The sequence below is a fragment of the Paramormyrops kingsleyae genome, unplaced genomic scaffold (assembly GCF_048594095.1).
Source record: "Paramormyrops kingsleyae isolate MSU_618 unplaced genomic scaffold, PKINGS_0.4 ups47, whole genome shotgun sequence".
Classification (NCBI taxonomy): Eukaryota; Metazoa; Chordata; class Actinopteri; order Osteoglossiformes; family Mormyridae; genus Paramormyrops; species Paramormyrops kingsleyae.
The window spans coordinates 211,064-355,242 of NW_027325985.1; the positions used below are offsets into that span (position 1 = coordinate 211,064).

The 144,179-nt window shown below is 44.4% G+C and overlaps 2 protein-coding genes across 17 annotated transcripts; one reads left to right on the forward strand and one right to left on the reverse strand.

The window, feature by feature from the left end:
• Positions 1–19,096: 19,096 nt before the first annotated feature.
• LOC140586380 (uncharacterized) lies at positions 19,097–42,298 on the reverse strand. 3 transcript variants are annotated; one of them, XR_011988200.1, is made up of 2 exons: positions 42,242–42,298; positions 19,097–21,463 (listed from the first exon to the last, which is right to left on the reverse strand). XR_011988200.1 is itself a non-coding variant. In XM_072708240.1 (2 exons), the coding sequence occupies exon 2, from the start codon at positions 37,126–37,128 to the stop codon at positions 36,223–36,225; it is 906 nt and encodes a 301-aa protein (XP_072564341.1). In that variant the 5' UTR covers positions 37,129–38,052; positions 42,242–42,286; the 3' UTR covers positions 34,535–36,222. The 3 variants fall into 3 exon arrangements, 1 of the variants encoding a protein (XP_072564341.1); XR_011988201.1 differs by lacking the exon at positions 42,242–42,298 and adding an exon at positions 28,906–29,333; XM_072708240.1 differs by lacking the exon at positions 19,097–21,463 and adding an exon at positions 34,535–38,052 and having other exon boundaries at positions 42,242–42,286.
• Positions 41,974–107,016, forward strand: LOC111838794 (homeodomain-interacting protein kinase 2-like). 14 transcript variants are annotated; one of them, XM_072708239.1, is made up of 17 exons: positions 41,974–42,115; positions 43,706–44,038; positions 54,296–54,453; positions 54,715–55,777; positions 72,431–72,554; positions 73,148–73,267; positions 77,986–78,072; positions 80,234–80,418; positions 80,826–80,988; positions 87,259–87,466; positions 87,860–87,981; positions 93,213–93,343; positions 94,047–94,226; positions 100,209–100,541; positions 100,962–101,206; positions 102,539–102,699; positions 103,099–107,016. In XM_072708239.1, exons 4-17 carry the CDS (start codon positions 54,717–54,719, stop codon positions 103,534–103,536), a joined length of 3,558 nt encoding a protein of 1,185 aa, XP_072564340.1. In that variant the 5' UTR covers positions 41,974–42,115; positions 43,706–44,038; positions 54,296–54,453; positions 54,715–54,716; the 3' UTR covers positions 103,537–107,016. The 14 variants fall into 14 exon arrangements, with proteins under 14 accessions (XP_072564340.1, XP_023657888.1, XP_023657885.1 ...); XM_023802120.2 differs by having other exon boundaries at positions 54,296–54,422; XM_023802117.2 differs by having other exon boundaries at positions 54,296–55,777.
• Positions 107,017–144,179: the final 37,163 nt, after the last annotated feature.

A 144,179-nucleotide genomic window follows, 5' to 3' on the forward strand; every position in this document is an offset into this window, starting at 1 on the left:
AGGCTACAATTTGCACGAGCTCACCAAAATTGGACAGTCGAAGACTGGAAAAATGTTGCCTGGTCTGATGAGTCTCGATTTCTGTTGAGACATTCAAATGGTAGAGTCAGAATTTGGCGTAAACAGAATCAGAACATGGATCCATCATGCCTTGTTATCACTGTGCAGGCTGGTGGTGGTGGTGTAATGCTGTGGGGGATGTTTTCTTGGCACACTTTAGGCCCCTTAGTGCCAATTGGGCATCGTTTAAATGCCACGGCCTACCTGAGCATTGTTTCTGACCATGTCCATCCCTTTATGACCACCATGTACCCATCCTCTGATGGCTACTTCCAGCAGGATAATGCACCATGTCACAAAGCTCGAATCATTTCAAATTGGTTTCTTGAACATGACAATGAGTTCACTGTACTACAATGGCCCCCACAGTCACCAGATCTCAACCCAATAGAGCATCTTTGGGATGTGGTGGAACGGGAGCTTCGTGCCCTGGATGTGCATCCCACAAATCTCCATCAACTGCAAGATGCTATCCTATCAATATGGGCCAACATTTCTAAAGAATGCTTTCAGCACCTTGTTGAATCAATGCCACGTAGAATTAAGGCAGTTCTGAAGGCGAAAGGGGATCAAACACCGTATTAGTATGGTGTTCCTAATAATCCTTTAGGTGAGTGTATATCTAACCAGAAGTGCACAAAAATGTAGATTCCACCATTCATTATTTATTAAAAAAAAAAAAAACAACACAAAGCCAAAATGGATAAGACATAAAAAATAAGGGTGCAACGGTACAGGTATCCCCCGGTACGGTACGTACCTCGGTATTTGGGCCACGGTTTCGGTTCGGTTTAAACATAACACTACAAATAATAATACAACAAAACAAATAATAAACTCTCTCTTATTTATGTATAAAATATGTATACATGTATAAAATTCAAACTTACAAAATGTAAACAAAAACACTTTAAAAAAATGTTAAAATGCCTCTTAAAGTGCTCTAAACACAACACAGTAGTTAGAGTAAACATACTTTCAGAAATATATGTATACATGTATAACATTCAAACTTACAAAATGTAAACAAAAACACTTTTAAAAATGTTAAAGTGCTCTAAACACTGTATATTCCACTCGAGGCTCTGTGCTTGAGCCAAATCGTTTTCGATGGCTTTGTGGCCTTTGTCACAGAGGTCGGGAATTATAACGTCGCTGAAATGTGTACGGCAGGGCACAACATAACGTGGGTCGAGCGTTTTAATTAAGTGGCGAAACCGAGAAATGTCCAATTGCAGCGCCGCACCACCGCCACTTCTAGGCCACCACTTCTAGACCACCAAGAAATGTCCAATTGCAGCGCCGCACCACCGCCACTTCTAGGCCACCACTTCTAGACCACCAGCTTCTGGATGGAAGTTTATGGGCGGGGACAAACCACTATTTACAATGGCGGAGGACTGTATGGTAAGTTTCAGTCTTGTGTTAAGTTTTAGATTGCTGATATGAAACTGTGCAGTTTGTGACACGTTTCAACATTTTAGATGTACAAAGTATGTTATTATTAACATGATGAATCATGTTAATAATAGTAGTTTGATAGGTTAACTAGCGAATTCTGGCAAGCGTTTTTTATGCTATCTTGCAGGCTATTGTGGAAGCATATTAAGTTAAAGATTACTTTTATTTATAAACGGGCCATCGACTTTTGGCAATTTATTGCCACTAAATGGCTATGAAAATATTTTGCTCATGTTGTAAAGAAAGAATCACAGTTTTCCATTTTGCCTTAATTACATTTCAATTTTAGGATCTTCCTCAGCAGTTGGCCGGATCAGTGGACTGTGGTGTATTTATGTTGATGGTGAGGAATATATTGTGTGTGTGTGTGTGTATACATGTGTAAATAGAAGTACATAATTTTTTATCTTAAATAAATAAATATTGTATGTGCCCCTTCTATCCAGTATGCTCTACACTGTGTCCTGGGGGCACCGTTTGACTTCAACTCTGTAAGTTTTCAGCTGATTTTAATTCATATATGTATAATTATGACTGATTGGGTAAGCCATTGTTTTTCTCCTCTGCTTGGTAGCATGACTTTCCCTTAATCAGGAGATGGTGGTGCCTTATTTTAATTGAGAATTTCGCTCTTCTAAGGTAAATCTTTCTCTCTCCCTCCATCTCCCTGTATGGTTTATCTTTCTTAATCGTGTTTTGTTGTAGGTGTGGTTAACATGTAAATATTTTGTTATAGGACAGAAACACCATGGACCCCTGATTTGAAAGGGACTCTTGAGAGCATTGAGGAGGTATTCCTATGTATTGTTGTAATATCTTTTGTGTTTTATACATTTATATAGGCATGGGCCAAACCAATATGTTTTCTTTGGTTCATGATAATTTTTTAAGGAGACACCTTTAACAAGAGATCTTCAAACTGCTGCAGAGTGGTTGAAGGTAAATATCAATCTCTTCAGAGGCGCAGTGTTCCGAGCCACGCTATCTGGAGATGCAGGAGGAAGCTCAGAGGAGAGCTGTGCAAAAGTTGTACGATTACCCAAGCTTTGAGGCCAAAGAACCGTTTTTGTTTGTCTTTCAGAATCAGGAAGACATGGAACTTTTTATTGTTGAATTTCGGGACAAAATGCGATTAAAGATAAATTGCATGTATGAGTAGTTTTAGAATAATTTTATATAGATTGCATTGTTTATTTAATTTGTTTATTTTAACAGTTTTAATTTTTGTTGTATTTTTCATTAAAATATAACTTGTTGCAATCTTATTGCATCTGCCCCTTCATTTGAAGTATTGGTCTTAGTTTTGAGGTCATATTAGTTAGTTTATTTTAATGCCTTTAAAAGTAAATTTTTAAGAAAACATAATTAAATAGAGCTTCAAGTTTTAAATTGTTTTACTAAATCATTTCTTGTATAAATCTACATCTTTTACTGTGATTCCTATGGTTTTGGGGTGAGCTTACCCTTTACATTAAATAGTTGAAACAGAATAGTCATGCCCAATACAGGACTTTAGATGCTCCGGTCCTCTGCTCAAGTCTGGGTTTTGATGTTCTTTTTGTGTCATTTGGTACCATGTTCTCAAAGACAGACCAGTCTGTCCTACAGGCACTTCCATCTAATCATCTAGTTGGTTCAGGTTTTTCTACAAAAACAAGCTAAAAGCAGGACTTTGTGTAGCCTTTATGAACATTCATTTCAGATTAATTTTAAGAAAAGTTTTTCTGGATGTTTCTAATTAACAGCTAATACTTCGTGAGGTAGATATTAATCTTGGATATAAGGAACTGTTTACTGACAAATATTTTCTAAAGTACTCCAAAGAGCGCAGGTTTATTACAGAGGAAGACGTTTTTGACATAGGTTTTTTATATTATTTTGTGGTCTTTCCCTTTGTGCATAGCAGCTATGCTTCTAATTATGGGCTGTAGATGGACCTGTCTTTGCTGTTAAAACTACATTTGATAAAAAAAGTTTACACGTTCACACACGCCACCGGTGTGTTTATGTGTGTGTGGATGGGTGAATGCGAGGCATAAATTGTAAAGTGCTTTGGGTACTCGTAAGAGTAGAAAAAAGCGCTATATAAATGCAGCCTATTTACCATTTTTTATGTTCACTAAAATTTAGATTTATATGCATGCTGTATCTTAAAAAGGAACGAAACTGACTTTCAAAACTTTTCCACAGGACTGTTTTGAACAAAAGTAACGGCTATCCGTATAATACCATTTATCCGTATAATACCATTTTCCACTATCTCTATAATATATAATAAAGCAGGGTTTCTCAACCCGGTCCTCGGGGACCACCAGATGGTCCATGTTTTTGCTCTCTCCCAATCCCCTGCCAATTGGGAGAGAGCAAAAACGTGGACCGTCTGGTGGTCCCCGAGGACTGGGTTGAGAAACCTTGTAATAAAGTATAGTATAATGTAGTATAGTACTGTATAATGTAGTATACTATAACTTTCTACACAGTTCTCATAGGTTACAGTAGTGGCGTACAAGACTCCGTTCTGAAACCGCAGCGAAGAAACTTGCGCCTAATACAGCGGTGACGTGACTTTGACGTAACTTCCGGCATAACACTGCTGGCTTAGATAGTATTGGGCGAAACCCCGCATCTTCAACAACAGAAAAGGGTCAAGAGTGTCCAGCTGCAGACGCCTGTAGACAGTGTAGAGTGGAGCTCCACAGGAAATACAGTACGTGATTTTAAGGGGCGTAAAGTGGATCTCATCTATACGGACGTAAAGTGGAGCTCCACAGGAAACACGTGACCTCTACCGGAAACTACCACTCTGTTAGCGAAAAGAGACAAGATATAGAATCCAAGGAGACATTCCTCTTTGGTTTTCAGATCCAAGAGGACATGGAATTATTTTTACAGGCCTGTGTTGACCAGCAGGGCCTCCGGGTTAATGCTGTCTGTTATGAGAAAGATTAAATTACTGGCACATGAGTGTGTTGATTGATTTTTTTTATTTATTTCATTCCGTTTGTTGTTGCTGTCTAAATAAATTTAGCAGTTGATTGAATATAATTGTTACATGTTGATAACTGGTACGCAAGTACGCATTCACCTTTAAAAGCGATACGTGCGGCAATCGATTGCTGTGACAGTGTAAATGCGTACGTATTTTATGTGCATTTGCGCTGATATGACAAGAAAATACCATGCATTTCAACCTATATACCGCAAATGAAGTACGAATTAGCATATACAGGTTAAAATGCATAATAATTTCTTGTCATATCAGCGCAAATGCACATAAAATACGTACGTATTTGCGCTGTTCCAGCAATCGTATATAGTATATGTTTATAACAGTTAAGGCAAGACCAATATATATATTAGTAATGTGTATGGAAAGTAACATAATAGCAATTGCATATGTATGGTATGTTTATAACTGCTCATCTTATGACCAATATATATATTCCACAAACTAGATCAGACCAGATGTATATATATGTATATATATATATATAATTTCTCTAGCGTATAAATGAACAAAAACATACTTTTTGAGAATTTTACAACTGAAATTCCGCTGTAACACACAGTTTGGTCACGTGTTTCCTGTGGAGCTCCACTTTACGTCCGTAAAGATCATGAGATCCACTTTACGCCCCTTAAAATCACGTATTTCCTGTGGAGGTGACGTATTTCTGGTGGAGCTCCACTCTACAGGCGTCTGCAGCTGGACCCTTCTCAAAAGGGTTGCAAATTTTTTGCAATGAATGTTCCCACTGCACGGGTTATTTTCTTATGTTTATCGGATGTAGCAGGGTATGTCTGTTAATTGAAAAGCTTTTTCAATAGACACTTGTTTACCTGCAGTTACCTTTTCGTCTGTCCTCCGTTCAGGAACCATTATATCAGCATGACTACGTTTGAGATGCTTAGCCATATTGCTCGTGTTTCCATTAGCGTATAGGACACGTGTTAGGCAATGTTTACAAACAGTGGCATTTCTATTAACTGTTTCGACTCCCTGGTCGTTGTATTCTACAGTGAACCCGAAAAAAAAACCATACTGGAGATTTGTACGAAGCCGGTGCTTCTTCAAACTTCTGCCTCTCAACTGCTTGTTTGTTTTTCTTTTTTCCGCTTTTGTGTACTGATCGAGCTGCTAGCTCGGCTCCAGTTACGTCAGTGTGAGAGAGAGCGAGTGGGTGGAGCCACAACAGTGATTGGACATTAATGGTCACTTTCCGTCGGACGCCTCTTTTGTGACGTTGATGTCGGACTGGCGGCTTACACACTCAACAGTAATTCTATTTTATAAATCTTTAAAAATGTTTATTTTGTTAAATGTATTAATATAGTTATAAATGTAATTGCATGTGTAGAGAATACCATATCATGACCGTAAACAGTATCCTAGCATGCAATATCAGATTTTTACCAGACTTGTCTTTGGTTTGTTTGTAGTTTGCCTCTCGAAAAAAGAATATCGCTATGAATGTACAAAAATATTTTTTAAAGCTTTTAATGTGGTTTGACTAGTTCGTGTTTCTTGTTTGTCTCTCAGAAAAAAGTATCTCACTCCAAATCTGCTAAAATATAAAGCAACAACACACAGCAGCGTGTTCATGGAGGCAGCCATGTATCGAGATGTGGGTAGCTCGATGGACGTGATGTCACTCAACTCGGAATTTCAGAGTTCCGAGAGAAAAACGAACGGACAATAACTCACGGTGGAGGGCTTTCGCTCATTTGCGCTTACTGCTTAACAGTAGCCTGATAAGCATTAAGCACCATTTTCAAAAGGAAGTGCAAAACCGAAAAACCGCGGTTCAAAAGGGCTTACCGGACCGTGCAGCGTGTACCGAACGGTCCGGTATTTTACCGAGTACCGTTGCATCCCTAGTGAAAAAGCACACCATTGCTGCTTCCATAGGATTTAAATGGTTAAACAACCGGACAGGGCTCCAGAGTGTGAAACAGGGTTCCCGCTGCCGCTCGTCACTCTCGTCATTGACGAAAACGCAACCCATGGTGACGAAGAAAAACGGCATCAAATCGTCACTCTGGCGAATTCAATTTTCAAATGACGAATTTTGAATTTTTGAAAAGTCGAATTTCATTTTTTCCCAATTTTCAACCGTAGCACCCGTAGGGCCTAATCAAAACTGGACACACGATCGTCGATCATCCATGTCAAATAAGCATGGGCCGTTCTAAAAGTAGCAAATGTTATCGATCGGTGTGGGGACATTCTAAAACGCTTAATGTGAAAACGCTTAATGTGGTTTAATGTACCAAAATAGCGACCAATAATCACCAAATTTCGCACACACACATCTGGTCATAAAGACTTTCACTTGACAAAAAATCAAAACCGAAATACAAGGAATATGGACTTTATTTTACGTTAAGCGTTTTCCCCTCCATTGACGCCCATTATAAGGAAAAGGCTTAATGTAACTTAAAGTACCAAGACAGCCACCAAAAATCACTATATTTCTAACACATATATCTGGTCATAAACACCTTCACCTGACAAGAAATCTAAACCGAAATGCTAAGAATAAGGACTTTATACTCATGGGCGTAAATCCCGGGGGGGACATGTCCCCCCCTATCCGAGGGTTGTCCCCCCAAAAGAAATTATTAAAAAAAAAATAATCGCACTATCTATTGTGAAAAATATATGTATGTATACCTAAAATAATTCTGTAAGTAGAAAAAAAAACCAAACGCAAAAAATGCATTGAGAAACAGTTGAGTTCCCCCTCCCCTTCCTCACAGTGGTTTGGCCAACTGCCTGCTTTCCCAGGTCATCTCACCTTCTCTACACACACGAATCAGGTGTGTGGCTGCGGCTCAATTAATGTTGAACTCCAGTAAGTAGGGTATTTTATTCACTTCAAATAAAGCGATTCTCTTTAATGTAGTTGATGCAGACTCATTCATAAATTAGTTGCGGCAAAAATGCTGATTACCGATGTAATTTTCCACGAATCTGCTATATTAGCGATTAAAATATTACTTATCTAGTTAACGTTAGCTTGTTTACAATAGCTTGTTGCATAGTGCACTGCAACTAACACGCCAAAGCCGTTTCCCATGCATTGTTTTATTTGTGACGACTTGGCATAATGTTAACTTAACATTAACGGCCACAATTAGCATATTGTTTAGCTGTGCATTTACTAAATGAGCACTGTGCTACGTCCGAACTGACCCCACTGTATTTTTTTTGTTTAATCAATATCTATTATGCATTTAAACAGTCATGTTTAAATTTTATTGTATATTGATGGCTTGACTGTAGACAACATAACAAACAATGCAATAAATAGTTTTGAAGGAAAATCTGCTTTGTCATTGAACCTGAGAAAAACTTTGAAAATAACCATAATGACACAGTCTCCATGCTACAATAATAATGATAGAAGCAAAGTTTTTCATTGTGGGGACATATCTTTATAAGTACAATTTGACTGTATTATTTGTGTCCCCTTCAAAAATTGCTCATGAGAAAAAGGGCATTTATGTCCCCCCCTACTGTTGAATGAAATTTACGCCCATTATTTACGCCGATTAAGGAAAAGCTTAATGTAAAATAAAGTCCATATTCCTTGTATTTCGGTTTTGATTTTTTGTCAGGTGAAAGTGTTTATAACCAGATATATGTGTGAGAAATTTGGTAATTTTTGGTGGCTGTCTTGGTACTTTAAGTTACATTAAGCCTTTCCTTATAATGGGCGTCAATGGAGGGGAAAACGCTTAACGTAAAATAAAGTCCATATTCCTTGTATTTCGGTTTTGATTTTTTGTCAGGTGAGTCTTTATGACCAGATGTGTGTGTGTGAAATTTGGTGATCACATTAACGTTTAGAATGTCCCTCTCAAAGGTACTATGAAACACCGGGAAAGTATTAGCTTACCTTATATTACTGTATATAGTAATTATAACATTATTTCCGAAATGCGTAATATACATCATGTTTTCAGCACGCCAGCACGCAAATTTTTACACAGTAGCCTATTCACGATTCTCCCAACCTTATCAAGTAGACTCGTGACTCGCCCATGCCGTTAGTTGACCAATCACAGTGTGATTGTCAGAAGAGATGTATATTCAGTGAGTTTAATGATTAATTTATTAAGAAGCGGCGAGAGTGACTAAAAAAAACGGATGCTGAAAAAAAGTGAAGAATTTGATTAGTAAAGCAAAAATACAAAGAAAAGTGAAGAATTGAAATCAAACTCCAGGGGAACCCTGTGAAAATATCTTTTTTTAAAAAATAGCTGGCAGTGTACACAGTCTTAAAGGGAACTCTGACATGATGAAACCTATAGCCCTGTTTTTAGAGGTCTTTATGCATCATCTGTAGCCAAAAATAATAATAAAAAGAAAAGGATTGGTTCAATACTGACCGAGCTGTCCCAGCTGAACAGCACATGGATATGACCAGTCAGCGTAAATATATATGAAGATTAAGGACACAGGAGTCTGCATTTGGTCCACCCTCTCAGTCCACTGCTTTTTTCTGGCTGTATACAGTTGTGAACATGCAAAGGGGATATAGTCAGAGGCATCACGCACCTTCAGAGCCCAAATATTCGTCTCAGTATAAACATTCAACATGACATTAAAATAGTTAAGCAAATATACAGCAGTCAGTGCTTCAGTTCTCCATACTGAGCATACTTAAATTCTCCAGTGTGTTCAGTACAATCTTATACAATAAAAACAATAAGTCTGTATACGATGGTTTCATCGCTCTCACCCCCAACGGCTGGATGGACATCCAGCCACTTTCCTGAGGATGATGGCCAACACTTGCCTGACAGAGCTTGTGGTGTGGGCCCTTTGGTGCTTTCTTCAGGTCATCAGGTGGGTACCCCCCTTCACCAGTGTTTCGTCAATTAACCCACAACACCTCCAGATGGCTTGACAGCTAACCCCAGCGTCCTGGGGCTGCCCCTCGGCCCCTCCGGCTCCACAGCCACTACTCAAGATGACTCCTTCCTACTTAGTGGGTTGTTCCAGCGCTCACAGCGCTTTAGCCACAGCCATCTAGATGCAGTCTCAGCTCGTTTAGTGATGTTTGACACTAGACGTCTTCTGTTGCAACCTCTGATCCAAGCCTGGACAGGGCAGTCCAGAGAGACTGCCAGGGAATCCTCGGCAGCATACCTCTACTGGCAAATTCCAAGCACGCCATCCCACCTGTTGACAATCGTGGATAAGGGCCTGGTACTTCCCCGCTTTCTCTCATGGGCCTCTTCCATCCTCTCCTCCCATGGCACAGTCAGCTCAAGAAGAACCACTTGTAGGGTTGCTCTAGACCAGGGGTTCTCAACCTTTTGCAAGCTGGTCCACCCAAAGCTGGCTCATTGCAGTTGGGGCCCCAGTGCCCCTCCCCCCCCCCACTTCCGGAACACCACCTTGCATAGATAGATAGATAGCCTAGGCTATTATTTTTAGGGCCACATTATTATTTTTATTATTTATTATTATCATCATCAGTAGCGGTAGGTAGGCCTATTATCATTACTAGGCTATTGTTATAATTGGCAGTAGCACCAAACTTCTAATGTGAGCTTGCAGACATTATTATTATTAGAGGTAGTAGGCCTATCATCATTACTAGGCTATTGTTATATAATAATGAGGTTACATGCTTTATTGTTTTTATTATTATTATTATTATTATCATCATCAGTATAGGCCTATTATCATTACTAGGCTATTGCTATAATTGGAATTGACACCAGACCTCTGAATATTAATTTATGCTTTATTATTGTTATTATTACTAGGCCTAAATAGTAGGCATCATCTGCATTTTTTACAGAAGCTTGCAGGTAGGTGATGTTAATGTGAGACCTGAGCCTGCTTTGCCTTGCAAAGATCCTCAATCTTGGCTCAATGTTTGATAAACATAGCCTCAAATCATCCTCGATTTGTGCACGATTGCGGTATTAGTTTTGAGTGCAGTCATTTTTGAGAATCCTGCCTCACGCAATATGTTGACGCGAAAGGAAGGAGAATCTTAAAGGCGACGTCACAGAGTTCAGGGATATTCCTGCATCAATGCTGCCCAGAATTTTATATATATATATATATATACTGTATATATATATAAAACTAAATACGACCTCACGTTTTATACGTTTGCAGCCTCTGCAACTTCCGTGCGTCATAAAAATTAATTCGGATGGTTCTATTTTCTGCATTTTTCGTATCCGTAGCAAATATTTTGAAGGGTGTTTTTTGAGAGCCACCAAATGACGAATATGAAAAACGAATACGACAGTTTCGGACTCAGTCAGGGTGCAAGGACCTTAAACTTTTGAGGCTTGCGCAGCTTCTCGAGGAGAAATCAAACAAATGAGCGCCGTTTTCTAAAGTCTATGAGCGCAGCACACACAAATAAACTAAATTGACATACTGCAGTTAAATTTCAAAATGTGGTGTTTTTATATTTATAACATTTGAATACAGTTCAGCAACATATATACATCACACGACCTGACGACCAAGAGAGCTGACAATTGACCATCACTTAATTTACCATCACCTCACGATTGAAAATGTGACACTGATTTAATAATATTAAGTCACTTACATTTTTGATGAAATAATGACCGTTTTGGTCTATTTTAGCAGCGAAAATAGCTCTGATGAATCCAAACAAATCACAAATTTGCAAAAAAAAAAAATCAGTTTTTTTTCCTCCCATCCTGTAGCCTACTTGCGCCCCCCCCCCCCCCCGCGAGAGTGTCCTACGCGCGCCCCACCGGTTGAGAACCACTGCTCTAGACCACAGGCCTATGTCTGGTCTGAGAGATGTGGTTGTAATCTCCTCTGGAAACTTAAATAATAAATTGATTTAAAAAATATATAACATCCTGTGATCGTATAAGTGGGATACGCACCTGAATACAATTGCGAACATGCAAGGGGGAAGAAGTCAGAGCCACCACGTCTTTTCTGCTGCGTGAAGTAACAGAATCATGTGAATACTTTCGTGCATTTACAAAATGTGAACATTTTAGTGCAGTTCGCGCATTTATCTAACAATACACAACGTATAGTATTAGATAAATTTGTACTGAATTCACGTTTTCAGTTTTCATTAAAAGGCACTTAAGTTCTTACCATGGAAACGCTATTGGTCCAGTTTGGGCAGCATACGTTACTCGCCGTCAAATGCTTAAGAGGAGCGGCTGTTCAAAATGAAGATCAGTGGCGCGATTTGAAAAGTGCGCCAAAGCTGCGGGCTATGCACTGAGCTAGAAGCGGTTGGGATGCTGTGTGCATGCACGCAGACGGTTGGCTTAGATTTCGAAGCACTGACCCAGAGCTATGATATCTTGGATCGCCTGCTAGTGTTTTAAGCAATAATCAGTGCAAGTTCACACTTTGTGTTAACTAATTCAAAGTTCAGTTCATCCAGAAAAAAATAAAAATAAACTCACGTTCATACTTCACCATTTTAAGTGAGAGCTAACTCATTTTTTTGCCGGTTTCAACTAAGGTTTTTTATGCCAATATTATGTAATACCTCTCTTTAGTGCATATAAAGAATAGCAACCTATACATTTTACATAGACACACCCACAATTATGGAGGGCTGAGTGCCAAAATTAAATAAATAAATACACCAATAATTAATTAATTAGATGTGCCATGAATTGTTTAAAATGGGAAATATAAAGATAAATTATTACTTAAATGTGTCATGAATTATTTAAAATGGGAAATAAAAATATCGTTAATTAAATGTGCCATGAATTATTATCTACCATTAGAAATAAAATCATTATTAATTAATTACATGTGTCATTTACAATTATTTCACTATTTATTTAATTTTGGCACTTTCACCACATCATGAATTAATTTTATCTGTCAGTGTGACCCATCAAAGTCAGTAGGCGGGACAAACAATGATCTATCTGGATCTTGTGCAGCCGATTATTTTGGTCTGAAGCTGTGTCATTTCCAACATGGCGCTACCAATCATGGACCAGGCCCAATACTGCGCATGTATTCACATTTTGCGGCAGACCGTGATTCAGGGCATGGATGTCGTGTATCATCATTCATTGGTCACGTATTGTGAGATGGGTCATGGATGTTTATATTTATAGTTCAGCCGTCACTTTATTGTGGTATTTAAACCATATTGCTTTGCAGATTGTAATATTTGCATCTGTGTGCGCGTTGCTTTTAGTGCCGGTGTTCTGACAAAACATCCTACCTATCGAGACGTGCTATCGAGCCTTTCTGCGCATGTGCAGTTCCACCGTCTTGGGATTAGGGTTAGGTTTTAGGGGTTAGGGTTAAGGTAAGAGTTTTGGGGGGTTAGGGTTAGGGCTATCGATTAGCACTACGGTAGGATGTTTTGATAAAGTAGGACGTTTTGTCAGAACACCGGACTTTCCCAATTGAATTGGTATTGCTGAATAGATGCCTTTTCTTTATCAAGGGGCTGTGATATATGTACAGCATTTAAAAAAAAAAAAAAAAGTCACTCCAAAATAATAGTTAAGAAATTTTATTTGCACAACATAAACAATGTTTATGTTGTGCGGTTTGGCCCAAGATAAAACAATCGGTCGTCTGTCAGAAACAAATATAATTTGCTTCATTTAGCACCACAAAACACAGCTGCCATAACTGACCGGAGTGTGTGGTAATTACACTGATACAATTAAGAAAAGAAATGACTAAGGAGAAAAAAGCAGGCTTAGTTTAAGTAACTTCACAGCACATCGAACTGGGAGTAGTACATAATGGTAACATTAAAGTAATGTCACCTTTGACTAAAATTGATGGCCATACCCTGTATTTTACGTCGCTCCTTCTGAAGCACATTAGGCATTAAAGGCCTATGCGAAATAAAATCTTTTAAAGTCGAAGGACTCCATCATTATCCGGTTAATTCTCTTTCCTCTCGCTGTCGACATTATCATAAAAAATCCAACAGACGATAAAATGTGACGCGATGCCATAAAAATAGCACGCCTTCTTCCAGAAGTCGCAAGCGTGCGCATACGTAGTAGCGGAAGTTACATTTTCGGTAGTGACACCCCTACCTATATCGCTCAATTAAGGCCGTTGCGAAATTCTTCTTCTTCTTGATTATTATAGGTAGCAATGTAAAAACAAATACTGCCATCTATTGTCTCGGAGTATGTTGACGGGTCCCGTACCGATCCATTATCTGGGAGCTATTTGTTTTGACTTGCTGTACAGGGTAACCAATCAGATGTTACTCTCGGTTGACGACCCGCAGTGACCCGCCTACTGACTTTGATGGGTCACACTGACAGATAAAATTAATTCATGATGTGGTGAAAGTGCCAAAATTAAATAAATAGTGAAATAATTGTAAATGACACATGTAATTAATTAATAATGATTTTATTTCTGATGGTAGATATAATTCATGGCACATTTAATTAACGATATTTTTATTTCCCATTTTAAATAATTCATGACACATTTAAGTAATAATTTATCTTTATATTTCCCATTTTAAACAATTCATGACACATTTAATTAATTAATTATTGGTGTATTTATTTATTTAATTTTGGCACTCTTAGCCCTCCATACACAATATGCAAAAGATATGACCAGCACCAATGATATTACACAAAAGTAAATTGGTTAGTGATCAAATTTTCCAATGCATAAATATGGAAACACAAGCAAAAAAGTGTATTAACTGATGCATTAAATGTAATTGGGGAATAAAAAAAATCAATCTGCTCGACTACATCTATTTTTCTGCACTTTCATGTAATGCGCTGGTGTTTGTGGTCAACCAATCAGCAAATTTATTACTGCAAGTTTCTCACCCATAGTTTGTGTTTGAAGTGCCTATTCTGTAGTAGATACTAAAAAAGGGTTCAGGAACTGCCTCCAAGGAATTATAATCGGGTCGAGTTCCTGTTGTGTGAACACGACAAAAGTCTCTGGTTCCAGAAAAAGGTTCAGGTTCCAGAAAAAAGTTCCAGTGATGTGAGCACACCTCATGTGACAACCTTCAAGGAGGAGAACGCCCCAGACACTAGCACTCTTAATCACTCCTCCAAAGTTGCCGTGGCGTTTGTACATGTTTCACTCCATGGCAAATGGAGGTGGCCTCCACACCTCATCAGAGCGGCAGCGAGAAGCAGGCTGCCCTCACCATGACATTCAGCTTCCTGTGCTGCTCTAAAAATAGATTAATATTAATAAAGAGGCATGTTCTCAGTATTAATCCGGCAATTTTACGAGGCCACCTCCTCCTCTCTGTTCTGCACCTTTTCATCGTGAAGGCAATTCTCAATATATGCAATCTAGTTAATGAGTGCAAGGTATCAAAAGTAATAACTTTTGAGTCATCTTTAACAAAGAGGTCTAATGAAGACCGGCCATGCTGACAAAAGCCATCTCCACCCTCCTCCTGAATCCCAGCACTGTAATCAGTCCCTCTGTCTAGGAAACTTTCAACTGCTACCATCAGCACCTGCATCACCCGCCTGCTAAATACCAGCCCAGTATAAAATCAGGAGCCAGAAAACAGTGTACATTGTCATTTATAGGGGTGAGAAGACAATGCTGAGATTAAATCTGAAGCTTAGTACTGCATGGTCATGTTTGGCTTTTAATTTAGGGGGTGTGACATCTTGGTAAATCAGAAAGCCAGCTGACCGAGCCTCTTGAGTGACGCCAGTTAACTATGCAGATTAAGACCAGGGTGCATTTCTGCCCTTGTATATTTGAATGTATGTGTGTGCACATATGCATGCATTTATGAAGGTATGCATGCATGCAAATCAACAGTGCAATGCTTTATGCATCATCAAATCAGATTCTGCCTGTTTTCTGACATTTTTAGACATTTTAGTCCATCCCTATAAACTGAGAGATGAACTTCACTCAGATTGGTTAAATCAATTTTTATTTTAATTCCTAAGACACTGCATAACAATATTTATTTCAAATGAACTTTAATCTCATAGTAAAAACTTCTAGTTTCAGGTGTTCCATCATGGTCAGTCACAATTAAACATGTTTAGTGAAGGTTAGTCGCAGTCAATCATGGTTAATCAAGGTAAGTCATGGTTAGTCATAGTTAATCATGATTAGTCATGGTTAACTGTGGCCAGCAGCAGGCCTGTGTTATCACAACCTCTCACCTGCCGAAACAGGAACATATTTCCGTAGAACGGTAAAGGTTTGGGGTGGGAGATGCCACACGTTGCCAGGATGGTGTAGGCATAGGTGGAGTAGTGTTGTAGTCAAGACCGCCTAAACCGAGACCAAGACATTGCAGAGACCGGAGGGTATCAAGACCAAGACACTGCCGAGACTTGAGGGTACCAAGACCGAGTCCAAGACCAAGACCAAGACTGAAAACAGACTAGCGCTAGAATCGACATCACATTACTCAGATCAACTGAAAAAAGGCATTGCTGTAAAGTGTCATTACTCAAATCAAATTCATGTTATCTTTTCAATTATATTGTCCATATGTCCATATGTCTCTCATTTAAAATCTCCCAGATTTGTCATAGTTACGAGGCCTGATTGAAAATTATATTCTCAGCAATCCTCTCCTATAGCCATTTTATCAGACGAAGTCAAGGGAAAGAGATGGGATGTACCAGAAAGATGTTCATATTAAGTCTCTTATACCAGGGACAGAGGCCTCAGGTAAGCTATGAATACGGCTATGTAATTATCCTTTGCTTTGAATTGAAGAGAATGAGCCTCCAGATTGACTTGCACCTCCATGACCGTGCTTTCTAATCAATGTAAAATACCTAATTTATTTGAATTATAACTATGCTATAGACTTCGCGGACATTTTCGGACTTCGCTATGATGCGATGTGTATGATGTGTGTGGACTGTGAAGCACTGGCAGTGTCCATTGAGAAAATGTATAAAATGTAACGTTTTTTAAATAGATGCATCTGACTGGTTGCATTTGAATTGAGGCGCGTAATAATGATACTGTTCGGTGAGGATGTGCTGTTTTCTCTTTTTTTCCTACGGTGGCCCCTAGAGACAAAACACAAACAAAAGAAAAAGCAGAAACAAAATGAAAATGCACAGCAATTCAAAAAAGACAAACAAAAGAAAAAGCAGAAACAAAATGAAAATGCGCTGCAAATTAAAAACCACGCACAAAAGAAAAAGCAGAAACAAAATGAAAATGTGCTGCAAATTAAAAAACACGCTCAAAAGAAAAAGCAGAAACAAAATGAAAATGCGCTGCAAGTGAAAAAAGACAAACAAAAGAAAAAGCAGAAACAGAAAGATAATGCACAGCAAGTAGACCATCCCAAACCGGAAGTGCTCCACCACGCTAGGGGGCGCGGTGAGCTCATGTGGCCCAGTTGCTACACAGTAGTGATTGGAAGTTCAACTGAATTAACTGATTTGATTCTTTCGAGCTGTCCGTTGTAATGAATCGATTCTAAAATCGATTCTGTGATTCACTATTTTTTTTCGTCTTTTTTGCGCCTGACCGTATGACTCAACGAATCATGGGATCGGATAATAAATCAAACGGTGTCTCAAGGTTACGTTATTTGACTGAAAGATGGGGCTGGTGTTCAACAAAAATGTTCAGCTTGACTATTCACAATAAAAAAAACAATATATAAAAAGCAATTTTAGAATTGCAGCACATTTTCATTTTGTTTATGCTTTTTCTTTTGTTTGTCTTTTGAATTGCAGAGCATTTTCATTTTGCTTCTGCTTTTTCTTTTGTGTTTTTTAATTTGCAGTGCATTTTAATTTTGTTTCTGCTTTTTCTTTTGTTTGTGTTTTGTCTCTAGGGGCCACCGTACAAGACCGGTTTCGAGAACTACAGCACTAAGGTGGAGTACCTGTAGGAACAGACAAAAGGAGGGGGTGTTGGCTAATGCTGGATGTCACTGTTGCCCTATCCATACAATAGTGTTGTGAGCTTGTGATTTAGTAACCATGAATTGTTCCTGGAGGACATCTTCTCTTCTTTGCTATTTTTACACAACACACACTACTTGTGAAATATAACAAAAAAGAAGTTCTAATACAGCCAATCAGGTTTTCACAAATCCTTCAAATGTCATGGAAGATAACTTAAGGGATGTTTAGCTTAAAACAGAGAAGCCTTAGAAAGGTTATCTGACAGAGCAAAACCCAGAGCCCTTGCTCTCAACCCCCACAGACCCAGCCTCATTTTCAAAGTCAGCTTTGTATTAAGGTTCAGGATGCAATAAAAACTGCAACACCTCCCTCATTACATCTGCGTCACTGTAACACACAACCAGGGCAATAGATTGGCCAAGGGTATAGGTTTGGTTTTTAAATAAGTAGGGACCCAATCAGTCCCAACCCCCCCCCCCCCCCCAAATAGAGAGAGAGAGACTTTATTGTTGTCATTGTATCAGAAATATAACTAAATTTGTTTTTGGTAACTCATGTTACATTAAGAGTGCTCCCAGTATACATTAAGAGTGCTCCCATGGTATTGCTAGGGACATATCCCTACTGTCCATACCTAAATCTACACCCTTAGCCGATGCATATAGACTTCTCTACACAGCCACTGAATGCACCATCTGCATCGCTGACTCAGACACACAACAAATTCTGTTTCATTTCAGCTCATTTGCAGTAAATAAGAACATGCATTATTCATCATGGGGGTGTGTACTGTCAGGAGCATTCATACTTCTACAGGTGGACAATATAAGGAAATAAGGAAATACAGTCCTGGTTTAGCAATTTATCACAGGGACAAGTGGATCTCAAATAAGCAACATGTAAAGTACAATTCCTTACCACCATACCTCCTGCAGTCTAAAGACCATGGCTGTTCCTGGAACAATGAAACTAACGCCATGGAGCCAATCTGTCCTGGTTTCCTATAAGCTTTAATCACATAAGACAGGAAAAACAGAAAAGCTGCATCCATACTATACTGCAGAATATCTGACAACTGTAAAATATCATGTGACACCAGTGTACCCAGAGGGTGGCACTCTGGGTCTGGGATGGTCACAGAAGTGACTCTCCTCCAATTACTGTGGACACTTACCCAGCTGAGGCTCTGTAACTAATGCACAGGCAAAGAGAAAGATTCATTAGCAGAGGAAGTTTCCATGGACTATTAGCGATATCAAAATGCCAGACAAAGACCATGTATTAGCAACAAAGACCCCATGGCAAAGCAGCATGAAGCAATCTGACAAATCTGAGACTGCCGTTAGCCCTCTGTCATGTACTTAATGCTGGTGGCATGCTCAGTCACAGTCCTTCCCAGAATTTCAGAGTCAGTGGAGAGGGCACCTACATTGGTATTTTCCAGCTGTGGGGCCCTGGGCCTGGCCTCCGGGCCGCATGTGGGTCCCGCCAGCACTCCAAGCTGTCACTGTCACCAGCATCAGTCAGCCATCTCCACACAGCGCCCCCTGGGGACTGACTTCCGTTCCAGCCTGTCAGTAAATCTGTCTAGGTGTGTTTGGTGAAAGCACAGAAGGAGCAGAGCCCTAGTCCCACTGAACAAACAGCACCCCCAATCCCCCTGAACCCCCCCCCACCGCAAGTTCTCTGGGATGGCTGATGTATAAACACATCTGATATCACGTTTGCCCGCCGCAGAGGCAAAGACACCCAGCGAAGTACATGGGGAACTTACACATTCACACACGGATACATGGATATACACACACACAAATGAGACATTCATACACTCATACAAAGGGGAGACACACACCCCACCCAGAGTGTATATGTGTGTGTGTGTGTGTCTGTATGTGGATGAGCACTTCAGGATCACTGTGACGTGACAGGGACTCCTGGACAGCCATCTGTCGCCATGGTAATATCAGAAAGATAAAAAGAGAGCTAAAACCAGAGGTGCATCTTTGCTTTCCTCCAGGTGAATTTTGACACGTGCTCCTGATGCAGTACTGGATTGGCATCACTGGGGACACAGCTGTGCACATGGCGTGATGTGATTAGCATGGTGTGATGAACAGGCCATTGAGCCATGTTTAATTAAGAGATAAACATGGCTGAGGGCACAGGTGTGACCTCAAGGCTCGGGTGGTTTACGTGACTGGCAGCACCATGTTTGTGTTGAGTATGCTTGTGAGGAAGGGGGGATGTAAACAAAACAAACACACAATGAAAAATAAAACATGCTCCTATCAGCTACCACCATAAGTCACTGAACACAACAAACCACCCTGAGTCACAGAACAATAAACCACTGAGATTCACAGAACATATCCAACTATCAAGAGTTAGAAGACAACAAACCACCACGAGTCACAGACCAACAAACCACTGAGAGTCACAGAACATATCCAACTACCATGAGTCACAGAAGACAACAAACCACTGAGAGTCACAGAACACAATAAACCACCATGAACCACACAGTACAAATGTATGGTTTTCTGGTGCAGAGCAAACACATAATATTTTAGTTTGAATAGCGGGAAATAGTGAGTTTATACACAATATTAGATGAGATTATACATATAAGTATTAACACATACAGAAACACATCTGTCCATCCATCCATCCATTCATCCATTTATCCCAAGGGTTGCTGAGGGCTGGGAGCCTATCCCAGGCAGCAAAGGGCTGGGAACACCAGCGATGGGATGCCAGTCCATCACAGAGTACACAGAGCACACACTACTGATAATTTAGAGACGCCAATTAGCCTGACTGCTTGCAGGAGGAAATCACTGGAAAACTGCATGACAAGAGGAGAGAATGCAAACACCACAAAGAAACACAGGAAAAGGGGAATCCAAATCAGCACCCCTGCTGTGAGGTGACAGGGATACCCACTAAGTCATGGTGCCTTCTCAACAGTAACACACAATGACCTGCACGCAGAAGGCTACAGAACCATAAGTCCAAGATGTCCAAAGACAGAATGGTTAAGCAGGTCTGCCAGTGTGGGTGTGATCTGGACTGTTCTTACCAGTGTATTTCAGTTTGAAATTAAGAGAGTGCAGAAGTGAATGCATAAAAAAGTGTTGGACTCTTTAGAGTATGTCAGTGCAAGACTACAGGTGGCCAGTAGAGGGGCGCACTGTCTCATGAACGAGACACCAGCAAAAGTCAAGAGGGTGCCTGGCTTGCTGGAAAAATCTGTGAAAACTCAATTCATGGTGTGCCGCTGGTCACAGACACCATAGACAACCTATACATAAGAACATAAGAACATAAGAACCTATACAACGTACAATGTCTCCTAATAATACACAATAATACTGCGACATACAGTACTTTACAGTTTAAAGAACTTCACAAGCTTTATGTTTCAGTGAGTTTTATATGGTAAAAAACAGAGTGGAAAAAAACAGCCTAGTTGTCCTGATGGAGATTAACAGTTACGAAGGAGCTCTTTTAATCTGGAACCAAATGACTGCAGCAAGCCTCAAGTGGGTAGAATGCACCCAGACACATCATTTATCGGTTGTTTATTATGCTTCTTTTTTTGTTTTACTGGGTTTGGGAGCTGCGCAGTACACTTCCTTTGTCCGCCATTCTGCAGCTGTCTTTTTGTTACTGCTCTGCCGTTGGGGTCCTGAACGAGCCTGGCTTGACACCACACTTTAAGACATTGCAGCAAACTCTGAAAACAGCCTGCTCTCATTAAATCCGAACAGAACCAACATGTTCTGTTCCCACTTCCAGTAATACCAGCCCTGTTGTTAAACTTCCTTTGCTGCTGGATGCCAAAAATAGCTCCCTGTATCTCCAACACAATCTCAGGCCCATTTCCCCCATAATGCAGTTAGCCACACTTTTGGGACGATAAACACAATCACATGAACTATGTACTATCGCAAACTTCTGGCCTCCGTGGTGATCAGTGTGAGGAAGTCTGTCATCACCTCCATATCTCAGAGCCAAAGGGCTGCTTCTGAGTGGTCGCCAAGTGGTCACTGGTCTGCTGTGGACAAAGAGGAAATACCAGGGTTATAGAAGGAAACAAGAAGAAGAGAAGTGCACAAAAACACCTTTGAGAAAAGGTCAGTTCACATTTTAGGAGTCATTCAGATCACTCCAACGGGTTCACAAACATTTTCTCACGAATGAAGAAGCAGACCCAGAGCCTGAATGCAACCGTGATTCCTGCATAACAAGGGAGGTCCTGACAGCCGACCCATACTCCTTTCCTCATGACGCTGTGAGTCCCAGAAGGAAGCTGCCTTCTTCCCAGAGGCCGTGAATCAGTCAGCAGTGCTGAGGGATTAGCTAGACAGGCCTGTTGCTCTCTTCCTGCCACTCTTCAGCGCCTGCTGGCCTCCAGACGACCCAAATGAACCCGATGGCACCACAGTGGGGATTTTTATCCTCTGAACGACACTGCACCCAAAGTTTACTGGTTATGGCAACGGACAAACAGGGAGAATGCCCTCTACTAACAAACATAGGGCTCAATGGGGCAACGCTACGCTCTGCAGAAGTGTAATTGACCAACCTTATCCCCCCTTTCCAGGCCAGAATGACACCAGGTTTCCTACAGTGTTCATTCAGCCAAAGTGTCTCCTTTCCCCTGAGCCCAAATGGAGATTAACACTCCACAGAGCCCCGAGAGCCAGACACCTCAAGTCCTGCTACAGCGGACACTCAAGTTCTGAATCCTCCTGTCCAAGCCAGTGTTGAAAGTGCCACCAGCTGGCTGGGCAGGCAAATAGACCCACCACTAGCAATGGCGTGGTTATTGATGACCAGCTACCAGGATGGTGATCTGCAGCAGGTCGAGCAGGACTAATACTCACCAGAGCTTATAACCAGCAAAAACAGACCAATTCAGGTCCCGGCATCTTGAAGAGAGGCTTTGGGCACTTAATGGATGGTGTCTACCAGGCTCTTTGTCAAGAAGACGGTTGAAATAGTAATTTGGCTGAACAGCATCCAGACCCGTTAGAATCTTATAGACCTGAATCATATCCCCCCTTAGTCTCCTTTGCTCAAGGCTAAACAGATTCAGTTCCGCTAACCTCTCCTCATAAGACATTCCTCTAAGACCAGGAATCATTCTGGTAGCTCTTCGTTGCACCTTTTCTAAGGCAGCAATGTCCTTCTTGAGGTATGGTGACCAAACCTGCACACAGTATTCTAGGTGGGGTCTTACCAAGGAATTATATAAGTGTAACATCACCTCCCTTGACTTAAACTCCACACACCTAGAGATATAACCCAACATTCTATTGGCCTTTTTTATTGCTTCCCCACACTGGCGAGAGTGGGACATGGAAGCATCAACATACCTACCTAGATCTTTCTCGTAATCAGCTACCTTTATTTCAGTGGAACCCATAAAATATCTGTACTTTATATTTCTGCTCCCTGCATGGATTACCTTACATTTATCTGTGTTAAATTTCATCTGCCAGGTATCAGCCCATTCGCTAATTAAATCCAAATCCCTTTGAAGCCTCTCTGCTGCTAGATCAGTATCTGCTACACCGCCCACCTTGGTGTCGTCTGCGAATTTAACCAGTTTACTGTATGTATTTGTGTCAATATCATTAATGTAAATTAGGAACAATAGTGGTCCTAAAATTTAACCCTGCGGTACCCCACTATGAACGGAGGCCCACTGTGACATTGTGCCTCTAATAACTACTCGCTGCTTCCTGTCAGTTAGCCAGTTTTTGATCCAAGCTGCCACAGTTCCTAAAATCCCTGCAGCTTTAAGCTTTAGCAAGAGCCGTTTGTGGGGGACAACATCAGAGGCCTTCTGGAAATCTAAGTAAATCACATCATAGGCCTTTTTGTGATCAATTTCACTTGTAGCTTCCTCAAAGAACTCAAGTAGATTCGTTAAGCAGGATCTACCTCTCCTAAATCCATGTTGGCTATACTTTATAATGTTATTTGCATCTAGGTAATCTACCATTTTCACTTGAATTATAGCTTCCATTATTTTTCCAGTAATGCTAGTTAAACTGATTGGCCTATAGTTTGCTGGATTACTTCCATCCCCTTTTTTGAATATGGGTGTTATATTAGCATGCTTCCAATCTGATGGTACCACACCTGCAGATAACGATTTCTGGAATATTAAAGTTAAAGGTTGGCTAATAATATCCCTCATCTCTTTTAAAACTATAGGTAAGATGCCATCAGGCCCCTGCGATTTATTTATTTTGAGTTTAGCTAGGCTTAGTATCACATCAACCTCAGTTATACATATATTGGTCATAGACGATGCTGTATTCGTATTAATTGGTGGTAAGTTGCTTGTGTTCTCTATTGTGAACACCCTTGAAAAATAATCATTAAACTCATATACTATATCAATTTCATTATCAATTATAAGTCCCTTACTATCCTGCAAATTAGTGATTTCAGCTTTTAGTGCTCTCTTGGAGTTAAAATATTGGAAGAAACCTTTACTGTCATGCTTAGCCTCCAATGCAATTTTTCTTTCTACATCCCTCTTGGATAGCCTAATGTCATTTTTTAACTCTGCCTGTAGACTTAGATACTCCTGCTTAATTTTGAAATCATTAGTTATTTTCCAATTGTGGAACAGAGCCCTTTTCCTCCTGACTTTATTCTTAATTTCCTTAGTAAATCACCTTGGTTGTCGTTTCCTAGATTTAGTTTTGCTGGAAACAGATATGAAGTCCTCTTGCACTGGGACGTTTCACAATGGTGACATTCCTCAGACAGAAATCTAAACTACATTTGACCTGGGAACAGTAACACACAGGCCGTCTGGAGCTTCCACGTTTTCCTCCAGCAAAAAATGGTTCCTCGGAAAGCAAAAGAGAGCATGGTTTCTGCAGCCCAGGGAAACTGATCAGCTTAAATCTATTCAGGTAGTAACAGGCCCTGTACTGGAACTGAGTAGGGAACAGGGAACAGAGTGGACCAACGTTTGGGTGCCATTTCACACATTCTGGCTTAATTTCCTGTGTTCGGCCGAGAACCACAGAGGCAGCAAGCTGTCAATTAATTAAGGATTTGGACCAGTAGCCTGAAGGGTTCTGGCTCAAATCCAAGAAGAGTTCTGATGTTTTACTGTTGGACAAGCGGGCTAAGTTTAATGGCTTTAGGAAATACCCAGCTGTCCGAATAAATGGGGGGTTGTTAGCTAAGTGAATCTACTGATGTTATGGATCTATAAACTATATAAGGATATAGTAAGTATGTATAATGACATGCTAATGATATGAATACAGAAGTATGTAAAGATACAGTGGAACCTCGGATTACGAGTAACACGGTTTACGAGTGTTCTGCAAGAAGAGCAAAGATTTTTAATAAATTTTGACTTGGAAACCGAGCAAGTCCTGGTTTACGAGCGCCAAGTATTATCAAAAATCATATGGCACACATGCGCTCCTTGTTTTTCTTGTTTTCACGTGCGCTCGGCTTCAAAACAGGAAGCGAATGTGTGCGCTTCTTGTTTTGATGCCGAGCGTACGTCATCACAACTGAACCAATGGTTATTCACTTTCTCACACTGCGGAATTGTGGGTAATCGTCTCCCATGCTCGGTCTCAGTCAGCATGCCTCACTCGTATAGTCAAAATTTTGTAGAAAAGCACCACCTGAATAAGGGTGTAGCAGTGCGAGCGATGAATCTGTTTAACGACAATGCAATGTCCTCATTACAGTATGTATAATGACATGGTTATGATGACTCAGTGATGGGCTTTGGCACTGAACCTGAACACAGTTTACACCTTGCTTTTAGCAATCAAGCCTGCTCAGTCTTTTTCATTAATGTTAGCATGACCAGGGGGGTTAGGCAGCCAGTTGACCTCAAACCCACAGAGGGTTTTTCTCCATACTTGGAAGCTTTTGATACCTCTCCCCATCTGGCTTTCTTTCTTTCATTTTTTTGTCTTCCCATTTCCCTGTTTTTATATTGGTCTGTCTTAATGTTATTGGAATGTATCTCAACCCATGCAAAGTACCTTGGGCCGACCCTGTTGTGAAAGGCGTTATATAAAATAATTTGAACTGGATATGAATACAGAAATGTGTAATCATATTAGGGTACAGTAATTACTGAGTAATGATACAAATATTACGGGGGTTTAAAAATGCATCAATGTATCATAAAAATTAATTATTAAGGTGGAGATTCAATGCATTGGTCTGTAACATAAAAATTGGTTTTAATTGATTTTGGTTAAAATCTTCCTTCAAGATACTCCTGCTTCCTGCTTGTGTGCTCTCGCATTCACATGCAAAGTAGCAATGTTGGCATGCAAATTGCAGAAATGCAGATGATTAATATTCATAAAGGAAGCTCTGCGTCATGATCTTTGCGCTATGACGCTTTGTTCTTTTTTCTAACTACAGTAGAAAGACTCTCAGGTAGCAAACCAGCTAGCTAAGTAAAAAGTAATATTAGTCTTGGTAATGTATGATATATTGGGTAACATATCAATATCAACTGATATTTGTTAAAAATTAAGATATTGGCATAAGTCAAATGTGCCAAACTAGGTCGATATTAAAGCTTTATCAGTATTCAAAGTCAAAAACACCAGAGCTAAACACAAAACTACTACAGTAATGGAGGTGATTACATTAGACGAGCAGTCTAATAATCTCCTGTGGTGGAGGGATTTGAATGGCTTATTCACCACTTATAACAGGTGTCAAAGTACCGGCCGAAGACAGAATTCATTATTAAATCTTGCCCACCCCTACTCCATAAGTGGCTAAGAGGTTAGCCAGTTATCTGTATCAGTATTGGTGATACTGGTGAAAAAATATATCTGTAGTTGTCAAAACTTCCATATCAGTGCAATGCTAGGTATCCTAGGTGAAAGCAGCCAATCAAATGGCACTTCCTTTATGTGTTTGTTTTTATCTGTGCAGTTCAGTAGGTGGCCTTTTTGACAATTTACACTGGCTTATTTTCCGTTTTTAATAATAACAACAATAAAATAAATGTTCAGAGTCAGTTCATTGCCTTTACATGTATTCCATTACCGTTTTCTCAGTCACTTTGGTACATTTCTCAGATTAGAAATGAAATTCTCATAACTATTTGTACATCCTCCACATCGAGTCACTTGTGCACATCATAAACACAAAGGCTCATTCTTTTGGTCAAATTGCAAATGCTTTGGCACAGTCATGCAAATGATTATATACAATCACGTGCTGATTCCGACATTTTCAATTGTTTATGCCGTGTTGGTCAAAATGTATTATACTGGTAATGTGTTGAATAGTCTTATCCCCCAAAACATCTAGGCATTATTTCATTGTATAAATAATTACATACAACATGGTTGAACTAGTTGTCATAATGTCAAGCATATTCTCCATACATCTCTATTACATTTTTTTAAAAGGCATCCTGAATTGATGAATTGCTCTCAGTTGAATCTTGACTTTCACCAATAGAGGGGAATGTTTAATGTGCTAGATCAACCAATGATCAACCAGTTCTATAACATAGCTCAAAGGTGCATCTCATGAACATTCAGTTGGCAAGCATATATTGACAGAGCACAATACACACAATTGACAATGGCACAACTGGCAATGGAAGAACAACGAGGAAATTAACAGGGTCAAAAACTGATAAGAAGAGGAATAAGGCTACATAATGGAAGGGTAGGGAGGCAAAACAGAGGAAGAGGTAGAAGAGGCTAGGAACAGAGGCACATTCCTGATGAAATAAGAGCCACAATTGTGGACCATGTCTTCAATCATGGTGTTACAGTGGCCGAGGCTGGTCAAAGGCTGCAGCCGAATGTTGGGAGAACAACCATGTCCTCAGTCATTCAAACATTTCATAAAGATAAGAGGTATGTAATCCAACGATGTGCACTGTCCTGTACTATTGTATACTTACTGCAGTGCTTCATGTTACAGTATTCTATTTGCATTTTACAGTAAATTTACCTTATACAGTTACATTCTGGACATATACTGTAGCATACATGCATATGTATACATATTTACAGTGAGTACATATGCAAATGTGTGTGTTATACAGGGTTCCCCCTGGAGTTTGATTTCAATTCTTCAATTTTCTTTGTATTTTTGCTTCTACTGATCAAATTCTTCACTTTTTTTCAGCATCCGTTTTTTTTAGTCACTCTCTCGCCGCTTCTTAATAAATTAATCATTAAACTCACTGAATATACATCTCTTCTGACAATCACACTGTGATTGGTCAACTAACGGCATGGGCGAGTCACGAGTCTACTTGATAAGGTTGGGAGAATCGTGAATACTGTGTAAAAATTTGCGTGTTGAAAACATAATGTATAGTACGCATTTCGGAAATAATGTTATAATTACTATATATATATAAGGTAAGCTAATACTTTCCCGGTGTTTCATAGTACCTTTGAGAGGGACATTCTAAAACGCTTAATGTGATCACCAAATTTCGCACACACACATCTGGTCATAAAAACTTTCACCTGACAAAAAATCAAAACCGAAATACAAGGAATATGGACTTTATTTTACGTTAAGCGTTTTCCCCTCCATTGACGCCCATTATAAGGAAAAGGCTTAATGTAACTTAAAGTACCAAGACAGCCACCAAAAATCACCAAATTTCTCACACATATATCTGGTTATAAACACTTTCACCTGACAAAAAATCAAAACCGAAATACAAGGAATATGGACTTTATTTTACATTAAGCCTTTTCCTTATAATCGGCGTCAATGGAGGGGAAAACGCTTAACGTAGTATAAACATGGGCGTAAATTTCATTCATCAGTAGGGGGGGACAATAAATGCCTTTTTCTCATGAGCAATTTTTGAAGGGGACACAAATAATACAGTCAAATTGTACTTATAAAGATATGTCCCCACAATGAAAAACTTTGCTTCTATCATTATTATTGTAGCATGGAGACTGTGTCATTATGGTTATTTTCAAAGTTTTTCTCAGGTTCAATGACAAAGCAGATTTTTCTTCAAAACTATTTATTGCATTGTTTGTTATGTTGTTTACAGTCAAGCCATCAACATACAATAAAATTTAAACATGACTGTTTAAATGCATAATAGATATTGATTAAACAAAAAAAATACAGTGGGGTCAGTTCGGACGTAGCACAGTGCTCATTTAGTAAATGCACGGCTAAACAATATGCTAATTGTGGGCGTTAATGTTAAGTTAACATTATGCCAAGTCGTCACAAATAAAACAATGCATGGGAAACGGCTTTGGCGTGTTAGTTGCAGTGCACTATGCAACAAGCTATTGTAAACAAGCTAACGTTAACTAGATAAGTAATATTTTAATCGCTAATATAGCAGATTCGTGGAAAATTACATCGGTAATCAGCATTTTTGCCGCAAGTAATTTATGAATGAGTCTGCATCAACTACATTAAAGAGAATCGCTTTATTTAAAGTGAATAAAATACCCTACTTACTGGAGTTCAACATTAACTGAGCCGCAGCCACACACCTGATTCGTGTGCGTAGAGAAGGTGAGATGACCTGGGAAAGCAGGCAGTTGGCCAAACCACTGTGAGGAAGGGGAGGGGGAACTCAACTGTTTCTCAATGCATTTTTTGCGTTTGGTTTTTTTTTCTACTTACAGAATTATTTTAGGTATACATACATATATTTTTCACAATAGATAGTGCGATTATTTTTTTTTTAATAATTTCTTTTGGGGGGACAACCCTCGGGATTTACGCCCATGAGTATAAAGTCCTTATTCTTAGCATTTCGGTTTAGATTTCTTGTCAGGTGAAGGTGTTTATGACCAGATATATGTGTGAGAAATATAGTGATTTTTGGTGGCTGTCTTGGTACTTTAAGTTACATTAAGCCTTTTCCTTATAATGGGCGTCAATGGAGGGGAAAACGCTTAATGTAAAATAAAGTCCATATTCCTTGTATTTCGGTTTTGATTTTTTGTCAAGTGAAAGTCTTTATTACCAGATGTGTGTGTGCGAAATTTGGTGATTATTGGTCGCTATTTTGGTACATTAAACCACATTAAGCGTTTTCACATTAAGCGTTTTAGAATGTCCCCACACCGATCGATAACATTTGCTACTTTTAGAACGGCCCATGCTTATTTGACATGGATGATCGACGATCGTGTGTCCGGGGCGCGGGGCCAGTTTTGATTAGGCCCTACGGGTGCTACGGTTGAAAATTGGGAAAAAATGAAATTCGACTTTTCAAAAATTCAAAATTCGTCATTTGAAAATTGAATTCGCCAGAGTGACGATTTGATGCCGTTTTTCTTCGTCACCATGGGTTGCGTTTTCGTCAATGACGAGAGTGACGAGCGGCAGCGGGAACCCTGGTTACAGTATATGTACAGTATAACTGTACTGTTGAAACTGATATGTCAGACAGAAAAAGTATGACTTTTCAATCATTGTCATCAAAACGTTAGCCATAGTTCACATCAGAAAATACTTACCAAGTGCACTGTTCTACTGACAACATGGCTAAGCATTTTGCACATCTTGTTCATAAACGATGACTTGTCATTCTGATGGCACTGACAAGTTCATTGACATTAATATTTACTTTTGATGGATAAACTAAGGATTTTGAGAAAGTTACAGGCTTTTGCAGGTAATCCATCATGTAGTGCTGTTTGTGCAAATTGTTTTGAGAAATGCACTTACTGTTTTACAAATGTTAAGGATGATTCTAGAAATGTCCCAACGCAACTGAGAAAAACTGTAATAGTGTGTAATAGAGTTAACGGTCATATTTATAAATATTTTTAGGGACTGATTGAATTTAATCATGGTTCCTGAAATAACTGTAACCAAATCAGATCACAATGGGGCCTATAACTATTTACACCTCTAGTGAATGCAGAAGTATGTAATGATGCAAGGCAATGTTAAGTACAATGACAGAGCAATCCTATGAATGGATAGTGTGTAACAATGTTAGGGTACAGTAAGTATAATAAGTTCACCAAACCCTACAGACACAGTAATTATATTATATGAATTCAGACGTGTATAATGACACAAAGTCCAGTAAGGACATAGGCACAGGGTTTTATAATGATGCAAGTATAATGACACATTAATTAAGGATCCAAATGAATAGGTCTACAGTGAGGTAAGTATAATGGGACAGTAATGGGGCCTGTGATGATATTAAGCCCCCTGCAAGATCTGTCAAGGTGGGGGTACACAACAAACAAACAAAAAAAATAGAAACTTGGCTTATGGAACTCATCCCGACTCCCCGTGTCCTCCACCCTCCCCAACCTACATGGAGTGTCCTTATCTTCCTGGTCTCTTTAAATGCTCACATTCTCAGTGTTGACAGCTCAGGCTGAAGTGATTCAGTCCAGGTTGACTAAAAACACACACACCAAAGATAAACCCTGGTTGAGGTCCGCCCTATGTCCTTTCTGCTGCTTCCTGTTCTTATTCTAAACCTGGCAATTCCCACACATTTCTATTTTGATACTGATATAATTAAATTGGTGGCACGCAGACTCACTGGGTAAAGTGGCAGGTTTTCGTTCCTAGCTGCGCATGTGTGTATAGTTTTCTCACTCTCCCCCTGTGGGCCTGCTCTGGGTACTTTTTGTCTAAAGAAGTTCCAAATCACCCCCGAGGTGTGCCAGTCCTGTGCCATCTATTGTGTGCCCTGTCTTATGTCTTGTGCTTCCTGGGAGAGGCCACGGATCATGGTGAACCAGACTGACTGAATGCTTATTGAAAATGTATTATATAATTAAAGAGATATAATTAAATGCGATAATCCAAGGGGAGGCCATTCTACCAAAAGGGGTTAGGAAGTAGGGCACACTGCCTGTTGCCTGAGCCTTGCGAAGGAGGAGGGGAGGTCACACACAGGATCGCACAACACTCCACAGTCACGCTATGGCAGCATGGAGATATAGCGGGGGGGGGGGGGGGGGGTTTGTGAGGCCACAGGCTTGGGTGCCGGTCAGTCACATGGGCAATGAGAGATGTGAGGCATCAGGGGAACAATTGACACTTTTTTTTCAGAGAGAAGGGGAGGCAGGAGCTGCCTTTGTGTCCACAGCAGGTTATTTGATGCGTGCTCACAACATGCTAACAAATACAAATTACACTCAGTAGCAGTTCTAGGTTGTAAGGCACTCCCTTTCAGCGACCCCCCAACGAAAAAAAAAGAAAAAAACAACAACATTCCGCTCTGTCATTTTTATTGACATTTAGAATGATACAAAAAAGAATAAAATTTAAAACTGATTTCACTAACTGCATCAGTACTGTACGCAGCACTACTTGATAGATTCCCCTGCTCCTGCTACCTAAGGCTTCTAGTGGGATGACCTGAGGTCAATTCAACCCTGCACCCCTCCCCATCTCTTACTTCTGAGTAGAGTGGCAGCCTGCCTATCTCACAAACTAGAATCAGGGCATCCACTCTGATAAGGTTAATTGACCCACATGGTGACATGATATCATTGACGTGATGAGATTATGAGTGATAGGAAATCAATCGCGCAAATGTCAACATTCCAAACTTTTTGTTCGGATGCCCTGTGCCAAACCTGACAGGATGCCACTCTGGGCAGCTGCCCACGTTGCTCATACCTAAATCTGCCAGGGCTTACACTTATAAATCTACTACTAAGGAACCTTAACTCATTCTTTTATTTTATTAATTTTACCACACATTTTTTTATTGATTTTTTTGTTGATTGATACTCTTATACAACTATTTAAAATTATGTATAATAATTTTGTATGGCACAGGTGAGTTCAAGAAATCCATCATTACTCTCGGTAATGTACAGACATTCAGATTCTGGTGCCTCATTGGGTGACTTTGATCAAACAGAACATTACAGTACATGCCATAGAGTAATACAGAGAGAGCTAACTTTCAGGTGAGAGGCATGGGCAGCCTGTATCACTGGAGTGGAGATAGCTACATTACATCAGGTCAGTCAGGGAAAGCCTACTAGAGAACACAATGTGCCCACTCACATGACCACTCTAGGGTGCCAAAATCCCTGCAAGGGTTTATCACAAAATACAATGTTCCCCCCATTTAATACTGACGCTGTATTTAAAACACCACCCTAAAATATCAACATCAAACAGCCTTATGTCATCATCCACCACCACCCGAACACATTCATCCCTACATCACCTTTCACTTCACACTCTACACAGACCCCCCGATATGTCTGCATGCATGCATGCGCCCCCCCCCCCCCCCCGAAGCATAATAAGCCCTTGTTTTCAGCCAACCATCTGTCCTGAAATGCCCAGTGGGGATCTTGGCATAGGTCTGCAGAGGAGCCGATCTCCATCCTGTGTTCACCTTTCTTGAACTTTCTGGGACATAAGGCAGGGTGAGTGGTGTGTGTGCATGTTACTGCAGCATAAGTAAACATTACAAGTACAAGCATCCGGTCACGCCCAAAGGGGCAGAACCTGACAGGTGCAACACATCCAATGACGAGTAACCACCTCTAAAAGCAGAGCAACTCCAGACACTCCTCGCGAAGTATTGTGCTGATGTTACGAAGCCATACCAAGCATTCTACTAGTCTCTCGTCATCCCGCTTTCCCCTGCCTTACCTGTTTGAACCTTATCTGTTTACCTTGCCTCCTCAGACCCACTCCCGTCCTTGACCCACCTGTCCTGCTGAGTCCAGCCTCGTCCGTTCTCCCCTCCTCGTGTTCCTTGGTCCTGTGTCTACCTGTCGGATGGATTCCCCTGGCCTCGACCCCGGATTACGGACACCGACTTCGATTTCAGCTCGCCGCCTCTGTACCTTCCTGTCAGCCCTTTAACTGGGCAATCACGCCCTTGCCTTTCGCTCTCACTCTAATTTCCCGAAGTGTAAAGCCTGCATTCCCTTTCTTCATAGAGCCCTTCCTGTTATTCTCCGAAGCCAGTCTTATTAAAGCATTGTTATCCCTGCATTTCTGGATCTCCGTTTCCCTTCTTGCCCCGACGTAACACATCCCTTCTTGGCGAGCGGTAAAGCTGGTGTCACCGTGGAAACCACGTCTTTATGTGGACAAAGGACAACACCCTTTAAGTACTTAAAATCCCATCCCACTTGTTTGCCAGGTAGCACCTTTCCTGGGCTGAATCTATATCTTAATTTACTTAAACCCAATAACTTGGATACTTAGCCAACGATACCTTTAACCCAGATGTTCTTCTCAGTACTGACAACAAACATATGCTGTAGGCTGCTTCTAAATTAACTTCATTATCCCACTGCACTCATAAATGTACATTGGGACAGAATTGTGGACCCCAGCATACTCATAAAAGATTCATGCATTCAGGTTTGAAGCATATAGTGTACACTAGGGGTGGAGCCGAACCCGAATACGGTATTCGGAAAGGCACAAATAATGTGTTTTTTACGAATACTTATTTCGAACAAATACTTTAAAAAAAAATTGTATTCGGGAACAAGAAAAACTTTATATTAAAAAGCTGCGTTTCCTCTTGAGACCGCAGTGCATGCCCGGATGAGTGAGTGAGTGAGTGAGTTCAGGAGTCGGGGGGGGAGTAAAAGAGGTGACTGACACAGGCTGCTCCACACAGCAACAGAGAAGACTCGGCTGAGCGAAAAAAAGACTTAACTGTATCACTATTTTTGTTGAATAGATTTTTGTACCTTAACTGGGTTCCAGAGGCAGTTTATAACTTTTGGGAAGCGGAGTTTGATCGGGAGATTATTCCATTACGCTGCATTATTGACGTCTGCAGTCAGGTGTTCTCATGTTCGCTCTGTTTACGTAGCTCTGTTAGCTCGGTAATTTAGACAATAGGCTGTTGAAAGAGTAACGTTAACGTTTGGTTAAAAAGGTTAAAACAATGCTTGTGTAGTTGTGTCGAATTGTATGCACTTATACGAGTTATATGGTACGTTTAAGTTACTCTGTCTACTGCATATCCATAATTATAATTAAAGAATACTTACACTATAACGTAAATTAGAAGTGCAACGCAAAAAAACTGGATTTTTATGCCTATTTTGAATTTTACTCGAATACGAATACAAATACAAATACTTTTCCCCCTTCAACAAATACAAATACAGATACAAATACCGGCTGCTTTGCACACCCCTAGTGTACACAGACTCAAGATGACTGCCACAGGAGTTTGATTCTGTCTGCACCAATTCCTTACTCACTCAAACTGTTAGTCAGTGTCACCTCCACAGACATGCCTGTGTAGTCTGACTATGAAGCATGTTTTATCATGAAGGGTGGTTACATCCAAGTATACTCACCCTGCCTAAATTGTCTGCTTGTTTCCATAGAGATTTCCAGGTATTGATGCAGTGGAGGAATCAAGAGGCTTGGAATTGGACCAAACAAAATTTTATTAAGGTGTGTGCATCCATCCATCCATCCATTATCTCCCGCTTATCCGAGTCGGGTCGCGGGGGCAGCAGTCTCAGCAGGGAAACCCAGACTTCCCTCTCCCTGGCCACTTCATCCAGCTCCTCTGGGGGAATCCCGAGGCGTTCCCAGGCCAGCCGAGAGATATAGTCCCTCCAGCGTGTCCTGGGTCTTCCCCGGGGCCTCCTCCCAATGGGACATGCCCGGAACACCTCACCAGGGAGGCGTCCAGGATCCTAATCAGATGCCTGAGCCACCTCATCTGACTCCTCTCAATGTGGAGTCCCTCCCGAATGACCGAGCTCCTTACCCTATCTCTAAGGGAGAGCCCAGCCACCCTGCGGAGGAAACTCATTTCGGCCGCTTGCACTCGTGATCTCGTTCTTTCGGTCACTACCCACAGCTCGTGACCATAGGTGAGGGTAGGAATGTAGATCGACTGGTAAATCGAGAGCTTCGACTTTTGGCTCAGCTCCTTCTTTACCATGACAGACCGACGCAGCGCCCGCATCACTGTGGACGCCGTACCGATCCGCCTGTCGATCTCCCGCTCCATCATCCCTGAACAAGACCCTGAGATACGTAAACTCCTCCACTTGGGGAAGAACCCCATCCCCAACCCGGAGAGAGCATTCTACCCTTTTCCGGCTGAGGACCATGGTCTCAGATTTGGAGGTGCTGATTCTCATCCCAGCCGCTTCACACTCGGCTGCGAACTGTCCCAGCGAGAGCTGAAGGTCACGGTGCAATGAAGCCAACAGGACCACATCATCTGCAAAAAGCAGAGACCTAATCCTGAGGTCACCAAACCGGACACCCTCAATGCCCTGGCTGCGCCTAGAAATTCTGTCCATAAAAACTATGAACAGAATCGGTGACAAAGGGCAGCCCTGACGGAGTCCAACCCTCACAAGTCCGACTTATTGCTGCCCATGTGGACCAGACTCTGGCACCGGTCATACAGGGACTGAACAGCCCTTAAAAGGCAGCCCGGCACACCATACTCCCGGAGCACCCCCCACAGGACTCCCCGAGGGACACGGTCGAATGCCTTCTCCAAGTCCACAAAACACATGTAGACTGGTTGGGCAAATTCCCATGAACCCTCCAGAACCCTGCGGAGAGTATAGAGCTGGTCCACTGTTCCACGGCCGGGGCGAAAACCACACTGCTCCTCCTGAATCCGAGGTTCGACAATTCGGCGGACCCTCCTCTCCAGAACCCCCGAATAGACCTTACCAGGGAGGCTGAGGAGTGTGATCCCCCTATAGTTGGAGCACACCCTCTGGTCCTCCTTCTTAAAGAGGGGGACCACCACCCCGGTCTGCCAGTCCAGAGGCACTGCCCCCGATGTCCACGCGATGCTGCAGATGCGTGTCAACCAGGACAGCCCCACAGCATCCAGAGCCTTAAGGAACTCCGGGCAGATCTCATCCACCCCCGTGGCTCGGCCACCGAGGAGATTTTTAACCACCTCAGTGACCTCCACCCCCGAGATAGGGGAGTCCCCATACTCTGCTTCCACATTGGAAGGCGTGTCGGTGAGATTGAGGAGGTCTTCGAAGTACTCCCTCCATGACCCAAAACGTCCCGGGTTGAGGTCAGCAGCACCCCATCCCCACCATAAACAGTGTTGATGTTGCACCGCTTTCCCACCCGGAGCCGCCAGATGGTGGACCAGAATCGCCTCGAAGCCATCCGGAAGTCGTTTTCCATGGCCTCACCAAACTCCTCCCAAACCCGAGTTTTTGCCTCAGCGACCGCCGAAGCCGCATCCCGCTTGACCTGCCGGTACCTGTCAGCTGCCTCTGGAGTCCCGCAGGCTAAAAAGGCCCGATAGGACTCCTTCTTCAGCTTGACAGCATCCCTCACCACTGGTGTCCACCAGCGGGTTCGCGGATTGCCGCCGCGACAGGCACCGACCACCTTACGGCCACAGCTCCGGTCAGCCGCCTCCACAATGGAGGCGCGGAACATGACCCATTCGGACTCGATGTCCCCCGCCTGGGAGAAGTTCTGCCGGAAGTAGGAGTTGAAACTCCTCCTGACAGGGGATTCCGCCAGATGTTCCCAGCAGACCCGCACTATACGCTTGGGCCTGCCAGGCCTGGCCGGCTTCCTCCCCCACCAGCGGAGCCAACCCACCACCAGGTAGTGATCAGTTGACAGCTCCGCCCCTCTCTTCACCCGAGTGTCCAAGACATGCGGCCGCAAGTCCGATGACAGGACTAAAAAGTCGATCATCGAACTGCGGCCTAGGGTGTCCTGGTGCCAAGTGCACATATGAACAAGGTGCGTGCAACACAGAGATTTACAGTGTACCAGGAAGTGGGCATCATCTGAAGAGATCAGAAATCCAGTTTCCTTTATAATACAAAGGAAACTGAGGGTTGGGGCGTGGGGGGTGGGGGGTGAGAGTCCCAAGGTCACCCTGTATCACTGTGGTGGGAATTACTGACATAAAGAGGCAGATTGCACAGGTCTGTCCCTGTATACAAGCTCTCCACTTCATTACTTCTGGAGTTTTAAAACAAGGACATCATATCGGCAAATAAAAAAAAAAGGGTCTGAATCCTGTAAAAATAGAACATTGTGAAGGAGAGTTAGGACCAAGAACCCTACCCTACTCTTCAACTTTTCATGCGGATTACCCATGAGGTGCACCACACATTAACAGGCCAGCCATTAGGTGTGTGACCAAGTTGAGGTTTACACTTTGTCACCTGGAGCTGATCTGTTAATTTTTAGAAGGTGCTACCTGACAAAGAGTCATTACTCTAAAAAGATGCGTCTTCCATTCCAGAAGTCATGAAGTTATTATTTTGGCAATAATATGCACATTTAATCCAACCTGTACAACCTTAGTGTCACGTTCGGTGACGGAGGCAAGCAGGGAAGCAGGAGCGCAAGCCAGGACTTCAGGTAAACTGGGTTTAATGAACTAAAACAGGCAAGCACGGACAATCACGAGACAATACAATGCCGGATCTGGCAGACATGGGGAGACGCGGACTAATATACACAGGACTAGGTAAACGGAACAGGCAACAGGTGAGAACAATCAGGGCTGAACACGAGGTAATGAGGGGGGCGTGGCACACATCGGGATCGTACGGAGCGGGTTGTGACAGAACCCCCCCCCAAAGGCGCGCACACCGGGCGCGCCAGAGGAGAGGCGACGGACGAGACGAACCGGGAAAACAGGACCTGGAAGACAAAAAGCAAAAACATCAACGAGGGACGGGGAACAGGACAGAAACACAAAACAAGAACAAGGACCAAACGAAAGACAGGACCTGACAGAGGACGGGGAACGCAGACAGACAGACCAAGAAGGGAGACACAGAAGGGGAGAAAGGCGGAACAAAAGGGCCAGGAGTGAACAAAGGAGGAACACAGGGACGAGGAGCAGAGACAGGCGGGACAAACGGAAAGGGAGGAGGAACAAGGGGAGCACGAGGGAGCCCAGGCGGGCGACGGGCAGCGGTCGGAGGGGCTGCAGGGGAGAGGGAGGAGGGAGCAGGAGGGGACCACCCAGGAGCCAAGGGAACGGGACGAGGGAGCGACGGAGGGGACACGGAGGGAGCAGGAGGGAACACCGGTGCAGGCAGGCAGAAGGGGGAAGCCGCGGCAGGCGGAGGCGCAGCCGGAGCCGGCGAAGGCGCCGTCCGACGCCCAGCCGGAGCAGGGGGGCCCAGAGGCGACCGACATGGAGCCGGAGGAGGGACCAAGGACCGGCACCGCGGAACCAGGGGGGGACCCGGAGGCGACCGCCGACCCCGAGCCGGAGGAACCGCAGGTGGCCCCGGAGCCCCAGCCAAGGCGAGCGAGGGCGAGCCAGGGGGCAGGGCGGGCGGGAACCGGGCCCCACGCCTATGGCCCCGTCCCTTTCGGGACACTGACAGGCGGGGTCCTAAGGGGCGTGGGTCCCTGCAGGGAGAGGGATCTGGGGTCCATAGGACGGCCCCCGAGGGATCCCACTCAAGGTCCCCCTCAGGGACAAGAGTCTGAGTCTCGGGCGGGGCCACGGGCGTGGCCATTGCAGCCGGCGGAGCTGCCGGCGAGCAGGGCTGGACCGGCTGGACAGGCAAGCAGGGCTGGACCGGCGAGCTGCCAACCGGGGACGCCGCGGGCAGAGCAGCGGCAGCAGCCGGCGATGCAGCCGCGGGCGTGGTCGTAGGCGGTGCAGCCAGAGGCCAGACGGGCGAGACGGGCAGGTCAGGCGAGCGGCCAGCAGGGGGCGCTGCAGGCAGAGCAGGGGCCACTGCAGGCGCCTCGGGCCTACGGTCAGCAGGGGGCAGGACAGGCGAAACAGGCAGTTCCGGCGTCGGCAGGACAGGCGAGCAGGAGCAGGGCTGGCCGGGCAGGACAGGCGAGACGGGCAGGTCAGGCATGCGGCCAGCAGGGGGCGCCACCGCGGCCACCTCAGGCCGTTCCGGCACCTGCAGGACAGGCGAGACTGGCAGTTCAGGTGCCGGCAGGACAGGCGGGACAGGCAGTTCAGGTGCCGGCAGGACAGGCGGGACAGGCAGTTCAGGTGCCGGCAGGACAGGCGAGACAGGCAGTTCAGGTGCCGGCAGGACAGGCGAGACCATCGTGCGGCCAGCAGGGGGCGCCTCGGCGGGCGCCACCATCACGCGGCCAGCAGGGGGCGCCGCCATCACGCGGCCAGCAGGGGGCGCCGCGGCGGGCGCCGCCATCACGCGGCCAGCAGGGGGCGCAACCGCGGCCACCTCGAGCAGAGCTGCAGGCAAAGCGGCGGCCGCAGCAGCCGGTGCAGCTGCTGTCTGGGCAGACGGGTCAGGCGGGTCAGGCAGGACAGGCGGTGCCGCGGGCAGAGCGGCGGCCGCTGCAGCAGGCGGTGCCGCGGGCAGAGCTTCGGCAGCTGCAGCAGGCGGTGTCGCGGGCAGATCGGCGGCGACAGCAGCAGGCAGCGCAGCCGCGGGCAGATCGGCGGCGACAGCAGCAGGCAGCGCAGCCGCGGGCAGATCGGCGGCGACAGCAGCAGGCAGCGCAGCCGCGGGCAGACCGGCTCTAGAGACCCGGGGAATCGCGTCTCTCACCGGGCTGATCCCTTTTCCGTGCAGGCGTTCCGGCCGGTACGGATATGCCTCCCGCGGAGGCGGCATCTCACCGTGGACGCTGAGCAGGCGGGTAGCGGCGAAGTCATCCCAGGGGAGCGGTGAGCCCTCATGCTCCCTGGCTAACTTCCAGGCAGGGAGCAGAGTGCAAGCCCCCAGGAAGAGAGACGGAGCCTCTTCCTGCTGCACTCTTTGTTTGTTCCGCCTCTTCTTGCCGCTTGCAGCAGAAAGCGGAGCCACCGCGAACACTTCGTCCAGGCTCCGGGCGACGCGTTCGTCTCTCCGCCGCGTGAGCCGCTCACTCAGACGGCGTATGAGTTTGCGTGCCCGCTCGAGCGGGTACTGCTGTCCGGGCGGGCGCTCCTCCGTGAGGAGGTCCGCGCCCCGGGTGGCCAGCTCCAGGGCTACAGGATCCTCCAATACTTCGGGTTGGGAGCGCCAAAACACAAAGTCTTGCAGGAGACCGAGCCGGTGGTGCTCGGTCTCCCGCGTTGTGCTGTGGGGGAGATCCGGCATTCTGTCACGTTCGGTGACGGAGGCAAGCAGGGAAGCAGGAGCGCAAGCCAGGACTTCAGGTAAACTGGGTTTAATGAACTAAAACAGGCAAGCACGGACAATCACGAGACAATACAATGCCGGATCTGGCAGACATGGGGAGACGCGGACTAATATACACAGGACTAGGTAAACGGAACAGGCAACAGGTGAGAACAATCAGGGCTGAACACGAGGTAATGAGGGGGGCGTGGCACACATCGGGATCGTACGGAGCGGGATGTGACACTTAGTCTGTTCTCATGCTGATATTACGTTTTCCACAGCAATAATAAAATACATGGAGGCACAAATTGTTCATTAAACCTGAGTACATTGTGTACGAGAAGCATTCAGGACAAGTCAGACTTCTGTCCGCATCTGTGATCCCTGCCATTAATCTGACACATGTACAGACTTTACCAAACACACGTACACAAGGGGAATAGCAGAATAATTTCAGAATTTCCACCCCTTATCTTTTGACACTGAATAAATAATAATAATAATAATAATAATAATAATAATAATAATAATAAATGTCTGATTCACAAAGAATGCTTTGCATACAGAAAAAAGAACAAAAGATATTGTGCTGCTGGTAAATCATTACAATCTCCACAGAACCTCTGCAAGCATTGCTGCTGGTGAATATTCATGAATTATTTCATCCTAAGATTGGAATTTCACATGCAAAAATGGGACACCGTTCACAGTATTAAGCAGCATTTTAATTGCTGTTAAATAAAGGTATTGAATCAGTCCTTTCGTTGTTTTTGCGCATATTTATTCATGCCCTTTTGTCATCTGAAATACATAAAGAACAAGCCAAGACAGGACCAAAGTCACATGTTGACCATTTTCTGTGTCAGACAGCGTCACATAGAATGTTGTTCTTCATTAAAAATGAAATGATAAGGTTTTCAATCTAAAATCTAGTCTTCCTTCTCTAAAATTGACGTTGTGCTGTCAAGACATTTAACTTTTTCCACACACCAGTTATATCTTAGGTGTAATGGGTAGCAATGCAAAAAGTCAGTTGAAATCATGTTGCAACATGTCAGGCATCCATCAGAGTTGGCAGCTTCTGTAAAACTGATACAGGTGATCCAGTGCAGGATTGTGGGAGAGAAGCCGTTGCTACCATGAATTTCATGAATCTCAATAATAGTGCATTCCTTCGTCAAACACTGGACAAAATGGCAGTGTCACTGTACGGTCATTTGATGACAAGAGGCAGTCTGGGACGTTGATGCCGGATCAGCCTAGCCTAAAATAACAAAGCTGTCCCAGCAAATATAGCCTGAGGAACGTGCCAAATAAACGAAAATAAATAAAAATCCTTAAAACTGTATGCTTTAAAAGCAGACTAATGCTGCTGCTTTCTGCAACACTACACAACAGTGTTTACCAAATTAATCCGAACACTTCGTACACCTCTATAATTTAGTAATTATCCTTACTATCATTTACTGCTTTTGTAAGACTTCGATGAAGCTAGCATTCATTACAGTTTAGAGTGAGTACTTTCTCGCATAGCAGCTAAACAGGAGCGGCGGAAACAAGGTCTCATCCACCGAGACAGAAAACCAGCAATCGACAGCCCTATCCCCAACAAAATTTCAAGCAACGTTAATGTGCTGCTGAAGGAACTGGTATGCTACCGATTTACCAGTATGATAAATAAATACACTGTAAATAAATGTTATTAAATATCAGTACATGATACTATATTGCGAACATTATGAATGCCAACGTGAGTGTTGTTAATGCTGTCTTACCTCCTCGTCAGTTTAGATGATGATCGAGGCACAAGGTTTCATTAGTCTTGTGATCATTGTAGTCCAGTTTTTGAGAACTACAATTGTACATAAGCCTTATGGTACTTGTAGTTTTAATTTTGACTGAATTTTAGTAAGTTGCATGGTGATAGCAAGATATTTTCTAGTTCTACTGTTTGTTAAAAATCGGTATTTGCAACTCTTTGATTCTGTATTTCTCTGATCAATATATTTAAATAACACTTCCCACAAAGCGGTAAAAGCTAATGCATCAGCACTGTAACTTATATTGCAGAAGCTCTTAATTATTATAAAATTACATACAGTAAATAAATGTGAAAGTTGTTTACCAATAATACTTAGGCTAATACTGGACCATTTCGTACGTGTCGCTATTGAATGACGTAATAACTACTTTATTATGTAATTAGTGGCAAAATACTATTATACGGCGGCACAAACCAATGCAAGAACTGTTTTATTAAATCATCTTTCAGTAGGTTAAATTCAGATCTTGATTTGAACTATGAAAAATCACATTTGATCGCTATCGAAGAGAACTATGTAATTTACAATGTTGCTTTTCATATGCTTGACGGGAATTTGATGATAATTTACTGTTACTCCAAACTCAAGTAATTTCCAGGCTAATGGTATAAAACAGATTACGCACATCTGTGAGAGCCCGTGTAATCCGATTCTGGCTCAGTTCATTCTGTGAAAATCCAGTGTCGTCATTGAGGCGTTCATTACAGGCCACATACATCGCTTTCAGATCCTTTCAGCCACTGTCATCGTCCACAGCTTTTTTTTAAATCGAGGCTATTAACATCGCATAATTTTCAATTCCTTATATTTATTATTGTTTTACATATATTTAAACTGATTATAGCCAAACTAATGCAAGTAATGTCTATACAATGTTAATTGGCTAAAATGCCCCCATGATAGTTATTATGAATATTATAAATAGTATTTATATATTTAAATCTCAGTCCCACTGTGAAATATTACTTAAATAGCAATAATATATGTTATGTGTGTGTTTGTTTTGACGTTTCTACAATAATAAACCAGTACCACAGATTTTCTGTGATTTGGCACCTTCATGGGTAGTCTTTTTATGCTGTATTTTATATCTTCTGATAAATACATTTTAAAAATTATAGTTTTTTTACCAGCATAACCGAACCTAAAACATATTCCTACTATTTATTTTTTTCTTTTGCATTTTATTTTATAATGTCTAAAACTAACAGATGAAATTAACTCAACTTTTCTTATATAAATCCTGTTCGAGGTTAAAATGCGCACGTCCAAGCGTAAATAGGTGATCACTAGCATTCACAGACCATGTAGAAAATGTTTAAATCCCTCCGAATATCCTCAGAACCGTGATCGATGCGATAGTCGCTTGATTATCTCCAAACTCCCTTCGCTTTTTCTCCATTGCAACTTTTGCAGGGACTCCACAGACATGTCGGCTGCCAGCTGAAGTAAACCCTGCGATTTGGCTCAACTTTTGAGCCGAAAAGAAGGCCGGTTGGCGATCGGCGGGGTGTAGCATCACGGATCTGTCTCGGACGTTTGTCCTCCGGAGCGGCCGGTATATCGGGGTCTCAGATGGGAATTTTAAATGTTCACCTTAACTGATGAGCGAAGCTGGTAATACGGGACACCACGGCACTGTCAACGGCTCAAAATGGCAGATTTTTATTGAGTTCTGAGCTGAAGCCTGCCCGCATTTTTTGCCATGAGTAAGAAAAGCCCTTGCACCAATGGCCCCCGTATTCGAAGGTAAGGAAGTCGGGAGTCGGGGCTTTCTCTCGGCCGCTTTGGCCATCGGGCGACGCTAAACCGAGGGATGTTTGTTGGCTGCTGACCCCAGCTAGCTACATGCCGGACGTCTGGGCTCCGCAAATCTACTTTGTATGAGCTCCAACCACTGATTTATTTTGTCGCATGTTTATTTCGTAGACAGCGTGTCTATTTAATTGCAATTTCGCAGTGTGGCAACAAATAGTTTTGCTTTCATCTTATTTATCCCTGAAGCAATAATGGACACTATGAAAAACGTTACATTCAACATGGTGTCCTCTTAAAAATACTATGTATTTTTTTCTTGCTTGTATTATAAAATGAACTATCAAATTGACATTAGTTAAATGAGATTATTGGAGGGCGATAATGAAAAGTACGTGGTATTTAATAAATATCTACATAGCGACCACCTCCATAGGCGTATGCCTATGGAGGTGGTCGCTATGTAGATATTTATTAAATATACAATTGTACATTGTACATATTAATGTATCTTAATCTGGCTCACTGGCTATTTTTAAATGTAAAGCTTGTAACTAACAATTTTAGTTCTACTAAAGAGAGTTCTACTTATTTGCTCTGGCTATTCTCGCTCTGATTTATTTAAACCCCAAAACTGTGTCGTTAATCTGATGTATTTCTGCTGCAGTGTGTTTCCGACGAATCTATCCGGGGAGACGCTGATCCGTATATTTATAAATGAATGTGTATTTCTAAAAATAATTATTTTGAACGTGTGGTCTTGGTATTGCCTATGCATATAGCCCTATATATAGTGATATGCTTCCTATTCCATAAGTCGCAGCAGCAATCAGGTGTTTGGTTTCATTATTTACACAAACAGGGAGGTAATCCTCTAAGCTCCTGCATCATTATGTAAAAGGCATAATTAAATTACGACCCTTTTACGTGAGATGATTTATCAATTGATGTTTACGCCCAATAACAAAGAAACTGACTTATGTAGCAGGCGGAGGTCCATTTGGCATCTCTGTGATACGATCTGGCCGAAATACAGCGGCATTTGTTGGCAATCTACGGAACATGGTGCGGAAAATGGCTTGTGCCGGTAGGGATGCGGGTGGGAAGATGTGTGATTATTCAGGTTTAGTCCCGGGATCGTCTGCAGTGTAGGATGAAAAAAGGTTTCACGATGTTTCACGGTGTCTCATGGCGTTGACCGCTGCGCCCCCTGCTGGCGGATCCCGCTGCGCACCCTGCCGGCGGGGACCCGGGTGCTTCTGCGCGGCAACCCGCTTCGGATACAAAACGTAACATTCCCTTTACTTAAATACTTAACATGTTGTATTTTCCCGAAACCTTTCGCAATGCAAAATGCTGGTAATGAACGACTGTCGCAGTATCTTCCGCCACTCTTTACCTCAGCCTTAATTTACTGAGATCATGAGCATTTTCAAATACATCATCGCAAAGAGCATCTGGTAGCATTTTTGATTGTCTCTTGCGCTGAACTGTAGATTGGAGATATGCCTCTGTGCTGCATATTCCACCTACAGATGTTTTACTAAACCAGTGAAGCCAGCAGGAGAGATATCAGTCTCCTTTACACGTTTACCTTGTTGTCTGTCCCTGGAAAATGCCGGAAGGCTGTTCAACAGTTGACATTGACAAGTGACATCCCCTTAAAAAGACAAAACATTTAATTCCTTATTGTCCTCAAACATGGAGGGGAGAGTTGAATCACCTTCGGATGTCTCACACGATTGTGTGGCCCTTAAGTGCAAAAACAGTGTCACAAACATGTCACACAGGCTGAAAAGTGGCACAGTCACCATCGTGAGGTCCTGCAATGATAATGAACATAATGGGCATTTTCTTTCTTCTGGACAAGAATCCTTTTTTGCCGAGTTAACTTAAGTCTAATATTCAGCACTCCCATCCGGACTGGCCGAAGCATTATCATCTTTTTTTTTTTTGTATGTTAAATGCTAAACCAACCACCAACCACCTGTGACCCTCTGTGTTTCTACCAGCTAGTTCATGGTTTGAAAGAAAAACATCTTGTTCCCTCAGTCTGAATCTGAAGTCCCTGGGTGACAAGTGTCTCTCTTACAGTTCTAGTTACTTCTAGACAGTGAGGATCCAGAGCGATGGTCTCGCCATCTGCTGCAGACAGTATTATGTTTTTATTTAGCTGGCTGTATTTCCAGCCATCCAGGGCGATTTTCATTTGGAGATGGACCAGCAGTGTCCATGGAGCCCTTTAGCCTCGCCTGTAGTGAGGTGTTCGTATTAACTTTTTTTTCTTTTCTTTTTTAAGAGCTGGCACCTTGCTGGCAGATAATTAACTGAAATTACATTTCCTGCCTCTCTCGGGCGCTGTGGGGAATTGTGAGAGGAATTAATTGCTCTCTGTCGCCGTAAGCTGACGCTGCAGGGGGGTGTTCAGTGCTGAGCTGGGCCGTCCGGCACCGGGCTCGGCCATCCGGATCACAGCTGGGGGGACAAGAAGGACCAGGGGATGAACTAACGCTGCTTAAAAGGTGAAGGTGTGGGTGTTTTTATGGGGAAGAGTGACAGGGACTTCTTTTAAGGTTCTGGCAACATCACCCCCCTCCTCCCCCCATCTGTGTGTTGCATTGCAGGCCTGTGTTACGGGCTGGGCTTAGTGATGGAGCCAGATGCTGACATGCTGTAGAGCCCAATTTAGTGGCGCATTGCTGACCCCTCCGGCTTACCCCAAAACATCTGTGTGTTGAAGCTAACAGGATGAAATATGAAACACGGCAGAAAGCCCCTCCTCCACCACCTCAAGCTGTTTTCAGCTGTCTCCAATGAAGCAGTTAACCTAGCCTAAGAGTGGAGCTTATCAGCAACCACTCATAAGGTCCATCTGGTGGCACAGTGGCTAAGGAAACAAACTTATAATCAGGAGGGTACTGCTCATTGAGTGGTTTCAGAGTCCTCAGAACAGTCTTGGTGGGCTTTTTAATTGAATTGTTTTTGTGTATTACTTGGTCAATTTGGTTGTTTAACTGGCAGTTTGTATCGGTGTGACCTGCAGACAGCATGTAGACTTGCTTAGTGACATTCTGCTGTTGCTCTGTGAAACTCTGAGGGAGATGGGTGGTTAGACGCAGTTGAGTAGCAGCATGTCCACTATTGTGTTCTCACTGCATTTGAGCATTTTTTTTATTTATAATATATAGCAGTGTTCAGCCAGCTTTCTTGCTTGGAAACATCGGGTTTTATCAAGCACTTGATGCATCTTTGATCGTTCTCTCTCACAGCCTTCTTACTTTGAGGACTTTCATAGAGGAGCATAGTTGATCTGGACTCTTCATGGAGTTCTCACAGTTTCCCTGGTTAATGGGTTGGGCTTTGTGTCAGTGGCGAATGAGATGAAAGTGGGCGTGATCCTGTGGCTAGCATCATGTTCTGGAACAGTAGCTCTCAGTGTCCTGGTGGAGCCTTTGACTTGGGGCACCACCGAAGCAGAGCTTGAAGGCCAACATGAACAGAAGACAAGGTGGTGGGGCATATCAGAGGGTATGGGCATGGCTCTGAAACCCCTCCTGTGGATTTTGTCTTCAGGTTTTGTATGTTTTGTGTATTTTTGGCTGTTGCAGTCTGACCCCACCCACCTCCCATTGGAGGGTGGGGGGCAGTTATGCAAGTGTTCTGAAAATGAAATGACATGAGAGTCCAGTAATCTAGAGGTACCTGTAATTTTGTAAATTTTGTTCAGTGGGCACAACATTCTTATGAACTATGGTGTGTTTTTCTCTTAGACAGCTATGCAGTTGCAAGCTGGGAATCTTGAGAATGCCGTTTTCAATGGACTGTGTGTGTATGTGTGGATTTGTATTAACCACATTATAGAGACCATTTCGAGGCAGTTCGTAAATTGAAATGTTTAAGTCGTTATTCAACATCATTTTAAGGGTATATGCAAGTGCAAAGAACTAGGATGCTGGGAGTACGCATGCTACGCTGCTGTGCAGCGGGAGAAGTGGCCAGAAGTCATACTAGGCAGAATTGGCATGCAGAAAGTCAGTCTGATGTTGTGGATGGGAAACGAGAGCCTTACAGTCCTCTTCGTTTGTATATCTGAAAGTTCGTAAATTGAAATATATACCAAAATAAAATATAGTATAGAGTGTATGTGCACACACTCTGTGCCTGGTTCAGGATGAGGGTGTTCAACATTGCATTAGGTAAGACCTTGGAAAAATGTCCTCCAAAGTTTAAAAGGCGCATAGTCCTTTTGTGAGCCCCCTCCTGGTGGTTGCTTTGGAGGATGCTTGGTGCTATGGGGCCAGCGCTGGGGTGGGGGTGGGGGGTGGGGGCTTTACAGGAAGTGGATAACACCTCTGCTCAAGCATCGTCCCAAACAGATGAAACACCCCTCCATATATTGAGCTGGGCCCAGTTGCTTTGGACAGGTGGGGGGGAGGGTGCTTCCCCAGACTGTGTTTACCCACTTAACATCTCATTGGCATTTGTAGGTGACTGTACTCTGGGCATCCACTGCTAGGACCATCTTCACTTAAAATGCTCATCTTCTGTTGACATAATCCAGAGTTAAACACTGAGTTGGGAATCTTCATTCCTAGCTGTGTGTCTCGGCTCTGTACTCATGTCAGTGTGGGTTTTGGTCATTTTATAATCCCACTGATACTGAAAGCTCGAAACCTAAGCATTTTCCGAATCCAGTCTACACACTATCAAACTGCTGCTGAGTGAGGCTTTATGTAACCCCCCCCCCACACACACACACACACACACACACTGCCAGGCTTCCTGGTCTGTGTTATCTGTGAGCTTTTAGGAAAGGACAGGCACTTCCCGTTCTCCTGCTGTGAGGCTGTTCCTCACACTGCTGGGGTTCAGCCAGGTGTCTTCCGGAAGCTCCCGTCTGAATAGCGTGACGAGAGCAACGTGAGCAACACTGTCTGAGGACGGGACGTCTGCGATGTGCTTGACAGCCTGCTCCTTAGCTGCAGTGTTAAGGGGCTTCTGAGATGGCCTCCTTTTGGCTGAGCCCCTCCCCGAGGCCTGTGGCTGGGTAGAGCATGGTCCTCAGTTTGCTGGTTAAACAGATGCCAGGATTCCTGATCATGTGACCTGGCAGGTGCATGTCCTTGTCCAACCGTCAGGACCTCAAGTGAATGTGCTGGATCTCATGGCTGGTGCATCTGCTTGACTATGGTGTAGACCTAATTACTGTGAATACTGCCCTTCTGCCCATGCTTCAGGCCTCATTAAAAGTAGCATGTTGCCATCAATGGTGCTGAAGGAGCATTTCTCCCCGCAGCTCTCAGGTGGAACGCTTTGCTGGAAAAGATAATTTACTAACCTTTGACAGTCTACTGATCCCACCATCCAGAAGCCCCCCCACCCTACAAGGGCATCGGATGAGTAACATTCCAGCGTTTTCTCTGCCCGAGAGCTGCTACCCTCCCAGCTAAACAACCGCAGAGCGGTCTGCACTGTTTTGTAGGGCATGTTAAATACAGTTTTTGCAGTTCAGAATGGAGGGAGCTGACTTTCCGTGCTTTCATTTTTTTGACAGCCTGTAAGTTTGAGGCATTGAACGTCTCACAATGAGGCAGACTACGCACAACATCATTGGGACGGGCCAGTTGCAGGGCAAGAGGACTGTACTGGTTTGCCAACTTTGTGGATGGAAATTTTCTGTGCCATATACATTCCAGGGAAGTGCAGATCGCTGTGGGGGGTGCTTTTCGCTGGGGTGTGCAGCCTGCAGATAACATTCTGAGTGCCTGACCTTTGAGTGTTTATTCGGTTCGTCACATATCTGCCTGTGAGTGACTCCTTGTTTGCTGTCTGTGCTGCGTGCAAGCTTTATCGCTTTCCTAAGTATAGCTGCAGTGGGCTTTTTCACCCGAAGCACGTGCCTGCCAGAACAATGAGATCTTTGGGTCCATCTTGACATGCCTGTTTGTGACTGATTATTCTGGGAAGTAGACCATCTGAAGAGGCTCTGGGTGTTGTCGATTATTCTGGGAGTGCCTCCCCCCCCCCCCCCAGGGCCTAGTTCGGGAGGAGTGATTAGTGAAAATATTCAGTGTAGCCTGTGGCAGTCTTCAGTGATGGAATCTGAAGTAGTTTTAGTGTAAAGTCCATGAGAAGACGGCCGTAATCCAAAGAGCGGCATCTGGCCCAGTAGTTTAAGGGATTATCTTAGGTCTTAATAGCCTGATGGACCTCTTGCCCTGTTTTCTTCATTAGTGCTTTTGGGATGTGGGGGGCAGCTCCAGAATGCAGCCCTGGCATACTTTCCATCAGCTAGCAGTTTTGCTTCTGACTCCTGAGGCTTGGAAAACAGAGATTGAACCCATGCTATGCTCCTGCTGACTCACCTTTGGGATATAGGAGTGCTTTTCCACTGGCATATAGCCATACCTGACCCATAACACGAAGAGACACTTGTTACAGCACGGATCTAGTTCGCTTCAGTTTTCCACTGCAGATGGGTCAGCATGGTGAAGGTGTAGTGACAGTGACAGATCATTGATATCTCCATGCATTTTGACCAATCAGACGCAACCAGCTCGGTGTAGTCACGCTTTCAGCCCTTCTAGTAAGTAGGGACATCTCTGCAAGTGTACAGGTTAGGTACGGCTTGCATAATGTAAATAGCCCAATCTAAAACCATCTCTTTGCAGTTCAGCTTGGGTGAGGCTTGGTTCTTGGTGGCAGTGGAAGAGCGCCAATAGAGGCAGTCCCAAGCCAGTCCCTAGGGCTTGCAGGTTTAGCTTCCCCAGCTGCTCTTCCTACCATTGAGTAAGACACTTAGCAGTTCATCTCAATAAATAGAGTAGAGGTGTTAAGCAAATGGTTTATTGTTCATTATGATAATTGCCTATTAAAGACAACATGGAACCTCTTCCTCTCCTAAATCCATACCCAAGGCACAGTCCCTGAGTCCACTGTCCCAGAATAACTGAAATATCTCGGCCCCAGGGACCCCATTTTCCCTGCTGCTCATCCGGATTCTCTTGCACAACACCCCAGTTTTATTAGCATATTCAGAGAGAACTGCTGAAAGTGGTGATTATTCCCGGAGAAGGGTTTTCCTTGGGAGCTGGCTGAGCTAAAGTTGCACCTTCTGCTTTGTGGTGGTTTCAACTAGTAATACTAGTACATAGATATATGAATAAGCAGAGAAAGGGGCCATGAAGTAGTGTTATTAGCAGTGTTTCCCCTAGGTTTACAGCTTGGGGGAGGGGGGGGGGGCAGCAGGAGCACAGCATGGACTCCATCTCTGTTTTCCAAGCCTCAGGAGTCAGAAGCAACACTGCTACTTTTGTCTGCTTTTCAGGTGGTTCACGCGACATATTTTCCGACGCGTGCTTTCTGTTCGCTGGTGGGAGTGTGCTCACTTGAGTGTGCGCGCACGTGTCTGTGCGCGCATCGGGAGAGCAGAGAATTGTAAACACGCGACCGTGTAGAGACAAAAATCACAAGCTGTTGTGTAAATAAGATAAATAACATATGTCTATTAAGTTTATTTAATAAAAGGACAATGTGTAGACCTGTCTTATAGGAAAGGCAACCTTAAATGATTTCTGTTGTGATCTGGTGCTATATAGAAAATAAAATAAAATTTATCTTGACCTTCAAGGGGGGGCGGGAGGTACTGTTGGAGGTGCGCGGTGCCCCCCTAATATAATAGGGGAAACACTGATTAGCATTTTTGCTAGCATTAGTGCTTGGTATATCCCACCACACCAAGAAGCTTTTGGAACATCGATACTGAGAGCTAGTCCAAAACCACATGTTGATGTGTCAACACATTAGCTGAAACCTAGGGCGCTTTTCCACCGCACAAAGTACGGTACTTTCGGTACTGTACTTTCGGTACTTTCGCTTTTCCATTGACTTCCGGTCGAGTACCAGTACCGAAATCTCGAGTACCGAAAGTGCCAAACCAGTTGGGGTACTCCATTGGTACTTCGGTACTTTGGGGTGGGACTTGCAAACGTATTTGCTGTCGATTGGTTATGCAAATAGCCTGCCGCTGAAACACAAAATACAACCGCCATCTTTTGAAACACACAGCGAACAGAGCAATCACAGCGAGAAACAAAATAAAAAGCAGTAGAAACAAAAATATAAAAAAGTAAAATGGAAGGATGGACAAACGAGGAAACACAGGCTTTAATCGCCATATGGTCGGATGAACAGATCCAGTGGGATTTGGATGGCACGACTCGAAATAAAAAAAGTTTTTGCCGTTCCCGGTGTTCCGGGCAATTCGGTTTCCCTATGTTTCCCCTGTCGCGCGCTGATTTGTGCACGGTTTCGCTGTTGTTTTCATGTCTTTTTACAAAGCTCTTGAGGTAAACAAGCCATATATTTTAAAACATCACATGTTTTTTGTTTTTACAGATAATAAATTAAAGTATTTCATTCGCTGGATAGAGATATTTCTTGATGAAAACGGTATAGTATTGCTTATAAGACTATATTATGCGTGACGATCTACTGTATTCACATGTAATAATGTACCTGAGTGATTTTCAGACATCCCACATACATATTTGCCTAAATATTAGGAGAAACATTATTTCCTGACATCCAGGATATTTGGTTCCCCCCTGTTAAAATAGGTATACAGCAACTCTGGGCCTCGGAACTAATAACAATACAGTATTCACATGTAATAATGTACTTGAGTGATTTTCAGACATTTCACATACCTCTTTGCTTTAATATTAGGGGAAACATTATTTCCTGATAGACAGGGGAAACACAGGGAAACCGAATTGCCCGGAACACCGGCAATTCAGTTTCCCTATGTTTCCCCTGTCGCGCGCTGATTTGTACACAGTTTAGCTGTTGTTTTCATGTCTTTTTACGAAGCTCTTGAGGTAAACATATTATTATATATTAATTTTAAAACATCACATCCCTTTTCTATGTTTTTTGTTTTTACAGATAATAAATGAAATTACTTAATTCTCTGGATATAGATATTTCTTGATGAAAACGGTATAGTATTGCTTATAAGACTATAATTATGCGTGACGATCTACTGTATTCACATGTAATAATGTACCTGAGTGATTTTCAGACATTTCACATACCTCTTTGCTTTAATATTAGGGGGAAAATTATTTCAGGATAAACAGGGGAAACCGAATTGCCCGGAACACCGTAATACCAAGCCGCTTGGAAGAAATGGGGCACACGCGAAACACCGAACAATGCCGCTTGAAAATCAAAAAACATAATTAAATTATTTGTTTGCTTTCAAAAGACTGAATTAGCAGTAAGTTAATTCTTACTGCTTTGATCGGCTTAGCCAAAGTAAGTGTACCTACGTAAATGTAATTGATGGCAGCATGATTAGGATTTTACTAAATCTTATACTGTGATAGAAGCTGTCATAACAATAAACCGCATTTTCCAGCCTCAACTATTAGTTTTAATTTTGTGCTGTCAGTCAGGGGCGGTCACTGATGATGTCATTTGGCACCGGTACCATTTTTTACGCCAGTGGAAAACCGACATGAAAGAAGTACCATACTTTCGGCACTTCATGGAAGTACCGAAAGTACGGTACCTGGTGCGGTGGAAAAACGCCCCTAGTCAATACTCGGAGTGGTTGCCTAATTCAGGCAATGATGACTTCAGAAGAATAATCCTGATGTTTGCAGGTGGGTTATTCTGGGTGATGCCTTTGTGAAGGTTAGGGCTTTTTGATCAAGTCTTTCAGCACATTTTGAGGAACCCTCTTGAGACGGTTTCCTTCACACACACTTCCCAGACAAGCTTCCAATGAATGCTTTCTTCTGGGCCATGTGAGCATCAGTGCTAATGGACCATTGCTGATCCCTCATTCCCAGCTCGCTCCTGAATGGCAGCCGTTTTAAGATTTCCCAAATGTTTGCTTGACTGTAAGGTAACGACTGTCTTGACAGCACAAATAGCATGTTGTGGGGACACTATTTTTAGTGTGCCATTCAAAGAGGCTGCGCTCATCACCAGGCCCCATTCCCAGGAAGGTCGCGCTCTTTATTTGCTGGTTGTTCTTGGCTCCTGAGATTGAGAAGTTTATCAGATATGTACCTGTTGTCTTTTTTTTTCTTTCCCCCCCCCCCCCGTCCCTCCCTGGAAGTGTTTCTGTCTTCAATGAGGACCAGATATGACAGTATGAGATTCTTTATTGTGCCACGATAAGGCTGGTATAATTTGTTCTGCTCCCATGACTCGTCTTCTGTTTCCATCCATTCTATGTAGTTTCGCTCCCAGGGTCACTGGAACAAAGAGGACTTAAAGTTGATCTGTACCCCCATCAGCACCACCACCTATCTGCAATGACCAGCATCACATCTATGCAGAGTGAAGGCCACTTGTATGAAATGAGGTTGAAAATGGGAGTATTTGTCTTCTGTGCTGTATGTAAACATGCAGTTCTTTTGTTGATGGCAGTGTGGGGCCACCACGGGAAGAGAGCCCAAGACTTGCCAGAGTTTCGTCCGTAAAACAGTTTTGTTAGTTACCACTGTAAGAGTAATTTTTGTGACAATTGTGAGAGGTAATGAGTTGAATTTGAAGATGGACTGCTCTGGTTTGGGGCTTTCTGCATCTGTGGCCCCTGACTGAGTTTCTGGCTTCTACTCCGCCTCATCTCTGTCCTCTCGTGTTGTCTCACTCAGGTATGGCCTCCCAAGTGCAAGTCTTTTCCCCCCACACTCTCCAGTCAAGTGCCTTCTTTAATGTGAAGAAGCTGAAGGTGGAGCGCAGTTCTGCCTGGGATATGACCGGCTGCGGTACGCACGGCAAAGCATACAGTGTCAGCAGCAAGACTGTGCCTGCCCCCCAGGTGGGCGTCAGCGCCCCGCTCCAGCTCGCTGGCTCCTCCTTGCCCTACGAGCAGGCACTCGTCTTCCAGGCGGGTGGTGTGGCGGCGGCCACAGCAGCGGCAGTGGGTGGCACTGGCCAGCTCCACAACCTGACCCGGCGTAGCACTGTGAGCCTGCTGGACACCTACCAGCGATGTGGGCTTAAGCGCAAGAGTGAGGAGCTGGACGGAGCCAACAACAGCAGTGTGCAGATCGTTGAAGAGCACCCGGCCATGATCCAGACCACAGCTACCACTGTGGCTGCTGCAGCCATTTCCACAGCCGCCTCCAAGAATGGTGGTACTGGTGGGTCCGAGGGTGACTACCAGCTGGTTCAGCACGAGGTCCTCTGCTCCATGACCAACACCTATGAGGTGTTGGAGTTCCTGGGCCGCGGCACCTTCGGCCAGGTGGTAAAGTGTTGGAAGCGTGGCACCAGTGAGATTGTGGCTATCAAGATCTTGAAGAACCACCCGTCTTATGCACGCCAAGGCCAGATCGAGGTCAGCATCCTGGCGCGCCTCAGCACCGAGAGCGCTGACGACTACAACTTTGTGCGCGCCTACGAGTGCTTCCAGCACAAGAGTCACACGTGCTTGGTGTTTGAAATGCTGGAGCAGAATCTTTACGACTTCCTCAAGCAGAACAAGTTCAACCCCCTGCCTCTCAAGTACATCCGGCCTGTGCTACAGCAGGTGGGTACGGCCCTCATGAAGCTCAAGAGCCTGGGCCTTATCCACGCTGACCTGAAGCCTGAGAACATTATGCTGGTGGATCCCACCCGGCAACCCTACCGGGTCAAGGTGATTGACTTTGGATCTGCCAGCCACGTTTCCAAGGCTGTGTGCTCCACGTACTTGCAGTCCAGATACTACAGGTAAGAGTCTCAGTGGGGCAGCCTCTCATCCGTAGGGCATCATTACCATTCAGGTTGTTAGTTGGGTTAGTTCATAGTCCTCTTTAGTGGTCAGGCTTAGTGTTTAAGGGCTCTTTTGTCCTCTGCTATATGACTCCCTTTCACTAGTCGATAGTTAAGGTTCCTTTTTTGTTTTCAAGACAAGATCTGAGTCCCCCTGAGAGACATCAATCGAGCTGTGGGCCTAGCTCAGAAGGCAGCTGGTTATTGCATTAAGTGTGATTTTAAAGGAGGAAAACTGTACTACTTGCTGTTGTGAAGATTAAGGATAGCCTGTTTAGTGGGTTGGCATGGTGAGAGTTTAGGACAGTGACATGAAGGAAATTATTTTGTTGCAAAACTCCTGTTCATCATTTTTTTTTTTTTTTTCGTGAGGCTTCTGTGCTGTTTTCTAGGAGAGGAGAGGCCATAAATTGCAGGCCTGTCTCATATCCCCGTTTGTATTCTGCAGGTTGGGCTTGCTGATTATTGTTGCATTGATTAGTCATTGATTATGCTCTTTATTAATTGCGTTTAATTAGCAGTGTTGGGAATGGCAAAGAGTCCTGTCACTTAAAAACGTCTCCTTTTTGGGGATAGTGTCTGTAAGCCTCCAAACCTCTGTAAGCTCAGAAGAAAAAAACCGATGGTATATCTGAACATGACTGTCTTCTCTTGGAATTCCTTTTGTTTCTGTGAAACACAGAATGACTGGGAGTCTTCCGTGGAGCCGAGTGCCAGCGCCTGGGATTTCTCTGCTCTAATCCTGTTTGAAATGCATTTCCTCACCTAATGTAGCCTTCACGTTATTGGGCTGTGTCCAAAGCAGCGTTTCCCAGATGTTTGACTGCAGGTCACTCCAGCATGCCTGTTTTCTAGCCTAGAGAGTCAGTCAGCTGATAATGTGGTAGGTAGGTTAGAGGATACTGGTTTGTAAATACCTGTTTAAGTAGTGTGTCAGCAGTGCAGAAGATCCAGTGCTCTATGCAGCTGTGAGAATAATCGGGACCTAGCTTTGAGAAACCGGATGGTGGGGGTGTTAGGGAGGTTCCTGTGGGTCTCCTTCAGCCCAGATATGCAACAGAAGCCAGGAGGTCATCAACTATAGCAAACCTCTGAAAGCAGGATCAAAACCTGCAAGTTAGTGCTAGTAACAACGGCACTGAATGGGCCCTTGTCACACAGTGTGCTGTCAGCATACCATGTTCATTAATACTGGTCTTTGTAAAAAAAGACTTCTGTATCAGCTCCTCTCTGATTAAGACGCTGATATGATCTCATGGACAAGTGGGCACAGAGCTGGCCCCTTCAGAAGAATGCTCTGGTGGTGTTAAGTGACAATGCTTTAGGGGACTTTGAGTTTCAGACAGTGAAACTCTGGCACACAGGGGGAGCAAAGCTAACCATGCCAGTGAGGCTATTTGTTAATGAACTTGTTGCACTGCTTTTTGTCGCTCTGTTCCCGGTAGTTATTTGTTTTGGCAGCGCATGGAGTCCGTGGACCCACACTGTCAACCTCCACCTGGGCAGCTAGCACATAATGTTCCCCTGCATATTTATGCTGGGCAGCGGCTATCTGCATGAGTCGCTGGTTCCAAAGAGCTTAATTTTCCTTTCCATAATAAACTGATTTGAGCCCACCCCCCTCAGTACGAGAGAGGGCTGGGTACCGAACTTTGTTACTTTTATGGTACCGCTTGAAATGCTTCAATCCTATTGAGGATCAAAAAGTTAATTTTCTTTCGGTGCCATATTACGATACTGAGATTTACTGTTTTGGGTGTCTGTGAGCTAATCAGCATGCAGTATACGTGTAAAGATATAAAGTCACTAGTGATTGGCTGTCTTGCATAATGTTTCACCAAAATGTCTTTCTGTCTGTCGCCATTGGGCATTGACTGATCCATATGAAATGGCACCATCGATCTTCATTGAGCAACTTTTCAGACTGGCAAGGTGATGTGACTCCCTCACAAACATGTGGACAGGAATGTTTAAGTTTCTGGATTCTCTGGAAATCAGTAACACTGCCCTCTACTGCAACCATGGGGGGGTTGGGGTGGGGTCACTTTACCATGGGGGGGTTGGGGTGGGGTCACTTTACCAGTGACCCAACCCCTCCATAGTTGCAGTAGAGGGCAGTGTTACTGATTTCCAGAGAATCCAGAAACTTAACCATTCCAGAAGCAAATCATGTCATGCGTGCATGGTAATGACTTCTGTCATTAACTTCTCAGAAGCAATGAAATGGAGATCTATCAACTGTTCCGGCAAATGTCGATGTCCACAGCTTTGTTGTTGTTTAAAAGTGGGCTGTGCTTCTAATGAACAGGTGTGATCTATACTTAGAGCTGGCTTCCCTGGAATAGTCATTTTTGGGCAGGCTGTTTATTTTTGCTGCTTTTCTTTAACGCCAGTCTGTGATATCACAGGGTGTCTGCCGTCTGCATACTCCAGGTCTGCCTCAACCATGGTGTGGATTGGAAATCCCGTTTGGGGGTGGGGGGGCTAAAGTGGTACAGTATGTTGCTCTTCTCAGGGCATTGCTTGCAGTGTAGACCACATCAGACACTAGTAGTGGTTCACATGGCTTGACAGGAAACATAAATGGGGATGGGGGGACACTGGTTCTGAATGACTCTGTGTGCATGCACCTGTGCACTTGTGTTAGCTGGCCATGGTTAAACCCTCTCTATGAGGCATTTCCGGGTGATTCTTTTCATAATATATGCAAAGCATGCAAGCTGGTTGCTTGTGGGCACTGCCGTAATAACACCTAGAAGCGTTAATCTGGAAACACATGGCTGTCAAATCCTATTTTGCCCCATTTGATTAATTATTAAAAATGAGTAATAGTGCTGCATGGCAGAAATGTAATGCTCCGTATCAAATTGCTGCATTTTGAGCCGGGGGCAGAATTTGTTTAGAAAAATAATCACTCGCGTATTGAGCTGGTGTTAATAATTAAAGAGCTTGTTCTGGTGTTGGGCTGGACTCCCCCCTTCGGCAGACACTCTCCCGATTAGTCGGCCGTACCGGCACAGTACTGCCATTTCCTCCTTAATGGGAGTTTGAATTTTTTTTAAGGCTGACTTGCTGAAGTTGTGAGAGATGAACCTTGTTCTTTTTCTTGGGGTGAAAGGCTACAGACTGCTTGTTCAGGCCATTTCTTCTGGTATTTTTTTGTCCCATGAAGGTATGGTAGGGGGGCGGGTGTTTTTTTTTCCTTTTCTTCTTCTTTTAAATATAATTGGTAGATTGGGCTGCCAGCCCCCTCTGCAGAAGGGTCACTGTGATGGTGTCCTGGCCACTTTGAGGTCCTTTGAGGGATTACCCATGCTGAAAACCTTCTACATAATGCTCTGCTATATGGCTGAATAAAATGGAGAGAGAATTCCAAGCTGTTAGTGTTTGGCAAGCAGCAATTACAATAATGTGATTAGCCTGGTACTTGCCCTCTGATGCCATGTTCGGTTGCCATGGCTACACAGTAACCTATCGGGGTGGAGTACAGGAGAGGGTGGGCTCTCGTTTCATCAGCATCTGGTGGTAAACTGTTGTTCAGGCAGGGGGTTTAATGTGGAGTGGGGGAGTTGGTCGACTGGAAGCATTCTTTAAACATATAGGAAATGAAAGAGAGGAAAGTGACGAAAAACGATACTCAGACACTGGGCATGAGCAAGGCAGTGAAACGCCCATGTGTAAAGCCTGGGAGAGCGTCCTGTGTGAATCCAGGCTGGTTCACTTCCCACAGACCACATTTTTTCGGTCGAGACAAGGGAAAATTCAGTTTTTATAAAAATATAAACTATAAATCAAAAAATAAAAAATTGCCAAAATCTTGTATTTTGTTTGGTTACTTATGGTTACGGTTACGGTTAGGGCTGGGTAGGGGTTAAAGTCATCATAGTTGGGATTAGGTTTTTGTCCATAGAAATGAGTAGACAGTCCCCGCAAAGGTATGAATACAAAGATATCTGTGTGTGGGGGGGCATGTGCAAGTGTTTGTGGGCTATTGTTCAGTTTCCCAAGCCAGGCACCGTGCCCCAGCAAACTGTATACATGCCTGACAGATCCTACAGATCCTGCTGATCATTTTGGATGTGATCTGCTCGGAGGGACTCGTTATCCGCTTCTATCCTCTCATGAGGCTGCGTTTGCGTTGCCATGACAGACACTAAGCCCCTCCTTTCCTGCACAGTGAAAAGTGCTCTTTGTTCTTTCCCATGACTGGGCTGCAGCCGGCATCCTCTGGAGGTTGGGGGGGGGTTGTGCCAGGTGAGTGATGACGGCAGCTTCCAACCCGTTTTTACCGCTCCTTTGGCTCTAGCCGCTGCTAAGGTGGCATGGTGCCCCGATACCCAGCGAGCCCCATGCCACCATGGGTGAGTACCAGTTTCGCTCTTATGGCTTCACACTCGGCCTAGATATCTGCTGGGTTATCTCTCCGTTAGCCACTTGTCAGGACCTGTGCCTGACCCCTTGTGATGAATGGCAGCGTAAAGCTGTGACAGGCGGAACTGCCGAGTATCTGGGTGTGGCATTAAGGGGTGGGGCTTTTGCTGACATTCCCATTCTGAGCCAGCCCCTGCTTCTGTCCTGGGATTGTTGTCATGAGACCTGCGGTCCCCCCCTACAGGGAGAGCCTAGAGCACATGGAATTCTGACTAGAGGTCGACCGATATATCGGTCGGCCGATATATCGGGCCGATATTTAGCATTTTTTAATGTATCGGCATCGGCCGATATCCGAGTGCACTACGCCGATTTTCAGACAGGCACCTCTGCGGGCAGCCCAGTGTTATTGTTGCTGTGGAACAGGTGACCCATGCTGCCTTGTGCAGGACCACAGCCAGAAGTTTTGGAAGAGTCCTGGGATAAAACGGTAAGGCTTAAATTCTGATCTTTCAATGACCTGTTTATTTAAGTAGTTTGCTATGAAATGTTGCTTTAAAAGAAAACGCGAATTACGCTATTGGGAACTGGGGTAATGATAATGAGCCTTCAACCAACTGTAGCTTACAGGTAACATTAAGGATCATTGATTCTAATAGAGTTCGTTTTGTGCGCTTATTGGTGGGCTCACAGATGTTTTTTAATCGTTAAAAATCATTTTAATTGTTAACATTTTAATTATTACCATATGAGCCCGATGTTATCAGTTATGTTTTTTTTCTTGTGTCGGAGAGTTTCACTCTGTGAGTGTGTGGGGCGGAGCAGGCAGCTCTCAAATACTGCAGCGTGTGTGAGTTGCGTTACTCTGCCCTGATCACAGACAGCGCCGTCCTCGGAGACACAGAGCTGCTAAGAACAATGCATGGCGGAGAAAAGTGTTTGTTCGAAAGCGTGGTTACCATTTACTTGAGCTGATGCTGACAATGGTCCTTCTGTGCAACTTTTTTTCATTTGAGACAGGAGATTCAAACAATTTGTCAGACGTCTAGATAAAAAGTGCATGACTTTGCGCAGTTAGTTTCCTCATTAAACATGTCTATCCTTTATACGGGCTTATACGTAGACAACGTCACAATCACTAGGGGCTTATGTTGTCCTTGCATACAAGGCTGTGCAATACGACAGTTATTTTATTTTATTTTCCGGGATCACTAGATTCTGATTGTGAATTTGTCTTTAAGCTATCTGTCTGCTAACAACAGAAACAACATGTTAGTGTACACTACTCATCATACCATGATGCACTTAGTGTTTTTTTTTTTCTTCAAAATGTATTAGAGTGTAATTGTTTTAATGTGCATGAAATACTGGAATTGTAGAATGAATTGAAGATGAAGGTACTATAATAAAAATTCTAACCTTGCATTTATTCTTCTGTTTTAGTAATTGCTGTCTGATGGCTGAACAAAAATCTAATCCTGTATGGCAGCATTTCACAAAGCCAACACCAGGAAAAGCCAGGTGCAATATCTGCAGCAGACTGGTGAGCTTGGGAGCTGAAGAATGAGTTTGCTGCTAAAGAGATTCTGATGCTGCTATCTTTATTGTTTATAAGTTTAAGTTGTTTATAAGTTGTATTGTGTTTTTGTTATTTAAGTTTATATTTAAATTTACACAAGTCAGTATTCAATAAATGCTACGTTGAGAAATTTTGTGTATCGTTTGTTATTATTAATGTGATATTTTATCATGCAAATAGAGGGGAAAACGTCCAATTTTCGGCCAAAAAATATCGGCAGCATATATCGGCCATCGGCTGACCCTGACTCCTAAATATCGTCATCGGCATCGGCTATTGAAAAACCCATATCGGTCGACCTCTAATTCTGACCTTTCCCTGTAAGGGCTTGCTCGCTCTCTCTGTCTTTCACATTCTGCTTCTCCTCAGGCTAATGAAAACTGTGAAACTTCACCCTCAGTCTTCACCACGACTTTAAGGGGAGTCTCCCATTTCAGGGGGCTCCCCATCACACTCCACGTAGTCTGATTCTCCAGATTCCTCAATAACTATGGCACTGACCATATGGATGGTCTCATTTCCTGATGATGTCACGTGTGTTGATGAATCTTATGCTTATTACAACTGTGTCATCATAGCCCCAGAGAACAAATATTTCAATCGACAGTTCAGGCATCGAAGTGGCACCGAAATTCGCGTTTTGTTTCGGTCCGGTACATACCGGTTATATAGGTACCGGTGCCGTATTGGCACTGGTTTTCGGTACCCAACCCTAATTCTGAGTGACAAATAGCTTGTTTTTGTCCCCGTCGGGTGTGTGGGGGTGGAGAGCAGCGCAAGCCTCTCCCACTTCCCCAAAGTTTCTGGCATTTCCTGCGTTTGTGAGGCTTTTCGTCAGACCCGACCGTCGGCCCCCTCCCGGGGATGGATGTGGCTCCCTTGCCCTGATGATTAGCACCCAGCAGCAGTGACATCTTCAGCCATGCTGTCCTACTGAATTCCTCCTACTCTACATCAGCGCTCCAGAAAGGCCTGATTAAGCCGGTCACCATGGCATTGCTGATTGCTTATCTTTAATTAGTGATAAAAACGTCTGTGAATCAACCTTTTCCAGCACATACATGCATGCACCCACATGCACTCGCGCTCACACACACTCATGCACACCAGGTTTGTCAGCCTTTCTTGATTTAACTGCTTTTCCCCCATACCCCTTTTTTTGTACCGACCTGCCTTTCCAGCCCACCCCCCTTCAGACCCCAATAAGGTGCTATCGTTCCTGGTATCTTATTGTGAGGAATGTTGCTCTTCGCTGTAAGCTTGTGAAATGTGACATTTGCACTCCCATGTCCCTTTGCTCTCGTCATTGAGGCTGTGCTCCACTGAGCGGTGGGGTGCTGATTACACGTGCCCTCACTGGTTTTCAAATGGCACACCCCCCATCCACCCAGGCTCATTCTCTTTGTCTCAGCTCTGAGTTTGATTTCTCAATGCTTTCTTCCAGAAGCAGACGGGAAGGAATTCGGAATCTCCGCATGTTTACTCTGAATTTCGCTGTGTGGTGACCCCAACCGTGTGCTAGTGAGCTGGTGTACCTGTTCAAACACCATGTCTTCAGCAGGCTGCCCATGAAAGAACCACATTCCCCCAAACCAAGCCCCTCCACGAAATATTGCAGCAGAACTTTCTCTGACAGCCGCGTTCCTGACACATTCGCCTTACTCCTGCAGCAGGTCTGTTGGAAGGTTACGAAATGCCCCTGTAACGTAAACATGTATATGTGTTAATGCAGCCTAATGGAGATGATATTCAGCTGCTGTTCTCTGCACTGATGGGCTGGGCCTTCCTGTTCATACTTTGGAGGGACTGTTCTTTAGCTGTGGTTGGTCTATGTGGTGGAATCAGAGGGGTAGCTTTTTTTAATGAATGCTGTTGTGGGCCCTGGGTCATGAGCAGAGCTGGGGTAGGGTAACAACGTTCCACCACGTTGCTGTGAGATAGGCAGGCACTGGATGGTGGGTGGTGCTCTGGATGGGCTCACTGGCTCTGCCCCTCATGACCTGAAGACCCACAGACCCTGGCTCAGCTCCAGCCCCCCTTGGTGTTTACCCTGCATTTATTCCTAATGTCATCCTGAGATATGGTTTGAAGCCTGGGGCAGCAGGACTGTCTTTGTTTCGTGATAGGGCCTGGGTCAGTTCAAGACTCATGTCTGACACTGGGTTTCACCTTTGGAGCAGCACTGCCTCTGTCTCCCTTCCCAGAGCCTAATCGACCCCGGCTTGCCCTGTACCATGACTCCCGGTGCCTGTTTTCTGTCTGCCTCTCTTCCCTTCTTCCTGGGGGGTGGCCCGGGTCAGGGATTGTGATGTTCAGGGGGCACCTGTGTAGTCACGGAATGCCACACTTTTCCCATGAATCTGTGCCTGTTCCTGCTGCCCCTGAATGTTTTCCCCTGGCTGCTTGAAGCCTCTTGCCCACCCCCACTCCAGCTTCATGTCTGCCGTGTGAGGTTTCCATGTTACTTTGTTCACTGCACGACTGTCAGAAGCAGCCGACTGCCTGCTTTTGTCAGGGAGATCTTCAGCCTCTTCACGACTTCAGCTTATTCCCACCAGCCTGTCTGTTTGTTTTGTGAAGTGATAAACCTGCAGCCGAGTACATTTTGCAGACCTGCACTGTGTCTGACTTTCTCTTCTCAGGTATTGCTGTTTTTCACTCAGTTTTTCTTGTATTTTACCTTGTAGGCATGACCCCCTCCACAAGTGTTACTCTTGGTGTCCTTAAAACAGCACTTTTCACATCTGTGTATTTATTTACCTTAGGTTGTGCATGCTTTTTCAACCTCTCCACTTGATGAGGTGTATCAGGATGCTTGGTGGGCAAGGCCATTGTGGTCAATTTATTTCTGTAAGCTTTTAACACACTCCATTTGTTATTGAGTCTTCCAACATGAAAGCTGTGGTATTGTATGGATTTTCCCAAGCAGCAATTGTATTTAGCTGGAAGGACAAAGTGAACCAGATGAAAGGTGTCCCCTGTTTGGCGGGGGTGGGCAGGGTGGCTGGGAAGAGTGGACTGGGGGAGGGAAGTGAAGGTGGATATTCTCTGAGACATGATTAAGCGTCCTCAGAAATGGCTGCTGTGAGGGTTTGCTTGGAGAAATTAATTACCTGTCTCTCTAAAAGCTGTCCCATTCAAAAGCATCCTGAGTGGTGTGCTGGGCAAGGCCGTGACGTCAGCCATTCCAGGTCTATCGGTGTCAAGAGGAGAGACCAGCAAGGAGTCATGTTTTTTTTTTTTTTTTTTTTTTTTTTTGGGAGCCTCATAAACTCTGTGTTAATCTAGCTTCAGTACAGGGATGTTTAGATGGAGCTGGAGGCCGGCAGCCTCATTTTCATGCCTGTGCGTGTTGGAAACGGAAGCTTCTGGAGAAGTTGTGGGGGGAGGGGTGTTCATGCTAGTTTGTTTTGCATCTGGATGGAAATCCTGCCCCCCCTCCAAAGCTTGCTCCTAATTAATGGGCCAGTGAGCTCCATGAGGATCATCCTTCTGTCTCCAGGCCCAAGCTACCATTGTGCTTCTAGCTGAATGGCTGCCTTGAGTAGGTAGCTTGTCCTGGAGTGGGCCTGCCTGGGTGCACCGGTATTGTCTAGAACAGCCTGTTGCTGGCTGAGTGCTCTGCTGTGACTCCTGGGAGCCCTTTATATAACACTTGTTTTGCTTGCACTTTGCCCCTGATTGTCAGTCAGCTAAGGCTGTGGGTCACAGTGGCATCACCTTAGTGTAGCTGCCTCAGTGGCTTCTTGACTGTTCGGGTTTTATCAGGAAGGGGATACCAGCCAATGGAAAAGGTGGTCTGGCTGAGAAAGAGTTCTTGGAGCGTTTGCTGCCAATGGGACATTTCTTAGGAGTTCCTATGGTAGAGAGAATCTCTTTTGGAGAAGACCTGTTTGTATAGGTAGATTCAAGGATTGGAGCTGGGAAATCTGATCATGGATCAGCATTGGAGCTTGCTGGCTTTAAAATGCTTACATTTCTAACTCTAAATCGTGACCCTTTCAGAAATTGCAGGTTGAGATTTGCTGCTCTAGAGAACCTAAGTGGCTGCATTTAGGGGTACAGGAGTAGCGTGGGAATGAGCGCTTCTGGCCTGCCCGAACCCCTAGAGAAATTGGTGCTTTGTTCCTGGCTTTGCTCTTCGGGCCAGCATCTTGAGCATCACGAGGCAGATATGAGGGGACCTCTCCCCATTGTCCATTTCCCGCCCGCTCCTCAACCACATACTTGGAAATAAAATGAGTAATTTTGATAAAATTCATTAAAAGGTGGTTCAGGGAGGTTCTGGGAGGTACAGTATGGCCGGGAAGGAGGCTGGCTTTGTGAAGCACCCCCATTGCCCCCTGCCAGTCCCATTGCCTCACTAATGTCCCCCCACCTGATGGAAAGATAAGCTGCATCCCTTTTCTGACAGTCTGCCTGTTTTTTCTTCCTTTTTTTCTTTTTTTTTGCTGCACAGACAATAGACCAGGTCACTGATTGAGGTTTTGCATATGGGGTCCACCATTTAAGGCTTGTCTGTATGTATGTGTGTCCACTTTGAGCATGTTGCTGACTGGAGAGGCAGGGGTTGCTGGAAGCAGGGATGGGGGATATTTCTCTAAATCTGTAACTCATCCCCTGTCCTGTTTCAGAAAAGAGGCTGGGCTGGGAAATGGGGACAGTAACATGGCCACTGCTGGGCTGTGATGGGGCTCCCCTTTTGTCCTTAGCCTCTGAAGGTCATCCAAAAACTCCCCTGTTACATCATCAGAATAAAAGAAACAATTTGTGTGGCTATCAGGCTTTGAAGTATCTATGTCACAGGACTGTGTGAAGGGTTGAGCCACAGACCGGCCAGCCGCTCTGTGATGTGCTGGTGCCAGCCCACAAGAACACCTCTTAATATTTCATCGGCGTCCCTTAATATTTCATGCACTTGGAAATGGTGCCTCATCTTTGCTGGCTGGCTTCAGACCCCAGTGGAGTCACCAGTACTGGCACACTGACGGCTGTGGTGCCTTTACTAGTGCTGTAATTAATGAGGGTGATGGTTACTGTGGTGTGTGCTGCATTGCACTGCTTCCTAGCCTGAGTAGGTTTCCTGGCTGCTGCCCTGTACACCTTCATCACTTGTCTGGGAGGAAGCCTCCCCTTCCCCCTTGTCCTTCCTCACATGTTTTTTTTCTATGTTAGACTTTCTCAGAATGCTCATTGCAGGGGCATTCTCTGTAGGCTGTTCCTGGGACGACGTGGCAGGCCGTCTGCACTCTCCCTGCAGCTGGTTTCCTAGAATTGAGGCTTCTGTGAAATGAGGAGCATGATAAAATGATGCATTCCTGGTCAAACACACAGTAACCCTTCCTCCCACAGAGGTTAAAGGGGAAGTATGCTTCTTTAACAAAGGTTTGCTAAAGGGGACTACGGACTCACACTGCTGCCAAAGGGGCCAATGTAGGGAAAGTCCTCAAACCTGTCTTCACAGCTTCATGTTGGCATGCCTGGAGGACGTCAGGAGGAGGTTTGGGGGGGTGGGGGGGTGGCAGACCGCCGAAGATGACATCAGGGAGCTCTCCTTGCATGTGTCTGCTTCAACAATGGCACCAAAGATGTCTGTGGGTCGAGCAGCAATGGAATTGCTGGAATACCCCCCCTCCCTACAGGAGTCTAGGTGCTCACATGATCATTTAGTTGTCACATGTGTCTTGGACAGGATGTATGCCCGGGGAGCACAGCACCTCTGTTCCTGCCAGCATGCAACTGGAATCCAAGATATGCCAGGCTCCATGTCAGCACGTATTGAAAGACAGGCTGCCCAGCAGCGTTCAGGCAAATGAGCGCATCACTCTGCCGTTTTGTGATTCCGTTGCCATGACGTCCGAGCCCCGAAGCTGTTAATGGGATACGCATCCCGTGCAGGAGGCGAGCAGGCTTGTTCCACCGCATTGTTTCCCAGCAGCCACAGCCCGGTCTGCAGCACAGAGAAGGAGGGGCTTTACCAAAGCTGTGTCCTTTAGTATGGAGACATGAGGCTGATCTTTCACCCTCCCCCCCCCCTTCCTCCTTGACACCTCCAGCAGCAGCGGCATCACTAGTTGACCTGCAGACACGCCCCCGTCCAGCAGCCCCCCTCCCCAGTAGCTGCTCCTCCTCAGCTGCTGTAGAGCTTTGCATGCTGCTGAGTGGGGGTGGGGTGGGATTTGCATGCACAATTTGGTGTGGCGGGCAGTGACGCGGCCAGCACCTTGGAGGTACAGCCAGCTGGAATGAAGCGAAGCAAAAATGGGGGGGGGCACATATTGCCACGGTGAGCGGCTAGAATGTGATGGAAGGAGCCACCCCCCCTCCTCTTCTCAGTCACAGGATGGCACGAACACTCACAAGTCGCTTGCTCATACCACCTCGATTCAGTTCCATCAGAAGGGCACTTAGTCTGATCGGCTCACAGTCATTTGGTATTACTACTTATTTAGATGATGGTCGGGTTTCTATGGCCTCACAACATAGGGCCTGGAAAGGGTGTGTGAAGGAGTGCCTGATTTTTTTTTTTTTTATTTTTTTTTTTGACCGTGTCATGTTCTGTGAGCTCTGCACTGTCTGTAATGCAATGGGGTCAGTGTTAGCCCAGCCTAGCCGACTGCTGCAGAGCTAATTTTGGGGACACCACCCCAGGATAGCAGGCGTGGGCTCCTGCGGGCTCCCAGGCATGGCCAGTCTCTCTTTAAGGTGCTAATTATATTTGGGGAGGAGGTACAGATGCATATGTAATGATGCATATACAAATTGGGGTTAATGAGTGTTCTGTGACCTTGTGCTCACTGTGGTGTGCATGTAGTGGAAGGCAGATGTACATTGATGCCTTGCCTTCATTAAAGGGCAGTTCCAGATCAGCCCTTTGTGAGCCTAATGCTTTGTTTGCAATTGCTTGTGGGGTGAGCAGGGTAGGGGGTGGAAAAGCAGGCTGTTTGTTAGCCTGGATCAGTCAGAGGCACACCGACTGTGTGGGAAAGCGACTTTCCACCATCCAACCTTGGGGGTCTGGCCTGGGATGAGTTCCAGAATATTTTGTGCGCTAGGCTTTGCTTATTTGGGAGCTGGGGTTCTGGACTTGGGGCATTCTGGTTCCAGGAGTGGAGTGAAACAGCAGCAAAAGGCCATGGTGGTTAACTAACTGCACCGAGATAAATGGAAAGTTCAGGCCCCCCTGATTCCCTAGACTCCTTACAGGAAACCCACTGGTTGGGGACAGGATCCATCCTATTCTGAGTGTAATAGCAAGGTCACTGTACTCTATTGCTACTGAAGTACCACCATTCTCATGAGACTGACTAAGTTCGGTTACCCAATACAGGTCTGGCAAGTCCTGGTTTCTACTGCTCTGCTGCATGTACAGTACATAGTGTTGCTGGCCGCACTGTGGCTCATTTGTGTCAGCTTGATTCCATTGGCAGAATGACTCCCATCCCCCTCCCCAACCTGCTCTGCACCACAAGTACTAGAAGGTAAACCTCCCATTGAGGGGAGGGGGGATGGTTCAAACTGAAATGGAAATGTGACACATGGTTGGCTAATGACCTTAAGGAAAAGGCTTTCTGCAAAATGAACATGTTTGTACTGGGTGGCTCCCTGTATTTTGAGACAATGGCCTGTCAGGTTATCGGAGTGGTTGGCCTCATGCCCCTGCATGACCAGATTCTTCCAAGTGGATCAGTGACCTCCTTCCCTTGACCAGTATGACTGCTCCCCAGTGAAGAGATTGGGTTCTGGTGTCTATAGAGGAAGCGGAACTTGGATTCCATGCTTCCATGATCCTCCAGGGCTGTGTAAGCTTTTAATTAGTGACTATTTCACACCTGAAACTCTAGATGAGATGGCCTGCTCATCTGTCTAAATAACGAATTAAAGTTGTGCATAAGAGTGTACATGAAAAAACTGACATCTGCAGCCATGGAAGGCCCAGGATTGGGAATCGCTGCACTAGAGTACAATAAACCCGTGGAAAGGAATAAAGGGAATCATCCAGAATGATCTGGTGGGAGACTAAGCATTATGGAGTGTAGTGGTGGTATTTTCATTTCAATCCCATTCCACCAGTGGCGTAACAACATAGTCATGGGCCCAGGTGCGAAAATTCAATCCGGGCCCTTATACTTTTTCAAATTTATCCCGAGGATGTTTTAGCTCTGATACATGCAATACACGTACATTAAGGGTGACTACAATCCTCTCTGCAAAGAACCAGAAGCACAGAGGTAGTTTATATAGATTGTAATTATAAATACAAAAATACTGTACTACATAGGATCCATTACATGTGAAAACATTTTAAAAATGTTTGTTATTAATACCAATTTACAGGGTAATCTAATATAACCGCATTAACATCAACTCACATGGAAATATGGGAACACTCAAAGCACTGAAACACTCAACACTGAAACTTCAAGCGTAGAACGCTTGCTTAAACTCGCACTGCCCAGAAACAAAACTTAATCCAACTTATTTAACTGTGCAGAAAAAAAAGAAAAAAGAAAATGATTCATATGCATACAACCCCCAATATGTGTGAATTAGGCCACTAGAAGGCCATCTTACGAGCCTTACGTTGTGCAAAATCATCAACAATGTCCCTAATATTTAATGCTCTGGCTCTTGTGTTTTCAATGGACAGGATAGCTAACCCACTGAGCCTCTCCTGCCCCATGCTGCTCCTTAGGTTGGTCTTAATAAGTTTGAGCTTGGAAAATGATCGCTCAGCTGTTGCCACAGTCACAGGCAATGTCAGAAACAACATGAGAGCAGTACACACTTCCCCGAATGTGGATGTTACGCTGTCATAATCTACCACTAGCATTTTGGCAAGTTGCAGAATTGATGACTTCTGTGAAATTAATCTAATTAATCGCATTTAATCGCACATACATACAGACGTTACAAGAAGCAGTTTTTTTTACCATTAATTATTGAATACAAGCCTATAATGTACAATGGTCATGGCATTTTTATCACTGACTGAACCAAACCTATGAATTAGGTTACAGTATATGACAGTTGTAAATGTTGATACATTACGTCTCCCAGCTCTCTCTCTCTCTCACACACACACACACTCCGGCCACAGCGCCGCCCCTCTGGAGGTCTGGATGGATAAAGCTAATGCGGCTATTCCAGGCCAATTTTCCCTCTCCTGCTGCCTCTAGGTCGACCAACAGCTCTCCTACAGACACTATGACCAGGTTCACCAATGCCACACACTTTCCCGATGGGCAAAGTGTTGAAATAAACGTGTGCTTGTGCTTCGTGACCACTTTCGCCTTGCATGGCCGCTCAGCTGTGCTCCAAAGTTGAACCGGGAGACGCGCGAGCGTCTTTTCCAAAAGGAAAATATCGTCATAATCGGCAAAAAACATTAATAAGACATCATTTATTAGCCATTTTGGCGTTTTTTTCTTCCAAATCTCACTGAACCGAACTGCGCTCTGGCTCACGCAGCAGCGATCTGGGACTCGGATCTCCTGCTGTTTAATCCATACTTTTTCTGTGATTAATTAATCTAATTAATGAGCTAAATTCCCAGCCCTAGTCTAAATCAAACATGTTCTGTGTTATATGTTAGGCTAGCTTCTGGTCCAGAGCTTACCTGTTGCATGACAGTTCACAGTTACTGCTGCTACGTGTCCTGTCCTCCTCACGACCACTCTTGGTTAAAAATCCAAATTGGTCTAATTTCGGGAGTTTTGCCACCCTTTCCTCTAGCTCTCTACGTTCCTGGCGCTTCTTGCAGCCGCTCTTGGGTTTGAAGGGCATGCTACTTGTTTTGGTCAGCACGATGATTGCAATGTGCAGCTATCCATTCAAAAAATCACAATAAAACATTTAGCCTTCCCAGAAACCCTTGCTGTATCTCAGTAGAAACAAATATACTCTGACATGACAGTTTGGCGACAATGAAAGATGATAACTTTATTTAGCTGTTTTTATTTGATGGTTGGATTTTAATGCTGAGGTTTTTTTTTTTTTTTTTTTTAAGGAGGCGGGTCTGAGGTAGTTACGGGCCCCCAGAGATCACGGGCCCCGGTGCGACCGCACCTGCTGAACCTGCTATAGTTACGCCACTGCATTCCACTCAAAGTTTTATCAGGATGCTAATAGCTGCTTTTGTTGACCAGACATGCCTTTGCAGAGTACCATATGCACTATTTTTACCATTTGTGGTCCACTTTTTGTTGTGCGGACCCTGGTATCTTTGATATAAAGACGTGTTTCTATGGAAACATCTGGCTGTTTAGCCACTGAATCTTCTGCCTTCCATTTTTGGAGGTCCTATTTGTGGTTCAGAGTGATCCGTTTCTTTAACCCTCTATTCTTCATGTACGTATTCCTAGTGGCATTTCAGTGGCTTAAAAATATCTGAAAGCCTGATTTCTTGTGTTTTGGTCCAGGATTGGGTCTAATGAATGGGTATTGAGAAGAGAACAACATTCCCCAAGGAAAACTGACGTCAGGGCGCTCTGTCCCTGATGTCAAACAGGTTAATATTCCCTTGGAATCTGATGGCAGTATACTGTGTTACCCTTTACTCTGTGCTTGCCCTAGGATGCAACCCTTGGTGACCCTACTGCTTGTTAACCTGGCCTCTGACCCAGCATTGATTTTGTTCTCTATGTCTATCCCTTCTCCAGAGCCCCTGAAATCATTTTGGGCTTACCTTTCAGCGAGGCCATTGACATGTGGTCCCTGGGCTGCGTTATTGCTGAGTTGTTCTTGGGTTGGCCGCTGTACCCGGGGGCATCGGAGTATGATCAGGTGAGTATCTGGGGTGGGTCACCTTCATGCCCACTGTAGGATGGGCAGACTCACTGGAGCGCTTTCAGTTAGAATCTGCTTGGTAGATCATCTCTGCCTATGTACCTGCTCAAATTAATCTCTTGCTGTAGCCAGTAGACATGTCAGAAAATACCAAGAAGTGCTAAAATGCAACTTGGACTGAATTTAATTTTCCACCATCAGTCTATCAGTTTAAGATTCTTGACTGAATGTTTTGTAACCCTTCTCTCCCTCCAACCATCAAGCATAAATTGTTGATGCATGAAGAACAGGAGCTTCTAAATTAGCTTTCCTGGAGGCTCAACCCACAGCCCTTGCAGGAAGATACTGTGCCAGTCCAAAATTAGCATTTGTTTCAGGCATAGTGTTTGCATTCATTTACCCACTAAACAGCTGCTTCAGGAAGTCATATTGATACCTCCACAATGGCTCTGCAAATGCTGCCTGAGAATCCTATACTTTCTTTAAATAATGGTTTACATAGGGAATTGCTAGTCTTACAAAAAAATAGTACAGGGCAATGCTAAGCCGTTCATGATGCAGTTTGTGTCCATTCGTGTCCCTTGGTCCAGATCCGCTACATCTCCCAAACACAGGGCCTGCCAGCAGAGTACCTCCTGAGCGCAGGGACGAAGACGACTCGTTTCTTTCACAGGGACCCAGACTCCACGTACCCTCTGTGGAGACTTAAGGTACGGTCACAGTGCAGTGAGCGAAGTCAGTGTATACATTGTATCTCAGGCAAAACAGCTGAAATATAGAATAGAATAGATCTTTGTCATTATTTAAAAAAAGAAACGAAACACCATTTTTGGTCTAGGATTGTCAGCATAGTAAATGACATAACAAATGTAGACATAAATATGAACAAACATAGATAACATAGCACAGTGAGATAGTATGTACCAAAGTACTGGTGCAAAATGATAACATAAAGTGCAAGTGGAAAAAAAGTGACAGGGAGTAATGAACTTTTAGTTTTTGGGGTAGGGGTTCATTAAATCTGGGTCGAGGGGGAGGAGGTTTTGCATTTGACTGCCTGTGAAAATAAGCTGTTTTTTAATCCATTAGTTTTGGTCCTAAATGTTGGTTTGGGTTGGGTCTGAACTTGTCAGCTGTGGTGTGATGTGTCCACACAGCATTTCTGCGGAATATTCTATACTCGATTTCACCCCAGCCCAGAGTCTTATCTACGCAAAGTAAAGCAGATGTTCTTTGTGTGCAAAAACAAATGGACCTACAGTGTGTTGTAAATAAAATTCCAGGCTAACGAGAGAAGAATGGATTTCATTGGCGAGGATTGGACAACATGAGCAGCCTTTGCCATGCAGCTAACCAACCTAGAGAAGAACTTGGTAGAGTTTTAATTTCTGCATCTTGCCTAGATGCAATTGAAGTTGGATCACATTGAAGGGTTTTCATCTGTCATGTTATGTCCTACTTGAATATAGCCATTTTTGTCCTTTTTACCTTCCTTGGCCTCTACCACACTAGAAGATTGCTTTTGAGTGTACATGCAGCCTTAGACTCACTGTAACCGTGGCCTTGGACTTTCTGTAACCAAGACCTGCACAGCCTTAGACTGTGTAGCCAAGGCCTTAAGGGTATCTTATGCTTCTGTGTGGAGCCTACGCAGAGCTTAGTGTGGCCTATGGAAGTAGCCTGTACCATTGCAAGCATTTATACTTCTGAGCTGGTGTCTGTGTCACTCTGCAATTACACCACCAAAACCAAAAAAGTTTACTCCTGTTGCTTTTTTCGCTCTATAAATAATGCCGATTATATCGCAAAAAGAAAAAAAAAAAGTGACACCTGAAATTTTCTAATGTCATACAGCCCTGCATGAATGGCTGCAACTGTGTTTTTGTAACAGCGTGAATGGCTGCAACTGTGACAAAAACAGTGGAAAAGTTAGACAACTTGTCCCACACTAAAATCCCCCTAGCTGGAAACAAAGAACAAACAACATATGCATAGGAGGAAGTGCAATGCTACCAAGTGAACAAAACACAGTTGTTGCGATCTGTGTTGCTGCGACATGTGTACCTCTCCAGAAATACAACTACATCAGGCTATGGCGTAGGCTATGGCATGTATTATGTGGCTGCGCTGTGTATATTCTATACTGACTAACCAAGGCCTGCACAGCCTTAGACTCTCTGTAACCAAGACCCTGCCCATTCATAAGGCTGGTTCATACTTCTCCACACACGTAATAGTGGACATGTCCGCTCGAAAGTTTGATACATTTGACGTCATTGTGCACCTCTGTGGACAAACGCTTGCTGCACTCCAAGTATGTGTCTGTACAGCTGTGTACGCACAGCTCTGGACACACTGAGCATGATCAATTCACTAGTGTCCACTTTATATACCAACATGGATGTGTTGGGGTAGTTTGAAAACTGTATAGACTATTTAAAAGGTAATAAAACTGTTACATACATGTAAAAGTGTGTATGTGTGAGTGCAGACTTGTCTCGAATTGAAAATCTCACTCCAGGCAGCTAATCAAAGTTAGCAACCCCGTGAGCTGCCTCTCTGAATTTGTAAGACAGACAGAACTGGACCCAAATCTCACTGCTGTGGTACGTGTGCAGGGAATATCAGAATAATAATTTATATTTTTAATATTACTATTAATAAAAATATAAATACAGCATGTTTTGTGCAAGTGCAAAGTACGTGGCTTGACCAGAGAACTATGAATGTTTCCATGTACGCATACTTAGAGTGGATACGTGACTGTTGCTCTTGTACGGTGAAGTATGAACCAACCTTTAGACTCTCTGTAACCAAGGCCTTAGACTCTCTGTAACCAAGGCCTGCACAGCCTTAGATGCTTTGTAACTAAGACCTTAGCCTCTCTGTAATTAAGGCCTGCTCAACCTTAGGGACTTTTTGCACCAAACCAGGTACCGTTCTCTTGGTGCTGTATTTTCGGTACTTTCTCTTTTCATTGACTTCCAGGCAAGTACCAGTACCAGAAGTTCCAGTACCTAAAGTACCAATCCAGCTAGGGTACTTTTTTGGTACTTCAGTACTTTCAGTTGAGACTTGGAAATGCTTTCAGTCTCACTTGGCTATGCAAATAGATTGCCTCTAAACACAATACCACCACGATATTGAAAAAAGTTCTCAGTTAACTGAGTATTTTGTATAATATAGTAGGACAGCATGGTACTAGAAAAGTTCCACGTATGGTCATGTGATTATGTTGTAGTAACTATTGAGGTATCTATAAAGCAACCCCTCAAAGTGTTTTAAACGGCAAGGATGAAAATGATTATGCTTGTCCCGGAGAAGGCATGTAAAGTGTAAGAAACTTTTTTTTTTTTTTTTTTTTAAAGATTATGTACTAGATAATCTTGAAATGGAATAATCATTAAAATTGCAAAGCTTGCTGAGTTTTTTTCCCCCCTCTGACACAGTAAAAATGTTTTAGTAAAGCTTAAACCCCCTGCACTACAATGTCCATACAGTATGAAGGAATGAAAAGGCCTGAGCTCAATCTAGCTGAATTGCATGCAAGAACTGCATGTGCATAACATGCAATGTCAGTATTAATATCCAGTCCAGCCATTTTTCAAATTCAGTACAAAATACCCTGCCTCACTTTGTGATGTAATTCAGCACCGGTACCAGTGTTTATACCAGTGGAAAACCAACACCTTGAAGTACTGTACTTTTGGTACTTTCTTGGAGTACCAAAAGTATGGTACCTGGTGCAGTGGAAAAGCACCCTTAGACTTTCTGCATCCAAGGCCTGCACAGTCTTTGACAATTTGTAACTAATGCTGCGTTCCATTTGAACTTTGACGTTGGAATTCCGAGTTCTAGTCAGAAATTCCCCCTCGGAAAGTTGAAAGAACCTCTGCAACACCGACCTCAGAATTCAAGATGGCTGTTCCCTTCATCAACAGAAGTGAAAGCTGTAGTTGTATACTGTTTATTAGCACTTATGTCTTATTTTTGGCTCATTAAATTGATTGTACACATAGTACTGTCCAACTGCTATCTGTTGCTATGATGTTTGTATGTGCAAAATACCGTGTAATGTGTTATCAACTCATATTGCAACAATGGATAACAATGAACCTGTCTAGAACTGGGGCCTGTTTCAGAAAGCAGGATTTCTTGCTTAGCCGGATAATTTATCGGATTTAAGGTAGTCTGGGATAAATGTTAGTAATAGAAGATAATGGCCATTTAAACTGGGGTACCTTAAATTTGACAAGTTATCTGGCTAAGCAAGAAATCCTGCTATCTGAAACGGCTCCCTGGAATTGCTGAATGGCTTTCCGACTTGTTGTATGGGAACGAGGTTAACTCGGCTGTGATGTCATTCCCAGCTCCAACTTCCAACTTCTGAGGTAAATGGAATGCAGCTCTCTCTCTTACTAAGGCCATACTCTCTCTGTAAGCAAGGCATGCACTGTCTGTGACTTAAGCCTTAAGGCCAATTCATACTTCACTTTTCTGTGTGCTACATTTGACTGCAGATGCGGATGGTCGTGGTCGATGTATGCATACAGCAGTGATATTCCACCTGACCAGGAAAGGGCAAATATATTGCAGTGTAGTGAAATGAGTAAATTTTTATGAACAATTTTAAAGGTATTAGGCAGTATTATGGTAGTAAGGCATACCATGGTATTTTGACAAAATCAACCGGAGGACCACCCCCTCCACCCACTTGGCAAATCTTAAAAATACTGGAATAGTGTTGCTTTTCAAAATGCTGTACCCCTCGGTACCATGTCTGGGCAGTATGAACAATTCAATATCTGGGTTCCTCTCCCTCCTCATACAACTGCTTACCATAATTGCTACAACAATAGCTATTCTTCCTCTACTCTTTTGTTGTTGGCTGCTGATCTCTGAAAGTCAGCACTGCCACCTACTGGAAATACTTAATCAATTGTTCTGTACATGCGTGGTTGATGTACACGGATGCGCATGGTTTCCGGTACACACAAAAATCTGGGCTACATGCGCACCAACCTTAGTCGTCTCCAGCCAACCCCTGATGATGAAATTTATCACTTATCCTTGTCCAGAACCAAAAGCGCACATGGAAAAGTGAAGTATGAGTTGGCCTTAGACTCTTTGTAACCAAGGCCTGCACAGCCTTAGACACTGTGACCGAGGCTTGAATCTGTAATGTACCTTCTCCATCTTCAATGATTAGAACGCTTCCCTTCATAATCATCAATGCTGGTTTTATTGTATCTCATTCATTCTTATGTCTGGAAGTGTCTCCTTCTCTTGGTGCTAAATTGATGTTTTGCCATCCCAGCAGCACAATCCAGACTGTAGTGTTCATGCTCACCGGAAGGCCCATTGAGGGGGGTGTATAGGGAGATTTTAGGAGGGCAGAATGGTCATCTTGTTGCTGGCTTTTCCCCAGACACCTGAGGACCATGAAGCGGAGACGGGGATCAAGTCAAAGGAGGCCAGGAAGTACATCTTCAATTGTCTGGATGACATGGCACAGGTAATGAACCCCGCAGAGGGCGTCGTAGAGCTGTTTGGCCAAAACAAATCAGCTGTTGAGAATCAAAGCACACAATGTCATTTAACATTCTGAGGACTGAATTCCTTAAAGTGTTGACTTGTTTTTCTAAAAGCGTGAGTAGCGTCATCAGGGCCCCTCTGTGGCTGTTAATCTTTGACATTCGTCTGCATGTTTCAGGCTTTGCAGCTTCAGCTCTCGTTCCGGGCTGGGGAAGGCAGCTGTATGAGGCACAAGGGGCTTTTTGTGATCGGCTCAGTGAGCCTGTCCTGTCATACACCCATTTTCTGCCTAGACTCTTTCATTGAATTGGAGCTATGTGTATAACCCAGGAGGTCCCACCTGTAGGAAGAGCAGTCCACATATGGCATCTCACCCACTTTTTATTCTCTAGAATCTAATTGGATGATAGAATCATGAAAACCAATTACCACTTAATTTTCCATTCAGTGCTTAGCTTTTGTCCTGGACTTTGGTGTCCCGTGACTATTTTTGCTAAGTGGTCCTCCACAAACCTATCATTCCACTGGGAAAATGCCCGGCATGCCACATGGCAAGTCATCGCCTGCCCTCACCCCAAATGCCTGTAATGTTTGAATTTGGAATCTTTTCTGGGCTAAAGAATAAAGATTCTAGTGACACCTACAGTATACAAAGGCTAGTCTCCAGATGTGGGTTGGTGGGTCCCAGAATGAAAAATGCAAGAGAAGAAGAGGAAGAAGTCTCTGAATGCAAGACCAACCTGGAGGGCAGGCTGATGTTTTCTCCATCACTGAATAAGATTTAAATAATAGAGCAGGCTTCTCCTATCATTTTAATATAGGAGTCCTTGAGGGTGGTGGGGAGATGCTCTATGAGTTCTTGACTCCCTGCCACCAAGCCTAGAATGTCCAGAATCAGACCGGCATGATTCCTGGCACTGACTGATGTGGCTGAAATTGGGTGGGATGGAGCTGAGGGCCATAGACCTTTTCACCCTTGACTGCTTGTATATGATGAAGAAACCCGCTACTCGTCGCGTCCCACTGCTTCTTTATTTTCCTCCACTTTCAGCATTGGCGGTGCCCCATCCCCCACCCCCCCCAGAAACACAGCCCCTGCTTGACAGATGTGGAGATGCTAGCAGTTTGGCACCCCTTCAGTGCTGAGGTTATAAAAGAGGATTATGGGATTGTGATTCTCTGGACTGTGAGGAATCCAGTGGCCCTCAGGAGATGCACTGAGACTCCAGCTGAAATCCCTTTTTGGGAGGATCTGTGTGTTATCAATGTGAAGCTTAATTATGAATTGTTTATTATTTGAGGTTCTTATTTTGCTTAAAAAAGATGTACAGTCATTAATGTCAGATGCTGAGAAATAATATGATAAATGATGGCTTCTGAGGACTCCTGCACATTAGTATGTGTGGGGCATATTAATCTGGAATGACATGCATCTCCCACTTACTGTCAGCACTGTACTCCACCATAGACAGTAGTGACCTGTACCCACGTCCTGTGACTTTTATCACATGACATAAAGGTGGGAAATGGGCTGGGGGGGTAGACTAACTGGGGGTGGGGATTGTAAATAAGGTGTGAGGCCATGACTGGAAGCGCATCAGATAGTGGATGGGAGACAGCTGCAGATAAGAGCCGTCGAGGAATCTGGGACGGCCTGTCAGTGTGAAATTCCCAGTGACAGGCATGCCTTTCTCCCTCGGACCTCAGACGTGGCCCATGGACTGTGCTGTATACCCCCCCCAACCCCCCCCCCCCCCCCACATACACACACACACACACACACACACATTTTTGCTTTCCTCTCCAGCACTTAGTGGTACATCAGTGATTAATGTTATGAATAATATTAATTGTGATACATTGTTTGTGAATGTTTGACGGATGAACCATTTCAGAAATTATTGGACACAGTCCGACACCAGCTTTTTTAACATTTTTTTTTTTTTTTTTTTTTATCTGATAGGACATTCCTTAAGTAACTAGATTGCTGGTTTCTATGTAGTCTGTCCTGGTTTGTAAGGAGCTCTTTGCTTGTACATTACAGGACACAGCAATGACTGAATACATGGATCTCTCCAAGCCTCTCTGAAGGGGGGGACATGACTTGGTCACTCAGTGGCTCCTCCCATGGCTTCTCACAGGTTAATATGGTGACTGACCTGGAAGGTAACGACATGTTGGCAGAGAAGTCTGACCGGCGGGAATTCATCGACCTTCTGACCAAGATGCTGACCATAGATGCAGACAAGAGGATCACCCCCATTGAGACACTGAACCACCCTTTCGTCACCATGACACACCTGCTCGACTTCCCCCACAGCACTCGGTAGGTCAAGCTAGAGGCTCTGCTAAGCAGGACGTTTAGCTGTTCTCCCAGTACAACCATGTCCTCTACTGTAGCCTTCAGAAAAGTCTGTTTAGGAAAGTTCCAATAAATCAGATGGTTGCTGAACTGTGGAAAATGTCTGAGCCTTGTGATGATGGTCACAGAAGACAAACACATCCATCTGTAAATCTTCAAATTGTTAAAGTAGATTAAAGCAGAATATACAAGATGTGATGAAAATGGCAGGATCACTCTAATTCCCTTTTATGTTTCCCCTTTTTCACATAATTCTGTTAAGTCCTTATAGGCATGACTGGTTAAGGATGGGTAATGTAATGTTCATCCCGATCTCTCAGCTTCTCATCTGATTTTTATCTTCTTCCCCTCACCCCTTCCCCCTCATCCAGCGTTAAATCCTGCTTCCAGAACATGGACATCTGCAAGCGACGAGTCAGCATGTATGATGCAGTCAACCAGAGCAAGACCCCCTTTATCTCTCATGTGGCCCCCGGGACCTCCACAAATCTCACCATGACGTTCAACAGCCAGCTTAGCACAGTGCATAGCCAGGTCAGTCCCACACGCCATTCCCTGCCTGCCCTGACCCAACCTAGCGCATACTGGACCATCTCCTGTAGAACCCTGTTCTCAGCAATGAGGACTAGCACAATCGTGTCATTTGTCGTAAACCTTGTCAGTATGTATCTTACTCTTTTGTCAAAAAGAAACCTTTCATCAGTAAATTTCATATTTTACAGTTCTTGGTCCCATAAGCTTTTGTGCCGATCATTTTACATAAATGATGTAAGGCCTCATTTTACCAGGGGGCCGAAGTTTGCAACCCCGCGTTTTATTTGAAATGAAATGTAAAATGCACCGTTTCGCCTGAAATGGCTTGTCATTCCATTTGCGTTGTTACTCCGACAACTATAATATGATATGAGAAAAAGGGGAAATTCAAACTTTCCTCCTTTTATTTTATTTTTCTGAAGTTAAGCACTTTATTTAAACATGAACTATTTTCACGTTTTATTTATTTTCTCTTATTTTGAAATGCAGCCCCACTTTTACTTAGTAAATGAGAGAACATCATACATATTGTCACGGTGCGAGTAGACGAGCCGGTGAGAGAGGCAAGAGCAGCCAGGTTGACAGACAAAACGGGGTTTATCTGGAGGCAAACGAACAAGACGGAAACTCACACATGGGAATTGACGATGACAGATCTGGGGAAAACTACTCGAGACGTGGACTAAATACAAGAGACTAGGTAAACAGAACAGGCAACAGGTGAGAACAATCAGGGTTCGACATGAGGTAATGAGGGGGCGTGGCACACACGAGGAGCATTCGGAGCTGAACGTGACATAACCCCCCCCCAAAGGTGTGCACACTGGGCGCGCCCGAGGGGAGGCGACGGACGAGACGAGGGGCCCAAAACCTGGAAAACAAAAGCAAAACATCAACGGGACACTGGAAACAGGACCGAGACACAAAACAGAAACAGGGACGAGAAGAAGGACAAGACCCGACAAAGCACAGGAAACGCGGACAAGCAGACAGAGAAGGGAGACACAGAGGGAACACCCACAGGCGACACAAAGGGGCCAGGAGTGCACAGAGGAGGAACAAAGGGACAAGGAGCAAACACAGGCGGAAGAAAAGGAGGAGGAGCCGACAGGGGAGACCAGATAGGAACGGAAGGGGGACAAAGGGGAGCCCGAGGGAGCCCAGGCGGGCGACGGGCAGTGGCCGGAGGGGCCGCAGGGGAGGTGGGAGCAGGAGGGGACCACACAGGGACCGAGGGAACGGGACGAGGGAGAGACGGAGGGAACAGGAGGGAACACCGACGAAGGCAGGCAGGAGGGGGAAGCCGCGGCAGGCAACGGCGCAGCCGGAGCCCCGCCGAAGCAGGGGGGCCCGGAGGTGATCGACATGGAGCCGGAGCAGCGGCCGAGGACCGGCCCCGAGGGACCAGGGGGGGACCCGGCGGAGACCGCCGACCCCGAGCCGGAGGACCCGCAGGCAGCCACCTAGCCACAGCCAGGGGCCGAACGGGCGAGCCAGGGGGCAGGGCGGGTGGGACCCGAGCCCGTCGCCCCCATCACGCGGCCAGTAGGGGGCGCCTCGGCGGGCGCCGCCATCACGCGGCCAGTAGGGGGCGCCTCGGCGGGCGCCGCCATCACGCGGCCAGTAGGGGGCGCCTCGGCGGGCGCCGCCATCACACGGCCAGCAGGGGGCACATCCGCGGCCACCTCGGCCAGTGCCGCAGGCAGAGCGGTGGCAACTGCAGGCAGAACAGGCGAGACAGGCAGGACAGGCGGGTCAGGCGGTGCCGCTGGCAGCACGGCAGCAACAGCAGCAGGCGGTGCCGCGGGCAGCACGGCAGCAACAGCAGCAGGCGGTACCGCGGGCAGAACGGTGGCCGCAGCAGGCGGTGCCGCGGGCAGATCGGCGGCAGCAGCAGGCGGTGCCGCGGGCAGATCGGCGGCAGCAGCAGGCGGTGCCACGGGCAGATTGGCAGCAGCAGTAGGTGGCGTGGCCGGCAGGTCCGGCACGGGCGTCAGTAGGGGCGCCGAGCGACTAGGCGCTGCCCCTTTAAGGGCTCTCGGGACCCGGGGAATAGCGTCCCTAACAGCGCGTATCCCGCCTTCACCCAGGCGCGCCGGCGGGTAGTGATACGCCTCCATCTTCTTTTTGCCGTCCAGAACTGGTAGGAGGCAGCGGGGTCGCATCGGCACAGGCGAGGGGCTGGAGCCGCTTCTCCCTTACCCAGAGGACGAGCTGCTGCAGGAGGGAGCGCACTTCCGCCATGTTGCGCTCCTCTCTCCGAGGGTTTACTCCCTGGAGGAGCTCCTGGCTCCGTTTGACCAAGCCGAACAGCGTGGGGTCCTCCTTGATCTCCGGCTGCTCTCCCCAAAACGCGACCTCATGCAGCAGGACGAGCCAGAGGTCCTCGCCCTGCTGCGTTGCGTTGTTCGGGAGATCTGTCATTCTGTCACGGTGCGAGTAGACGAGCCAGTGAGAGAGGTGAGGGCAGCCAGGTTGACAGACAAAACGGGGTTTATTGGGAGGCAAACGAACAAGATGGAAACTCACACATGGGAATTGACGATGACAGATCTGGGGAAAACTACTCAAGACGTGGACTAAATACAAGAGACTAGGTAAACAGAACAGGCAACAGGTGAGAACAATCATGGTTCGACATGAGGTAATGAGGGGGCGTGGCACACACGAGGAGCATTCGGAGCTGAACGTGACACATATCATATAGTCACAGTCATACATACACTCACCTAAAGGATTATTAGGAACACCTGTTCAATTTCTCATTAATGCAATTATCTAATCAACCAATCACATGGCAGTTGCTTCTATGCATTTAGGGGTGTGGTCCTGGTCAAGACAATCTCCTGAACTCCAAACTGAATGTCAGAATGGGGAAGAAAGGTGATTTAAGCAATTTTGAGCGTGGCATGGTTGTTGATGCCAGAAGGGCCGGTCTGAGTATTTCACAATCTGCTCAGTTACTGGGATTTTCACGCACAACCATTTCTAGGGTTTACAAAGAATGGTGTGCAAAGGGAAAAACATCCAGTATGCGGCAGTCCTGTGGGCGAAAATGCCTTGTTGATGCTAGAGGTCAGAGGAGAATGGGCCGACTGATTCAAGCTGATAGAAGAGCAACTTTGACTGAAATAACCACTCGTTACAACCGAGGTATGCAGCAAAGCATTTGTGAAGCCACAACACGCACAACCTTGAGGCGGATGGGCTACAACAGCAGAAGACCCCACCGGGTACCACTCATCTCCACTACAAATAGGAAAAAGAGGCTACAATTTGCACGAGCTCACCAAAATTGGACAGTTGAAGACTGGAAAAATGTTGCCTGGTCTGATGAGTCTCGATTTCTGTTGAGACATTCAAATGGTAGAGTCAGAATTTGGCGTAAACAGAATGAGAACATGGATCCATCATGCCTTGTTACCACTGTGCAGGCTGGTGGTGGTGGTGTAATGGTGTGGGGGATGTTTTCTTGGCACACTTTAGGCCCCTTAGTGCCAATTGGGCATCGTTTAAATGCCACGGCCTACCTGAGCATTGTTTCTGACCATGTCCATCCCTTTATGACCACCATGTACCCATCCTCTGATGGCTACTTCCAGCAGGATAATGCACTATGTCACAAAGCTCGAATCATTTCAAATTGGTTTCTTGAACATGACAATGAGTTAACTGTACTAAAATGGCCCCCACAGTCACCAGATCTCAACCCAATAGAGCATCTTTGGGATGTGGTGGAACGGGAGCTTCGTGCCCCGGATGTGCATCCCACAAATCTCCATCAACTGCAAGATGCTATCCTATCAATATGGGCCAACATTTCTAAAGAATGCTTTCAGCACCTTGTTGAATCAATGCCACGTAGAATTAAGGCAGTTCTGAAGGTGAAAGGGGGTCAAACACCGTATTAGTATGGTGTTCCTAATAATCCTTTAGGTGAGTGTATATGTTCAGTTTATGTCACGTGACAATAAATATTGTCAAAAAGTTTTTGAATTGTACTGAATTTGATTTGACAGTCAGGTATTGATTACTTGCAATGTTGATACAACTAATAGGCTACTTAAATATATATCACACTAAATAGTTATGATCTTCTGGACCTTTCTTTAAAAAAATTCTCTCTAACTGGACCTCTTTAAATATTAGTTGAATACCCCTGTTATAGTGATATAGTGATCTAGATCAAGGCTCATGACAACCATGGCAAAAGTTACACTCAGTGCAACGATATGGCCCACATCAACAATCACTACAGTTAACAACTTATTGCACTTCTGAAGAGTGGAGTCTGTTTGAAGAAAGTGTTTATACAGGGGTGTAAATAGCCTGACCTTGGTATACTGCAGCTCTGCCTTGAGTTTTGGCCTGAATGGATTGGTATTTTCTTTAAATCTTTTACCATGGCCTGCAGGTTCCATGGTCTATGGAAAGCACAGAAGCCTGTGGAAGTGATTGATTCTATGGATGTTTGTGGAGTTGAAACATTATTCTTTTTACCCCCCATCAGTGGTTGCTGGGCTTTGATGTTTATTTTGCTTGATGAAGGCTGCAGTGGCATATTGATTAATGCTCTCTGCATGTGTGTCCCTGCACCCACCCCAGCAAATGAAGAGGCAGTGCCAGCAGATTGCTTTTGTGAAAAGGAAAAAAAACACACTCACATGTCAGGGGTTTATTAGCTCTGTTAGTGTGTGTGTGTGTGTGTGAATGACCCCAAGTATCATCAGTCCAGTTTACACTGTGGGCTGACCTCAGCATCCCTCTGTAACCCGTGTGTGTGTGTTTTCTCCCCATGATCCCTTGCTTTGCCACTCCTGCCCCTTTTTTTTTTTGACCCCCTTGGCATGCTAGTCCTATCGAGGTTACGCACAAGCAGGTAGCAGCCCCCACCTCACCTCACATGTTCCCAGTTCTGGCTGGCTTGTTATTACAATGCACATGGGCGTAAATCCCGGGGGGGACGGAGGGGACATGTCCCCCCCCTATCCGAGGGTTGTCCCCCCAAAAAAAATTATAAAAAAAAAAAAATCTATTGTGAAAAATATATGTATGTATACCTAAAATAATTCTGTAAGTAGAAAAAAAAACAAACGCAAAAAATGCATTTAGAAATTCCCCCTCCCCTTCCTCACAGTGGATTGGCCAACTGCCTGCTTTCCCAGGTCATCTCACCTTCTCTACACACACGAATCAGGTGTGTGGCTGCAGCTCAATTAATGTTGAACTCCAGTAAGTAGGGTATTTTATTCACTTTAAATAAAGCGATTCTCTTTAATGTAGTTGATGCAGACTCATTCATAAATTAGTTGCGGCAAAAATGCTGATTACCGATGTAATTTTCCACGAATCTGCTATATTAGCGATTAAAATATTACTTATCTAGTTAACGTTAGCTTGTTTACAATAGCTTGTTGCATAGTGTACTGCAACTAACACGCCAAAGCCGTTTCCCATGCATTGTTTTATTTGTGACGACTTGGCATAATGTTAACTTAACATTAACGGCCACAATTAGCATATTGTTTAGCTGTGCATTTACTAAATGAGCACTGTGCTACGTCCGAACTGACCCCACTGTATTTTTTTTGTTTAATCAATATCTATTATGCATTTAAACAGTCATGTTTAAATTTTATTGTATATTGATGGCTTGACTGTAGACAACATAACAAACAATGCAATAAATAGTTTTGAAGAAAAATCTGCTTTGTCATTGAACCTGAGAAAAACTTTGAAAATAACCATAATGACACAGTCTCCATGCTACAATAATAATGATAGAAGCAAAGTTTTTCATTGTGGGGACATATCTTTATAAGTACAATTTGACTGTATTATTTGTGTCCCCTTCAAAAATTGCTCATGAGAAAAAGGCATTTATTGTCCGCCCCTACTGTTGAATGAAATTTACGCCCATGACAATGCACTCTTGCTTCTGGCGCATTAAAGGAGAAGCTTCTGCCAGTGTCTTTCTCCTTCTGCCTTCCCATCGCTTCCTTCTTCCCTCTTTCATTACATTAATAGCACTGCACTGTGACAGCTGTTTGATTACCTTTACACATGCAGTTCTCAGTGGAGTATTTTGAGCATCTATTATTTCGTTTTCACACATTTCACAGTACAGTGTTCAGTGGTACATTTTACCATAAGTGCTGACAGGCAAATGACCATTTCATGCTGTCTGAAGTAAGTACTCTCATGGCCACCTTTGGGTATCATTGGATTATTGTTAAATGTGCCCCTTGTCTGCTGCTGCTGTTCCTTTAGGCCACCAGCCTCACTACCCCCTCCACCAGTGCCACCCTGTCCCTTGCCAATGCTGATGTCTCCCTACTAAACTACCAATCTACACTCTGCCAGCCACCAGCTGTGGCCCAGAGAGGCGTGACCTTGCCCCCAGGCTCCTCCCAGCTGTGTGCTGCCCGGCCTGACCCCTTTCAGCAAGCCCTCATTGTTTGCCCCCCCGGCTTCCAAGGTAAGCTGTCCTGCGCTGGGTGGCTCTTTGTGGAGAGTGGTCCGATGGATGTGTCTGTGAGTCTGTGCACACGCTAAGCCCTCATTCCTTTGGTGATGCAAACCCACAGGGGGCCAGGTGGACGGCTGCTCTCCTAAAAGCCTTAATCTATTTTCAGCCCCCCGAGGCATTTTCCGTAACATTCCAGGCATTGTTTTCATGCTGGAGTGGAGTTGGAACAAGTTTAGCATGAGTTTCTGGGATAATGTTGGATGGCATACCATTCTGTGTCGCATTCTGACACAGGCGGGTCAATCCCCTGTGGGTGCTTTTGACGGGCCGGTCGTCATATGTCCAACCTGGCGTCATCTGACTCAGTGCTCACATGACACTGGGCTTCCTCTCTGCCCCCAGGTCTCCAGGCCTCGCCGTCCAAGCACAGCGGCTACTCTGTGCACATGGAGAGTGCCATTCCCATAGTGACCCAGGCCCCTGGAGCCCAGCCCCTGCAGATCCAGCCCAGCCTCCTGACCCAGGTAAGAGGTGCAATGTAAGAGGTGCCATGGAGACTACTGCGAGTACCTTTAATCCCATTCAGAGATTATTATCAGAGGTGAAATGAGTCACACCTGCCAGATGAATGTCACATCCCCTTCAGCCCTGCCAGGGTCAATCCTATGTATTCTGGTGCTTTTGTTTATCTCTCTGTTACCTTATCGGCTCATTAGTAGTAAATATGGCCATAGCTGTAAAGTTTAATACAGCTTCATTTGGTGTCTGTTAACATCCAGACCCCCAGCCAGAACTGGCAGGCAGTAAAGCTGTCTGTACTGGGCTCTGATCATTATCACCTGTAGCTTGGGAGGTACCCAGTGGTTAAAGTCATTTAGGTCGACAGCAGTCCCTCAAAGCTATCATTTCCCTCCCCCTTACCCTTCACAGGGTTTCCTCCTTCTGGAACATTCCACACATGTCTACCCATCCCAGAACAATGTTTTTTTTGTTGTTGTTTTTGATTACTCTTATCTCCAGCTAATCAATGCTCTTGGCTTCTTATTCTAATTATAATCTGGTTGAGAACAAGCACTTGATATTTCTTGAGTTCCTAAAAAGCTAAATGGATTTTTTTCTGAAGTAAAAGTTAATGATTAAGATGTCTCACTCCTGCCTAAAGTTTATGTACATCCTCCATAAAAAATACTGGCTGACTGAATAATTAAAAACCATGTGCTGATACATTAACAACACATTCAGCTGAAAGTACCTTTTTAAATTAAGTTCAGTGCACTCACATAACATGCCACGCACACATGTAGGATCTCGGGGTGGGGATGTGCCGCGCACGCAGTGAGGGGGCCATCCACATGGCCTTACTCGCTGTGCTGTGCGGCCCTCTGCCTCCCCTTGTTTTAATTGCACTTTAGTCATCACATATCAGTATACACACAGGGCCTTGGGGGGTGGGGGCACTACTCAGAGGTTGGTGGGTGGGGCCGCTGAGGTGGTCTCACTCACCTCTTCACTGCTGCCAGCCCCTCAATTTTACTTACACCATATACATTGAGGGTCCTGGCGGGGGGGGGGGGTGATGGGGAGGAGAGCTGTTTGCAAGCAGCACTCCTCCTCGCTTCCCCCGTCAATTTTAAAACCATCTTAAGTTTCTCAACAGTCATACTCATCCCGTACACCACATACACTCACAATCACCAACACATGCATCCAACACTTCACCTCTCACACAGGTGCGTGGGGGAGGAGAGTGGGCGGGTCTTCCTACACCCCTGCTCCCTGCCCGCGATGGTGGGGGGGCACTCGGGTAGTCGTCTGGCTGGCGGCGCCCTGGGGTTGCGGCTGGCGCTGGGGGGTGGCGTCCGTTCCCATGCATGGCGGAGGGCGGTCCGGAGTGGATGGGCTTATGTCTTTTGGTCTCTGTGTATGTGTCTGTGTATGTTGTGTGAGTGGGTGTATGGTCTATGTGTATGGCTGAGAGGTGTGTCTGCGAGGTGTCTGCGTGGGCGGTGTGGGCCTGGGTCCGGGCTAGCTGCTCCTTCCTGGGCGCGGCTGCCTCCTTGGCATGGTTGCTGTCCCTTCTCCCCGGGTGGTGGCCTGGGGGGGGCTCGGGCCCTGGCCCTGGCCCGTGCGGGAGCAGCCGTCACCCTCGCGGGGTCGGCTGCCTGTTGCCTATGGTTCTCTGGGGCTTGTGCCCTTTTGGCTGCGGGGGCTGCGTCTGGGACCTCCCTCCTCCTCCTGCTGGGGTGGGGACCCGGATGTCGTGGGGACGTGGGGCCTTGGCTCTTCTGTGCTCATGGGGGGCTGCGGACGCCTTGGGTCTCCTGGGCCTGTCTCCGCCGGCCTCTGGTTCCTGTGGGGTGTGGTTGCGGCCCCCCACCCTCGCTATCAAGGGCATTCCATGGAGAAATTCACACGCACCCAACACACGCATACATGTTCAAACACCTCCCCCAAACAGATGAACACACATGCAAATACACCTCCATGCTCCCTTCCAAGCACATGCTGCAATTTTGTATGTCTGTATATCTGTTTTATTTTCTTTATTTTTGGTTGTGTCTTTGTATTTATCCTTTTTTGGTTGTATTTCAAATGCGTTTTTTTTTTTTTTTTTGCCTTATGTGTTAATTTCTTAGCCTCTCTGTGCCTTTGTTCGTGTTTTTTTGTTTTTTTTTCTCCTCTCTTTCCTTCTTTCTCTTTCATTTCTCTCCCTACCCCTTTTCTTCACTCATTTTCCTAATCTATCACTCCCTTCCGGGCAGCACGGCAACTGGAATATTTTACATGTATTAAATAAGATCAAATAAATATACAAATAAAAAGATATTGACCAACATGAAGGGCCTATACAGAGTTTATAGAGCCCCTCATGGTAAAGCAAATATGTCTGACACAGCAGTGCATTCAGACCATTATTCTGCTTGCGAAAGCTGTCGGACAGGACACATTTAAAAAAAAAAAAAAAAAAAAATTAAGCTCAGTGCAGGCTTCTCTAAGAATCAGGCCTCAAGTGTCCTAGTCCATACTATTACTGGGAGGTCTGTATGACAAGAAAAACAAATGTGGTAAATCTGTTGCTTGAGGGCCAGTTTATACTCAATGCTCATGCATTGTGGCTGCCATGCATATTCTGTGTTCATTCCATGTGCATGTAGAATTAATGCTATGCATTTGCAAAATGAAGTAGCCCCAAAAATCTTGGGGGAGGTATGGTCACCTTTTGTCACGGGACTATTCGTTCATATAGGGTACAGTTAGTATTTAAGTACCATCTAATTTTTTTTTAAGATTGAGTGGCCAGAAAATATTGAAAACTGAATATTTTCAGAGGCAAGAGAAAAAAATTCCAAGCACTATACTGCCTTGTGTGCAGTGTCTTCAAAATTTTACGTTAGTTTAAGTTTCTTCTGCTTCCAAATTCAGTCTGAGCTAGGAAAGCAGTGTCTCATGTACAAAGTACAGTGAAATTCTTACTTGAATGACTTCTCCACAGATTCCAGACAATTAACAAGATGCAGAGTTACAGTACAAATAATACTAAGTAGGGCTGGGTGATATATTAATATTGACATTGGAAGTTATGCACATGCAATTCTCACAGTTGGGTTGAGATCAGGCTTTTGCATACCTTCATACTGTATGTACATTATACTGCGGTTTAAGTTATTTTTGTAAGCGATGTTTTTCAAATAGTTCTGGGATTTAAAAATCTTGGTGATAAAATTTGCTAAGAGTGGGGGTTTTCTGTGTCACTAGAACATTTATATTCTGTTACAGAAAACAAAACTTAGCATGTTTTGCGATTTTAATGATAATTCTTTTTCAAGTATATCTGGTATTTGTTTAAAATTAGTATAAAGCTTGCCGCCACTGCTTTTGCCTGAGCTCTGCATGCACTTTTCTGAGCCTATCATTTTAATCCTTGTTGTTTAAATCAGTCATATATGTGTTTGTAAGAAATTGATTTATTTTGAACTCCTTTTTGCTTTATAAATATTGCAATATTTATCAGAAAAATTGATTTTTTCCAATATCGTGCAGCCATAACAGCAAGTACAAAATACTAACTACTATGATATATCTAGCAACATTTAACATGAGATAGTACAACAATATGACAGAGCAAAGTACCAATATGTGGCACAGTGGGTAGAATGTAGAGAATGCTGCAGCAGTACTTACAGAATTAGCAACTCACTGTGGAGGTGGCAAGTGTAAAACGTTTCATACCACAACCTCATGCAAACAAATTAGACCAGAAACGAAGGAGCTGACAAAGATGGGTCCTCTCGTGCTGCCCCTGGTGGACATAACTTTTAATCTTCAATTTTGATGTAAACTACACATATAGGTATGAGCAGCAACACTGCTAGCATAGCAATAGCATGCGTAAGCACACATATTGCACACGTGGAGTATAAACTGACCCTTAGAGGGCACAGCTTTTCGTATGAGTTGGGGGGTTAGAAAAGGACTTGGGTTGCCCCATCTACTGGTATGTGTTAGCCCACTCATCCCCATGGTGTCTGGCCCACAGTGGCCTGCACTGATGCTGCAGTCCAGGCTCTTGTCTGATCGCCCAGTCCTGCTGAGGCTGATGTGGCCTGGGAAGGGGGCCCAGCTCAGACCAAGGCTTTATCATGGCCCAGAATGCAGAAAATGGATAAACACTAGAAGGGGGCATCTAGAGGACTTCCTCAGCCCATGGTGACAAAGTGTCCCCCACCTTCACCAGATGGGAGGGAGGGGTTGCCATAGTGATGGCTTAGGGCAGAGGAGAGCTAAATGCCCCACTCTGGATTACAAGCAGGCCACTTAAACAAGCAGGAGCCCAGATAACTTGGAAACCTGAGATCAGTAAGTGCTGGTTCTGAGTGTCGCATCCCCCCAAAACCTAGCCACTTCTCCCCCCTCCAGGCTCACATGGATCCACTTGATTTCTTTGGATTGTAAGTACACATGTTTTTGCAAGTTTTAAAGACACCATTTTGGTTGCTTGAACCAGATAACTTACCATGAGATTGTTTACTTCAGTAAAGTAATTATGAGGCAAGCTGAGCTGAGCTTCCCTCTTTACCTGGCCCCAGATTTAAAGACTGCCATCTGTTTGGCAGCTGTGTGTTTTCCCCTTAATTTCAGCTCTAGCGATCTCCAAAGAGACCACGCAGCCCAGCAAACACCAGCTCATCTCCAGAACAGACCATGGTTGCAGGTCCACTCGCATAAAGAGTGCATGAGGCTAGAGTCCCCTCTGTGGCGACAAGGGGAACAGTCACACCTCGGGAGCAATCCATTAGCAGAACCTGGAGCAGCTAACAATTAGTGCTGCTGTGAGATGTTAGAACATGGTCATACTGACCTGGCCGTAGGTTGGTGTGACAGTAGTGGATCCTGGGATCTGAGGCTTTCTTGGAGGGGAAGGGGGTTAGCTTCACTGCCGGCAAGCGGGTAGGCAGGCACTCCCTCCCACAGGTGTTGCACACTCACGGCCTGTGTGTAGGTGTCGGTGTGCCCTGTGTCTGTACTCTGTGCAGTAATGATGGCTGCCGTTGTCAGCAGTCCTGCTGTGAGACTCCATACAGTAATCATCACAGTCTATTGTTTCTCTCTTCCCCTCCCTGTTGCCTCCCCCCCACTATGTTTTGCTTTCTGGCTCTTTATCCTTTTTTCCTTATCCTTCTTATCTCTGTCTTCTTCTTTCCCCTTTCTCCCTTCCTCCTTTACCTCTGTCTATTCCCCACCCCGCCACACACAGCAGCCCTGGCCCAGCGGTACGCAGCAGATCCTCCTCCCCCCAGCGTGGCAGCAGCTGGCCCACCCCTCGGTGCCGCATGCCACCATCATCCCTGATGCCATGGCGACCGCGCAGCCGCTGGCAGGCTGGAGGTAGGAGCCTGCCCGCGGGTCAGCTTGCACAAAGGGAGGGGGGGGGGGGGCAAGAGGAGAAGCAGGGAAAGAGATAGACATCACGGGGGTGCAGCACATGCATCACATTTCCCTTTAGCCCCCTTGTGATGGAGAGAGTACTAATCAACAACCAGGATTGAATTCAGATAAGAGGGGGAAGATGTCAGACCCTTGATTTTTTAACCTAAATTACCTCAGGAAATAGCCGGACGAGTGGGAAAAAAATAAACCTGCACATCATATACAACGCTTTGGTATAATCAGCTAGAATATCCTAAAAATGTATGTATGTGTGATATATATATCTCCTCCTGACCAGCTTTGATCCCAGAAAGACAGCCTGAAACCTCATTTGTTTTGGATACTCTCTGAATCTGAGGCTAAAGTTCTCTGCACTGCCACCTTGTGGTTACTGTGTACAATAGGATTTAGATTTTTTTTTTACCTCTGGAGAGGGCATTTTGTTTCAACCACAGAATGCTTCACTGGCTGAATATCTTTACAGAGCTGATACAGGTTGGGGCTACAGTGTGCCCATAGCCAGCAGATAATATTACTAGTCCATTCACCATATTCATCACAATATGCTTCCTGTTTTGCATATTAAAAGTAAAAGTTGAAACCTGATGTAGGATAAGTTTGACATTACAGCATTTCCAATGTCCACACTGTTGCATTACAGGAACTCCCATCCACACAGTAGTCACTACAATCCCATAATGCAGCAGCCGGCCTTGCTCCCGGGTCATGTGACCCTCCCCTCCAGTCAACCCCTGAATGTCGGTGTTGCCCATGTGATGCGACAGCAACCAACCAGCATTTCCTCTTCAAAGAAAAATAAACAGCACCAGTCTACGGCCAGGTGAGGGTGCCGTGTTTCCTTTTACACAGCTGGACCTTGGAAGGTTTTCAGAGGTATTCAGCTAGGCTACCTGACTGCTGCTTCCCACACTGCCAAAGAGAGGTTCTTAAACTGCACTTCTGTACCCTGATAAATTAACATAATTTGTTCTTGCTTGCTGTAGCAGCAGAGCACGCTGTCATATCGAGTGAGAGGCTGTCTCTCTGATCCTTCCCTCCTCATGATTTCACTCTGCACAGAAAATTGAGCACATCAAACATCCAGGGCTATCAGTCAGTAGCAGTAATTATTATTTAGTAGTTCAGTAGTATAAATACTTTGTGTATTCCCTTCTTAGTGGTAATGTAAATACTCTGATATACTCTCCCAAGAGGGAGCAAAAATAGTCTTGTATATTGCCTCAGTGGTATATATACTCTGGTATACTATCTCAAGAGGCAGCATAAACACCCTTGTGTATTGCCTTAAGGTACTGTTCCACTGCACCAGGTGCCGTACTTTTGCTACCTCAGAAAAGTACCAAATGTACTGTGCTTCAAGATGTTGGTTTTCTACTGGTGTAAAAATTTGTATTGCAGTTGAATAACATCACAACACAAGGCAGGGTATTTTGTGCTGAATTAGAGTAATGGCTATAGTATATTATAAGGCTGGGTGATGTGTGATAATAAGAACATAAGAACATAAGAACTATACAAACGAGAGGAGGCCATTCGGCCCATCGAGCTCGCTTGGGGAGAACTTAACTAATAGCTCAGAGTTGTTAAAATCTTATCTAGCTCTGATTTAAAGGAACCCAAGGATTCAGCTTGCACTACGTTATCAGGAAGACTATTCCATACTCTGACTACACGCTGTGTAAAGAAGTGCTTCCTTAAATCCAGTTTGAAATGTTCTCCCGCTAATTTCCACCTATGGCCACGAGTTCTTGTATTTGAACTAATGCTGAAGTAACTATTCGGTTGAACAGCATCCAAACCTGTTAGAATCTTATAGACCTGGATCATGTCCCCCCTCAGTCTCCTTTGCTTGAGGCTGAACAGATTTAGCTCAAATAACCTTTCCTCGTATGACATTCCTCTAAGACCAGGAATCATTCTTGTGGCCCTACGCTGCACCTTTTCTAAGGCCGCTATGTCCTTTTTAAGATATGGTGACCAAACCTGTACACAATATTCTAGGTGAGGTCTCACCAAGGAATTGTATAATCTTAGCATTACCTCCCTTGACTTAAACTCCACACACCTGGAGATGTACCCCAACATCCTATTGGCCTTTTTTATTGCTTCCCCACACTGGCGAGAATGAGACATGGAAGCATCAACATACACACCAAGGTCTTTCTCATAATCAGCTACCTTTATTTCAGTAGGTCCCATAAAATACCTGTACTTTATATTTCTGCTCCCTACATGGAGTACCTTACATTTGTCTATGTTAAATTTCATCTGCCAGGTGTCAGCCCAGTCACTAATTAAATTAAGATCCCGCTGTAGCTGCTGAGCCGCTAGTTCAGTATCTGCTACACCACCCACCTTGGTGTCATCTGCAAATTTCACCAGTTTACTGTATATATTGGTGTCTATATCATTTATGTAAATTAGGAACAAAAGTGGTCCTAAAATTGAACCCTGCGGTACCCCACTATGAACGCAGGCCCACTGTGACATCGAGCCTCTTATAACTACTCGCTGCTTCCTATCCGTTAACCAGTTATCAATCCAAGTCGCTACAGTTCCTAAAATACCTGTCGCTTTGAGTTTAAGTGAGAGCCTCTTGTGGGGAACAACATCAAAAGCCTTTTGGAAATCTAAATAGATGACATCATAGGCCTTCTTATCATCAACTTCCTGAGTAGCTTCCTCAAAAAACTCCAACAGATTTGTTAAACAGGATCTACCTCTCCTAAATCCATGCTGGCTATCCCTCAAAATGTTATTTGAGTCCAGGTAATCTACCATTTTCTCTTTGATTATAGCCTCCATAACTTTACCAGTTATACAAGTTAGACTGATTGGCCTATAGTTTGACAAATTACTTCTATCCCCTTTTTTGAAAATGGGCGTTATGTTGGCATGCTTCCAATCAGAAGGTACCACACCTTCAGATAAGGATTTTTGAAACAGTAATGTTAAGGGTCGGCAAATAATATCCCTCATCTCTTTTAACACTATAGGTAAGATGCCATCAGGGCCCTGTGATTTATTTATTTTGAGCTTAGCTAGGCTTTGCAAAACATCAGCTTCAGTTATATATATATTAGTTATAGACGATGTTGAATTAGTAATAAGAACTGGTAAGTTACTAGTGTCCTCGACAGTGAATACCCGTGCAAAACTATCATTGAACTCATTTACTATGTCAATGTCGTTTTCAATTATAAGACCCTTACTATCCTGCAGATTAGTAATTTCAGCTTTTAGAGCTCTTTTAGAGTTAAAATACTGGAAGAAACTTTTAACGTCATCCTTAGCCTCCAATGCGATCTTCCTTTCGACATTCCTTTTAGCTCGTCTAATGTCATTTTTTAATTCAGCCTGTAGATTTAGATACTCTTGCTTTATTATGTCATCATCAGTTATTTTCCATCTCTGGAACAAAGCCCTTTTCCTCCTTACTTTATACTTTATGTCCCTATTAAACCACCTAGGTTGCAATTTCCTAGATTTATTCTTGCTAGAAACAGGTATGAAGTCCTCTTGTACTTGCAATAATGTGCTTTTTAAAAATTCCCATGCCTCTTCAACAGTTTTGTTATTTAACTCCATCCAGTTCACGGTTTCTAGTTTTAATCTCATACAATTGAAGTTAGCCTTCCTAACATTATATATTTTTGATTTGGACTTTGCTCTTCGGGCACTAAACTTAACCTCAAATTTAACCATGTTATGATCGCTACTGTCAAGTGGTTCTAAAACATCTAATTTACCAATCCTGTCCTGGTTATTAGACAAAACAAGATCAAGAATGGCATCTCCCCTGGTAGGGGTGTTAACAAACTGAGTAAAAAAACAATCCTGTACTAATTCCACCATCTCAAGTTCATTTTCAGAAGAGCCAGCAACAATGTCCCACTGTATCCCCGGTAGATTAAAATCACCCATAACTACCACATCATTTTTATTGCTCATAATCCTAATATCACTGTATAACAATCTGCTTTCCTCAGCAGCTACATTGGGTGCTCTGTAACAAACACCGACAATTAGGCTATTTGAGTTTGTAGCATCTAATTTTACCCATATAGCTTCCGTACTTTTACTTATATCAGTAAGCTCCCTTGCCTGCAAGATTTCCTTTACATATACTGCAACACCACCTCCCTTCTTACCTATACGGTCTTTACGGAACAATGTGTAACCATCCATATTATATTCTTGTCCATCCTTATCACTCAACCACGTTTCAGTTATTGCTATAATATCATAAGAGTCCAATGAGATAAGAGCCTCTAAATCATGAATTTTATTCCTAATACTCCTGGCGTTTAAATACAGACAACAAAGGGTAGGCTTATTACAGTGCCTACTTATAATATGATTTTTTTGGGCTTTCCGTTTCCCCCCAGTTACATACTTAACTAACCTCCCTGCCCCCCCAGTCCCTAGTTTAAACATTCCTCAACTACTCTACAAATACGCCTTCCCAGTACACTGGTTCCCCTCCGGTTCAGATGCAACCCATCCGGCTTGAACAGGTCCCACCTGTTCCAGAAGGTCCTCCAGTGCCCCATAAACCTAAACCCCTCTTTCCTACACCATCCTTTTAGCCACGCATTTAATCTCCTTATCTCAGCTAACTTAGCCTCACTTGCGCGTGGCACGGGGAGTATTTCGGAAAATACCACCATGGACGTTCTGCTTCTAAGCTTATTGGCGACTTCTATAAATTTATCCTGCAGAACAGCCCTTCTACCCTTGCCTATGTCGTTGGTGCCAACATGCACCACGACAACTGGATCCACCCCAGCTGGGGCCAAAAGCTTGTCCACACGATCTGGAAGGTCTCCTACCTGGGCACCAGGCAGGCAAGACACCGTACGGGACCCTCTATCACGCGTGCACACATAACTGTCTACTCCCCTAATAATTGAATCCCCCACTACCACAACCTCCCTCTTTCTGGGGGGAGGGGGCTCCTCAGTGCCCAAGGGCCCACCTGCTTCCCCAGTCCCTTCCGGCTCTAAAGCTGGAAGCACCTGAAACCTGTTAGACACAGACACCTCAGGTGATGCCGCCTCTGTAACGTGTGTACGCCTTTTCCTGCGTCTACGACCTACGGTCACCCAGCTCTCTCGACCTCTCTGCTCTTCATTCTCCCTCCCCCCCGTTAGTGGCGTACACACCGTCTCCCTAAACGGCGTATCAACTAGCTCATCTAACTCACTGTTGCATTGGATGCGAGCCAGTTGCTCCTCAAGGTCGCGAACCTTGACCATGAGTGAGTCCACTAGCTTACATCGCTCGCAGATGAAGTCCGACTGGACACTAACGTCCAGAAGGGCAAACATCTTGCAAACGCAACACTGAGCTGGCCCCATAATTAACTAACTCACTATGACCCCGTACTCCCAGCCCAGTAAATTTATATAGTGTATTTAACTATAAAGATTAATTTGCGTAACAATAAATGCAGTAACGTGCGGAGTACACTAAAATAAGTTATTACTTGTGTTAAAACGGAACTTAATTATTATTTTATTAAAAATTTTAAACCTGATAAACTTACTACTACTTACCAGAAGAACTTCTGCCTGAACCAAGTATGAACTAAAAACAAGGCGAAATCGAAGTTGCTCTTGGGAGGTCGAAAAACCACAAAAACCCCCTCACAGCAGGCTACTGCCGGAGCGGGAAAAAAGTGGAAAATGTCCTCCCGGCCCCGACTGGCGACCGAGCAAAGCTCAGGAGCAACTGTCCTTTTCCGACGCTTGGTAGCGATACCGACGTTAGATGTTGTTAGTTATAATCGCCCCGCGGGTGTTCGTTACGGAGTTTAAACGCGGACAGAAAAACGCCGCGCACGCGACACCCGCAGCTCTCCGTCGGTAATAATCGCGCTGTTGATTAACAGACAGGACAGACAAGCACTCACGCTGACCGAAATAAGAACAATAAATAGAAATAAACAGCCACCCACGTAAACAGGTAAAGCACACAAACACTCAAAACACTCCAAAAAAACAATCCCAAACAATCGCTGCAGCTCAACACCACTCTCTCGCAGCAATCCCAGCAATCCTCGCAGCAATCCAGCTTTGCATGTACTTCACATGCAAATTTTACATCGCAAGGACCGAGTGAGCTGGTATGAAATCATACTGTCCAGACATTATAGTGTGGGGGGGTTAGTTTCACAAAACATTTTGACTTTGTCACAGGAAATAAATTTTAGCAAGCAATGTAAATGTAATTGTTCCTATTCAGGATTATATAATTTATGTTTAAAAATCAGTTTAAAGTTTACCACCGCTGCTTTTGCATGAGCTCTCCATGCACATTCTGAGCCAATCGTATTCATTTTCATCATTGGAGTTTAAATCCCTTGAGAAATGTATTTCTTTTGAACTTACTTTTTTTGCTTCATTTATATAGTTTATAACTTTTTTCCAAGATGACAATTTGTATTTTCAGCAGCAGGCAATTGACATAACCAGTCAACGATGAACACGTCCCACCTCAAAGTACCAAAAAAGTACCCCCCCGGTTTGGTACTTTTGGTACTGGAACTTTTGGTACTGGAACTTGTCCAGAAGCCAATGGAAAAGGGAAACCATCAACACTACTGTACCAAAAGTATGATACCTGGTGCAGATGAAAAGTGCCTTTAGTGGTATAAATACTATTATACTGTCTTAGGAGTTGGCATAAATACTCAGGTTTGCAGTTATGAGAGCATAGATAATCTGGTATAGTGTCTCAACGTAAATAAAAAAATTTAATTTCTCCTTTGTTGTGGTTTTCTGTTGCCCTATCCCCGCAGGAACGCGTCAGCGTATGAGGTGACGTCCTCGCAGGCATTGCCCTCACCCCAGCGCTCCAAGCGTGTTAAGGAGAATACGCCACCCCGCTGTGCCATGCTCCAGAATGGCCCACCCGCAGGCTGCGGCCCGTCACTGGCCTGCAGTAGCTGGGGAAATTCGGCAACCAGTAGCACGCAGGATCATCAGCAGCATCCAGCTGCCCCGCCCGTGGCCCAAGCCCTACCCCCACGCCAGACCATAGTCATCCCCGATACGCCCAGCCCCACCGTCAGCATCATCACCATCAGCAGCGACACTGACGAGGAGGATGACCAGAAGCAGGACACTTCCAGGTCAGAGAACAACTCCAGCAAAGGCTTCTGTGATTCTGAATCTGAGAGCCATATTTCCAATTTTAAAAATAAACTCATAAAAGTCTTCTCTGTGGGGGCCATATATAAAACATTTGTCTTTCTCCAGACCTCACCTTTTTTTTTTTTTTTTTCTAAGCTACACAGTGCAGTCTGCTTGCATGGGTCATATCAGAATATCATTGGATGATTCCTTCTTTTTGATATAGTCATTGAGGCTTCTGGGGAGCTTGCTTTCACAGTTGCAACACTTCCAGTGTGTGACAGACAGCGATGGTAGGCTGCGATTGATTCTGCTGGATGGATTGCCACGCCCACCCCATGCAAGCCCTTCCAGCTTGTCTGCGGATTACCTGCCATATCATGCCTGCCTGACCTGGTTGCCTCCTTTTCTCCCTCCAGCACAATGTCTAAGCAGAGGAAGAACGTCATCAGCTGTGTGACAGTGCATGACTCCCCTGTCTCGGACTCCTCAAGCAGCAGCAGCAGCCCGTACGCTGTGGAGGCCCAGCCGACCAACGGCAACAGCCTCGACTCCAAAGGTGCCCCGCTGGACAACTGCTGCAACGGCAATCCCCGTACCATCATCGTCCCGCCCCTCAAGAGCCAGTCTGAGTCACTGGCCCAGTGCGAGCGTCTGCTGCCAGGTGAAGCCCTGGGGCCTGATGGGAGGGCAGTTGGGGAGGGGGGCAGCACAGGATTGCTTGCATTAAATGGGGCCCCTGGGTTGGTGTTTTATGCCGGTAGCCAGGAATTACACATTCAGGTTCCAGAAGGAGCTTTGCTGATTGAGTATAATTGTAAGTTTTCAAATAGAAAAGATCAGCTGGCCGAACTGCATCATGCAGTGACTAAGGGTGTACTCATACTAGGCGAACTGTACCACGCCCAAGCATGTTTGAATGCCAAAGTACAGTTCGTTTGACTAGTATGATCATTCTGTACCATGCCCCGGCCTGCTTGAAGAGGTGGGCTGGGGCAAGTTTCAGCTGGAGTGGGGCGCAGTACGCCTAGTGTGATTGCTAACCGTGCCCAAATATGAACACAGACATGATGTCAATGATGCCACTGGCACACACATGCACAGTTTACACTGCATGTGAACTGGACCCGAAAGGAACGGATTAATTGGCGACAAACAAACATTCCAGCAATGTTGCAGTGTTTGCTGGAATTTTGGGCAGATGAATGTATCCAAGAACAACTGGATGCAACACCCAAAATCTCTTGAGATTTCATAAAATATGAGACTGTCTTGGGTATGGTGGTGTAGTGGTTAGCACTGTCACCTCACACCTGTGGGATTTGGGTTTGTGTCTCTGCCAGGGTTCCGTGTGTAGAGTTTGCATGTTTTCCCCATGTCATCGAGGGGATTCCTCTGGGTACTCTGGTTTCCCCCCTCAGTCCAAAAACATGCTGAGGCTAATTGGAGTTACCCAATTGCCCGTAGGTGTGTGTAGGTGAGTGCATGGTATGTGAATATGTCCTGTGATGGATTGATGCCCCATCCTGGGTTGTTCCCTGCCTTGCACTCGTAGCGTCCGAGATAGGCTCCGGACCCCCCGCAACCCTGAACAGGATAAGTGGTTCCAGAGAATGGGTAGATGGATGAATGAGACTCTTCTTATACATGCAGCGTGACTAAATGAAAATCGCTGCATGGCATATTCTATAAATCCGTAAGAGGGCCATGTGCCATCGTGCCCAAAACGACTCCAAATAAGCCGTAAAATAAGGATAATAATCATAAGCATCATTGTGCTGTGCAGTGGCACTTTTCTTTCTATGGTTTCTTCAACACAAAAAGTTGACGACAATGAAGAAAGCGTGCTTGGGCCTAGAACATTAATTGCTATGTGACCGTCATGCCAATGGGGGAGTGTGGAGGGGGTACAGTCATGCAATCGGGCACAGTATGAAGCAAACGGGCCAAGTGTAAGTATGCGCTAAATTAACTTAACTTATTTCTTGTTTTGCAGAAACAGCTACACACCAGGGCTCTGCTTACAAATTCAAATCCACCAATGGGGCAGCGGCTAGTGGTGGCTCCTCTTCTGGAAGCGTGACCGGTGGTGGGCCTTTACGGCAGCAGCGCCCTGGGCCACACCACTTCCAGCAGCAACCCCTCAACCTCAGCCAGGTGAGACTGGGCCATGTGTATGAATGAGCAATTAGGTCCCTATACAACAATATGGACGTAACATGAAATAGCAACATTGTCTGCAAAAAGTCCCCCCAGTAATAGCAATCCCCCTGTGCTGGAAACATCCCACTGCACAAATCCCCCTCTTTGTGCTGGATCTTTGTTCTTAGGAATCTGCAAGTAAGAATATTTTTATTAGACTATTGTTTTCATTATCTGTTCAAATGGTGTGGGAATGAGACTTAATAGCACTACTGAGGGCCAATGAAAAACTACTGTCTGTGTGTGTTTATGAATAAACTTGTTTAATACAAAATGTTGTGTTAATAAAAAGAAATTTAAAATAGGCAAGCAGAATTCAGTGTGCAACACATCTCTGCCCCCCCCCCCCCCCAGCAGGCACAGCAACACATGATGGCTGAGTGTGGCTCTGCCCCCCGGCGACAGCAGGCCTACATCGCACCCACCCTGTCGGCCCAGGCCCCCTACTCCTTCCACCAGAGCAGCCCCTCCCGCGCGGGTGCCGTGCACCTGCCTGGCCAGCCTCACTTGTACACATATGCTGCCCCTGCTGCCCTGGGGTCCAGTGGTGCTGTGGCCCACCTGGTGGGTCCCCAGGGCTCAGCCCGGCATGCTGTCCAGCACGGCGCATACCCTGCGGGCATGGTGCCCGTAGGCATGGGCCACCGTGTACTGCCCTCACCCACCCTCCACCATGGCCAGTACCAAGCCCAGTTCACCCACCAGACCTACATCAGCGCGTCTCCCGGCTCTGCCGTCTACACTGGATACCCCCTGAGCCCCACCAAGGTGAACCAGTACCCGTACCTCTAGACCCAACACTGGAGCCTGACACCCTGCTGCTCAGCCCCCCAAAGCCCTGCTCCTCTCCCTGCAGAGAAGAACTCCAGCACACTTGAAGACAGTGACAGAGATGACCACATGGGGGAAGGGGGGTACCGTTAGGATTTTTCTTTTAAAGCTGTTCTGCCATATTTCCTGTAGGCCTCTCTGCCTGTCCATGGCCATACGGCATCGTTCTCAGATTCTATTCCCTGTCCACTTCCCTCCTTCCAAAAGCGCCTTGGAGCCTAATAAAAACAGATGAGAAGTACAGGCCTCCTCCGAGGACTCTCTCGCCGGATACAATCCCCCAGGGGGGGAGAGAGGAGGCTCCCTGCTGCTCAATGCTGGCAAACTAAGGATGGCCTTGAACTGACTTAACCTTTTCCAAAATCCTCCCCCCCAACCCCATGAGTGATCAGCTGGAGTCCCACTGGAAGTGCAACGGCGTGTGACTGACAGATTCTGCTAGTGTGTTTATAGATTTTTTTTTTGCTCTCCCCCCCCCCTTTTTATTCACTTCTGGGAAAAACATAGGTTTGTTTATTTTTACGTTGGTGGGGGGGTGGGGAGGAGCTTTTTAGAATGTAGCAGTCTGCATCCTTTCATTTTGTGAAGAATTTAGATACCTGTAGTTATGTTAGTCTTCTCTCAATGTAATTGCACAGTGGTTATGAGAACATAGGCATGTACTACGTGGTCGTGTGTGTGTGTGCGTGCGCGCATGTGTGAGTGAACATGTACGTGTTTTACGAGTGTGCATGTGTGTGTAGTCTGACACCTTTAGCACCTTGGTGCAGCCCTGACCAGGCTTAGTCTTAGGTTTTAGCATTGTTTCCTCATAGTGCCTTACAAGTATATGTGACGTGGTTTAAAGTTTACTACTCTGGAACCTCTACAACCAACAGAGGCTCGTCTGAGAGACGGATCCTCAGCCCGATGCCTGCGGAGAACCTGACCCAGCCATGACTTCCTCCCATCTTGCTTTACCTAGCTTCACGAGCCGACCGCTTAGCTGTCTGGCATGATTAGGTTCCTTGCATCTGTGTGTCTGACCATAACCTGAAGTGAATATTTATGTTAGGTACTGAACCAAAGTCATGTGTATATGTGTATATATACTCTGGATGTAGAGTAACTGTCGGCCTCAGCTAACCTCATCTAATGTTGGAGCAACAAGCAGTGAGGAAACAGCATTTTAGATGTTCATAAAGAGGGTGCGTATAATAACAACTATGATAATAATAGATTATTATTATTATTATTACTTTTATTATTCTAACAAGAAAAAAAAGAACAAATTTGTATGCCGATGCACAGTGGGTGAGGAGTGCAGGGAAGTTAGGGGGGGGGGTCTTGGGGGGTCTTTCCCCACTAGGGACACTGAAGGTGCTTCAGGGTGGGCTGGAGTGAGGAGCCTGGAGCGTTTTTGTAGGAATGGTGCTGTATCAGAATGGATGGGCGTGGCATTGAGGGTGACACAGAGGGGTTACCAATTTTAGAGGCATTGAGGCTGGCACTGAGAGGACTGGGTGGGTCGCCAGGCATGACAAGAATGTGACTGTGTGCCCCCTCCCCCCAAAAGGGGCTGAAAGTCTCTTCATGGTCACGGTTTCTGTGCAGACTTCCTGAGGACATGGACAAGTGAAGAAGGGTCGGCAGGGTGTACTCCCCACCACAGCTGCCCCCTCCAAGTGGTATTCTTCCATTTCGCATTATGGCAAATGTTACTTGTGGTTAAAAACAAAACATGTTGCGTTGCTGTTAGAGATTGTCACCATGTTCCTGTCAGAGCTGGGTCTGTACGTGTCTCCCCAGTTCTGAGCAGGGATGGCTTGGTTTCCAAGAAGTGCTGTGGCTCTTAAGATGCTAGAATGTTCCGGCAGCAGAGATAACGAGAAGGTAATCATGAACTTACTGTGTGAAACATTCCCTTGGGGCGTGCGTTCGTGTGCGTGTGTGTGTCTGTGTGTGTAGCACCTGGACTCTTGCCTCAGCCAATGAAGGGAAAAAGATATGTGTGACTTTTTGCCTGCTCTTCAGTGTCCTTTTTAACTGCTGTCTTGCCAAGACCACACACAGCCCAAGGAGAACATCACCCTACGTGTGTGAGTGTGTGTCTGTTTGTGTCTGTCTGTGAGAGAGACCCTAGCAGTTCAAGCACAGGAGTAAATACATCTGCACAAGTCTGGCTGCTACAGAGAGTCTTTCTGAGAAGGAGCCATCTGCCTCTCCCCTATTTATCCTGAGCCCACCAAAGAAGCTCACCATAGTGACAGTCTTGCCACTCCCTCCTTTTACCACAGACACGCCTGAGAGAAACGTGCTCACTTTATATGAAAAATCATGTGTCATAGGCTTTGTGAGAAATGAACCTTTCAAACGATGTCTTGCCAATACTTTCTCATAAGGTGCAAGTGTATGTGAGCAGTGCCAGTGCACAAAAACACACACACACACACACACTCTATAACTGTCTTCAATGTCCAAATTAGAGTTGCCACAGATCGTTTTTATTACAGTAATCCCATTTTAATAATGACTGCTTTCCTGGTTTTAAGGTCAACTATCACGTGTCCACAAAGCACCTCACTTAATCTCTATGAAGGAATTCGGCCATGGTGTTTATCTGTGAACCTTTCACCAGTGTTTCATTCTGGATGTACTGTTTTGTCAGTACAGTATTTCACTGTTTATATGTGTCTCATTTTTAAGGTTAGCATACCATAGCTGTGACCTCTGGGGGTGGAGGGGGGGTTGAAAAGAAATACCATTTAAATAAAACTGTCACATTTCACAGAAATCTTGAAAAATCTGAACCTGGGAGTTGGCGAGAGCTTTGGTATGTTCTCTTTTCGATTGGTAATGTCTGGTGTTCACTTTAATAGCATTTGCCATGCATCTGTGAAAGGCTGTACGTTAACTCACCGGAAGAACTAAACAACCAATAAATGATGTTAGTGACCTTCAGTGTAGTTTCTATTATAGTCAAAGAGTATACACATAAATGTTCTATTCATTTCAAAACATTTTTGTTTTTCTTTTGAAGTTTCATAGCTGGAATTAAACTTTACCGTGTGCAAGCTGTGGATAGGCCTTTTGTATCCCTAATGGCAAGTATAACTGAATTAACTGACTCTGTATCTAGATGTTCGAAGAAAGAAAAAAATATGAAGATTGCTTCTGTGTTTATTATGTTTACAATGTACAGTTAGGTAGACGCATGAGTCGTTTTCTCAAGAGTGAACTACACTGTCTGCAGAAGATTCAGAAACATAATTACCAATTGTACTTCCCTGGGCTGACATGCTCTGTTCACAACTGTGTATGGAATATAAAAAAGAACAGAGTCCTTTCAGCGTGCTTTGAAGTAAAGTCCAGCCCCTTAAAACCAGTACTTACTGCCTTCCAGATGATGAACTTTACTTCCAAAGCTTTGAGGTTCAAATAAAAGGCTACTTTTTTTAAGGGTCTCTTTGTATAGCCTGGTTATTTTATTATTCTGCATGACCAACCAGCTCCCAGCTGTCCCTTAACACCATCACAACATACACGTTTTTAGGTTCAACATTCCCAAAATATTTCTCCACATGATAGGAGCTTGAAACAGTCCATCTGCTGCATGTGTGACAGCAGGACAGGCTCAATCATGTAGCTGAAAAGCAAAACTGCTAAAAGAGGCACATTATCTTTCATACACATGCATCAAGAGGACTGTTAAGCGTCTGTTGGCTTTGTGATCTATTGACAGAGATGGTACATCGCTGTGAGTTTGCTTGTGGTTTCTTCATGGTTGTCCGCAAGGAGTGCCAGCGGTAGGACAGCCCTCTCTTGCAAGGCCTAAAGCCCACGTTAGAAGCTTAGAGCATGATTGCCCTGAAGGGACTGCTACCTCCCGACTACCCCCCCCCCCAACTTGGTGTGCAAAGGCCTTTCATCAATAGTAACTTTTTTGTGTGTATTTACCCCTGTTTTTCTGAAGTAGCCTCACCCCTCAAGGACTATTTACCTGCACCCCTTGTGCAGGTAAATAATAATAATAATAATAATCCATTTTCTAAAAACACTTATCCTGTTCAGGGTTGCAAGGGGTCCGGAGCCTGTGCTGGAAGCTATGGGCACAAGGCAGGGAAGAGCCCAGGATGGGGCACCAACGCATCACAGAGCACATTCATACATGCATACCTATGGGCAATTTGGTAGCTCCAATTAGTCTCAGCATGTTTTCGGACTGTGGGGGGAAATCAGACTACCTGGAAGAAACCCCTCAATGACACATCCAAACTCCACACACATGGAGCTATGGTAGTGACTCAAATCCTGGTCCCAGTGGTGTGAGGCAACAGTACTAACCACTGCACCACTGTGCCACCTCTACTACTAATAATAATTAATAATAATAATAAACAGCATTACATTGCTCAGTAATCCACATTCAAAACAAGATGGCGCCGTCCCTTGACTCCCACTTTAGTACTCTGAGGAATGGTTGCTTTGGTGAAATCTATGTTTTATTATTGCAGCATACATAGAGGCTCTATGTATGCTGCAATACTCCCATGTATATTTACTTTTACTGTGTTTCTGAATTCTAATATTGTTTTCTACACTCACCTAAAGGATTATTAGGAACACCTGTTCAATTTCTCATTAATGCAATTATCTAATCAACCAATCACATGGCAGTTGCTTCAATGCATTTAGGGGTGTGGTCCTGGTCAAGACAATCTCCTGAACTCCAAACTGAATGTCAGAATGGGAAAGAAAGGTGATTTAAGCAATTTTAAGCGTGGCATGGTTGTTGGTGCCAGACGGGCCGGTCTGAGTATTTCACAATCTGCTCAGTTACTGGGATTTTCACGCACAACCATTTCTAGGGTTTACAAAGAATGGTGTGCAAAGGGAAAAACATCCAGTATGCGGCAGTCCTGTGGGCGAAAATGCCTTGTTGATGCTAGAGGTCAGAAGAGAATGGGCCGACTGATTCAAGCTGATAGAAAAGCAACTTTGACTGAAATAACCACTCGTTACAACCGAGGTATGCAGCAAAGCATTTGTGAAGCCACAACATGCACAACCTTGAGGCAGATGGGCTACAACAGCAGAAGACCCCACCAGGTACCACTCATCTCCACTACAAATAGGAAAAAAAGGCTACCAAGCTCACCAAAATTGGACAGTTGAAGACTGGAAAAATGTTGCCTGGTCTGATGAGTCTCGATTTCTGTTGAGACATTCAAATGGTAGAGTCAGAATTTGGCGTAAACAGAATCAGAACATGGATCCATCATGCCTTGTTACCACTGTGCAGGCTGGTGGTGGTGGTGTAATGGTGTGGGGGATGTTTTCTTGGCACACTTTAGGCCCCTTAGTGCCAATTGGGCATTGTCCATCCCTTTATCACCACCATGTACCCATCCTCTGATGGCTACTTCCAGCAGGATAATGCACCATGTCACAAAGCTCGAATAATTTCAAATTGGTTTCTTGAACATGACAATGAGTTCACTGTACTAAAATGGCCCCCACAGTCACCAGATCTCAACCCAATAGAGCATCTTTGGGATGTGGTGGAATGGGAGCTTCGTGCCCTGGATGTGCATCCCACAAATCTCCATCAACTGCAAGATGCTATCCTATCAATATGGGCCAACATTTCTAAAGAATGCTTTCAGCACCTTGTTGAATCAATGCCACATAGAATTAAGGCAGTTCTGAAGGCGAAAGGGGGTCAAACACCGTATTAGTATGGTGTACCTAATAATCCTTTAGGTGAGTGTATATGGGATCAGGAGGATTTGAAGAAATGTTACATTTTCTTTGATACTCTGATGGTATAGTGCAGGAGCTAGGTGACATTTATTCAACATGAAAGGTGCGGAAGGTCTGTAGTATCAGAAATGCTTATGAGGCTAAAATGTGCCGGGAAATGTGATTCTTAAGTTTCGCAAGTGGTGGGTGTCGCTAGGGGCCACACCCAAAGTACCCCCCAAAAATGAGTTTATTTAACATGGGAGGTGCCGACTTCGTTCCAATGCCAGTTGAAGCAGGTGTATTTACTGAATGGAAAAATCCAACTTAAGAAGATTTTTTTTGGTGGAAGCACTAATTAAGAACACAATTAATTAGTGCTAATTGGAGTTTTATTTAACATAAAAGGTGCGCAGTTGAAACCAACTTCATTACATAGTGTCACATCTCAGTAGTTAGAAAAATAAACTTAAGAAGAAAAATGATGGTGGAAAGACCCCTTAAGAAGGGCCACACCCTGCCACACCCCCCAAAAATGGATTTATTCAACATGGGAAGTGCAGACTTTATTTCAGTGCCAATTGATGCGGGACTGTTCACTGAATGGAAAAAGCCTACTTAAGAACATTTATTTTGGTGGAAGCACTAATTAAGAACATAGTTAATTAGCGCTAATTACAGTTTTATTTTACATAAAAGGTGTGCAGTTGAAACCAACTTCATTACATAGTGTCACATCTCAGTAGTCAGAAAAATGAACTTAAGAACAAAAATGATGGCAGAAAGACCCCTTTAGAATGGGGTCTCTGAGTCTCAACAACATAATCACAATCAAAATTAGTTAGAAAAAAAGTTGTGTTTTTGGTTTGCTCCATTCTGATTACAGCATTTACTTACTAGGACAACAAATTATTGAACACCTGTAGTAAATTGCACTTTTACCTAATGATCAAGATTGAAAAACACAGTTTTAGTTTTGTAACCACTTTTCAAAGTTTGAATACATCTATATAAAGTGTAAAATGCATTAATTTGATATCATCAAGCAAATCCACTTAGTGACATGACCATTTCAGAATGATTTTCATAGTGAGAAAGGGTGAAGATATACAGCCATCCTCAATACTGAATGTCAAACATACACCAGCAGCAAGGGTCAAAATACATGTAGACAGGTACAGTACAAATAACCCTGATATAATGCGGAAAACTGCCAAAAGGATATAATAAATCAGCCAATCAATATTATACTGCCTTAGCATATGGTATTAAGTATACTAGCTTTCTATACAGTTTTCTGCACAGTACCCTGTCTGGTGAATGTTCGTTTTCCCATAATGCAGCTGAAGACATTCTTACTCTTCATCTGACGATAGGCAGCTTTCTTCATCAGAGGATGAAATCTCAAAGTTTTCATCAGAGTCTTCTTCGGGAAGGTCACCTTCTGCTGGAATCAATGATTCTGGTAGTTCAGGACCTTCAAACCAAATGACTTCATAATGTCCGTCCTTCAGGTCCCATCCATCATCTGGCGAAGGATGCTGTATTATATTCGTTGCAGTAGCAGTGGCCCACATCCTTGCTACAAACGATGCTCGTTTAATATGTTGAGATAACTCAGATTCACAAGGAGGAAGCATACTACCATCTATGCTCTTCAATTTTTCTAAAGCATTCTTGCACCTTGCCTTTGGTCCATAGGCCTTCTCGAACACCTTGTAACGATACCCATTTAATGAAGTAGCCGATTTGCCCTTTGCTCCATACATCTCTGCTGTAAAGGTCTCCAAAGCTTTTTTTACAGAAAGTCTCTTTCTGTAAGCTGTCCTGTAGACATGGATGAGAGAGCCTTCTGAGCTGAAGTATCTTTCAACATCTGTGCAAATGGTCTGACTTTGCCTTTTCGATGGAATGCCGAGGTGTAATCACACCCTGTTAATGCATGGAACCCAAGGAGTGCACTGCAAACCTGATGTCCGATTGTATTGGCAATTGATGTGATGCTCAGGTACCGTCTGTTGTTTTTTGATGAATTACCAACATCCATCCAAATGTGGGTTTTTATTTCCCAGCGGTGGTATAAGAGGATCACTGCAATGTCAGTGTCTGATCCTCTGACTACAATGTTGTTGGCACCTCCTTCACCATCTATGAACTTGGCATGGGCTGCGATCAGTGTGCCTGCCTCCTCATGATTAGTTTTCAAGTTCTCAACTTCTTCTCTCATGACCTGTCCATTGCTGACATAGAAGTGAAAGCATGAACCTAAGTAGGAGAGGTAGACATGCCTCTTTTCAATCAGATACGCATAATGCTGTGATTTCCACTCAGTGGCCAGGAATTTGGGAAACTCTTCTTTGAAGGACCTTGACTTCATCAGGTCTTTGATATCCTTAGGGCGGCGTTGTTCAGGTCCAGTGATTGCATATAACCTGGCCTCCTTTTCATCCAAGCCTCTTTGATTTCTCTCAACTTCTTTGATTGATTGTACAGGGTAGGCATCAAAGATGATATCAATCCTTTGTGTAGAGAGCTTTGCTGCCTGTTGCAGAACACCACTTGCTAGTCCCCCATATGTTGGTGGCAGGTTGGGTGGAAGATTGTGAAGAAGGAAGTTTCCATCAATGATGCAAACATCTACTACAGTGGGTCTCGAATGATTTTCAACTTTCTTTTCCAAAAGAAGAGAGGTAGATTCATTTACACACATGTATATGCTAAAGATAGAGAGAAAGTCTTGCTTTTCATGAAGAGGCCAAACAATGAATCAGATCTACTGAACTTTGGTGTGTAAGTTATTGTTAGTATGTTCGTGGATGTCTGCCTCTCTTCACCATTAAAAACCCCGTTTACCCGTTTAGAAACCCCAGTTTCTTTGAACTGTTGAAATGTAGTAGTAGGTATATATCAAACATTTATAATTAAATAAATGTTCTCAACTTGTGTTTTTCCATTCAGTGAACAGTCCCACATCAACTGGCACTGAAATAAAGTCTGCACTTCCCATGTTAAATAAATCCATTTTTGGAGCTGGTGCTAGGTGTGGCCCTTCTTAAGGGGTCTTTCCACCATCATTTTTGTTCTTAAGGTCATTTTTCTGACTACTGAGATGGAACGAAGTCTGCACCTCCCATGTTAAATAAACCCATTTTGGGGGGTACTTTGGGTGTGGCTCCTGGACTAGTACCCTATTCAGAACTAGGTAAACTCCATCCATAATACATTCCTGTCTGCTATCTGTAGGGGGAGATGTAGCTTGGGTTTCTCACTAAGAAATCACTCAAAGCAGCACGCAGTAGGATCTCAGAACTCTAATCTTACCTGACACATGTGATTTAGGGTTTTCACAAGCAGCCAGGGAGCAACTATCTAGTGTTGAAGTACTCAAAACCTCGTGTCCACTTTTTTGCAGTCTTGGTCTCGTCTCGGAATGTAGTTTATTTTGACTTGGTCTTGTCTCGGTCTTGAGACAATAGAAGACTTGAGGTTTTATTTTAAGACCAGTCAAGACCACTCACCAAAATACCAAAATATTTATCACAGCAGCTTAATATTCATCTGTTTGTTAACAATACTGTGACTGGGTGTAAAACATCCTGCTTCAAAGTTCAAATGCAACCGATAAGGTGCGTCTTATTTGAAGAAATATGACATCAGCACAGATACATTCATATTGCAATTTTTATGGAAAAAAAAAGTCCATGGTTCAAATTATACTCTGAAAACAAATTTTAGGCCATAATGCCCCATGATAGTGCCTGTGCTCCAAATTCTATAGTGTGTTCTGTTACATAGACTCAAACATTAGTCTGTTTCTGATCTTGACTTGGTCTAGCCCTTGGTCTAGCCCTGCCTTGGTCTTGTCTCAGTCACAATACGCTCTGGTCTTGGTAATGATTTGGTTTTGGTTTAGGTGGTCTTGACTGCATCACTACAACCATCTTCACAGTGGCCTTGCAAAACTACTGCCATATATATAAAATACTACTGTTAACCTATAAAGCACTGAATGGCCTTGCACCAGAATACCTTAGTGATCTGCTGACCACATACAATCCCCCACGCTTGCTTTGATCTCAAGGTGCGGGATATCTGTTAGTACCTAGCGTAGAAAGAGCTATGGCAGGCTGCAGAGCTTTCTCCTATAGAGCTCTTCAGCTGTGGAACGGTCTTCCACCGGATGTGCGGGTTTCAGGCTCACTCTCAATATTCAAGTCTAGACTAAAAACACACCTATTTAGTTTAGCTTATAGGGACACTGGTTCTAGCTCTAGCTAGTTTCTCACTCCCAGTTAAACCTATAGTGTGAGGTGTAGAGCTGGGTGGGGATCGGTGCCATTGGCTTTGGATAAACTGAATTGACAGTGCTGTCACTCTAGCTTCACAATTGCTTGTGGGATTGGAGTGCTGACATTTCAGGGACTCCCCATGCCTGCATTCCCACCTGCCTCTCCCTCCTACTTATGCTGCCATAGCCATATCTGCCGGAGCATTGCACTTCATATTGCACTCAACTACCTTATAGCACTGCCTATAGTCTCCCCTACTTTGACTAATTGCATTTATTTCCCCTACTTCTCCTGGGGGGAGCTGCCTGGAGATCTCAATCTATCAATATGTCCAGCACACCCTGCAACATGTGACGTCGCCACTACCAATGACGTCCGTGCATCCAGCTCGCCGTTCTGCCTGTGTCATCTTCCTTGTATGAAACGCTCCCTGCCTTCTGGCTGCCTGGCGATTGGAGGGAGCGGTGGCACCGGCTTGTCATCTCCCCCCTGCTCCCCGTTTGTGTTTCAGATTTAACTGTATTTGACTCTCCCTGCCGGCCCCTGGAGGATGGGCTCCCCCTTTGAGTCTGGTCCCTCCCAAGGTTTCTTCCTTCTAGGAAGTTTTTCCTTGCCACTGTCACCTATGGCTTACTCACTGGGGGCTTTGGGTGGGGATGCTGTAAAGCGCTTTGGGACAATGTAATGTTGTGATAATGCGCTATACAAAAATTAATTTGTTTGTTTGTTGCTGTTTGTATATATAAAGCCAGATCATTTCGCACCTTGTGAACAGGATGATTCAGTTAATACTTGGGGGGGGGGGGTATTGTGCACACTGTAGACCACACTCATAAGAACATAAGAACATAAGAAATATACAAACGAGAGGAGGCCATTCGGCCCATCGAGCTCGCTTGGGGAGAACTTAACTAATAGCTCAGAGTTGTTAAAATTTTATCTAGCTCTGATTTAAAGGAACCCAAGGATTCAGCTTGCACTACGTTATCAGGAAGACTATTCCATACTCTGACTACACGCTGTGTAAAGAAGTGCTTCCTTAAATCCAGTTTGAAATGTTCTCCCGCTAATTTCCACCTATGGCCACGAGTTCTTGTATTTGAACTAATGCTGAAGTAACTATTCGGTTGAACAGCATCCAAACCTGTTAGAATCTTATAGACCTGGATCATGTCCCCCCTCAGTCTCCTTTGCTTGAGGCTGAACAGATTTAGCTCAAATAACCTTTCCTCGTATGACATTCCTCTAAGACCAGGAATCATTCTTGTGGCCCTACGCTGCACCTTTTCTAAGGCCGCTATGTCCTTTTTAAGATATGGTGACCAAACCTGTACACAATATTCTAGGTGAGGTCTCACCAAGGAATTGTATAATCTTAGCATTACCTCCCTTGACTTAAACTCCACACACCTGGAGATATACCCCAACATCCTATTGGCCTTTTTTATTGCTTCCCCGCACTGGCGAGAATGAGACATGGAAGCATCAACATACACACCAAGGTCTTTCTCATAATCAGCTACCTTTATTTCAGTAGGTCCCATAAAATACCTGTACTTTATATTTCTGCTCCCTACATGGAGTACCTTACATTTGTCTATGTTAAATTTCATCTGCCAGGTGTCAGCCCAGTCACTAATTAAATTAAGACCCCGCTGTAGCTGCTGAGCCGCTAGTTCAGTATCTGCTACACCACCCACCTTGGTGTCATCTGCAAATTTCACCAGTTTACTGTATATATTGGTGTCTATATCATTTATGTAAATAAGGAACAAAAGTGGTCCTAAAATTGAACCCTGCGGTACCCCACTATGAACGCAGGCCCACTGTGACATCGAGCGTCTTATAACTACTCGCTGCTTCCTATCCGTTAACCAGTTATCAATCCAAGTCGCTACAGTTCCTAAAATACCTGTCGCTTTGAGTTTAAGTGAGAGCCTCTTGTGGGGAACAACATCAAAAGCCTTTTTGGAAATCTAAATAGATGACATCATAGGCCTTCTTATCATCAACTTCCTGAGTAGCTTCCTCAAAAACCTCCAACAGATTTGTTAAACAGGATCTACCTCTCCTAAATCCATGCTGGCTATCCCTCAAAATGTTATTTGAGTCCAGGTAATCTACCATTTTCTCTTTGATTATAGCCTCCATAACTTTACCAGTTATACAAGTTAGACTGATTGGCCTATAGTTTGACAAATTACTTCTATCCCCTTTTTTGAAAATGGGCGTTATGTTGTCATACACATCAAGCACACATGAAGGTCTTTTATAACTTTTAATGGATCACACAGGTGATTCTAGGGACTCTGCAGGACTTCCAACACACTCTCCCCTGATATTACCAATATTTTAGATTAAATTCTAAATTAATAATATCAACAAAGACAATTTAATTAACACACGTCATTTTCACTTGTGAAAAACAGAATACAAAAATACAGCACATTTGTCATTGCAGTGCAATATATAATTGGCCACCATCAGGGCCCTCTCCCAGCTCAGGACCCCAGGCAATGGTCTGCTATCCTGTACTGTGGCATGCCTCTGGTGTGTCAGGATGGTGTATGTGATCCAGAGATCAATGTGCAAAGCATTGGAAAGAGTCTGGATTTAGACTAGTCCTTATTTTTTAGAGACTTCTTGTTTGAATCAAAATTTGAGTCCATATTACATTAGGGCCTTGGGGGTGCGGGGAGGGGGATGGGGGACCACTGCCATCTGCCAGTGGTGGGGTCCTCATACCCGAACTGCACCCACTAATTTTAATGCATTGTAGACATAAACACACAACTCTCTCACACATGTACATGCACACTTCACACCAACATGGGTCGGGGAGGGGATGGGGGCTGAGGGGCCCCCCCTAACTCTCTGTCTCTGGCCCTGTGCGGGTGGGGTGGCCCGCCGGGGGGAAGACCCATCATGGGGGGGTTCGGGTGGCCCTGGCGGGTATGGGCGGCCTCCTCTCTTGGGCCGCGGGCCGGGTGGTGCTTGGCTCTGCGGCGCCGTGGTAGGGCCCTGGCGGGCAGTCCGGGGAATCTTGGGACACTCTGGGCCCTGCTAGGCGGATTGGGGGGTTCGGTTTGGGCTGGGCGGGGGGTCTGCCGCTCCCCGGTCGCCTCTTTGTATGGGCCCCCCTTGGATCATCCTGCAGTGTCGGGGGGGAGGTGTGCCGGGTCGCTGCAGTGGGCGGCGGTCCGTCCTGCTGGGGGACGGGCTGGGGGTGCTGGGCCCCCCCGGTGTGAGGGGGGCCGTCTGCCGGGGGGGGGGGGTAGTGGTTCCGGTTGGTGGGGCCCTTCGGCCCTGGACCCGCCTGCCTCGGTGGGGGGGTTGCGGGTGGGGCTGGGGGGCTCGCCGCCTCCTGCCTCCTGGGTTGGGCGGGTGGTTGTCTCCGGGACACATGGCCGTGGGCCCTTGTGCCGGGGGGGCGGCAGGTTGGCCTCGGTTGCCTGGTTTCTCCTGCCTTCGCCTTCGGCCTTGTGGGGGGGGGGGGGGGGTGCTGTCGCTTCCCCCGACGGCATCATATGCCAGCACATCCAATGACAAATCAGTTCACACCTACACTTACACATACATATAAGAATGGTTGAGCGATCAATATCATTATTATTGTTACTTTTTAGCGTGTGTTATAGACATAGGAATTGAAATATACATGTATAAGGGTAGGATCACGTGTGTGTATGCTACATATACACTCACCTAAAGGATTATTAGGAACACCATTCTAATACGGTGTTTGACCCCCTTTCACCTTCAGAACTGCCTTAATTCTACGTGGCATTGATTCAACAAGGTGCTGAAAGCATTCTTTAGAAATGTTGGCCCATATTGATAGGATAGCATCTTGCAGTTGATGGAGATTTGTGGGATGCACATCCAGGGCACGAAGCTCCCGTTCCACCACATCCCAAAGATGCTCTATTGGGTTGAGATCTGGTGACTGTGGGGGCCATTGTAGTACAGTGAACTCATTGTCATGTTCAAGAAATCAATTTGAAATGATTCGAGCTTTGTGGCATGGTGCATTATCCTGCTGGAAGTAGCCATCAGAGGATGGGTACATGGTGGTCATAAAGGGATGGACATGGTCAGAAACAATGCTCAGGTAGGCCGTGGCATTTAAACGATGCCCAATTGGCACTAAGGGGCCTAAAGTGTGCCAAGAAAACATCCCCCACACCATTACACCACCACCACCAGCCTGCACAGTGGTAACAAAGCATGATGGATCCATGTTCTCATTCTGTTTACGCCAAATTCTGACTCTACCATTTGAATGTCTCAACAGAAATCGAGACTCATCCGACCAGGCAACATTTTTCCAGTCTTCAACTGTCCAATTTTGGTGAGCTCGTGCAAATTGTAGCCTCTTTTTCCTATTTGTAGTGGAGATGAGTGGTACCCGGTGGGGTCTTCTGCTGTTGTAGCCCATCCGCCTCAAGGTTGTGCGTGTTGTGGCTTCACAAATGCTTTGCTGCATACCTCGGTTGTAACGAGTGGTTATTTCAGTCAAAGTTGCTCTTCTATCAGCTTGAATCAGTCGGCCCATTCTCCTCTGACCTCTAGCATCAACAAGGCATTTTCGCCCACAGGACTGCCGCATACTGGATGTTTTTCCCTTTGCACACCATTCTTTGTAAACCCTAGAAATGGTTGTGCGTGAAAATCCCAGTAACTGAGCAGATTGTGAAATACTCAGACCGGCCCGTCTGGCACCAACAACCATGCCACGCTCAAAATTGCTTAAATCACCTTTCTTTCCCATTCTGACATTCAGTTTGGAGTTCAGGAGATTGTCTTGACCAGGACCACACCCCTAAATGCATTGAAGCAACTGCCATGTGATTGGTTGATTAGATAATTGCATTAATGAGAAATTGAACAGGTGTTCCTAATAATCCTTTAGGTGAGTGTATGTTGCTTAAAAATAAATATTTTCTGAGTGGCAATGTTGCCGTTGCTCATATTTCTTTATGATATAAGGCTTCGGTTTAAGGTGACACTTGTTATGCATGCAGATTATTTGTCCCTCTTTTAAATTGGAGCGAGCGTGGAGCGATTTCACTGGAGCGGGAGGAAATTTTAGTAGAGCGAGGAGCGGTGTTGAGCGGAGAGGCGTAGTGCGAATTAGAGCGGAGGAGCGGGCGGAGCCAACAGCCTAGTGAGCGAGGAGCGTAAATTCTCACCGCTCCACTCCGCTCACATGCTCTGCTATCGAGACGTGCTAGCGAGCCTTTCTGCGCATGTGCAGTTCCACCGTTTTGGGATTAGGGTTAGGTTTTAGGGGTTAGGGTTAGGGTTAAAGTAAGGGTTTTAGGGATTTTGGGGAGGTTAGGGTAAGGGTTAGGGCTATCGATTAGCACTACGGTAGGATGTTTTGATAAAGTAGGACGGTTTGACAGAACACCCGACTTTCTTTTTTCGTGGAGGTCCTTTTTTATTTAACATGCATACTGTATCACTTCTGAGAACAGCCACAAAGCCCCGATGAGCGGATGCAGTGCCATTCGGGCTATTTATCAGTAAAAGTAATGAGAGTACGGGCCGGGCTGTATGGTCCATTGCCTTATGTCCCCACCACCTAATAACGGCCATCAGAGGTGGGGGATTTAAGAATAGGGTACATTTTCCTTTATGCGATGAGTTTCATTGCGTCATGTGACAGAAAGGCGTCGGACATGGGTCCTCCTAAATGAGTTGTCGAATGAAAAAGAAATACGGAAAAGATCCAGAGGGTTTATCTGGATAGGGTGGGAACAAAGACGGGTGCGTCCAGACTATGTGATCACTGTATGGTTCAGGCCGGGAAGAGGCGGGGGAAACAGCCTAACCCCCTACCTGAACGGAACGCCCCCTCGGTCCATGACCACAGCCTGCGATTTCATCAAATATAAATACTGCGTCGCGGTGGAGGAGCTGACGGTACGGAAGCAGAGGGATGAGAAGCTATCGCCCGGTGAAGAGGCAGGCAGATTGATGAGCGGGGCGCTGTGCTGGGGGACGTTACTATTCAGTAAAACTGTTCACAGCCGTAGCCTTATATTGCGTTCGTACCCCGGGACTTTCCTTAACACTTTCCTTGAGGTCTATTTCCTCGCTTTGTTTTATTGTCATTTAGGTTTTATTACTATTTGGTATTTTATTTTTGCATCCGGATCAGGTTATAAGGGCGTGCTTTCGGTCAGCTGCGCGTCTGTAGCGTCCTACGAGGGACGGAGGTGCGGGCTCTTGGCGTCTGCTGGACCTGCGATCCTCCAGATTTCATCAAGCAGTGGTTAACGTTACTGCTCATTCACCCCAGCCGGTTGACACAGTTTTACTCATAGTAAAATGTGCGATATAACGCAGCTGGTTTTCTAAATAAGCTGTATTATAACAACCCCGTATTAAGCTGTATTATAACAACCCCGTCGCTGGTTGAAAAGACTATAATATATAATCGTTTTAAATTAAGCTTTAAATGAAGAGGATGCGTCGTGAAATCCGGACACATTTTTCAAACCTCTGAAGACGGGCCGGATTCATTTTCTTGCACATATGATAGGATGGGCAGCCGGTTTGTTGATCTTTATCTTAACCCACGTTTGCAGGCTTTGTGTCTTTTTTCCGCTGCGCTGATTTGCTAATGGTTGCAATTACCAAAAAGAATAGCGTTAAAATGTGTATCTTCGCCTAGCTGCTTCGTCTTCATAAAAGCACATTTAGCGGACTGATAGAAGTTGTTTAAAAGGCGTCAGACCGGCAGAAGCTTTTGGGGTCTGAAATACGCAGGCGAAGCAAAAAGAAAACCTGCACGAGCAGCGTCCCCTGCATGCTGCCTGATGGGAGGGATCCCACTATTTCCTCTGGATACAGCAAACCATGAGCCGTAGGAAATGGGGACTTTAATCTTAGCTTCAGACCTATCCCCCAGGATCTCGTATCACCCTCTTGGGTTTTGTGCCCTTATTATAGCATGGATGATGATGCTAGCACCCGGGGCCGCAGTGGGTTCACCTGTCACAGGTAAGTGATGCAGGTTCCTCTCTGTCATCTCTCTACCCCTGAACTCACACTTCTGATTGAGAAGAAGACATGGCCTCTGTCCACAAATATTAATTATTTGTGAGATATGTGTGTTACTATAAATGCAGTTATTTTTAAATGTATTTGTTTGCTTGCTTGCTTGTTGTAATCCAGTCATTCAGATTACTGGCACAATTATTATGTGCCATTTAAATGTGTAGGTTTATGGTTTACTAAGCTAAGCTGCACCCTCACAGTTAGTCCCCATGGCTCTTGCTAGGCAGGGCTGAAGAGGACCCCACCAACACCCCAGCCAGTTGGAGCTGTAAAGCAAGTCATGCAGGCATAGCTTTTGTACTCACTGTAGTCACAGACTGAAAAAAATACATTAGTTATTTACTGTAGAATTTTGTTCTTAGGTATTTGATTTTTGGGTGAATTTTCAGAGTTTTTATACAGCTACTGAGACAAAGACAGCTGTTAACCATGAACCTCCACAAAATAGCAACACCTGAATGTAATACCTTTCCCTCCCTTATGTGTCCGGGTTTCTGCTGGATACTCCAGCTCCTTGAAACAATCTGGAACCTTTTATTTCAGGTGAATCTGTATATAAATTTCCTTCAGCATGTTTTTAAGAGACAGACAATTTGTCCAGGGTTAGTCCAGCTCATGAAATGTATGTCCTTAGACAGGCTTCACATCACCATTAGCACGACTGTATGAGAGATTTTTGAGTGTGGACGGACAGATACATGATTATCTGTTGCTACAGGCTTGAGTCTGGCGCAGTAGAGTGTTTGATTATACCAAAGTGTTAGCTGGGGGTATTTTTTGAAGACCATTACCCCTTTCATTGTATCAGAAGAGGGCCTGAAATTTGGTGGAGAGTTTTGGTGGGTTTTGTGAGATGGGCTTGGATGCGTTTGTGAGTTTATTTTTTTTTTGGGGGGGGGGGGGGGGGGATTTTGTGAGCTGGGTTTTGCAAGGATGTTTTATTTAGAGATGGCACCATTCCGATACCCACTATTGGTATTGGTCGAATACCGGCACAAAATGTTGAATCAGATATGGGGGGGGGGGGGTGGTTAAAAGTTCAGAGAGAGGTCTAGCATGAAAAATTGTGAAAACGCTTGTAGCCTTATCGTGGCATATCATGAACTGAAAGAAGTGAGGGTCATGTGATGGCTAGTTGTTCAGCAATGCATGTGCATCAGGGCTGTCATCTTGCTGTGTGGAAATACAGTTACTGTATGCCTACATTAACCTTAAAGATGAAAACATTGCAGACCGCAATGTATGTAAGGCTAGTGCTGATTTTTCGAAAGTCTAAATACAGTAAAGTATATACAAACTAAATGTCTTTAGATTTGTATTCTTTCTAAAGTTTGGTTAATTACTACTTAGAAGTTTTAAATTATGTATTTTGTACTGGAGACTTCTGTGTACTTTTTGACTAGAAACGGTTAGTTGGGGCATGATTATTTGATTGATTTCTTTATATTTAATTTGGCAACAGCTTGTACAATTTTCACTTAAAAAAATATTTCTGCTCATTTTTTTGTGAAAGTTGTCACTGAATAAAACAGTGAAGCAGATTTGAGTAAATCATGTTGCCTGTAGAGTAGTGGCATAGATTTTTTCCTACTCTTAGCATACTCAAACAATGCTTCTACAAGACTAAATGCAGATACCTGTAGTTTGCCATATTAACTGAAATTAGAGATGCACCAATACAATATTTGGATCAGTATCGGCTAGGGGTGTAGATCACAGCTTTCCTCGCGATACAATACAATATCGATTCCTTAAGCCAACGGTTCCATTTTTTTTTTTTGATACCTCAGAAATAACCATGATATGATACGATTCAGTTCGATACTGGAGATAGTAGTCAAAATGATGAAATTTTGCATTTTATCATATTTTATTGGGAACTGTAAACAAAATCTAGTGTAGTCAAGTATGTCCCATAAATCAAGCAAAATAAAGTGCAATAAGGTAAAAATAAAAACTTTGGATGGATGTAGATTAACATGGTGACAATTTTTTTTTTTTTTTAATCAAGTCTTCTCCAGACAAATACAAAAGTGTAACCAAAAGTATGTCCATAACTGTCATGACCTACTCGTATGACCCTCTCATGTGATAAGCCCCTCATTAACTTTGCGTGCAATCCCGATTGTTCCCAGCTGTTTCTTATTGTTTCGTCTAGTCCTGTGTATTTAAGTCCACGTCAGAGTCTGTCACCCAGATCTGTCTTTGAAGTTTTCCCCATGTTGTGTGCTGTGCTTGCAATAACCCCCCCACCCCCCCGTTTGTTGGATTTCCATCTGCCTAACCCTGATTCCTTGCTCCCTGCTCGCTCGCCCTACGCTGGGATACAACAATAACAAGTAAAATAAAGTGCAGTAAACTCAAATAAAAAACATTGCATGGACAGACATGTAGAATGAGGAAGATCAACATGACTGACTTCTGCGGTGAAACAAGTATGTCAGTATTCTTCTTTGAGAGGTTTTTTTTTTTTTTAAAGAAAAATTAAATGGTCAACGTGTTTAGGAGATTGTGTGCTCTGAGCATAGCGTCCTATGTCACCTGCCCAACTATGTAGTATTATTATTACTATTAATTTCCCTTTGGGATGAATAAAGTATTTTCGAATTGAACTGGGATTTTAGTTCCTTCACCTTTCTATTTCTCAGCTTGCTTTTCGGAGGTAGTTAATGTTGTAGTTTTTATGAACAGTCCGAAAATTTATTTGGATGGATGTAGATTAACAACGTTTGCCGTTGAATCGATATATCGAAACAAATCAATGTATTGTTACACCCCTAGTATCGGCGCTGATGCAGACCCATTTGACGGTTTTTTGCTACTCAGTGTGTCCTGCGCAGTGACTTCCGCCTGCTGTGACATCATGTGCATACCCTTCGCAGTACTAGGAGTGTGAGAACATCAGATAAGAGAGTGATCTTGTGGAAGTCTTTTACGGTTTTAACTAGAGATGCACCGATCCGAATATCGGATCGGTGCCAGTCCAGACCTATTTGACGGATCGGGTATCGGCCATGCGTGACCGATCCACATCCTGTACTTACTTTTTTAGTTTTTGGCAATCTCTATTTCGTGTTAAATCTATTTGTACAATCAATCGCACGACAGCTCTTTCCCATTTTACATGTGTTTTTTTGCGGCATTCAAATTGAATGCTAACGCTGCCCCTCAGTCTTTTTTGCTACTCGGTGGGTGTGAGTACAGTGACTTCCGCCTGCTGTGAAGTCATGCACATACCCTTCGCAGTACGAGGACCATAAGATAAGACGTGATGATCTGGGAATATTGTACGCTTTTAACAGAAACCAGTAGCACAGCGATTTGCAATCTTTGTAAAAAAAGTTTTGAGAGGTAGGAATAGCGTTTAATGGACAATCCCACTTAAAGTGCACGCAACTGCGAGACAAAAAAAAAGCAACAGATGATTTGGGAGTCGCTAACCTGGACTGTCTTGCGAACTCGCTGCCGCTTGTGATACAAGAGGGGCTGCCTTCGCAACAAACTGTAACTGAGCTGACGCCAATGGGAGAAAAATTGTGTTAAAATTTTAAGCATTCGCCGCTTGTGTATACTTATTTTGAAGATATTCATATTGAACTGCAAATGCCTCAAAAACGCTTAAAACAAGACGTACAAATGAGGTACGAGGTACAAACAATGTCTATGGGGGTCGCCAGAAATTTGTGATGTCAAAATGGGGTCATAGTTTTTAGTTTTACGGTTTTAGTGTTTTGTGTGCCACTGTTATAACTGTGTTTCACAGAGTATCACCTATTTTACCCTTTTTACTCGAACACTTATATAAATATGGATAAATAAATATTTATAGCTACCACTGCACATATGTTCTCATGGTTATCCCAGAAGAATCTTGAAAATTAAATAGTGTAACCAGGCATCTTAGTGTGTCCTAACTATGAGGTTCATTCTTTAACGCCCCCCCCCCCCCCCTTTTTCTTCTACATTCCTCTGTGGCCCTTATCTGATCTTTGTGGTCCGTTAGCATTTCTTTGTCCTACTATTCTGCATTAAAAGAGCTGAATTAAGGTGTACATTATCAATTCTTGAGAGCAGATTAATTGGGATAAGCCACACCAACCAGAATATGTCGTTCCCAGATGTTGAATTATGGGCCTATTCATTTCAATGAAAAGGCCCATATTACTCTTAACCTAGTAAATGATACTTTCTGAATTTGTGCTTACCCATTGAGAAAAAAAAAAGGAGGAGACTTCAGTGCCCAGGCGTAGGTCTTGCCGAGCCGAACGGATTGACATATCGGTTGCTTCGGTACACCTTATGGATCGCATACAATTCTATCGCAAAGTCAAAAAAAAACTTTAACTTTATTATTCTTCCATAAATTTTGGCAATTAATGCGGCTTATACCGTAGTATGTACCCGCACAATCTATATATAAAAAGTTAGTCCTATATGGTGTGAGGTGTGCTGTTACTTTTGTTGGCATTTCGCGTTACCATGGTGACGTTATTTGCGATCAAACACATTAAAAATCCCATTGGAATGCATTGAATGCTACATTTAGCATGGTTAGCCTATACCTAACTTCAGTAACTTCTTATGGCATTCCCATTGAAAATAAGTAGGAGCAAAGCTGCTGCCCAACACAAACACCACGACTCACACACATGTGAAACTACCTAGCACAACCTAGCATCCACCTAGGAACACACTAGCAACCACATAGTAACTCCTAGCAACACCCTAGCAACCACCTAGAAACCAGCTAGTAACACCCTAGCAATGCCTACCGACAGCCTAGCAACCACATAGGAACACTCTAGCAACCACCTGGCAACGCACAGCAACCAGCTACCAACACCCTAGCAACCACCTAGAATTGCATAGCAACACCCTAGCAACCACCTGGCAACCAGCTACCGACACCCTACCTAGCAACCACCCAGCAATGCCTAGCAACCACCTGGCAACCAGCTACCGACACCCTAGCAACCACCTAGCAACACCATAACAACCACCTAGAACAGGGTGTCTGCGCAGTAGTAAAAGTAAATGAAATCAGGCAAAATTAAGGCCCTTGAAAGGTATTAAAAGGTAGTAAATTTTTCATCATCCACCTCAATATATTATGAGTTTTCCATTTGTCTATGTGTTTTAACTTTATCTAATTAAAAAATATATAGTATACGTGCTAGCAGGACCTGAGTTGGAATTAATAGCCTATCAGAGTGACGCTGATGCCATTTCTCCGCCTTTTACCTCTGTTGAGCCAGGGTGATCTAACGTGTTGATATTAGCAGAGCCTCTGAAATTAGCTAGTAGCCATTTGGCAGTGAAATGGGGAAATGTAAGTTTTCTAAAAGTTGGCTTGATAACCCGTCATTTAAAGACTGTGTAGGAATTATTAGCTCAGGTAAATTTTAATATCTCCACCAATATGTTTGAATTAATTAAAGTTTAATTAATTATTATTTAATGCTGATTATTAATCAATTGTTATGCCGAATGGTCGGCTCCTTCAAACTCGATTGCGGTATCCCCGTGAGTCTGTTAATGTGAGACTTAAATGGGATTCACTAATTACCAGTATCACTTAGTAACCTGGGTTAGAAGGCCCGTCCACCGAGCTGTGTCACCAGGTAACAGGGGCGCCGCTAAGGGGGGGAAAGTTGGGACAATTCTAAGGGCCCACGCCCTTTAGGGCCCCCCAGAGATCTGCTTTATTAATAATAAGTTACCGTAGGGGGGCCCAACCTCATATTTTGTCATAGGGCCCAAAATTGCTAGCGGCGCCCCTGCCAGGTAATGTAAACAATTGGTAGCGAAGCCCCCCTCACGGCCGATGAGAGAGAGTCTCGTGATGTTTCAGGCGAGTTTGAGGTTCAGAGCGTGTAGCAAGATCGCACAAAGGCAGGAACTTATTGTGGAACACTCAATGACGGAGGCTAAAGTTGTGTAAAAGACATGCATTTATTCCTAGCTAACACTACAACTAACATAAGACAGACATTACACCTAACACAAACAACAAACACGAAATAACGGAATAAAACAAACAATGTAATTATGAAAATGCAATGACCGGATTTGAATGAGTAACCTTAAATGGGAAATACTGTTCTGCAAAGCAAGCACAGTTTGTGGAAACACGACCCTAAAGTCTTATAGCAGGTTAACAGAACAGTGGCCTGTACTACGAAGCAGGGTTACTGGCTAACTGGGGTAACTTGTTGGATTTAAGGTAGCCTGGGCAAAATGTAAGTGAACGAATATAAAGTCCATTAAACTGTGGTACCTTAAATCCGACAAGTTACCCCGATAAGCCAGTAACCCCGCTTCGTAGTACAGGCCACAGCTTAAGTTGTTAGAATGAAAGGAAGTTGGTTTACTTGGTTGAAGAGTGGGGGGGGGGGTGTTGGCAGTTGATGGCAGAGCTGCTGAGCCGATGGCACTCAGGAAGGCACGGCGTTTGGAGCAGCGGAGTGGAGCCCCTTTGGATTCTCTCTCCTGGTGAAGCTTTGTCTTGGGTGCTGTTCTCTGTTCAGCTGGACCTTCACCGGAGGGTTTCTTGTGGGCTTCTCGTCTCCCGGGCTGATGGTCTTTTCTGTACTGCTGCTGGGTGTTCTCTTCGCTGCTTTGTTCTGAGGTCCAGGTTTTTATGGTCTAAAGTTCATGAATAGGGATGACCAGGAATTCGACTCCTGGCCCAATGGCTGGCCATCCATTTGGCGGGCTTTCGGAAGGGGGTCTGTATCAGTCCTTTTGGGATTTATGGCCTGACTGATTCTCCCTTTACTGATGATTTTCATTAAGCTGTTATAACTTTTGATACATCCACTTTTATGGTAATCACTGACCAGAGTTGGAATCAGGAGTGATTTTCCATCAGTTTGACACCAAATATGCCATACCAGCTTCACAGGTACATACCTCATACCATCTGCATTAATTGATTAAACAATTAATTATTTTATCTATGTGACTCATTCACATCAGTATGGGATACAGGTGTTTTGGGTTGCACCTCAACAGATGTTACACTTTGTGCAGACATTACATCAAATATTCATATTACAAACAGCACATCTTATACATAGATAGGCGTGGCCATTAGTTTGTGGTAATATCAATATAAGTTGCACATCTGGACACAACATATCTTGGTTGGTGTGGCTTATTCTAATTGATCTTCTCCAAAATGGATAATGTACACCTTAATTCGGTTCTTTTTAATATAGCATGGTAGAACAAAGAAACTTTGTAACAGTCCACCAAGATCAGATAAGGACCACAAAGGAATGTTGGAAGAGAAGGGGGGTTGTTAACAAAGAAGACTCTCTAAAAGTTAGGACACATTGGTTACACTAATTTTCCAGATTCTTCTGGTACACCATGAGAACATATATACAATGGTAGCTATGCCTATCTATTTATTTAAATTTATATGTGTTCAAGTACAAAGGGGTAAAATAGGTGATACTTCGTGAACATGGTTATAAGGGTGGCACACAAAACACTAAGATTGTCTAAGGACACATACAAACATAACGTATCTGTCTATTGAGACTAGTAGTCGTGAGTAAATCAATATACAATATACAGGGTATACAAAAGCCAAACTTAAATGAAATTTCCTTTAGGGTGTTCGTCTGTTGGGTGAGTGAGATGTAAGGCAGAGTGTATGTGGAGGGGGGTTGTGTGCCAAGCCAAGGGCAATAAAAGTTGGAGTACTGGCCTCCCTTGTTATCTGTGTGTGTGTGTTCATGTGTGTAACCCCCCTTTGGTGCCTCTCGTACCAGGCTCGACCTTGTCTCAGGCCACCTGGAATTTAGGTCCTGTGATATGTGCATGTGTGATCCTACAACTGGCTTAAGTCGGTCATGGGGAATGACCGGAAAGCATTCTGCAGTATATGGGAAAAAAAAAAAAAAATCTAAATCTAACCTGGAACAGCGTTACCGCGATCAAATCTTACAGAGAATCCGCTTGTCATCAGCAGCGGATTCACGATCGGGGGAAGCAGTTCCCCATTTCGTTGTTTGGTGATGCTACATGTACCAGGGCAAATACAAACGTAAGGTCAGCTACGAGCACAAACCTTGCCATCATACCACCTCAGCAGCAAACTAGTGTGACTAGCACTACAATAGCTGCAGCAGACAGACAGCAGACCTTACTGTCACCAACGTCGGCTCTCACAGCTGAAGTTCTCTGGTGCCTGAACTAGCACTAGGTGCCATTCGAACGAGGGTATTGGGGAACTATTTGGAAGCATGTTCACTGACTCCGATATGGCTAAAAGTTTCACATGTGTTGCAAGGATAAGACTGCATACATGATTCGGTTCGGTATTGCGCCACATTTTAAGTAATTACTTATAAACAATACAGGTATTGTGTATATACAGGTAAAATTGTTAAACTTTTCTCTTAAGATTTATTTTGGGACATGTTCAAACTTTTATCTCACGTTGCATCAACCAGTAAATACCAGTGGTTACCACCCATTACCATTCCATGGACTCTTTGGACAGTTTTTTAATTCACAGTGTAAGTTATTGTTACAAGTTACCTCGTGATAAAATAATTCACTACTTTAGTCTGTGTGTATGAGAATGTGTGTCTGTCTTATTGTAAATGGACTGCATTTATATAGCGCTTTTCTACTCCTACAAGTACTCAAAGCGCTTTACAATTTATGCCTCACATTCACCCATCCACACTCACATTCATACACCAGTGGTGGTGGCTGCCATGCAAGGTGCCAACCTGCACACTAGGAGCAATTTGGGGTTCAGTGTCTTGCTCAAGGACACTTTGATGGGGTCAGGAAGAACCAGGGCTCGAACCTGCAACCTTCCAGTTGCCGAACGATAGCACTACCTCCTGTGCCACCATCTTCCCCATCTTATACACTGGTATAGTGTGTGTGTGTGTGTCACATGACACACTTATAAAATTGTATTAATGTTTATGGCTGTTGTCAAGTGTCATTTGTTTTAAGAAGTCAAGTTGACTTTATAAGGTGGGGTTAAGGGTTATGGTTAGGATAACCCAAGGGCTAGAGTTAAGGTAAGGACAAACGAAACTCAACTTGACACTACAAAAAAACAAATATTTAATGACGATACTTAAAGACAGTTAAACATTAATTTACCTAATATTTATGATGGGTATGAAGATTTACCCCCCCCCCCCCAAAAAAAAAAGGCTGCTGCCCGATTGTTGGTAGTAAAAAATATTGTAGAGGTAGTGTAAAAGGTAGTAAATTCAACTCTAGGATTCCTGCATAAACCCTGTAGAAGCACCATAGAAACGCCTACCAAAACAATTGATTCAAGACGCGGATGGTTGCTTCGGTGTGTTGGTGCGCACTGTTTTGCTTTATTTTGTTTGTTAATTCAGTCTCCTGCTGCACTTTCACAAGAGAAGAGCTCTTGAACTTCAGAAAAACTACCTCAGCTGACTTATTACCAGCTTTTCTGTTATCTCCAGTCGAAATCTTGGACATTCTGGTTAAAGGTGCTCTTACCTTATCTCACGCTGCAAGATGCCGGAGGAGAGGCAAACGCGCCGCTTGTGCGTCTATGCCGGCGGGGGCTCCGCACACCGCTCCCTGCAATATTCCTCTCCAACGTACGATCACTGTGCAACAAACTGGACGAGCTGCGAGGATTGCTGGGATTGCTGCGAGAGAGTGGTGTTGAGCTGCAGCGATTGTTTGGGATTGTTTTTTTGGAGTGTTTTGAGTGTTTGTGTGCTTTACCTGTTTACGTGGGTGGCTGTTTATTTCTATTTATTGTTCTTATTTCGGTCAGCGTGAGTGCTTGTCTGTCCTGTCTGTTAATCAACAGCGCGATTATTACCGACGGAGAGCTGCGGGTGTCGCGTGCGCGGCGTTTTTCTGTCCGCGTTTAAACTCCGTAACGAACACCCGCGGGGCGATTATAACTAACAACATCTAACGTCGGTATCGCTACCAAGCGTCGGAAAAGGACAGTTGCTCCTGAGCTTTGCTCGGTCGCCAGTCGGGGCCGGGAGGACATTTTCCACTTTTTTCCCGCTCCGGCAGTAGCCTGCTGTGAGGGGGTTTTTGTGGTTTTTCGACCTCCCAAGAGCAACTTCGATTTCGCCTTGTTTTTAGTTCATACTTGGTTCAGGCAGAAGTTCTTCTGGTAAGTAGTAGTAAGTTTATCAGGTTTAAAATTTTTAATAAAATAATAATTAAGTTCCGTTTTAACACAAGTAATAACTTATTTTAGTGTACTCCGCACGTTACTGCATTTATTGTTACGCAAATTAATCTTTATAGTTAAATACACTATATAAATTTACTGGGCTGGGAGTACGGGGTCATAGTGAGTTAGTTAATTATGGGGCCAGCTCAGTGTTGCGTTTGCAAGATGTTTGCCCTTCTGGACGTTAGTGTCCAGTCGGACTTCATCTGCGAGCGATGTAAGCTAGTGGACTCACTCATGGTCAAGGTTCGCGACCTTGAGGAGCAACTGGCTCGCATCCAATGCAACAGTGAGTTAGATGAGCTAGTTGATACGCCGTTTAGGGAGACGGTGTGTACGCCACTAACGGGGGGGAGGGAGAATGAAGAGCAGAGAGGTCGAGAGAGCTGGGTGACCGTAGGTCGTAGACGCAGGAAAAGGCGTACACACGTTACAGAGGCGGCATCACCTGAGGTGTCTGTGTCTAACAGGTTTCAGGTGCTTCCAGCTTTAGAGCCGGAAGGGACTGGGGAAGCAGGTGGGCCCTTGGGCACTGAGGAGCCCCCTCCCCCCAGAAAGAGGGAGGTTGTGGTAGTGGGGGATTCAATTATTAGGGGAGTAGACAGTTATGTGTGCACGCGTGATAGAGGGTCCCGTACGGTGTCTTGCCTGCCTGGTGCCCAGGTAGGAGACCTTCCAGATCGTGTGGACAAGCTTTTGGCCCCAGCTGGGGTGGATCCAGTTGTCGTGGTGCATGTTGGCACCAACGACATAGGCAAGGGTAGAAGGGCTGTTCTGCAGGATAAATTTATAGAAGTCGCCAATAAGCTTAGAAGCAGAACGTCCATGGTGGTATTTTCCGAAATACTCCCCGTGCCACGCGCAAGTGAGGCTAAGTTAGCTGAGATAAGGAGATTAAATGCGTGGCTAAAAGGATGGTGTAGGAAAGAGGGGTTTAGGTTTATGGGGCACTGGAGGACCTTCTGGAACAGGTGGGACCTGTTCAAGCCGGATGGGTTGCATCTGAACCGGAGGGGAACCAGTGTACTGGGAAGGCGTATTTGTAGAGTAGTTGAGGAATGTTTAAACTAGGGACTGGGGGGGCAGGGAGGTTAGTTAAGTATGTAACTGGGGGGAAACGGAAAGCCCAAAAAAATCATATTATAAGTAGGCACTGTAATAAGCCTACCCTTTGTTGTCTGTATTTAAACGCCAGGAGTATTAGGAATAAAATTCATGATTTAGAGGCTCTTATCTCATTGGACTCTTATGATATTATAGCAATAACTGAAACGTGGTTGAGTGATAAGGATGGACAAGAATATAATATGGATGGTTACACATTGTTCCGTAAAGACCGTATAGGTAAGAAGGGAGGTGGTGTTGCAGTATATGTAAAGGAAATCTTGCAGGCAAGGGAGCTTACTGATATAAGTAAAAGTACGGAAGCTATATGGGTAAAATTAGATGCTACAAACTCAAATAGCCTAATTGTCGGTGTTTGTTACAGAGCACCCAATGTAGCTGCTGAGGAAAGCAGATTGTTATACAGTGATATTAGGATTATGAGCAATAAAAATGATGTGGTAGTTATGGGTGATTTTAATCTACCGGGGATACAGTGGGACATTGTTGCTGGCTCTTCTGAAAATGAACTTGAGATGGTGGAATTAGTACAGGATTGTTTTTTTACTCAGTTTGTTAACACCCCTACCAGGGGAGATGCCATTCTTGATCTTGTTTTGTCTAATAACCAGGACAGGATTGGTAAATTAGATGTTTTAGAACCACTTGACAGTAGCGATCATAACATGGTTAAATTTGAGGTTAAGTTTAGTGCCCGAAGAGCAAAGTCCAAATCAAAAATATATAATGTTAGGAAGGCTAACTTCAATTGTATGAGATTAAAACTAGAAACCGTGAACTGGATGGAGTTAAATAACAAAACTGTTGAAGAGGCATGGGAATTTTTTAAAAGCACATTATTGCAAGTACAAGAGGACTTCATACCTGTTTCTAGCAAGAATAAATCTAGGAAATTGCAACCTAGGTGGTTTAATAGGGACATAAAGTATAAAGTAAGGAGGAAAAGGGCTTTGTTCCAGAGATGGAAAATAACTGATGATGACATAATAAAGCAAGAGTATCTAAATCTACAGGCTGAATTAAAAAATGACATTAGACGAGCTAAAAGGAATGTCGAAAGGAAGATCGCATTGGAGGCTAAGGATGACGTTAAAAGTTTCTTCCAGTATTTTAACTCTAAAAGAGCTCTAAAAGCTGAAATTACTAATCTGCAGGATAGTAAGGGTCTTATAATTGAAAACGACATTGACATAGTAAATGAGTTCAATGATAGTTTTGCACGGGTATTCACTGTCGAGGACACTAGTAACTTACCAGTTCTTATTACTAATTCAACATCGTCTATAACTAATATATATATAACTGAAGCTGATGTTTTGCAAAGCCTAGCTAAGCTCAAAATAAATAAATCACAGGGCCCTGATGGCATCTTACCTATAGTGTTAAAAGAGATGAGGGATATTATTTGCCGACCCTTAACATTACTGTTTCAAAAATCCTTATCTGAAGGTGTGGTACCTTCTGATTGGAAGCATGCCAACATAACGCCCATTTTCAAAAAAGGGGATAGAAGTAATTTGTCAAACTATAGGCCAATCAGTCTAACTTGTATAACTGGTAAAGTTATGGAGGCTATAATCAAAGAGAAAATGGTAGATTACCTGGACTCAAATAACATTTTGAGGGATAGCCAGCATGGATTTAGGAGAGGTAGATCCTGTTTAACAAATCTGTTGGAGTTTTTTGAGGAAGCTACTCAGGAAGTTGATGATAAGAAGGCCTATGATGTCATCTATTTAGATTTCCAAAAGGCTTTTGATGTTGTTCCCCACAAGAGGCTCTCACTTAAACTCAAAGCGACAGGTATTTTAGGAACTGTAGCGACTTGGATTGATAACTGGTTAACGGATAGGAAGCAGCGAGTAGTTATAAGAGGCTCGATGTCACAGTGGGCCTGCGTTCATAGTGGGGTACCGCAGGGTTCAATTTTAGGACCACTTTTGTTCCTAATTTACATAAATGATATAGACACCAATATATACAGTAAACTGGTGAAATTTGCAGATGACACCAAGGTGGGTGGTGTAGCAGATACTGAACTAGCGGCTCAGCAGCTACAGCGGGATCTTAATTTAATTAGTGACTGGGCTGACACCTGGCAGATGAAATTTAACATAGACAAATGTAAGGTACTCCATGTAGGGAGCAGAAATATAAAGTACAGGTATTTTATGGGACCTACTGAAATAAAGGTAGCTGATTATGAGAAAGACCTTGGTGTGTATGTTGATGCTTCCATGTCTCATTCTCGCCAGTGTGGGGAAGCAATAAAAAAGGCCAATAGGATGTTGGGGTACATCTCCAGGTGTGTGGAGTTTAAGTCAAGGGAGGTAATGCTAAGATTATACAATTCCTTGGTGAGACCTCACCTAGAATATTGTGTACAGGTTTGGTCACCATATCTTAAAAAGGACATAGCGGCCTTAGAAAAGGTGCAGCGTAGGGCCACAAGAATGATTCCTGGTCTTAGAGGAATGTCATACGAGGAAAGGTTATTTGAGCTAAATCTGTTCAGCCTCAAGCAAAGGAGACTGAGGGGGGACATGATCCAGGTCTATAAGATTCTAACAGGTTTGGATGCTGTTCAACCGAATAGTTACTTCAGCATTAGTTCAAATACAAGAACTCGTGGCCATAGGTGGAAATTAGCGGGAGAACATTTCAAACTGGATTTAAGGAAGCACTTCTTTACACAGCGTGTAGTCAGAGTATGGAATAGTCTTCCTGATAACGTAGTGCAAGCTGAATCCTTGGGTTCCTTTAAATCAGAGCTAGATAAGATTTTAACAACTCTGAGCTATTAGTTAAGTTCTCCCCAAGCGAGCTCGATGGGCCGAATGGCCTCCTCTCGTTTGTATAGTTCTTATGTTCTTATGTTCTTATGTACTGGTGGTGAGAAACCGTGACTCTTCTGCATCTTCCGTCCTGTGCTTCACTGAGACATGGCTGTGTGGACTCATACCGGACTGCACGCTGCAGCTCGCAGGCTTCCAACTTCTACGCGCAGACCGCGACGTGGTACAGTCCATCTACTGGACTGTACTGACCGGGATGTGTTCAGGACTGCTCCCAATAGCCTGGATGAGTACACAGAGACTGTAACATCCTACATCAGATTCTGTGAGGACTGCTGTGTACCAACACGCACCAGGGTGAGTTACAATAATGACAAGCCCTTGTTCACAGCTAAGCTCAGACAGCTAAGGTTGCAGAAGGAAGAAGCATTCATAAGTGGGAACAAGGACAGGTACAAGAAACTGAGGAACAGGTTTAGCAAGGCGGTGAGAAATTCTAAATGACTGTACTCTAAGAAACTCCGCGTCTGTCTGGAAGGGTCTCAGACAGATTACTAACTACAAACCCACAGCCCCCCACTCTGTCAATGACCTGCGCCTTGCAAATCAACTAAACGACTTCTACTGCTGCTTTGAAAGACAACTGAACAGTTCACACTTCACCATCCCCCACAGCTCCTCACATCGTCCACTGACCACCTCCCCCACACCAACTGCTGGTGTGGCATCTTTGAAGCCTCACACCCCAGAGGAGGACGTTAACAAGGTCTTCAAGAAACTGAACCCCCGCAAAGCTGCAGGTCCAGACTCAATCTCCCCGTTCACCTTAAAACACTGTGCTGACCAGCTGACTCCTGTGTTCACAGAAATCTTCAACACCACACTGGAGTCATGCCATGTGCCAGCATGCTTTAAGACATCTACCATCTTCCCTGTACCAAAAGATAACAGGACTAAATGACTACAGACCCATTGCTTTGACGCCTGTAGTTATGAAGTCCTTTGAGCGCCTCGTACTCTGCCACCTCAAAGCCACCACTGACCACCTGCTGGACTCCATGCAGTTTGCCTACAGAGCCAACAGATCTGTAGACGATGCTGTCAACATGGCCCTGCACTTCATCCTCCAGCACCTCGACTCCCCAGGAACATACGTAAGAATCCTTTTCATGGATTTTAGCTCCGCCTTCAACACCATCATCCCAAACCTTCTGCATGACAAGCTCTCCGACCTTCATGTACCCGACTCCACCTGCAGATGGATCAGAGACTTCCTGACCAACAGGAAGCAACACGTGAAGATGGGAAAGCATATTTCTATCTCCCAGACCATCAACACCAGATCGCCGCAAGGCTGCATCCATTCTCCACTCCTATTCTCCCTCTACACAAACAGCTGCACCTCCACCCACCCATCTGTCAAGCTCCTGAAATTTGCAGATGACACCACCCTCATCGGACTCATCTCTGATGGGGACGAGTCTGCCTACAGACAGGAGATTGATCACCTGGTATCCTGGTGCAATGGGAATAACCTTGAGCTCAACGCCCTGAAGACAGTGGAGATGACTGTGGACTTCAGGAAAAGCTCTGCCCCACCTCTACCCGTCTTCCTGCTCGGCTCACCAGTCACCGCTGTGGAGTACTTCTGCTTCCTGGGCACCACGATCAGCAAGGACCTTAAGTGGGAGATGAACATCTGTTCTCTCACAAAAAAAGCCCAACAGAGAATGTTCTTCCTGAGGCAACTGAGGAAGTTCAGTCTGCCAAAGACTTTGATGGTGCACTTCTACACTGCCATCATTGAGTCCACCTCCATCACCGTCTGGTACCCTGCTGCCACTGCTAAGGACAAGAGCAGACTACAGCCCATCATCCACTCTGCTGGGAAGACAATCGGCTGCAACCTTCCACCTTTACAGGACCTGTACAAGTCCAGGGCTCTGAAAAGAGCAGGATGGATTATGGCTGACTCCTCTCACCCTGGTCACAAACTCCTTCGGACTCTCCCCTCAGGCAGAAGGTTGCGGTCCATTGGAACCAAAACATCACGTCATAGGAACAGTTTCTTCCCCACTGCGGCCCACCTCATCAATAAGGCCAGGAACACTCACTCAAATTCTATTTCTCCATCCTAGCACAAGCATGTCTTAAATATGTATATATTTCCACTGCTGTATCATAGTCCACATACACTATATATTTATATTAGTACCTGAACATACTCCATGTATAACTATTTATATATTAACCACCTCATTTCTCGAAGTCTGGCACCAACCACCAAAGCAAATTCCTTGTATGTGTGAACGTACTTGGCGATAAACTCGATTCTGATTCTGAACTATAGCAACCACCTACCAACACACTAGCAGTGCCTACCGACACCCTAGCAACCACCTAGCAACACCTACCGACAGCCTACCAACCACCTAGCAATACCATAGCAATGCCTACCAAAACCATAGCAACCACCTACCAACACCTTAGCAACCACCTAGTTATGCCTAGCGACACCCTATCAACCACCTAGCAACATCTACCGACACCATAGCAACCACCTAGAAGCACCATAGCAACGCCTACCGACATCATAGCAACCACCTAGCAATCACCTACCACCCCACCAACCACCTAGTTATACCTAGCAACACCATAGCAACCACCTAGCAATGCCTAGTGACACCATAGCAATCACCCTAGCAAGACACAGACCAGCCACTTTATTAGGAGCACCAGCTCTTCCACTGTCAGCCAAATAAGCCCAACTCAAAATTTCTTCAGGAATTTTTGTTCTAGTTTAAATTGGTATTGTCACAAACTAACGGCCATGCCTATCTAAGGGTAAGATGTGCTGTTTGAATGTGAATATGTACCGTATTTTTTGGACCATAAGACGCACCTAGTTGTAGGGGAGGGAAATGAAGAAAAAAAAGATTCTGAACCAAATAGTGTCCTACAATATTTTACGTCAACCATGTACAGTGAACAGTAGTCAACAGCAGCATTAAGAACCATTATCACTGTTATTAACAAATAAAGTCAGTAAAAAACAATAAAAGTACAAAGAAACAAGGAGACACTTCAGTAACAAAAAACTTTCATGTGTATGAATGATCCATTGACACCTGGCCACATCCCTCCCCCCTTTTATGGCGCTGATGGGGATGTATTTGGATAGTGTTTCACCGTTGCGTTGTTCACCAAATTACCATGCGAATGCGATTTGAATGTGAATAGCGATCTTCGGGTGACAGCGGTACTACACGCCCCCGATGCAGGTAAAACAAAGTAAGGGGACATAGGTTAAATCGGCAAAAAATTAAACTAATTTTAAAAAACTGTAATACTTCCGACAATGGACGTTTTGAAAAGAAGACAGATTACGGATTTAGCCAGCGTTTTTTCATGATTCTACATTAAGATTTCAGCGAGAGATAAACTGAAATAGACGCGAGAAGTACGCTGCGTCGCCAACTATGCATTCGACCCCAGAGGGTTAAAGCATGTGAGCAGAGCAATATTCGGACCATAAGACGCAGTGACTTTTTCTCCCCTCTTTTGGGGGAGGAAAAGGTTCGTCTTATGGTCCGAAAAATACGGTAATGTAATGTCTGTACAATTTACCCAAAGTGTAACGTCTGTTGAGGTGCAACCCAAAACACCTATACCGTATACTGATGCGAGTCAGTAACATACATAATATAATATAATTAATTAATTAATGGTATGAGATGTAAACCACCAGGCTGGTGTGGCATGTTTGGTGTCAAACTGATGGAAAATCACTCCTGATTTCAAATCTGGTCAGTGGTTACTATAAAACTGTACAGGTATGTATCAAAAGTTACGCCAGTTTCATGAAAATCATCAGTAAAGGGGAATCAGTCTGGTCATAAACCCAAAAGGACTGCCACAGACACCCCTCCGAAAGCCCGTCAACTGGATAGTCAGTCATTGCTTCAGGTGTCAAATTCCTGGTTATCCCTACTCATGAACTTTAGACCATAAAACCTGGCACCTCAGAACAAAGCCTCAGGAGAAAGGAGAGCCCGAAGAGAGAGGCAGAGAACATCAGTCCAAGAGAAGAGAAGCCCGCAAGAAGCCCTCCTGAAGCCTGCCAGGGAAGGCCTGCTACCAAAGAGAGAACTGCAACCAAGACAAAGCCTTTCACCTTAAAGCTTCACAAGGAGAGATAATCCAAGGGGCTCCACTCCAACAACTGCTGCAAACACCACACCTTCTTGAGGGCGTGTTAACAGCCTTACAGAAGGCCCTCTGACTAGGGAGCGGTAGCATGGTGGGATGGAGGCGGTTAACCTGCCCGCTGAGTGGCCCCCAGACCAGTGTAGCAGTGTAAGAGTTTGACCAGTGTAATCACTCCCAGGGCTGTAGTGGAGGCTAAACGCAAGTAAACACGGTTTACCCACCTCTGAAACTTCAGAATTAGAGTTTACCCACTTCTCAATTGATCTAAATGCACATCATAGTATAGTTTATGCACAAAATGTGATCACAGAATTCGTAGTTCACCCACCTCTTATTTTACCACTACACCCCTGATCACTCCGTTCTGTAAGGGGATATGGTACACAGGTGGATTCTGGCATGATGGTACGATCTGGTTGTGCTACGTTGCTACCTGTCTCTATAAACAGAGATGGGTAACCTGGTGCTAACATTAACGTGAGGTAATGGCATTAGGCTGTACTGATTATAATTTGAGATCCAACTTACTGTATCAACTTAAGCCACCTTCTTTTCACTTTTTCCGAGGTAAAAAGCGGCAAAAAATAGTTTTGTCAACATCATTCTGCTTTTACAACACGGTACGGCGCACTAGTTTGGACCCACAAGTGGCATGATGACGTAGCAACTAGCCATCCCAGACAATGCTGGCGTTTTTTTTTTTGTTTGTTTTTTTTTTGAGGGGGGGCCCTCGCGAACGTTTTGCCCAGGGGCCAACACAACCCATAATCCGTCCCTGCCCCCCTGCAATCAAGTAAACCAACTTCCTTCCATTCTAACAACCTAAGCTGTTCTGTTAAACTGCTATACGACTTTAGGGTCGTGTTTCCACAAACTGTGCTTGCTTTGCAGAACAGTATTTCCCTTTTAAGGTTACTCATTTAAATCTGGTCATTACATTTCCAATATTCCATTATTTCATGTTTGTTGTTTATGTTAAGTGTAATGTCAGTCTTATGTTAGTTGTAGTGTTAGGAATAAATGCATGTCTCTTACACAACTTCTGGCTAGTGGCTACTATGCTCTGAAACCTCAAACTCACCTGAAATATTGCGAGACTCTCTCACAACGGCCGTGAGGGGAGCTTCGCTAACAATCATTTACATTACCTGGTGATGCAGCTCGCTGGACGAGCATTCTAACCCAGGTTACTAAGCGATACTCGTAATTAGTGAATCCCATGTAAGTCTCACATTAACAGACTCATGAGGATTCGCAATAGAGTTTGGAGGAACAAACCATTCAGCATAACAATTAGTTAATAATCATCATTAAATAATAATTAATTAAAATTTTATTAATTTCAAAACATATAGATATTAAAATTTACCTGAGCTAATAATTCCTACATCAGTGTAGCATATTTGTAACCTTAATGTTATTACTTACACCTGTGCTTGGCCAAAGCCCAAATTTCCTGGAGATGTTCAGGACATTATGATCTAGCTTTAGTAAAAAAAAATTGATCAATTTTGAAATATAGTTTTTAAAAAAATATATTTTAATTGGTTATTACATAATAATTATTCATACGGGGATGGCATAATATTTGTTCAATCTATAGAGCTGGAAAATAGCTTTAAAACAATATAAGGACCACTTCTGTGCAGTTTACATTAAGGTAAATACAGTGGTACCTCAGAACTCGAATTTAATCCATTCAGAACTCCGGATCGAATCCTAAAAAGTTCGAGTTGTTATCGAATTTTCCCCATAAGAAATAATGGAAAACCAATTAATTGGTTCTCGGCGCCAAAAAATTACACCTAAATATGTTTAATTTTTAGCATTTAAACAGAAAATGAAGCAGATAAAACAAGAAGAGCATATACTATACTAAACACATCTAAGCATATTTATCAAAACAGGTATTTGTAAAGTAAGAAAATAAATGTATCCAAACAATGTGTACAGTAAAAAAAAAAAAAACCCAATGTGTCCTGCCCCGATCGTCTGCTCCTTCCGTGTGCCACGCCCCCTGACGTCTGCGCCTTTGTCTCCATTCTGTCCCCACTCGGCATGACAATATTATTATAATTAAATGTATTAATGGTTTATTATTAATATTAAAATAAAAAATATATATATTTTTATTTTTAAATGTATTTTATTATATAATAATAATTACTGTTAATGTCTATCGTCTAAATGTATGTATTCAGCTAGTGTAAACATGCATGATGCTATCACAGCGCATGCGAGGCTTAGACTGAAGCGTTACCCTTTGTTTCAGCTGAGAGACGAGCAGCGTGACTCATTTCCCCGCGCGTATAAGTTATCTTAGGTCGGCGTTCACGGTTTGACTTCTGAGATTCAGATCGAGTTCTAGGTATTTTTTTTTTCGAACTGGTTGGTTCGACTTTTAAGAAATTTGAGTTCTAATGAGTTCGAGAACTGAGGTACCACTGTATAGCCAAAGTCTTAGCCCCCCCCAAAAAAAGTTAAAACTTTGTTTGCGTAAATCTCCCTCAATATCGATCTCAGACACGCCCAATTTCATTTTCATGAGTTACTCATGTGATCAAATCAGCATGCCAAGTTTAATTAAAATCCGTGACGATGAGGTCCGAAAGTGTGATGGTTTGACATGGAATGCAACCATTAACAACAATTTTATATAAAAAAAAATAGGTAAAAGAGCCCTTGTATTGGAATCTGTATCTGTATCAGCAGCTGTGTATCGGAATCAGATCATCTCTAACTGGAATGGTTTTATACAAATACCTTTTGTATTGAATGCTAAGTAATTGATAAAGATGAGAAAATACAATGGAATCTGCTTGTAGTGATCACGTCTGTGTGGGAGAAATTGATCAATATAAGTGGATGATCCTTATAGCCAACTTTCTTCCCTTTTCTTTATGTCTCAGACAGATTAACATTTACAGAATTTCATTGACTCTTTCAAAATACAGTACAGCCTTTTCAACCGCTTTTCAAATTATAATACCGTACAAATAAAATTATTGAACTATGTATAATTCAATGCAGTATAATACTGTATCGCCGACGGCATCTGCATGCCCTGGCATACTTGCAAGGGATATAGCCCTGTGTATATCCTGTATATTTTTTTAGTGTAGGTACTTGTGCTCTGTATCTGGTTGTCGCGTGTGCCTTTAACTGTGGTTGTACTCGGTTCTCGCCTGATCCGATTAGTTATCATGACTTATCATGTTTTCCTGTCATTCATGGTGTCACGTTCGCTGGGGAGGCGATCCAAGAAGCAGGGAAACGGAGCCAGGAAGAAGGGTAAATGGGGTTTATTTGGGCAGGATCCACAAGACGGGGAAGAACGAAGGGTAACATCAATGACAAGTCTGGGGAAGACTGACTCAGACGAGGACTAAATACAAAAGACAAGCTAAGGGTAACGAGCCACAGGTGAGAACAATCAGGCAGAAACAGGAGGTAACGAGGTGGGCGTGGCACACATTAGGATCGGACGGAGCGGGGCGTGACATAACCCCCCCCAAAGGCGCGCACACCGGGCGCGCCCGAAAGGAGGCGACGGACGAGACCAGACCGGGGAACAGGACCTGGAAGACAAAAACCAAGACATCAACGGGGAACAGGAAACAGGACGGAGACACGGAACAGGGACCAGAAAAACGACAAGACCTGACAGAGAACGGGGAACGCAGACAGGCAGACAGAAAAGGGCGACACGGAGGGAACACCCACAGGCGACACGAAGGGGCCAGGAGTGAACAGAGGAGGAACAGTGGGACGAGGAACAGACACAGGTGGGACGAAGAGAGGAGGAGCAGACAGGGGAGACCAGACCGGAACGGAAGGGGGACAAAGGGGAGCCCGAGGGAGCCCAGGCGGGCGACGGGCAGCGGCCGGAGGGGCCACAGGCAAGAGGAAGAAGGGAGCTGGAGGGAACCACACAGGGGCCAAGGGGTCGGGTCGAGGGAGTGAAGGAGGGGACACGGAGGGAGCAGGAGGGGACACCGGTGCAGGCAGGCAGAAGGGGGAAGCCGCCGTCTGACGCCTGGGGAAGTCTGGGGAAGACTGACTCAGACGAGGACTAAATACAAAAGACAAGCTAAGGGTAACGAGCCACAGGTGGGAACAATCAGGCAGAAACAGGAGGTAACGAGGTGGGCGTGGCACACATTAGGATCGGACGGAGCGGGGCGTGACACATGGCTTTCGTGTTGTTACTTGTTATGGGTCCCTTAAAGGATTAACATAAAGAACAACTTCGTGTCAGTCTGCCTCGTGTCCTTGTCATTTGCCAATTTAAATTTTGAATTATATGAGTACATATTCCTTACTTGTGTATGTACTGCTTGTCATTAATGTATCTGTATGTATACCAAGTATATAACACCTCCATTGACTTAACATGATCGAGAAGGAACAATACTAAAACTTATGTACCATATCACCATGTTTAGTTATCTTTTCCTATTTAAATCAAATGCACAGTCTCGGGAGTGATTCATTGTTACATCTCACTGCATGATTTACATGTAACTATGCATGTGACACATAAAACTTCTTCAATCTTGAGTCTAGTTTAGTAAAGCGTCCTGGCTTACAATAATATTCAACAGAAGTGTTGCTGGCTAATAATTACTTGCAATGCAAGACTTTTAGTGTTTGTAGGTCATTCCATCCTATGGTTGTTGCCGTTTTACGTCTGAAGAAATACTGGACTTCCTTCACGATAAAGTATAAAATTTGTGAGGGGGAGGGGTCAAACCACGAATACAGGACAAATTGGCCCACATTGGTTCAAGTTGGGACACAGCATTTCATTTTTAAATACTGGACAATCCGGTAAAATACAGGATGGGTGGCAGCTCTATTTCAACCTTAAAACTAAACTTGGTTAAGTTTAAGGTAGAAAGATCTACGGCAGGCTGCAGAGCTTTCTCCTATAGAGCTCCTCAGCTGTGGAACGGTCTTCCACCGGATGTGCGGGTTTCAGGCTCACTTTCAATATTCAAGTCTAGACTAAAAACACACCTATTTAGTTTAGCTTATAGGGACACTAGTTCTAGCTCTAGCTAGCTTCTCACTCCCAGTTAAACCTATAGTGTGAGGTGTAGAGCTCGGTGGGGACCGGTGCCATTGGCTTTGGATAAACTGAATTGACAGTGCTGTCACTCTAGCTTCACAATTGCT

Excerpts from the sequence above, each read along its gene's own strand:
- LOC140586380 (XM_072708240.1), bottom strand. The coding sequence starts at position 37,128 with ATGTGCACTTGGCACCAGGACACCCTAGGCCGCAGTTCGATGATCGAC.
- LOC111838794 (XM_023802111.2), top strand. The coding sequence starts at position 47,425 with ATGAAAGTGGGCGTGATCCTGTGGCTAGCATCATGTTCTGGAACAGTA. Across the intron at positions 80,989-87,258 it reads TTAGCACAGTGCATAGCCAG|GCCACCAGCCTCACTACCCC; the intron begins GTCAGTCCCACA and ends CTGTTCCTTTAG. Across the intron at positions 87,467-87,859 it reads TTGCCCCCCCGGCTTCCAAG|GTCTCCAGGCCTCGCCGTCC; the intron begins GTAAGCTGTCCT and ends CTCTGCCCCCAG.